This window comes from Halichoerus grypus, chromosome 9 (assembly GCF_964656455.1).
Source record: "Halichoerus grypus chromosome 9, mHalGry1.hap1.1, whole genome shotgun sequence".
NCBI lineage: Eukaryota > Metazoa > Chordata > Mammalia > Carnivora > Phocidae > Halichoerus > Halichoerus grypus.
In genome coordinates this window covers 44,837,479-44,981,657 of record NC_135720.1, presented here as the reverse complement: position 1 = coordinate 44,981,657, position 144,179 = coordinate 44,837,479, and the positions used below count along the sequence as shown (strand labels likewise).

The 144,179-nt window shown below is 36.0% G+C and overlaps 6 protein-coding genes and 1 non-coding gene across 14 annotated transcripts in view; 5 read left to right on the top strand and 2 right to left on the bottom strand.

Moving 5' to 3' along the window:
• Positions 1-1,544, top strand: part of LOC144379161 (amine sulfotransferase-like) — a 9,776-nt gene extending 8,232 nt beyond the window's left edge. The window contains 3 exon segments of the mRNA XM_078055861.1: positions 319-505; positions 1,425-1,467; positions 1,469-1,544. Coding sequence (XP_077911987.1) covers positions 319-505; positions 1,425-1,467; positions 1,469-1,544 — 306 coding nt within the window.
• Positions 1,545-7,453: 5,909 nt separating this feature from the next.
• On the top strand, positions 7,454-7,885 carry LOC118529441 (transmembrane protein 230-like). The gene is made up of 2 exons (XM_036082264.2): positions 7,454-7,547; positions 7,602-7,885. Exons 1-2 carry the CDS (start codon positions 7,454-7,456, stop codon positions 7,883-7,885), a joined length of 378 nt encoding a protein of 125 aa, XP_035938157.1.
• Positions 7,886-32,990: 25,105 nt separating this feature from the next.
• RSPH4A (radial spoke head component 4A) lies at positions 32,991-46,922 on the top strand. The gene is made up of 6 exons (XM_036082261.2): positions 32,991-33,853; positions 35,243-35,477; positions 39,913-40,653; positions 41,763-41,913; positions 42,996-43,113; positions 45,420-46,922. Exons 1-6 carry the CDS (start codon positions 33,174-33,176, stop codon positions 45,661-45,663), a joined length of 2,169 nt encoding a protein of 722 aa, XP_035938154.2. The 5' UTR covers positions 32,991-33,173; the 3' UTR covers positions 45,664-46,922.
• A 1,184-nt stretch (positions 46,923-48,106) lies between these two features.
• ZUP1 (zinc finger containing ubiquitin peptidase 1) lies at positions 48,107-75,438 on the bottom strand. 5 transcript variants are annotated; one of them, XM_036082263.2, is made up of 10 exons: positions 75,185-75,438; positions 73,310-73,882; positions 65,479-65,589; positions 63,461-63,582; positions 61,594-61,762; positions 58,476-58,664; positions 57,873-58,038; positions 53,534-53,685; positions 52,245-52,465; positions 48,107-48,342 (listed from the first exon to the last, which is right to left on the bottom strand). In XM_036082263.2, exons 2-10 carry the CDS (start codon positions 73,866-73,868, stop codon positions 48,295-48,297), a joined length of 1,737 nt encoding a protein of 578 aa, XP_035938156.1. In that variant the 5' UTR covers positions 73,869-73,882; positions 75,185-75,438; the 3' UTR covers positions 48,107-48,294. The 5 variants fall into 5 exon arrangements, with proteins under 5 accessions (XP_035938156.1, XP_077910948.1, XP_077910950.1 ...); XM_078054822.1 differs by having other exon boundaries at positions 75,298-75,434; XM_078054824.1 differs by lacking the exon at positions 75,185-75,438 and adding an exon at positions 65,680-65,781 and having other exon boundaries at positions 73,310-73,417.
• LOC118529465 (U4 spliceosomal RNA) lies at positions 61,873-62,010 on the top strand. Its single transcript, XR_004914143.1, has one exon. It is a non-coding gene; the product is annotated as a U4 spliceosomal RNA (small nuclear RNA).
• Positions 75,439-77,511: 2,073 nt separating the features above from the next.
• Positions 77,512-128,023, top strand: KPNA5 (karyopherin subunit alpha 5). 2 transcript variants are annotated; one of them, XM_036082265.2, is made up of 14 exons: positions 77,512-77,745; positions 82,990-83,123; positions 84,752-84,853; positions 84,972-85,071; positions 86,095-86,189; positions 89,151-89,282; positions 91,207-91,295; positions 103,592-103,691; positions 113,270-113,433; positions 115,381-115,459; positions 117,070-117,195; positions 118,220-118,347; positions 121,029-121,207; positions 124,533-128,023. In XM_036082265.2, exons 1-14 carry the CDS (start codon positions 77,742-77,744, stop codon positions 124,718-124,720), a joined length of 1,620 nt encoding a protein of 539 aa, XP_035938158.2. In that variant the 5' UTR covers positions 77,512-77,741; the 3' UTR covers positions 124,721-128,023. The 2 variants fall into 2 exon arrangements, with proteins under 2 accessions (XP_035938158.2, XP_077910946.1); XM_078054820.1 differs by lacking the exons at positions 103,592-103,691; positions 113,270-113,433.
• Positions 128,024-139,356: 11,333 nt separating this feature from the next.
• FAM162B (family with sequence similarity 162 member B) overlaps positions 139,357-144,179 on the bottom strand; it is an 8,272-nt gene continuing 3,449 nt past the window's right edge. For 2 of the 3 annotated variants that reach the window (XM_036082266.2, XM_036082268.2), the window contains exons 3-4: positions 143,323-143,431; positions 139,357-139,645 (exon numbers count right to left, since the gene is read on the bottom strand). In XM_036082266.2, the coding sequence (XP_035938159.1) occupies positions 139,547-139,645; positions 143,323-143,431 (208 nt within the window). In that variant the 3' untranslated portion in view covers positions 139,357-139,546. The remainder of the gene's footprint in view (positions 139,646-143,322; positions 143,432-144,179) is intronic. The other variant, XM_036082267.2, reaches the window with a different exon arrangement.

The following is a 144,179-nucleotide window of genomic DNA, read 5'->3' as shown; positions in this document are numbered from 1 at the left end:
ACAAATAGCATATTATTATTCTCTTGAACTTCTCTAGCACCTAGCACAGCTCTGAAACATGTAAGAGAGTCTACAAGTGTTTCTTGCACGAATGAGTGATGAGCCATCCTTATAAAATTAAGCAGTAGGAAGCTATAACACAGCTGACAGCCAGAGCCATCATTTTCATAGAAGGAACAAGGAACTAACACATTCTTGTGAAACTTTAGACTTAGAATAAGCCCCCACACCTTCAGTTTTCCCCAATGTGGTAAGGTTGTTAGGCGGTAACTCATGCATTTCTCATACGCCGACTAGTTTCTCCTACGATTCCTTCAGGATCTCAGAAGTGCTGTGCTTCAAATTAGCAGTTTTTTTGAGAAAGAACTGAGTGAAGAGGACATGGATGCTGTTGTGGAACAGGCTACATTTCAGAACATGGCATCTGATCCACAAATCAACTCTGATTATATTCTAAAAGATGTAATCAAGACACAAGTAAATGAAAGAATTTTCCTGCGCAAAGGTGATGCTCAGTGGTTTATAGAAGAAAAAGCGTTGAAACTTCTCTTGAGTCCTTGGCTCCTAAGCTAAATAAGGAGTGCTTCCAACATGTCTCTCCTAGTACTATCATTGGGGCCCTAAGAAGAATCGACAATCCCAACCAAAATGGCTCTGAGAAGTGTCCCAGGAAACAAAACAGTTCTCTAGTGCAGAGCCTGACACTGGAACCTGATTTATAAATGTAAGTTTCCTTCATTCACTCTCACTTCCCATTGCTCAGCTAGATCAGATATAAAGCAATTCTCATGTCCTTAATAGTTTCCTGACTGGCTTAAATGCCAATAATAATGTTTACAAAAGAAAATCTGAAAGCTGAAGATACCAAATTATTAATCTTCATTTAAAAATTGGCTTCAGGTCATTTCAAACGTTCATGAAGTAAAACTGCATCGGTGCCTTCTCTGGGAACCCTCTGGGACTTTGACTTCATTACTTGAAAATCTTTGGGTCTCTTTTTTTTCCATTTTAAAAATGAAGAAATATTCACCTTGTAAGGTTGTATGAAGAATTATATTACCCGATGGATGTCCCTTGCCAAAGATGGCACCTGGCATTTAGTAAAATATATTTAAAAATTCTAATCTCTTTATATATTTTAGTCTTGCTTTTCCTTCTACTTTAGAAGGTAATAACTTAATGGTAGTGGTTGGTGGAAGTCTAACAGTTAAGGAAGTGGACTATAACTGTAAAACTGTAATTATAGTCCTAAGTTTGTTTCTGAGCTCATCCTTGTATAAGGAAAAGTGAAGTGTCAAACCCCACAGAGAACTAACAGATATTTAACTTGGCTTGGAGGAAGGATTAAAGTGGGCTGGAGGAGACTTTTACCCTGTTAGTGCTATTTCTTCACCTACCTGCTGTTCATGTGCTTATCCTCCTAGGTACCCCTGCAGACTGGAAACGTCACTTGACCATGGAGCAAAATGAGATTTGACAGAATATTCCAAAGCAAAATGAAAGATTTTCCCTCGAAGTTCATCTGGGATCTAAATGAGGACTAGAATCAGTGCAAAAGAATCATATAAAACTCTACTAACAGGAAGCTTACTTTAATACACAAATAAGTTTGTGCTTTTTATGCAAATGTTAATTATGAAATTTTATTGATAAAAAAGATGAGTAAATTGTGCTTAGATTAGTTACCATGATTTTGCTGAGCACTTTGAAATTTCACAAATTAAATTATTTGAAAGAGAGTCTGCGTGGGTAGCCTGCATAAAAAAGAAAAAAACAGAATGTGTGCAACACGAATTGTAAATGTCTTGAGAGAGTTTCCTTAGTGTGTATTGTTTTTAAAGATTTGTTTATTTATAATAGAGAGAGCATGAGCAGGGAGGAGGGGCAGAAGGAGAGGGAGAAGCAGACTCCCCGCTGGGCAGGGAGCCCAATGCAGGACTCGATCCCAGAACCCTGAGATCATGACCTGAGCCAAAGGCAGACACTTAACCAACTCAACCACCCAGGCACCCTGTATTTTTTCCTTTATCTACAATTAAATTTAGGATCAATGAAACATTAAAAATGTTTTATTCTTGTAATTAAACTTTAATTATTTGGTTTAAAATCAGTGTGATTGTCAAAATTAATAGGCAACTCACATGTAAACACATGGATCTTTTTAATACTTTACCAGATCACACATTTGCACTAAAGATTCAAGGATCAGAGATGGATTAGTCATCAAATGGTTCAATCATTTAAATGTTTGGATACAAAATTAGTTGTATTCATAACGTATCACTCACTAATTCCATATGTATTTAATAGTTAAATATTTAAGATAAAATCATTTTGAATAACTAGAAAAATATAGATGAATCTCTTTACAATTCCCAAATGGAGAAAAATTTTGAAGCATAAAAGCAGTGGAAGAAATTTAAAAGAAGAAAATTTAGTAAATTTATATTCATAAACATTTCAAGTCACCACCATTCATAACAGTCACAAAGGGAAACAACCCTATGTCTATGTACAGTAAAATACATAAGTAAATTGTGGCAATTCCTATAAGGAAACACCATACCTCGGTAAGGATGCATGAATTACAACTACATGGAAAACATAAATGACTCTCAGAAATATAATAGTATTGGGGGAAAAAAGCCAGACACTTACTGCATGGGATTTTAAAATCTGGGATTTTAAAGAGTGGCTATGTTTGGGGGATGGTATAGTAACAGAACAAGTAAATGAGAGAATTCCTTAGGTGTTGAGAATATTGTGTTTCTTGGTCTTAGTGCTGGTTCCAGAGTTGTGGTCACTTGGTGAATATTCACTGGGCTGTGAATGTATACTTTATCAATGTTTTTGTATTTTTGTCATATTTTAATATAATTTGTGAAACAATTCCTAAATATGAGAAATTTTTGTTAGACAAGACCAAAAAAAGCTTGCAATTTATTGGGAAAACACAAAACATTAATTCAAGATTAGCAAAAGTGTAAAAATTGGGGAATGTTCCATGTTGAGTAGGGAGGAATAAACATTCTCCTGTATTTTTGTGGAAACACAAATCAGTTCAAATCTTCTTCATAGCAATTTTGAAACAGAATCAAGAGTATTAAAACTAGTCACATCCTGTGATCCCATTATTTCATTTCTAGGAAACTTCCGAACTCTGATTCAATTAACTCACTTTTCTATACTTTGAATTTTCCTTTCACTACATTTCTTTTTCCAACTAACATATTTTTCCATGTCCGTGCAATTGGCTTTTTTTTGTTTTCAGATAAAACATCTATTTACATCTTTGTGGAGAACATATATCTGAGGTTTTCTGTCATTTTTGAAACTCTTTCTCCTGGCGTCTTGGTCAGGCACTTTGTTGCAAGTAAGAATAAGCTACTTCTAACCAGCTTGGACAAAGTAAGGTAATTCATTAAAATGACTCATGGAACACGGAAAAAAGAGTTGTCTTGAACTTCCTGAAGAATTAGAACCTAGAGGTATGAAGCAGTCAAAGATTCATATATCTTTTCACTTTTTAAAAATTCTCTCTCTGTCTTCGAGTTTCATGGTCTCTCATCTCTGTGTTCTTCATTGAAAGGACACATGTTTCTTTCCTCCGTCTCTGAAGACTGGCTTTGCTTCGGCATGATAGCAGTCATACACTATGTTCAAATGACCTCAGTTCAAACAACAAACAGAGATAGGCTAGTGTTGTTGAATTCAAATTAAAATTTCAGGAAGAGAAACTGAGTGGTGTAGGTCACTTAGCTTCCTTTAGGAGTCAACCTGCGGTCAAGGCAAAATAGTCGAGTACAAACAGCACCTGGAATTCTGTAGCATCCTTCAGGGGATAAGAGAGACAGTAGAAAAAAAAAAAAAGTGACACTTTTTATGGCTTGATTATGTCCTCCAAAAAGATATGTTGAAGTCCTAATCTCCATTACATCAAAATGTGACATTATTTGGAAATAGGATTATTATAGATGTAATTAGTTATCTTCAGATATGGAGTAGGGTGGGTCCTAATCCAATAAAATTGGTGTCCTTATAAAAAGAGAGACACAGGGTGAAGATGACCAGGTGACGACAGAGGCTGGGTTTGCATCAACAAGCAAAAGAATGTTGGAGATGGCTGGAAAACAACAGAACCCAGAAGAGGCAAGGAAGTGTTCTCTTCTACAGGCTTCAGAGGGAAATCTTGATTTTGTACTTAAAGCCTCCAGAACTGTGAGGCAATAAATTTCGGTTGTTTTAAGCCACCTGCATATTGGTATCTTTTTTACTTTTTTAAAAGATTTTATTTATTTATTTGACAGAGAGAGAGACATCGAGAGAGAGAACACAAGCAGGGGGAGCGGGAGAGGGAGAAGCAGGCTTCCAGAGGAGGAGGGAGCCAATGCGGGGCTCGAACCCAGGACCCTGGGATCATGACCTGAGCTGAAGGCAGATGCTTAACCGACTGAGCCACCCAGGCGTCTCCTGCATATTGGTATCTTTTTATAGCAACTCTAGGAATCTAATACAATACTCTATAGCTCATTAATAATTGCTACTCTAAACCACGGCCATGAGGCAGATTCTGGAACCACACCAAAGAAGTCAGTAGGATAGCATAGTGCTGATTAGCTCTGATGCGAGAGATAAAAATCCAAATACGTGTCACCAAGCACTGTTTAATAACTGGAGATAGAAATCCATTCTCTCCACTCTTGTTCAGCATAGTACTGGAAAAGCGTAGCTAGCACAATAAAGCAAGGAAAGGAAATAAAAGCACAGGAGAGGAAGAAACAAAACCATCCCAGTTGGCAAATGGCATGATGGTTTATGTAGAAAATTATAAGAAATTAACCAAAAAAAACCCAAAAACAAACCTATCAGAACTGATAAGTGAGTTTTGCAAAGTTGCAAAATGCAAGTTCCTGACTCACAGAAATCAATCGTATTCAATATGCTAATGATGAAAAATTGTAAACAAATTAAAAACATAATGCCATATACAATTACTACAAAATAAGAAAATATTGGGGCACCTGGGTGGCTCAGTCATTAAGTGTCTGCCTTCGGCTTAGGTCGTGATCCCGGAGTCCCGGGATCGAGGCCCGCATTGGGCTCCCTGCTCAGCCGGAAGCCTGCTTCTCCCTCTCCCACCCCCCTGCTTGTGTGCCCTCTCTCGCTGTGTCTCTGTCAAATAAATAAATAAAATCTTAAAAATATATATATATATATATTTAGGTGCACACCTAACAAAATGTGTACAGGGTCTGCATGCAGATGAATAAAAAATTATAATGACAAAAACCAAGGAAAACCAAATTAAATAGAGCAATATACCATATTTATTGACTGTAAGATTCATCAAAGTAAAGATATCATTTCTTCCCAAATTAATCTATAGGTTTAATGAAATTCCTACCAAAATCCAAATACGATTTTCTGTAGCCATTCAAAAGTTAAGTCTCAATTTTAGGACTTAATATACAGCAGCAATTAATCAAGACAGCATGGTATTGGCAAAAGAGAGAAACTTAGACCAGTGGAATGGAATAGAGATTCCATATACGGAGCTACACAAGTATACCAGCTCAATTTTGACAAAGGTGAAAAAGCAATTCCACAGAAGAAGGATAGATTTTCCAACAGATGGTATGGTAATAATTGGGCATTTGTGGACAAAAACAATGACACCTAAATCTAACACCTAAATGCACTGTAGATCTGAATATAAAACAGGACGCCTGGATGGCTTAGTTAGTTAAGCATCTGACTTCAGCTCAGGTCATGATCTCAGGGTCCTGGGATGGAGCTCTCCCCACCCCCACTCTGTGCTCAGCAGGGAGTCTGCTTGTCCCTCTCACTTTTCCTCTGCCCCTCCCCCGGCTCATGTTCTCTCTCTCTCAAATAAATAAAATCTTTAAAATAAATAAATAACATAAAATAACATAAACTTATAATATTTTTAGAAGAAATCATAGGAGAAAATATTCTTGACCTAGGCATATGCAAAGAGTTCTTAGACATGACACCAAAGGCATGATCCATAAAAGAAAGATATGATAAATTAAACTTGGCAAAATTGAAGCACACACATACACTTTTGCACTGCAAAAGACCTTGTTAAGAGATAAAAGAAAAGCCATAAACTGGGAGATGGTATTTGCAAATCACATATCTGATAAAGGACTTCTGACCAGAGAATAATTAATTATCTAAACTCAGCAATAAGAAAACAAACAGTCCAATTAGAAAATGGGCAAAACATGTGAAAGCCACTTTATCAAAGAGGATAAAGGAATGGCAAATAAGCACTTAAAAAGATGTGTACCCCCATTAGCTATCAGAGAAATGGAAATTAAAGCTACTGTGAGATACCACTATATACTTACTAGGATAAATTTTGAAATATTGACAATACCATGTGCTGGCAGAGATGTGGAGCAAATGGATCTCTCCCACATTGCTGGTGAATATACAAAATGGTCCAGCCACTTTGGAAGACACTCTGGCAACTTATCATCTTACACATAAACTTAGCATATCACTCAGCAATCCCACTGCTGGGTATTTACCCTAGAGGATAAATACTTAAATTCACACACAAACTTGTATAATAATTTTCATAGCATCTGTCTGTAATAACCCCAAACTGGATGTATCCCAAATGTCCTTCAATAAGTGAAGAGATAAAAAAAAAAACAAAAACCTATAGCATATCCACACAATGAAATTCGGCCCAGGAATAAAAAGGCATGAACAAAGCACAATAACTTGGATGGATTTCAAGGGCATGATACTAAGTGAAGAAAGCCAAACAAAAGGTAACACACTGTAGGATTCTATTTTTATGCTTTTCTTTCTTTTTTTTTTTAAGATTTTATTTATTTATTTGACAGAGAGAGACACACCAAGAGAGGGAACACAAGGAGGGGGAGTGGGAGAAGAAGAAGCAGGCTTCCTTCAGAGCAGGATTTCAGCCAAGTTTGATTGTAACACTCACATATCTCCTGTCCCCTAATTGGCCATTGGAGGCTGATCAAATTAGCTAAGTGTGCTGCATGCTAGACCAATGGAAGAGAAGAGAGGCAAACAAAGGAGATGATGATGAACATTTTGGGAAAATGGAAATTCTGAGATTGACTGAACGAAATCTACTGAATGTAAGCTAATCTACTCAATCTAAATAGTTGTTATGACAAAGGAATCGGAGTTTACTAGAACTGCCCTAAGAAAATGAAGGAGCCAATATACCATCAGACTATCAAAGTAATTGCAACTTTGCACGATAAAAGAGGAATTCCATCAAAAATATGGCAGTCTTGCAGAAACAATTCTTTAGGGGGAGTTAGATGAATGGGAGATGCTGAGGCAAGCCTCCGCGTGCCTCGGGGCAGCCGTTGGGTGGGCGCGGGGGCCCTGAGGCCTCTGCCCGCTGCAGTGGGCGAGCTCCCCATCCACTCTGCCGGTTATGGTGCCCACTCGCACCAATGTGGCTGCCGGGATCCCCAGTAGCAAAGTGAAATACTCAAAGCTCTTCAGCACTGACACTGGACACATTCACCGTCAGAAGGAAACTTCACCTGCTGAAGCTAGCTTTAAATTGCAAAGATGTGTAGTGAGATCTCACTTATTAAAGTTTAAGAAAAGCTCTACTAAGATTCCTTATAAGGCCATTGCCTGTGCCACTGCGCAGTTTTTGATTGGCACCTTTCTGGTTATTGTGGGCTGCCTCCTGCTGGCGGGCTACATCAGCAAAGTGGGGGCCAACCGGGCCGTTCCGGTTCTGATTATTGGCATCCTGGTGTTCCTGCCCGGGTTTTACCACCTGCTCATCGCCTACAGAGCCCACCGAGGCTGCCAGGGCTCCTCCTACAGTGACCTTCCGGACTGTGATGAGTGATGACTAGCCCCCAACCGCAGCCACGAGAAGAGGAGTCAGGGATGGGGCTGAGCGGAGCCATAAGGCATTCGGCAGAGGCTGTGGAAATCTATGCTTCAGGACTAAGGAAGTCGCACCTTTGTAGATACTTAGCAAAACTATGGCCAGGTTTTATAAATTCATCCCCAAAATGTTCATTGAGCTTATAATTAGCCAAATAGGAAGCTAGGAAGTGCTCCGTTTTTATTTTCCTGGCCCTGGCTAAAAACCCTGACAGATTTTTCCACATGGATATGTGTAGTGGAAGAATAGCATTATTAATTGTGCGGGGAAGTGAAAAGTTATTCTGTAGAACAAAATGTTGCCCCCACCACCCTATTTAGAGCTGAACATCTCTTTTAAGTAGTCCTCATTGATAATTTTATTTTGTGGCAAATGGAAAAATGCAAGATGTCTACTTTCATATTAGTAAGTAATTTATCTGGAAAATTTCTGAGTATTTTATCGGCCATGCTTATCTCCAACTTTGTAGCCTATGGATATCTTGGTAAAATCAAATATCTACGTAGGAGAAATAAAGAGAACAATACAGTTGTGTTGTGTGGAGCTTTAGAGTCAGATAAAAGTGGTTTTACATCCCAGATGCCAACTTTTTAGCTGTATAATCCTGGACAAACTATCCTAATACTCTGAGACAGAGTTTGGGACATAATTCTTACTGTTTGGGGTTTCAGTATGGGCCAAATATAGTATTTATATTAACAACATTGCACATAGGTGTTCGCCAAAGTGTTAATTCCTCACTGTAAGGTAGGGTTTTATAGAAGACTGCACATAAAATTGACTAAAGCCACAAGTGAAGTGCTTCCATTCAAGCTAACCTAGGAGAGTTGGCAACCCAAGAAAATGGGGCTGCTCATCAATAAAGTCATCTCTTAGTTTAAATCGGGACACTGGATTGCTTTTTATTCATATGAGCCTTTTCCTCTTGAGTCTTATGTAAGAAGAGGGCAGATCCAGGATTTGTGGCACCTAAGGCTTATGGAATTTGGAGGGGTCTCTTAAGAAAATACAAAATTATAAATTCAAAATTAAGTGCAGTGCACAGCAAAGGGCCTATATTAAGTATCATTAGCTTCATGGTACATCTGGCTTCCTAGAGAAAGTAAATAAAGGATCTAGAGAAGAGGACTGAATGTGGGGATATGTCTGCAGTTATATGTCTGTAGTTCCGGATTAAAGATAATTGATGAAACAGTAGTATTTTTAGTATTTTTTAGAATAAAGGATATCATCCTATAAAAAGAAATACTTTCTGAAGTGTTGTAGATAAAGAATACAGGCATACTTTGGAGATACTGTGAATTTGTTCCTTCCCACACTACCTCAATGAAACAAGTATTGCAATAAAGGGAGTCAAATGAATTTTTTGGTTTCCCAGTGTATATAAAAGCTATGTAGTCTACTCGGTATGCAATAGCACTATGTCTAAGTTAAAAAATTGGGGTGCCTGAGTGGCTAAGTCGGTTTAGCATCCTACTCTCGATTTCAGCTCAGGTCATGATCTCAGGGTCTTGAGATCGAGCCCCGTGTCGGGCTCTGTGCTGGGCGTGGAGTCTGCCTGAGATTCTCTCTCTCCCTCTGCCCCTCCTCCCACCCCACCCCATCTCTCTCCCTCTCTAAAAAAAACTAAAAAAAAAAAAAAAAATTTTGTTGCTAAAAAATGTTAATCATTTGGGCTTTCAGTGAGTCGTCATCACTGACATAATAATAACGAAAACATTTGAAATATTGTGAGAACTATCAAAATGTGACACAGAGACATGAAGTGAGCAACTTTTGGTGAAGAAATGGTGCCGATAGACTTGTCGGATGCAGAGTGGCCACAAACTTTCAATGTGTAAAAAATGCAATTATCTGCAAAGTGCAATAAGGTGAAATATAAGAAAATGAAAGATGCCAGAACAGACTCAGATTTATGAAAGATAAAAGAGTGCATTTCCTGGACAAAGAATATTGGCAATTCATAAAGGAGAAAAAAGATACTCTCAAATGTGCTAACCCTTAGGATGCACAAAACATACCCAAGTTAAAAAAAGAGTTTGGTGGTCTTCCATTGGTACTATATTATGTACCTAGACCAGACACGTAACAGATGGTAAAATATGGTACGTTTCTAAATATTAGCTTGAGATTGTGCTAAATGAACACAGAAAATATGAGTTATAATTTGTTTGGGCTTTGATAGCATCTTCATAATCCTCCCTCTTATTAGAAACCACAGAATATACAAAAAAAGTCCATTGAAAAGTAACTGGTAAAACGTCCAGCACAACTTCAATATGTATAATTAATATTACAAAAGGGACTCAGTCATGGAAAGGAAATACCTTTTGAATATAGAGAACGGTTAATCTATAAAATGGTAGTGAAGGAATGTCAAGTTAGGAATCAAAGATCCAAATACGGTCAATAGTGTAAACTTCGATCCAGAGATGACCGGATCACAGAGAGAAGAGCTAGGCAAATGAAGACAAAGGAGTATCAGAACATGGTCATATTATAGAAGGTGGTGTTAGAAATTGGAGGGTTGTTTTAATTCCAAACATGGCATGCACAGTGTGTGCAGTAACTTTAAAATTGTAGTTCACACAGACCTGTACCTCTGAAACAAATAATACATTATATGTCAAAAAAAAAAAAAAAAGATAGTAGAAAGGGGAAAATGAAGGGGGGGAGTCGGAGGGGGAGATGAACCATGAGAGACTATGGACTCTGAGAAACAAACTGAGGGTTCTAGAGGGGAGGGGGTGGGGGGATGGGTTAGGCTGGTGATGGGTATTAAGGAGGGCACGTTCTGCATGGAGCACTGGGTGTTATGCACAAACAATGAATCATGGAACACTACATCAAAAACTAATGATGTAATGTATGGTGATTAACATAACAATAAAAAATTAAAAAAATAATAACAGAAAACTGAAAAAAAATTGTAGTTCACCAGGTCACATATCTGACAACTCTTGCTGAATTATAAATTATATATATTTGGCTCTTCTTCTGTTAATTCAAAGTTGAGGTCAATTTCCTGTAAGAGCATCCCTTTGAAACGATTAGATTCCCAGCGGTGACTGACAGCCGGTCGTCCAGGCTAACGGTCTGGGCAGGCCAGGTCATCAGGCACAAGGAATGCAGGCGGACAGGAGACGGCAGCATCACCCATCTACAGACAGAAAACTATTCCAAAGGACACCCTTAGAGTAGGACACTGTCCTCAATTTTGAAACAAAGCATATCACTTTATTATTAGCTTTTCAGAGAAAGTCTTGTTCTCTGCCCTTCCAAGAGAGTGGATCTCAGTGTCATAATTTGCTCTGGGGTTTTCTTTCATGTTTTGAAAGTAGCCTGTTTCACTATGGATTCCACATCCTCGTTAGTCAGCTGTTTTTTAAGATATTTGCTGATTTTTAACACAGTGTTTCTGAGGTCCTATAATGGGTTCAGTTGATCACAATGAATCCCATGATGAAGCGAGAACATACATATCAGAGTAAACTAGATGTGTGACGAAGGATCGTCAGTGTAACTAGATGTGTGACTAAGAGTCTGCAGGGCAGAGATAGCTCAAAGTGTTTCTCTTTGTAGTTTAAACAAGTTGAAGAAAATGTTAGGGAATCAAGTAGAAATATGAGAAAAAACTCTACTATAAATTGCACTCATTTCTGCCTACCTATGTGTTCATGAGGACTACCTTGACTATCCTATTTAATAATGCAACATGCCAAAAAAAAAAATAATACAACCTGAGCACCCCTCCCTTAACTTCTGATCACCACTTTCCAACATTACTTTTTCATTTTCCAGAGCATTTCTCTCCTTCCAATATGCTAAACAATTTGCTTATTTATTATATTTATTGTTTAGTGTCTGTTTTTCCCCCCTAGTATGTTAGCAGTAGGAAAATAGGGATTTTTGTCTGTTTTCTTCAGTTCTTAGAAAGGCAAGCAGAATGTAGTAAGCACTGGATAAGTTTGTGGGATGAGAGAATAAATGAAGAAATTACTATTGTCTAACTTAAATATAAGGACATATGAAGTCCTAAGAATAAATTAAACCCATGCATTTTTGAAATTTCTAGCCAAGTTTTACTCATTGATAACCTAAAAAATGTTTATTTAAAAAGGCCTTAGGCAAATATACTTTAAAAAGTATGTACCTAGTCTCAAATGGTTATATATGTGATAACATTTATATAGCATTCTTGAAATAAAATTGAAGAGACGAAGAGCAGATTACCATTGCCAGGAATTGCAGTGGTGCTTACATGTGATAAAATTGTATAAAACTACACACACACACACACACACACACACACAAGTGCTTATAAAACTGTTGAAATCTGAATTAGCTCTTGTGGCCGTACCAATGTCAGTTTTCTGGTACTGATCATGCACTATAGTTATGTAAGATGTTACCATGGGAAAGGTAAAAGATGGATGGGATCTCCAGGATTTTTTTTTTTTTTTGCAAATTTGTATGTTGAATTTATAATTATTTCAAAATAAAATGTTCAAAAATGGTAAAGATTTTAGAATGCTAATGTCAGTGTGCCTTAAAATGTGTTTGGATATATATTTTTTATGTCTGTTATGAACTAGTTTGACAAAATTTTTGCTAGAGGCAAAACTCACTCAAACACACAACAAACTTTCTTCATTTCCTCATAGGTAAAGAGAATATTAAAGTCATCCTTAAGAGGGACGCCTGGGTGGCTCAGTCGGTTGAGCATCTGCCTTCGGCTCAGGTCATGATCTCAGGGTCCTGGGATCAAGTCCCACATCGGGCTCCCTGCTCAGCGAGGAGCCTGCTTCTCCCTCTGCCTGCCACTCCCCCTGCTTGTGCTTCCTCTGTCTCTCCCTACTAAATAAATAAAATCTTTAAAAAAAAATAAATAAATAAAGTCATCCTTAAGAGTATACGAGCCTCTAATATCAAACCAGGAACTGCCAAACACTGGTGAAAACAAACAAAATAAATAAATCAGAAATTCCAAAATCTAGTAAGACCTAAAGGACAGTAAAATTTCATGTGCAATATCCAGATTCTTTTATCTTTCTGGACTATGTTACACCAACCAATATATTTTTTTTCCATCTGGTTGATAAAACCAAATACAAACAACTCTCGACTGTCAGAAATACAAGGTCAGGGTACTGAGCCAAGTGTCGCAAAGGCCTACCACAGTCATAATGTAGTTCTGGTAACCCCGGTCACAGGTCACAGCACTCAACCGCGGTGTGCCTTGTCTCCTCTTACAGAAAGAGGTCGTAAGAATATCTACTTTCTAGTGCACATTGGGGATAAAAAGATCACAATATGAAAATACCTTGTACAGGTCCCACCAAGACAGAATTCAATTTATATTTATTTCCTGGGCTTGTTCTTGAAATAATTAGAAGTAGCTTGTTACACTACCTCATCTATTCCTAAAACCAGTGAGACTTTTGTAAAGTCACTAAATTCTTTCTAAATTATTTTTTATTTCCATTTTGCAACCCTTTATCCTGTTTATCCATTCCTTTAAGGGGCCCCTTTATGGTATGGAGTCCTGAATACTGAAACATATGTCATATTTTGTGTTTTCTGCTCTGAGCATGGAACTTTCCTCCTAAAAAACATATTGCTTACAACATCAAAGCCACAAGGGTTTCCAGCTGCATCAATGAATGGCTAACTAAACCCCGGATGGAAATAAATCACCCGCTCCCAAACCTTTTGATCTGAGGCCAGGAGATGTATCTGGCAAGCAGAACCTCTGAGAAAAAGCAATCTGTGGATAAGGTCACTTCTCCTACTAAGGTTTGAGAGAGTTCAAGAAAGAACCCAAAGTAGCCACTCAAGATGCTGGACCAGCTCAGTTGGAGAGGGCTAATTTGCTCTGTTTTATATTTATGTTGATTTACTAAATTGAGTTCATTGCCTCTTGTTTTATTTTTCATTATCCCAGTAAACCCATGTATATTATCACTATATTTAATAAACACAAAAAAAAACCCATCAAAGCCACAAAACAGAATGGTTGCTATTTTTTATTTAATAAATTAAATTTACCTTACCAGTGAAAAATCTTTCCAAGAGTTCTTCTTTTATATCTGATGTCACAAGTTTTAACATTAACTTTTTTTAAACAGATTTATTTATTTATTTTAGAAAGACAGAGAGAGAGAGAGTGAGAGACAGTGAATGGGGGGGAGAGAGGCAGAGGGACAGAATCTTCAAGCAGACTCTCTGCTGAGTGTGGAGCGCGAATTGGGGCTCTATCCCACGACTCTGAGATCATGACCTGAGCCAAAACCAAGAGTTGGAGGCTTAACCAACTGAGCCACCCAGGTGCCTCAACATTAACTTTTGAAAAGTAATAAAAAGATGTCATCACACCTTTAGGGTTTCTACATATATACACAACCTGAAAGTTAAAAGAGGTGACTTTAGATGTTTTAAATAGATATGTAATTATCTTAATTTTTATTAAGTACTTTTCATGAAAACTATTGAGAGGTTTTAACTATTAAAATAAGACATCGAACATTTTTCTAAAGGTGTTTTCATAACACAAAGTTGAAAATACGCAAATGTAGTTCCAGGTGTTGTATTTGTTAGACATGCTTCATCCTTGGAAATTCCAGAGGACTTGAGGATGTGGCACTTCTTCATGTTTGTCTATAATCCACTTCTGAACCAGCTATTTAATGGAAATTCCAGATCTCCATAGCTAGAGCATGCTCTTTTTGAGCATTCTACACACCTTGGGAAGGAGAAGGAAGTGGGGGAAGAACCATAGAAATCTGATCCACAGAGATCTGTCACATTCCTGCTGTGACAAGCCAACACTACCAGAAGGTTACAGACTTCTTTGACCCAGTGCACAAGCGTAAGGAGAGCCCAGCACTTCCCAAGATCCAAGGGAGTGTGTGAAATGCCAAAGATGAGCATTTACAAGGAGGTTATGCTTGATGGTAGAGGACACATACAGACAAAATATTAAAGTGATGGTGCTCGCCTAGGATGGGAAAGAACGAAACATCCAGCATATTTGCATTCCATAATGATTGATATGTATTTCTCTTCCCTTTCATTGTCCACTGTCCTGTGTGAGAATAAGCAAGCAGTCAAATGGAAAACTAGAAGATGGAATAAATGAGAAGAAAAACAAAGGACAAGCCACAAGATGGACAATTTGCCATTGAATTACTGTCAAACTCTTTACTTCTCAAGGCAAATTGTAATTTGCTGCAATCTACAGTAGCCCCCCACTGTCTTATCCACAGTTTCATCTTCCATAACTTCAGTTACTCATGGTACTGTGATCGGGAAGCAGATGATCCTCCTGACAATTATCAGAAGGTCAGTAGTAGCCTAAGAGGCTATGTCACAATGTTGATGCCATTCACTTTGCTTCAGCTCATCATGTAGGCAGTTTTTTATCTCACATCATCACAAGATGAAGGATGAAAATAGTACAGTAAGATATTTTGAGAAAAAGACCACATTCACATAACTTTTATTACAGTATATGATTATAATTGGTCTATTTTTTTATTAGTTGTTAAGTCTTACTGGGCCTAATTTGTAAATTAAGCTTTATCATAGGTATGTATGTATAGGAAAGAACATAGTATATATAGAGTTTGGTACCATATGTGGTTTCAGGCTTCCACTGGGTGTCTTGGAACATATCCCCCATGGAGAAGGGGGGATGAATGTATTATGCACATAGCTATCAGGATTCATCTTTTTTCCCTTCAGAACTAGTGTAGCTCAATCAGATAAGAAACAGTTGTTTCTTTGCACCAAATATAAGAAAATTACAACCTACTTTCCCCATTTTACCTCTCAAACTTTGCGAACCAAATAATTAAAGCAGGCAAGTCATAAAAAAACAAACAAACAAAAAAACAAGCACAACAAACAAACAAAACGAAAAACAACCTGGGCACCTGGGTGGCCCAGTTGGTTAAGCGTTACACTCTTGGTTTCAGCTCAGGTCATGATCTCAGGGTCATGGGATGGACACCCGAGTCAGGCTCCAAGCTCAGCGAGGAGTCTGCTTCTCTCCCTCTGCCTCTGCCCCTCCACGTGTCTCTCCCTTCAAGTCCTACATAGATGAAGTTTCTTTTTATTGCAGATAACAGAAATGACCTCTGATGACTAACTTTTAGAAAAGGAATGTGTTGCACGAATCCTGGGAAATCTCAAGGACTGGAAGAGTCAAAACGGATTTCAGTGCTCTAGAATGAATTCTGCAAACTTTAACTTCATTCCTTCTGTTAAAACTTTAAACTTTGAGGCTTTGCTAGGATCAGTCTCTCTACTGTGATCAGGAGGGCAGACGGGAAAAACATATATGGCTACTAAGTGAAATCATTTTAATACAGGCAACCATCTCAAATCCTATCTAATACAAAGTTTGGTATAAATATGGTGTTCCTCACTCATTAAACTACTGAAAAAAAATGTGTGACTCTAAAGAATGACATTCAAGAAAAGGGTGTATTTCTGTGAAATGAGGTTTTTGACAGAGGGAAGCTAAAGTGGAAATGATGGTGATATGTCTTTGGTAGTTGTTTTCAGGCTCAATGACTTGTATTTTGGCTCCAAAAATACTACAGCTAGAATTATACGCTCTATGTGAGCCATGTAGGTCGAGATCTATGATGAAATCCACAAGCCAGAGATATTGAGAAAGAAACAGGAGCATATAGAGCTGGATTCAGGGGTGGAAAGTAGAAGAAAATGTTTCCATCCTAGAGTAGATACAGCTCACACTGTAAGATCTTTCAAGTCGATAATCAATGATTGGAAATTCTCGGGCTCCCTTCAAGCTAAGAAAGAATGGTTTGTGCATGAAAATGAGGTGACATATTCCATTAAAACTGATCAGGACACAGATACATTCTTACATCCCTTCTTCTCTTGGGACATTTTTGGGGAAATAATTATTTCCCCAAATTATTTCTAATAATATTTTCTAGTGATTATTAATATATATATATTGACATATGCTTTAAAAATAATTATATAACTTACTAGATTTTGGATAAGAAACAATAAAGGTATCACTATGTTGGATTTCAAAGTCTTTCAGCACATCTAGAAAGTTTGGTTCAACAAACAGGTGTGAAAAGTCTTTAAAGAATAGCACTAGTTATCAGCTTCGTTTGTTTTGGTCTGTTCTGCCATTATTCAGTGATCTGCTACCAAGGTATAGTAGTATTTTAGAAAAGTGAGACGTTTAATTCTCTACCTATTCACTGATAACATAGAAGCTTATGGGGAGTGAGTGCAAGATTGTTTGGGGTCCTGGCACCGCTGTCAGCCCAGAAGATGCTTTCGGTCTGATGTTCTTACACAGCTACATTGAACTTCCAAGTTTATCTATCATCTATCTATCTATCTACCATCTTTCGAGAGGAAGGGATAAATACAGGACTATTAATTCATATATCTTCCACAAAAGGGGTTAAAGAACTCAGGGGAGAGCTTTATTAATTCCAGATGGTTGATACAACTGGTTAAGAGATCGTGTTTCCCTCTTAAGACTCTTGTTCCTAAAAAAAGGAACACTCTTTATGGGATCTACTTCTTTTCTAACTCAATGTTTTTGGAATTGCAGGAGACCTATTCTCTATCTTCCTGCACAAACCCTCCGCCACCCTCCTAACCTGTTTTGGAAAGAACTATTTGGTAAGGTAGCTTCTTCTCCTTATAAAGTGTCGGGAAGAATAGGGTCCATTTTTTCATACCTATGCTGAGTTCATTCTAAAATGATATTCAAGGAGCTATTAGAAAGCTACTATTTACTACTTACTGGCTGTATTTGTTTCCTATTGCTGCTATAATGAATTACCACAAATCTAATTGTTTAGAATAACACAAATCTATTTTCTTATGTTTCTTGAGGTCAGAAGTCTGAAATGGGTCTTAAGTCCCATTTTTTTCTTTTCTTGTCTTTTCTTTTTTAAAGATTTTATTTATTTGAGAGAGAGAGAGAGCACAAGCAGGGGATGCTGCAGAGGGAGAGGGAGAAGCAGGGAGCCTGACTCAGGGTCGATCCCAGGACCCTGGGATCAGGACCTGAACTGAAGGCAGATGCTTAACTGACTGAGCCACCCAGGTGCCCCCCTTTTTTTTAATTTAAAATTTTTTTATTAAAAATTTAAAAATCTTTTGTCCCCCTTCACCCATTTCTCCCACCCCACCCCCCTCCTTCCTATGGCAACTACCAATTTGTCCCTTTTTTTTTTTACCGATCTGTTTTTTGTATATATGAGCTTGAGTTTTGTTTTTTTGTTTTGTTTTTTTTAAATATAGGTTCTACATATAAGAGAGATTATAGTTTTCTCTTTCTCTGCATGACTTATTTCACGTAGCATAATGCCCTCAAGGTCCATCCATGTTGTCACAAATGGCAAGATTTCATTCCTTTTTATGGCTAAATAATATGCTACAGTTTCTTTATTCATTAATCAATAAACACTTAGGTTGCGTCCATATATTGGCTATTGTAAACGACGCTCCAATAAACATGTGGGTACAGATATCTTTTCAAGTTAATGTTTTCATTTTCTTTGGATAAATACCCAGAAGTGTAATTACTGGATCATCTGGTAGTTCTATTTTCAAGGAACTGCAATGCTGTTTTCCACCGTGTCTGCACCAATTTACATTCCCACCAACAGTGCACCAGGGTCCCCTTCTCTCCACATCCTCACCAACACTTGTTATTTCTTGTCTTTCTGATAGCCATACTAACAACGTGAGGTAATATTTCATTGTGGTTTTGATTTATATTTCCCTTATGATTAATGATGTTAGCCAGGTACATGTTGGTCATCTGGATGTTGTCTTCGGAAAAATGTCTATTCAGATCTGCCCATTTTTTAATTGGATTATTTGTTTTTTTGCTATTGAGTTGTCTAAGTTCTTTATATACTTTTGGTATTAACCCCTTATCAAATATATGATTGGCAAATATTTTCTCCCATTCAGTAGTTTCCAATTCTATTTTATTTTTTAAGATTTTATTTATTTATTTGACAGAGAGTGACACAGCAAGAGAGGGAACAGAAGCAGGGGGAGTGGGAGAGGGAGAAGCAGACTCCCACTGAGCAAGGAGCCCGATGCGGGGCTCCATCCCAGGACCCTGGGATCATGACCTGAGCCGAAGGCAGACGCCTAACGACTGAGCCACCCAAGTGCCCCAGTAGTTTCCAATTTTAAATGGTTCATTCAAAGCTTATGTGCTTTATCTAAGTGCTAAGTCATAAAGAGGGTATCATATGGCACACACATAAATACAAAATTTTGAATGGCCAAAATACTGAAACATAGTATTTGCTTGTATTTTCATGATATTTTCTTTGACATATCAAGGTAATTTATATATAACTTCTAAATATAGTTTTTAATATATTTTAAAGTTGTTGGTTTTCCTGCTTCTCTATATGAAAATTTAACTGAAAATGAAGCACTTATAATTTAACAGAAAATTCTTTACACAGAATCAAAATATTTTAGGTAGATATTATTTAACCAGCTATCTTACTGAGATTATAAGTATTAGCATTATCCTTTCATAACTATACAACTGAAATAACTCACCAATTATAATGCTGGCCCAGATTTTTCATCTTAAAAATGTAATAATTATGGCAGATTATAAATTAATTACCATTTAACAATACAAATTAAAAATTTATTTTTTTTTATTTTTTTATTTTTTTAAAGATTTTATTTATTTATTTGAGAGAGAGCGAATGAGAGCTAGAGAAAGCACAAGGGGGGGGAGGGTCAGAGGGAGAGGCAGACTCCCTGCAGAGCAGGGAGCCCGATGCGGGACTCGATCCCGGGACTCCAGGATCATGACCTGAGCCGAAGGCAGTCGCTTAACCAACTGAGCCACCCAGGCGCCCCTCAAATTAAAAATTTAAATATGCACAGCTCCTGACTGAAAAATTTCACATCTAGAAATTTACCGCATATATGTAAAAACACACACACAAACATGTAATATCTACCTCAAGAACTAAACAGATACAACTGCAGTAGAGTTTAGTGTTACATTGTTTTAAAAATAAGAAATTGAAAAGTAAGTCTTCCTCAATAGCCATTAAAGTAGATTGTGGAATTATTTAATATAAAATACATATGTATATATATACACACACGTGTTCAAAATTTAGAAAGATGTTGAATGATTATTATGTGTAAAAAAAAAGTAAGTTATAGAACAGTACCTAATATCCCATTTGTTTTCTTTGAAAAATATATTCATAAAAACATATATTCGCCCTCCCCCCAAAACACAAAAAACAAACCAAAAAACCACATATTCACTCCTAGCTCATAAAAAAGATAAATTAGGGGTGCCTGGATGGCTCAGTTGGTTAAGCAACTGCCTTCGGCTCAAGTCATGATCCCGAAGTCCCGGGATCGAGTCCCACGTCGGGCTCCCTGCTCAGCGGGGAGTCGCTTCTCCCTCTGACCCTACCCCCTCCTGGGCTCTCTCTCTCATTCTCTCTCTCTCTCTCAAATAAATAAATGAAATCTTTAAAAAAAAAAGATAAGTTAGATGGGGGAAATGTTTTTCCCAGGCTAAATAAGTTTATGCATTTTTACCAATTGGCTTAGAAATACGCACTTTTGGGGCACCTCGGTGGCTCAGTTGGTTAGTGTCCAACTCTTGAATTTAGCTCAGGTCATAATCTCAGGGTCCTGGGATCAAGCCCCACATGGGGCTCTACACTGGGTGTGGAGTCTGCTTAGGATTCTCTCTCTCTCTCTGCCCCTCCCCACTGCTTGCACACTCTCTCTCTAAAAAAAGTAATTAATTAGAAAAATATATATGCACTATTGTAATATTCCTATATGATTAATGGATTTCAAATTGTATGTGTTTTAATTTTTTTTCACATTATACCTGTACCAGTTAAATGTTTATTATGACTGTATTATTTTTATGCTCAGAACTACTTTTAAGTATCCTGAATAATCAAATTGTGTCTTATAAAAAAACACTACTTTTAGTAGATCTATAAAAGAGAGAAAAGTGAGAATGCTGAAATAATAACAATTTGTGTCATTAAAGTAATCAGGTGTAAGTATTTTAGAGAGAGTCTCCACATACAAAATTCAAAATAAGATTAAGATCTTAATGTATTAATAATATGTATCAATAATAACAATAGTACTACTAATAAATACCACTTATTTGACCACATGGTGTTCTGAAATTCTTACCACAGCCTTTTACAGATGTTAGCCCGCAGGTATGTGGATACTCACAAGGTGATTCTAAAGTTTATATGGAGAAGTAAATAGCCAACACTATTGAAAGAGTAGAATAAATTTGGAGGACTGACATTACCCGACTTTAAGACTTACTACGAAGCTTCAGTATCAAGACAGTGCAGTAGTATTGGTAAAAGAAGAAAATAATCCATCAACAGAATAGAATAGAAAGCCTAGAAAGAGACCCACATAAATATAGGCAACTGACATATTTCTGATATGGTGCTGGAACAACTGCACATCCACATGCAAAAAAAAAAAAAAAATGAATCTAGACATAGACTTCACATCCTTCACAAAAATTAACTCAAAAATGGGTCATAGACTTAAATGTAAAACTTAAAATAATAAAACTCCTAGAAGGTAACGTAGGAGAAAATTTAGATGACCTTGGGTTTTGTCCTGACTTTTAAAGTACAATACCAAAGTTACAATCTATGAAGGAAATAATTAATAAGCTGGACTTGATTAAAATTAAAGATCTGTGACCTGACACTGTCAGGAAAATGAAAAAGACAAGGCAGAGACTTGGAGAAAATATTTGCAAAAGACATATCTAATAAAGGACTGTTATGCAAAATATGCAAGTAAGTCTTAGAACTCAACAATAACACGGGGTGGGGGGATGGGTCAGCCTGGTGATGGGTATTAAAGAGGGCACGTTCTGCATGGAGCACTGGGGGTTTTACGCAAACAATGACTCATGGAACACTACATTGAAAACTAATGATGTAATGTATGGTGATTAACATAACATAAAAAAAAAAGGAATTCAACAATAACAAAACAACCCAATTTTAAAAATAAGCCATGGAAAGATGTTCCACAACATTGACAACACGCACTGCTGGTGAGGATGTGGAGCAACAGGAACTTTTATTCATTGCTGGTGCGAATGCAAAATGGCACCCTGGAAGACACTTGGTGGTTTCTTAGAAAAGTAAACATACTCTTACCTTAGGATCCAGCAATTACACTCCTTGGTATATACCCAAAGGTGTTGGCAACTTCTCTCCACAGAAAAACCTGCACATGGATGTTATAGCAACTTTATTCATAACTGCCAGAATTTGGAAATCTCGAATACAAGATATCTTTCAATAGGTAAGTGGATAAATAAACTGTGGTACACCCAGACAATGAAGTATTATTTAGTGCTAAAAAGAAATGAACTATCAAGTCATGAATATACATGCAGGAAACCTAGTGTATAGTACTCAGTGAAAGAAACCAATCTGAAACAGCTACATCCTATATGATCACAACCATGACATTTTGGAAAAGAAAAAACCATGGAGACAGTAAAAAGATTGGTGATTTCCAGGAGTTAGGAAAGATGGAGGGTTAAATAAGAGGGACATAGTAGGTATTTAGGTCAGTGAAACTACTCTGTATGACACTCGAATGGCGGATCTCTGTCATTAGTCACATGCCAGATGCCGATATTATGATACTATGAAATTTGGCTATGTATATATTTTCATGAAATGAACAAAAATGATGAGGATCAATTATATTATTAATGATAGAAGAAGAGAGGCAGAAATCTTTAAAATGCATATCTAAATGAATGCCAGTTCATATATTCTAACAGCACCGCTCCATCCCAAGCCCTCTGCCATCCAGATTCCCTGTCCTCTAGGCTTATTACCTCTTTAATGTTCCCATAGCCATGACAGGCATACCTCACCTTATTGTGTTTCACTTTTTTGTGTTTCTCAGGTACTGTATTTTTTACAAATTAAAGGTCTGTAGAACCAGAATTGGAAGCGGAGCCTGAAGATGTGATTGAATTGCTGCAATCTCAGGATCAAACTTGAACGGATGAGGAGTTGCTTCTCATGGGTGAGCAAAGGACATGGTTTCTTGCGATGGAAATCATTCCTGGTGAAGACACTGTGAAGATCAGCTTTGATACGGAACATGTTGCATCTGTGTCCACTAAAAGTCAATCAGTTTGTTCCCCACTGTCAATTTTTACCTGGGGTACCTGTGGGAAAATCTAAAGTGGGCAGTTTAAGTCCACGGGAGAACCTGGGTCTTCAGGGGTAGGGGAAGACGATGGGGTGGAATAAAAGAGGGGTCATCTAGAATGTCCGCAGTGTCGGATGGGCTGTGAAACGGAACAAGACACATTCTAATATTTGCGGTCGGGATTTTGGGGACAATGCCATGAAGGCTTGCATATATGGGATCTCTGACCATTTGAGGAGTTCCAGCAAAAAGGTCAAGCTGGAAAATAGTATTATAAGAATGGGTTCTGTGGGGGACCATACCTCTTGACCTGGGAGTTTGTACTGAGGCCAGGAAACATGACATAAAAAGATGGGACATTTTTTTCTTAGGCTTTTGGGGTCAAATTTGTTCCCGTTTTTAAAAATACAACCCAAGGGCAAGTCAGAAGGAATAGCGGGGGTTTGTCCCATAGTGGGAAAGACGGGCTGCCAATTCTCAAAGGGGCATTCCACCAAGAGGCGAGGTAGCTGTTAGCCAGCGTCAGGAAAGGGTCCCAACTGAGTCTGTAAAGGGTGGATTTACCCAGGATGGGTGGCTCTTGCCAACTGTGCCACACACTGGGAACAGAGACCTCAGAGGAGACAGAGTGGAAAAGGTTAGAGGAAAGGGGTCCTTCGTCCTCATGGGCATGGATAGTCTGACCTGTTGGCCCTCAGACCTTCCAAACACACTGGGGAGCTGCCCTGGCCAGAGATCTTCAGTTGCCTGAGGAGTACTAGGGTTGGCTGCCGAAGGGCCAGAAGAGAAAGAAGAAGGAGAGCAGGATCCCTCCAAATGGCAAGAGGGGAAATTTCTCACCCTTTTGGGCAAGGGCGGTCCAGCAGATTCCCCCAGGGGCTTCAAGTCTCCACTGAGGAGCAATCTTGGCTGGGGGTCATCAGTTCCCAAAGTATTAGAGTCCATCCACTAATGGAAAGTCCTGAGAAGTCCCTGAGGCTTTTCTACGGAAAGAGTTAAGGTTCCTATATCTATATTAACTTTCTGTATTTGCATGCAAAGTCTTTAATTGTCACCATGATTAAGTGGATAACTGAGTATTGTTTCACAATGACCTAGGATCCTATTTGACCAAGTATTTTAAAGCCTTTTGCATATTTTTTAACAAGATTCCCCAAATCTACTTATCACTTGTAATTCCAATTATTATCTTAAAATGTCGTGTGTCTCAAAAATAACCAAACTTTCTTGTCAATTCAGAAAATCCAGGGAGAATTCCAGGCCAGCAGAAGGTCCCCGTGTGGGCCACCAAATGTGGGGTGTCTTGATTGGGTGGGGGCCGGTGGCACAGGTGTGAAAGAAGTCACCCCGGGCAGAACACAGGGGATAGAAGTTTATTGAATACACTGTAAGGGAGCAGCGAACAGGACAGCAGAGGAGGGACTGTGACGAGGTTGGGGGCGGGGAGCCTATAGTTATAGGGTGTAGTGAGGAAGTATGGGAATGTAGGCAATTTTCCCTTTTTTGGTAATCTCGGGAATGGTGCTTGGTTGTAAGTAGCCTATTGTTGGTTAGGGCCTATGACTTAATGAGCCTGTTCGCATCAGCTCCAGTGGTCGCTGTGGGCCCTTTGGCTCTGCTCCAGTTTCCATTGCTCAAGCCTATTGCCTAAAAGCGGCCTCTACAAATAGCTTATGTCATCTCTCTTACAAAATTTGTTGACAATAATTTGGTATGATGAAACTTTTACTTAAAAATAGCTTCCAAAATCTTTGTTTTAACTTGAAACTTGATAGAATTTTGCTAAATTAATTTAGCAAATTTTTTTTGTATTAAATGTATTAAATGTATTAAATGTCTAGATCATTTTTAAATAAGATAAAATAATGAAACATTAATATCTGAACATAGGCTTATCTACATTTGGCTCTATTACAAAGAAACTAAAGATAATATTTGGATCTGTTTGTGAACACATTTTATGCTTTATTGAAAGATTATACTATAAAAATCACATATTTCTAGAAGTCATAAAAAGTATTTATCAGTTTGCCAATTCACAGAATGCTAATGTAAAAGCTCACAAACTGTTTACTTCTTAGTTAAGGTTTCTAAAAGTTAAGAACTTTAATAAATTTAATTAAAACTACTAAAAATAAGGGAAATATTTCAGTATGCAAAAAATAAAAATAAAATAAAACAAAAGTAGGATGAATGGAAAAATGAATGGAAATTCATTTTTGTTGAGGAAAAATAAAGTAATTTTGTCCTATAGTGAGCTGGTTATTTGAAGATGGGATACTTAGGACAAAATTAAAATGGAAAAAGAAACTTGAGAAGATCTGTGGAAAAGAAATCATTAAAAAGGAATTTTAACGTGTGGTCAAGCTGGCTAAGATTAAAATGAATTTATTTTAAAATAAAAGTACGCTGTTGCAAAATTAGAATTTGGGATGCTTTTAAAAAGACCAAGCTTCTTGGGCCCTTAGTCTGCTGTTGATAAAAGATTGTAAAAGGTTTTTTCTAAAAAATGGCTTTGGCAGTTTTTTGATTAATTAAAACTGAGGATTTTCTACTGAAAGAGTTAAGCTTCCTATATCTATATTAACTTTCTGTATTTGCATGCAAAGTCTTTAATTGTCACCATGGTTAAGTGGATAACTGAGTATTGTTTCACAGACTTATGATCCTATTTGACCAAGTATTTTAAAGCCTTTTGAATATTTTTAACAAGATTCCCCAAATCTACTTATCACTTATAATTCCAGTTATTATCTTAAAATGTAGTGTGTCTCAAAAATAACCAAACTTTCTTGTCAATTCCATTGCAGTGAATTCTCTTTAGATCTTTAACAATGGACAATAAAATCTATAAAGATTGTGGCACATGTGGGTAAAGTATATTCTGCTTCTACAAAAAATGGCCCCTCATTACCACATTCTTGCCATCCTGATGTCCCTGTAACATAACAACAGTCTGCTCTTGAATCACAGAAATTAAGATGGGTAAACAATGGCTATAAATTAAATGAACAGTCAGGGCTATGGGAAACCTAGGATGGCCACTTGGTCCTTCCCAGCTCCCTGGCAAAACCATTTTTGGCTTTTGCATTTCTTCACTCACCTTAGTGCATTTAAGAAAAACTAACTTGGTCCTCAGAGGCCTCAGACCTCCTCTCTCTGGACTTTTTGAACATCTGCAGCTGGACTTCATTCAGCTGCCACTTACAATGGGTTATCAAAATGTTGATGTGTTTCCCATTTAGGGTATACCTTCCACAATATCCAGGGACCCACTTCATTGGGCAAATTACATAAGACTTAATGAAAACCTTACAAATTTCTTAAAATTATCACTGTTGATAATCAGGCAAGGTCAACAAAACAAATGAAAAAACTGTACTCAAGCAGAACAAATATTAATTACATAGGACTGATGCAATTAACGAGCTGATGAATATGGATTATAATTTTCATAACTTTTTTCAAAAGTGTTACTGGTTTTTAATCTTTTGTTTTTCCAGATTTAGGGAAATCTTTTCTTTTTTTTTTTTTAAAGATTTTATTTATTCATTTGAGACACAGAGATACAGAAAGAGGGAGCATGAGTAAGGGGAGAGGCAGAGCTCCAGAGAGGGAGAGGCAGAAGCAGATTCCCCGCTGAGCCAGGAGCCCAATGCGGGACTCGATCCCAGGACCCCGGGATCATGACGCTTAACCATCTGAGCCACCCAGGCACCCTGGGAAATCTTTTCTCTTAAGCTTTCAACAATTTGGTAAGATCAACCTTTGTAAACAAAGATGAAACATTTATCTTTTCCTCTCTACCTGACCCCTCTAGAATTCAAACAATAGTGTTAGTTGTTTACATAAATTCAATGAGAAGTTGTTCCCCTTATCACAGGACACAATTTTTAAAAAACTGGCTACCTTGCCAAGGCTTTAACTAAAACGTTAGTGTTTGCGAGGTAGGTGCATAGACTCAGGTATGACCAGACAGCTTTAAAGAACTATTTGCAAAAATTGGCCTAGTAACCTTGCTTACAAAGTTCCAACAAAGCAATCTTTTAAAAAATTTATATAGCCAATCACTCTCTTTGCTGCTTTTATATAAATAAACAGGCCAAGCTTAAACAGATTAGTTTTGTCATGATCTTTGATTTAAAAAGATTGGGGTGGGGCATCTGGGTGGCTCAGTCGTTAAGCGTCTGTCTTCTGCTCAGGTCATGAGCCAGGGGTCCTGGGATCAAGCCCCACATCAGGCTCCCTGCTCCGCGGGAAGCCTGCTTCTCCCTCTCCCACTCTCCCTGCTTGTGTTCCCTCTCCCGTTGTGTCTCTCTCTCTGTCAAATAAATAAATAAAATCTTCAAAAAAAAAAAAAAAAAGAATTCCCTTAAAAAAAATAAAAAAACAAACAAAAATAAAAAAATTGGTGTAATTTTAGATAGATAAGTTAGGTTTGTACCTTCATCTATATTAGATTCTAGCCCTATTAATTGTCTTTCAGGTTCTGTTATACACCTGTAAGCTGGACTGGATCCTAAATTCTTTTAGTTTCTTCAAATATCTGGCTTTGACTTTCCAAACTAACATTTGTAATTTTCTCCCACCCTTGTGATTTGAAATCAATAAGAACAATAACTGCCTTAGAATCTCCTTGGAAGAGACTATATCAGGTCCTCCTCACTCACTGCGCAAATGGGAGGCAAACTTCAGGGACTCGAGGCTTGGATATACATCTCACAGCTAAAGAAGTCTCCGCCTGGCATCCGGCTCTGTACAAACGCTGGAGACCTCTGAACCAAACTGACTAGGACAATGAAGATGGCACCTAATGTGCACAGCTCACTCAAGACTCTGGACCGGGCCTGTATACTCATGAACATTATTTTGACTCTGCTCTTAATCCATTTCACATTAGATCTGCTTTACAATACTGGTGAACTCCTTAGCTTTTGATAACTCAACATTTCAGACATGCTCAGATTATTGATATTTTTAAAATACTGCCACTCCTTATTTCCTTTCTTAAGTTAATTTCCCTGCTAAAACAGGTCCACCTTATCGATTGAACTACAGTGTATAATGACTCCATAATGTGTGCTTCCTCAGGGTATATTTTTACTTGTATTTGGCAAAAGGACTTACAGGGAACACACTATTTAGGTCCCTGCCAAAGTAAAGGTTGTTGTGCAATTGGATTATTGGTTACACCTATTTCATTTGTATAATCAATCAGATACTTAGCATTGGGCATCCCTTTAAATTTACTTCAGAGACTACAGTGACACACTGGCTTCACGCGTAGTCAAGGGTGATCAGTGACTGCTGGTGTCAACCCCGCGAAGCTGCCAGGTTTGGCAGATTACTTTTCCTTGGGTAGATACTGCCCATAAATGAATACACGAGCAGAAATCTCTCTGAAATCCAGAGGGACATTGTTAAATCTGTTGCTAAAGCAATAGCCATCCAAGAAAAATCTTTGGACTCCCTTGCACAAGTTATATTCGTTAATGGAATTGTTCTTGGTTCCCTCCGAGCTGAACAACGTGGGGTTTGCTCTGGGATAAATACTTCCGGTTGTACTTGGGCAAACAGCTCTGGTGAAGTAGAAATAGAACTATATAAAACCCAGGCACAATCCATGTGGTTAAATCAGTGTCCACTGATTTCTTTTTAGCTGACTGTCCTCAGGAATTGCATCCTGGTTTAGATCAATCCTCCAATTTGGACTCAACATTTTGTTTATATTGTTATTGGAATTTTTATCATTGTAAAACTTTGTGTGTCCTTTATATAGCTCAATGTTATAAGGATGCCACCCAGGTAATGGTCACTTAGCATTTTGAAATGATTTCTAAAGCGTATGAGATATTCCATGAGGAAGCTCCAGAAACTGCAGAAGATATTTGGCCTTAGGATCTGACGGTAAATAAAGCCTTTCTCTGCTCTGGTACTAACGTTGCTCAAATGTGGCCTAAGGCTCCTAAGACAATCACTTTCCCTCCTACGTGGACACGACACACTGAGAATGAGCCTTCATGGTGACACGGGATCACTGATGCTTGATGGTCGATCAGCAATGCCTTCCAATGGTTGAGATCTATGAAGCTTTCAGAGAAAGATCTAGATCAAAAAGGGGAAAGGTGAAAAACTGACATGACAATCCATTTTAAAAGGGGGTTGGGATGGCCATTGTAGAGAAACCACCTTACCTGTTTTTGTTTGAACTGGGCCAAAACCTTTGGAGTGGGCAAAACAGCAATTGCTTTTAAGCATTGTTTGACAAGTCAGCAGAACAGACATCTGATCATAAGGCTCATAGTTGCGGACTTTCTGAAGATAAAACCAGCGGTCAATCAATGTATAACCCAAAGTAGCTTACCTTGTTAACACCCACAGAGAACTTCTTCCTTTCTTTGTAACTGAACACAAATCCGTCTGCCATCATTTCACTTATGCATAAGCTATATTTATCCAATAATTATTGTATAAGTATTTTGATCAAACTCTTACCTGTTAGATCAATTAAAAGTAATAAGATTAAAGATTTGATTTTTACCTTCATTTATTCCTTCTCTAACACTTTTCCTTTCCTTGTGTAGATTTGACTTTCTGATCTCTATCATTTTCCTTCTTTCTGAGGAACTTCTTTTAACATTTCTTGCAAGGCAGGTCTGCAGGGAGCAAGTCTTCATCTCAGAAAGTCTTTATATCTCCTTCACTTGTGAAGGATAATTTCATTGGATACAGAATTCCAGATTGGTGGGGTATTCTTTCTTTCAACACTGCATATTTTACTTCACTCTCTTGCTTGAATGGTTTCTAAAGAGAAGTCTGATGTAATTTTTAACCTTGTTTCTGTAAAGACAGGTAAAGTGTTTTTTTCCTCTGGCTTCTTTCAAGATTTTGTCTTGCTTTTCTGAATTTGAATATTATATGCCTAGATACAGATTTTTCAGTATTTATCCTGCATGTTCTCTCTTAGTTTCCTGGATCTGTGGTTTGGTGTCTGTTAGTAATTTTGGAAAATTCTTGGCCATTATTATTACAAATATTTTTTCTGTTCCTTTCTTTTTTACCTTCTGCTATTTCCCTTAAGTGTATTTTACATCTATTGTAATTATCTTACAGCTCTTGGATATTCAGTTCCTTTTTATTTTTAGTTTTTAATTCTTTTTTCTCTTTGCTTTTCAGTTTGAAAAGTTTCTATGAACCTCTCTTCAAACTCACTGATTCTTTCCTCAGCCATGTCCACTAAACTGATGAGACCATTAGATACATTCTTCATTTCTTTTATAGTGATTTTGGTTTCTAGTATTTCCTTTTGATTTTAACAGTTTCCATCTCTCTGCTTAGAGTACTCAGGTGTTTTTCCATGTTGTCCACTTTTTCCATTAAAGCCTTTGGCCTATTTATCATAGTTATTTTAAATTCAGGCTTGATATTTCCAAAATCTCTGCCATATCTGAATCTGGTTCCGATGCTAGTTTTTCCCTTCAGACTATTTATTGTCTTTTAGCATGCATTGTAATTTTTTGTGGAAAGCTGGAAGGATGTATCAGGTAAAAGGAACTGATATACATAGACCCTTAGTGTGAGGTATTATATTTATCTAGCTAAGAGTTAGGCTGTGTTTACTGTTTGCTGCAGCTGTGGTTTCAGAGGATAAAATTTTCTCTAGTGTCCTTGTTTCTGTGTCCTCTGTTGCCTTTGGGTTTCTCCAGAGACTCCTTATTAAATGGATCTCAGGTTTGCAGTTCTTCCGGTGTAACCCCCTGTTGTTATACAGAAGGCCCACTGCCCTGGTGGTAAGGTGTGGAGAAAGGAGAAGCATTCCATAATCCTATAATTAGGTCTCAGTCCTTTGTAAATCCATCCATGTTGCCAGGGTGTGGCCTTCACAAATGTTTCTCAGCTTCCTTCCCCCTCTCCAACCTCCAGTGATATAGAAAGGCTAGAGTGGGCTAGATTTGGATATCTCCCCTCAGGTCAGTTAGGCTTCAGTAAAAAGCCCAACAAAACCCTTGCAAAAATTAGTTAGGCTCTGGTAAAATAGCTTTCCTGGAGGGCAATCCTTGTTAAGGAGAACAGAGAGCTCTGGGCACTTTTGAGAATGGTTACTTTCCCCTATCCCTCTGCCCAGAGCAGGAGACGCTTTTTCTCTGGTCTTCAGGAACCCAGGGAAGCCTCTGGAGGTGAAACTCACTAGGAGTTCATTACCATGGCAGATTGTGATTAATGCTAAGAATGAAAAGTACAGGGTACTATGATAGCACATAATAAGGGAAACTGAAATTGTCCATGGGATCAAGGAAGGTTTTCCTAAGGAAAAGAACTAAGTGGAGGAACAGGGAAAACTTTTCAAGCAAAGGAAATAGCCTCTGCAATTGCTCTGAGGTCAGAAGGAATATGGAACATCTGAGTGAATGAAAGAAAAATCAGGGTAGTCACACAAGGGAGAGTGGCTCCAGATGAAAATGGAAAGGTAAGTAGGCCAGGAGCTTTGATAGTTATTCTAAGAATGAGAAGCAACTCTAGGATTACTAGAGTCAGAGTCTAGATAGATGTTTGGGCTGGAAATAAAGCAGGAAAAATAATGGACGTTTTCTTAGGTGTTTCTTTCAGTTGCTCTTCTCCCCTAATTTATCACTCTAGTTTTTCTTTCATTTTTTGAGTCTATTCCAAGGGTTCTAATCTGGGGAGTCTGACTTCAAGGAGTACCTGAACCAGCAGAAATTATATGCAACATTTTGTGTGCAGACACATGTATTCTGTGAAGGATAAAAGGTCCACACTTTTATGGAAGGGTTCCGTAATTCTCCCACCAAATTGGGAGTGGGCGAGAGCTAAGGATTATGTTCTTCCATGAAGTTAAAATTAATGACCAACATCTTGCATAATTGGAAGTTATATCAATGTAAAGTGTCAAAAACCAAGTATTCATTTATTAAAAAAAAGAAATACAGGACAAATGAACATTAAAGTCTAATGAATATACTGTTTATAGTCCAGACCAGATATGGTCCCATCCTTTATAACTTCTTCACGTTGGAGACTGAATAATATGAATTAGGTGATAGTCACAACCTTAAATATTGCAGAATTATGAATTCACATTTATATTATCAAAAATGATTATATTATACCAATATAGTTTTAGGGTTAATTTGAACTTCAATCATTAGAAAACAGGTAACCCATGAGTTGTGTTATTTATATAGGATAACCTTCTACATTGCCTTCACCTTCAAGGTAATATGCTGCCTACTCATCTGGCAGATTCCATGAGCCCGGGAAGAATAAAAATCAGGACTTCCTTGTTTATCCTCTAAAAGTCTCTCGAGTTTGGATGGCGCAGATGAGAAATCTCTGCCTTCTAAGTGTGAGTCTTGGACTCTCTGGTCTGCACACTGCCATCTCATTCGCACGTACAGCCCCGGATTCCCAAGGTCTGTCTGTCTGTGTCTCTGTCGCACCACACACACACACACACGCACACGCACACGCTCACTCACTCACTCACTCGCTCTGTAAATGCATTATCTCTCCACTAAATGCATGACTCACCCCTTTCCGCGCACCTTGAATCAAAACTATCAGACCCTGAATGTTTTCCCGCGCTGGATCGCGACTCTCCCGGCTCCTCCTCCTTTGTTTCTGTTCTCGCGGCGCCGGACCAGTTCTCAGGTTTCCAACCACGACTGGTCAACTGGAGGCCCGATTGGCTGCGGTAGGAAGAGGAGCAGAGACCTCACCAAATCACAAATCTAGCATTTTCGTTTTACTTGGTCTCCTCCCTAGAATCCTGGCCACAGGTGTGCGTGGTTTCCCTTCGAGGAACCCTTGCCTGGGGTTGCTATGGAGATAGGACGCTGCAACTTGCCGAGCCGCCTGGACCCAGAAACCGCTTAGCCGACCTCAGCAAAGCGACTGCCTTGCGTTGCCTCTTTCCATATCTGCACTTCCCCTTCATCCAGAACTTTGTTTTTTCTTGACTCCTTCCATGGAAGACTTGGAATCCCTGAAGCAAGAAAAAGAAAACCAAGAACCGGGAGAAGCAGGGCGGCCATGGGAAGAAATAGCAGCTTCTTCCCAAGATCCCGAGTCTGCGTTATCTGAGCCCCTGGAGTCGGAGCAGTGGCCGGAAACTGGACCCCAACCCAGAAGCAGCCTTCCTCAGAGCCCACTGTCTAGATCCAGCACTCCTCTGGATGACCTTACGGGACCAGGTGCATCATCTCCACCTTCCCCTCCTCAGGAGGACTCTTCCACTCCCTCAACCCTGGCTCTGGCCGGACAGGAGCTTGCGACCCCGTGGCAGTCAGACAAAACCACTGTGAATGTGAATCCCAAAGCTGGGACACCTCGCTCCCACCATTTGGAACAATCATCTGATAAAGGAGAATCGACTGCTCCTCAAACATGCCAATCAGAGGGAAACATCTTTCAACAGTCTCAGCAAACCAAACGTCTCCTGTATGGACCAGAAGATATGAGCGATAACAACTCTGAACAAAAAGAGCTGAGATTTAACGTTTTTCAGGAGGAGGACTCAAACAGTAACTATGATCTGGATCACGCTGAGCCTGGGGTCTCTGAAGTGGCCCCCAGCCTGCTTGAGATTGCCATTCAGAGTGCTAAGGCCTACCTGCTGAAGACCAGTAGCAAGTCTGGCTTAAATTTGTAAGTCTTAAAGGGAAAAAGGAGGGAGGAGAATTTGGCAAAGAAAAGGGGGTGTGAGTATCTTTGTGTGAGAGTGTGTTTCTGTGGGTGAATGGAAATATATTTGAGGGGCGCCTGGGTGGCTCAGTCGTTAAGTGTCTGCCTTAGGCTCAGGTCATGATGCCAGAGTCTTGGGATCGAGCCCCGCATTGGGATCCCCGCTCAGCGGGAAGCCTGCTTCTCCCTCTCTCTCCTCTCCCCCCCCTCCCCCCGGGGTGTTTCCTCTCTGGCTGTCTCTGTCAAACAAATAAATAAAACTTAAAAAAAAAAAAAAGAAATATATTTGAAAAGTCTGCATTAGTAGGAGAGAGTTAGTGGCTTAATAACTCTTTGCATCACAGAACTCAAAATAGGTCTTTGGTGGGGATTCTTTTAACTTCTTTAAAGACCCTTGGCACACAGAAATAAAACCTAGGAATTATGGAATGGTTTAAAAGAGATCATGAAGATAGTGAAGTCCTGATTTGAGCACTGGATGTTCTGCATCCTGAAAAACCCCTCAGTCTGGGGCAAACTAGGAGAATTGGTCACAGTAATTTTAAGGTCTGAAGAATTTTTTAAATTAATATTTAATGTGAGAAATCTTCCAGAAACCCTGAGATTGACAATTCAAAAGATTTTTTCTAAAGCCCTGTTTTAAACTACAATTAACTAAGTTTCAAGGATGTGATTTATACTCAGTAGTGGATTCTACTTGAATTTGTCATATAAACTTATTGTCATAATTCTCTGGGTTAAATAACAAGCATGAATTTACAAACTGTGTTAAAATTCCAGAATAACTCATTATAAATACTTGAGAGTTCACTAACAATTTAAAACTGAACACAAAACATCAAAATGGAAAAATTTCCTTTACTGAATTATTTTGGAACTGACATTACTTAAATATCTAAATTTTATTTTATTGCCAAATGCTAAGTCTCTGAGATCATAAATTAATATCTTCTATAATATTCACTATTATCTTCTAAGTACTTTAGAGCCTGCATTTAAAAACTGCTCAGTAACAGATGACTTTAACTCTCTTATATGCAGATCTTATTTTGATAGTCATGAAAAATATTTTTTTGTTGTAACTAAAACAGTCTTTTACTAAAATACAAGCTCTGATATTGGTTTTACTCTATTGAATAAAAAGCCTACAAAAAGAATTTCATCCTCTTTTTTGGCCATTCTATTAAAACAAATTATTAAATCTTCCAAATTAAAAAAGCTATAAATATGAATTAAAATCTAATAAACATATTTTATAATTTGACACAAAGGCATTTTCAGGTTGAAACATGCAATGCTTGTTCGAACGTTGTTTGACATGGATATTATCTGGAATTTTCTCTTTTCGGGTAGATATGATCATCTTTCTGATATGCTGACCAAGGTCTTAGATGAGCGTCCTGAAAATGCTGTGGACATCATTGAAAGTATCAGCCAAGATGTGAAGATGGCACATTTTAGGAAAAAATTAGATACACTCCAAAATGAGAATGAGATGCTTCCAATATATGAAATAGCAGAGAAGCAAAAGGCTCTTTTTCTCCACGGAAATTTGGAAGGAGCTGACCAAGAACTGGAAGATGAAATAGTAAGTCAAGTCTATAAATTTGAATAGTTTGATCTTAAGGTTTTATTTGAGATGAGTGGGTGTGGCTTGAAATTCTTATCTGCTGTCTTTTATAGTTTCCTAAATAGTACTTGCAATCTCATTTCACACCATTCATATCCATGTTTAGGGTTTCTTATTTTTTTTACATTGTGTTTTAATATTTCATAGGTGTGGTTGTTTGTTATATGTTTGTGGGGTTGAGCGCCTTGATATCAGAGAAAATGATTCACCTTTTATATTCTCCAAAGTACCTGATATAGATGTGGGTCTAAAGCTGTTTCTTATTAAATATTTATTGAATCAATGAATTGTCAGATAGTTAAAAGTTGGGCTTTAAAACAAGTTGCTTATTTGCCCCTTTAATTTACTAGAATAATTAGAAGTACCTTTAATGTTATTTGCATTATTTTCCAAGGCAACTTCCTCATATTATGTCTTGATATTATGCATTTTACATCAATGGGACATAATATAAGAGGAGAGGGATAAAATATTTATTTTAATCACTATAGACAAAGTGTTGAAAATATTTACAGAGAAAGCTGGTGTCAGAGATAAAAAACTATCATTCAAGAATAAAATTAGTTGTACCACAGAAATTTTTGCTCCAAATATTTTTAAAATAGCATCAAGTATTCTGTTTCCTGAATACCTGCATGCTTGTAATTTATACTACTGAGTGATTTATACTATACGTCTACTGAGCTTCCATGCTGTGTTACCACTAGACTACTTAAAATCTGTCTGTATACTTGCAAATTTGATGTTTGGTCTAAGATATTTTCAGAAAAAGGTGGAGAGTTCAGTCAAGAAAAACATAGGAGAGTGGGGATCTAGACAGCAGCTTCATCTTCTAGGGCTCTGCAAGCTTTGTGGGGAGACCGACCTGACACAGTGGGATACGGAGTGCTCAGAAGGCGCAGGTGATAGTTGTCAAGGAGTTGACATTGGCTGAACCCTTTCTGAAAATATCTTACTCTAAACATGCGGTTAAATAGCCACACACAGTGATGACGAGTCTGGGGGCAATCAGTGTGTGGGGATCAGGCAGATAGGCAGACACCCTCAGGGAGGAGTTTATCAAAGAGAAGTCACACTCCAGTATAGGAATGGAGTTTTGGGCCCTCTCTAGGCATGGTCTGACATGGTAGGGATCTGCATCCTAAAAACTAGGAGTGAGAACACAAATAAGATGTTTTGGTCCTGGAACTTGAACCCCCTAGCCAGATTTCATAAATTCTTCCTAATGAGGAGTACGATTTAGAGCCAGGAAGAGCTGAGCCATCAGATGAAGATTCAAAGTTCTACCTCAGACAGTAGAAAGATGCAGCAACAGGAAGACACATAGCTCTTGGAAGCGTTGAAATATGAGCTTTGTGACCAACTCTGTCTCAGACTTAAGACTTAGAGTGTTCATGTTTCTATTCCTGTCTTTGACCGCATGAGAATTCCTGTTCCTAGTTTTTAGCTTTCATTTATTCATTCACCCATTGATTCACACTGTGACTACCTACCGCATGCCAGCTACACATGAAAAAAATATACACATGAAATGAAATACACATAAAAAAGACTTTTCTGACTTTAAGTTGCTCACGTCTAGTGAAAGAAGCAAAAAAGCCTATAAAACTATTTGATTAGCACAATAATAGAGATAGCATCGTTTGGTGGGAAAAACAGGAGCTTGGAACTAGAATCCTAGCTCAATCACTTACTTGCTGTGTGACTGTGAGTAAGTGATTTAACCTTTTCAAGCCTCAGGGATAATCACATGGCAACAACTCAAGAGGTAGAGTACTATATATGAAGGGTTTGGCACATACTGGGAATTTAATGGATAGTAGCAATTGTTATATTGTTTTGACAAGCTATGAAACCGAATGGAGCAATAAATAACTCCACTATTGGGAATTGGGCAAGACTTTGTACTGGAGGTGATATTTCACTTGGGTCATGAAGGACAAGTAGAAGTTCACAAGATAAAGACTATAAGGAATAAATTCTGAGCAAAAAGAACAATACAAAGTCAGGAGACATTATGCAGTGTTTGGGGAAGTGAACATGGATTTGAGGGAATGATAGAAACAAAGCAAACAAGGTGTTTAAGCCAGCCTGCTCTTGTGCATTGATAAGAAATTTCTTTTTTCTATATGATGGGAAGTCAATAGAAGCTTTTCATAGAAAATAGCAATGGTCTGACTTTTGGTTTAGAAAGGTAACTCTGGTAATAACATGGAGGAGAATGAAAGAAGAAAGATTGGAACAGGGGCAAGGAAAGCATTCGAAGCCTTCTGTGCCAGGACAAGGAGTCAGGATGGAGACTAGTATGGTAGAAATGAGCTAATGAGGAAGGAATAATGCGAACAACACTTTAGATGGTAGAATCAATAGGACTCTAACTAGTTAAATATGAAAGTCTAGAGAGTCAGAAGAAACAGGATGATGAAATTAATTTGGGAAACTGAGTGAATGGTGATGTTATTGGCAAAGACTGGTAAAAAGAGAAGGTTTTGCAAGAAATATGAATGCAATCTTAATTTGAAGTATATGTAGACTATTCAGCTGAAATTTCTCATAGGTGCCTAGAAACAGGTGTAGAACATGGGAGAAAAGTCAAAGTAAGAGAGCTGGATTTTAAACAACCACATAACACTTGTAGTGTGTGGAAGCACTCTTCTAAGCATAAAGTACTGAATGATGCCTGAAATTTGAGGACATGAATATTTAGGGCTCAATTAAGGAAAAGGAGCCAATTAGAGACTAAGAAGAAATAGTTACAGAGGGCAGAGTAGGATGAAGAGTGAGATCCACTGTGGAAAACAGTAGGGAGTTTCCTCAAAAAATTAAAAATAGAAATGCCATATGATCCAATAATTCCACTACCAGGTATTTACCAAAAGAAAACAAAAACACTAATTTGAAAAGATATATGCATGCTTATGTTAATTGCAACATTATTTAAAATGGTCAAGATATGGAAGCAAGCGAAATGTCCACTGAAAGACAAATGGATAAGGACAAGGGAATATTTCACAGCCATAAAGAAGGATGACACTGTGCTACTTGTGACAGCATGGATAGACCTAGAATGTGTAATGCTAAGTGAAATAAATCAGACAGAGAAAGACAAATACCATATGATTTTACTCATATGTGGAATCTAAAAAACCACAACAAATTTATAAACAAACAAACAAAAAGCAGAATTAGTCCCATAAATTCAGAGAAGAAAGTGATAGTTGCCAGAGGGGAGGGGGGTAGGGGGATGGGCAAAATGGGTGAAGGGGAGTGGGAGACACAGGCTTCCAGTTTTGAAATGAATGTCACAGAAATAAAAGATACAGTGTAGGGAATACAGTTAATGATATTGTAATAGTATTGTATGGTGACAGATGGAAGCTACACTTGTGGTGAGCATGGCATAATGTATAAACTTCACTATGGCTACACCTGAAACAAATGTAACATCGTGTGTCAATACACTCAAATAAAAAAGAAAAAGAGAAAGAAAGTGAGTGGTGCAACACATGCCAAAATGAAAGAGATGAGGATTGTAAAAAGTCATCATGCTTATTTTGACACCAAAATTATAATATAAACAAGAGCAGATCACTTGTTAGAACAGCAAAGTGCTCTCAATTCTCCATCTTCAATGTCTAAAATTTGTCTAAATTTATCTAAAATTTGCAAGTGATCCCTATCTTACTTAAAGCTATTCTCTACTTTCTCACAGATGTTTCTTAGGGTCCACTTGAGACTGCTTTTTCACTTCTATTTTTTATAAAATCATTTTTTATTTTCTTCCTTATGTTAAATCTAAAAGTATTTATTATAAGTAGGGGCAAACACCTGACTAAATTATGTTTTCAAGGGAAGTCATGTCTGAGCACTTGTTTTATTATATCTTCCTTTTATTTATCCTATATATTACCTTATATAGAGGGCTATATTGATTTTTATTTACCCTAAATATTATCATATGTACATAATAAATACTTATTACTAAGAAAAAATATAGTAATATATACAAACATATATAAACTTTTTCTAAATATATGTAGGGAGATAGATTATATTTTATTATTTCAGGATAGTAAAGGGACCACTGAAATATTTTTTATAAAAAGAAGATGTTGAATTTTTATTATTCATAGTACCTATTAAATTATCCCTAAGATACACACATACAAGGCAACTATTATATTGGTAAGTATAAGACACAATGGTAAAAGTTACATTTATAAGTAATGAGAGAAAAATTGGAATAGAGGAATTGTCAGAGTTTGATCTAAACTTGTAAGAAATGTCGAAGACATGGTGGAGAGAGAAGGTAGAGCTAATACCAAGATGTTGAGAAAGGAAAAGGGAAGCAAGCAGTTTTCTAACATTAACCACAGTGTTTTTGTATTCCCAGGCAGAAAACTCTCTCCCAAATGTAATGGAGTCAGCTTTTTATTTTGAACAAGCTGGAGTTGGTTTGGGCACCGATGAGACTTATCGTGTATTTCTTGCCCTCAAGCAGCTTACTGACACCCACCCAATCCAAAGATGCCGCTTCTGGGGCAAGATCTTGGGTCTGGAAATGAATTATATTGTAGCTGAAGTAGAATTCCGTGAGGGAGAAGATGAAGAGGACATAGAAGACGAAGATGTAACTGAAGAGAGGGACGATGGAGACAGCGAAGCTGATGAAAATGACGAAGAGGAATTACCAAGGACATTTTACAAGACCCCACAGCCTATACCAAAAGAAGAAAGTAGAACAGGGGCCAACAAATATGTGTATTTTGTTTGCAACGAACCAGGAGGACCATGGGTGAAGTTACCATCGGTTACGCCTGCACAAATTGTTATTGCAAGAAAGATCAAGAAATTTTTCACTGGGCATTTAGAGACTCCCATTGTAAGCTACCCACCTTTCCCAGGAAATGAGAGCAATTACTTACGAGCACAAATTGCCAGAATTTCAGCAGGGACCCATGTCAGCCCTCTGGGATTCTATCAGTTTGGTGAAGAGGAAGGAGAGGAGGAGGAAGAGGTAGAAGGCAGGCGAGATAGCTTTGAAGAAAACCCCGATTTTGAAGGCATCCAAGTGATTGATCTCGTGGAATCCCTATCCAATTGGGTTCATCATGTCCAACACATTCTCTCTCAGGTAGGGGTTTTGCAATTCTCAATTGTTCAGCCAATCAGCAAATTTTTGTTAAATTCTCTCTACCATGCACAGATATATACAAAACAAAGTTCTTCAGATCCTAGACAAGGAAACCATTGAAAAATCAAATAAAAACACAGAGTACTATGAAACAGCCAGGTAGTGTAGATCTGGGATCTTTGAGCAAATTTTTATTTCCAAATAGAAATAAATATTTCTATGGAGAATTTGACAAGTTATGTGAGGATTTAGATGAATGTGTGTTGTGAAATTCTATTTTATACATTAAATATAGATAGATGCATTCCCATTTTGGGAACAGTTCTTTTATTCTATTTCTGTAATACATGGAGCTTTTATACCAAGAAAAATAAAATATTATAACAGAAATGAAAACAAGTAGTGCTGGACTGGTACCTCCTCTGCCAGGTGCTCTTACTAGCACTTGATATGTATTATCTCATGTAATCCTCGCAACCGTATGGAAGACTAATATTATCCTGATTTTACAGATGAGGACATTGAGGCAGAGAGTTTAGAAAATGTGAAAAAGGAATATAGCTAATAAGCAACAGAGTCCCATGTGAATGGGCAGAATGGATCTGGCGTCCATCCTCTTAATTATCCTGCTATACCGCCTCATGTGCAGGTAGAAAGTCATTACCCTTGGATCTATGGAAGAGGGACTCTTAGACATCTCTGGATAAGAGTTACTTAAATGAGTAATAACCCCAAACCTCCTTACCTAACTTAATATCACATTTAAAAATTTGTTATTGCTACTAATAATAGTACCCTACCACTTTCACGTAAATTATTTATTACAAATTAGTAAAGTGCATCATTTTTTTCACTAAGGTTTTGCTGATTTCAAAATATAAATGCTCTGTAACTTTAAGAAGTTGGCAAATTTATGAAATAAATTGTACCATTTTTTGATTGAAACAAGCTAGATCAAAAACCTAGTACTTGGGATGTTGAATGAATAAGTGATTGATCAAATTCCCATACAGTAGGACCTCCTGCAGATAATTGCTTTAATCCAAATGAATATTCCAATATTTTAAGGTCCTCATTAGATTACTAAATCTTGCAATACTCATTCCCAGGGTCGCTGTAATTGGTTCAACCCCACACAAAAAAGTGAGGAGGAGGAAGAAGAGGAAGATGAAGAAAAAGAAGAAGAAAAAGGAGAAGAGCCTGACTATATGGAACAGGAAGTGGGGCCTCCTCTTTTGACACCAATCTCTGAAGATTTAGGTAATTTTACACAAACTATATAATATACCATGTGTATTATATACATATGTAGATATTATGTATATATAATATAGTATATATAGTATACATATATACTGTAGTATATTTTTATGTATGTACATATAATATACTAATACAGTATACATATATATACTATAGTGTTTTTTTTTTTTTAAGATTTTATTTATTTATTTGAGAGAGAGAGAGAGAGAGAGAAACAGCATGAGAGGGGATAGGGTCAGAGGGAGAAGCCGGCTCCCCGCTGAGCTGGGAGCCCGATGTGGGACTCGATCCCAGGACTCCGGGATCATGACCTGAGCCGAAGGCAGTTGCTTAACCAACTGAGCCACCCAGGCGCCCTATACTATAGTGTTTTTATGCATGTATATATAATATACTGTGTATGCTATATGGTAATAAATGGGAGTTGGAAACCTATAAAAAGTGAACAGGAGCCAAAATTTCATCCCTTTTCCCCTTCATGTGTTTTGGGATAGTGGGGACTGGAGAATACAGCTGGCCTGACCACCAACTCTCTCGGACAGAGGGTGAAGGGGAGATGCGGGGAAGAAATGTAAATTGGTTGCAGCTCTTACGGGAAATGCTGACAGTTGTCTTGCATTCTGCAGACCATAACCTATGGCCATAAACACATGACATAGTCATCTGAGGTACTGTGGGTTTTTTAAGTCTACTCTTGTCCTCCTTAGTCTTGTTTCTTCCTATTCAGTTTTGGAGCAGTTTTGCTTGTAACTCTTGTTCTCTTTCATAATAATAATTTGATCTTTTATTTGGTCATTGAATAATATTCTCTCTACCACATAGTTCTCCTCCTTCTTAATAAAACTTTTCTGTTGCACAGATGGACACACACCTGCACAATACAGGCATATAAATAATCCAATTTTGTTGTTCCACGGTGTTCATAAATTATCCTTCTGCTTTTACGTTAAGCTGCTGATGTTTCATTTTTCTTTATATGTCAAGTATGTGTGTTTTAATATTTGTAAAAAGATCTCTGTTACACAGTAGATCCCTATCTATTTAGGAGTTAAGCTGTTGAATTTCCCTTTGGTTTATAGACATCCAGAATATACCACCTTGGACAACACGGCGGTCCTCAAATCTCATTCCTCAATACGCTATTGCAGTCCTGAGATCCAACCTTTGGCCTGGAGCGTATGCCTTTTCCAATGGCAAGTAAGTATACAAAGCCGTTACCATGATTATTTAATATGCTGGAAATTATAGTTATCGCTGGAATGTTGTTATGTTCCAGTTTTGTTTTTTTTTTCCTTTTCCCCTCCCTCACCTGCTTCCCCAGGTGAAGCACAAACCTGGGTGAGGCAGTTAGAGTAACCCCACAGTAACAGACAAGGCTGCCCTGGGTGGTTGTTCAGGGCAGCCACTCACAAAAAGCTGGGGTGAGATCCCAGACCAGGATGGGAGGGGGAAAAAAGAGTATGGGGCAGTCTACCCAGAGTAAGGGGTCGGGAGGAGGGATACCTAGGAAGGTCCAGGCCGTGAGCCAGATGTCATGTTCAGTACTTGTACTTACATCTTCCCCATGAATTCTTATCACAACTCTGGGGAGAGAGGTCCTCCATTTCACAGCTTACAAAATGGGGCTGAGATAAAGAGAGAGCAAGAGGCTGGAGGCAGATGATGAAGTCCCCAGATTCCATAGCGGGTACAATGTCACTGCCTACAACGAGCTTCTTCCTGTTGCCGAGTTGACCACTCCCAGGGAACCTACACCACCACAATCTGTGAAGCTATTTTCTCACTGGAGTGATTTTCTCAGTGGTGTCTGTTTCTGGAGCCAAGGCTCGTGCCAGGAATGCTCAGGAAGGAGGAAGGGGGTTACTCTTGTTTTAACTCATCTTGGCATGTCAAGTGTGTGTGCTGTAAGATTCAGTCAAGTGACATCTATATTACATAGTAAAGCGTCAAATTTAGAACACTAGAGTAATTCAGACTTCTGTCCTAATATGGTTTTTATTCTGATTATTTCAGTAATAGACTTACTCATTTTCTAGGATTAATGGAGATAGTTCTATGCACTGTTTAGTTTGAATCTCATATAATTTTTGTTGGATATCTTGATGAAAAATAATTTAAAATATGTATTATTTTAGCTATCACTTTCAAGAGAATTAGGATCAAGAGGATACTCAGTGTCCTTTTTTTTTTTTTTAAGATTTTATTTATTTATTTGACACAGAGAGACACAGCGAGAGAGGGAACACAAGCAGGGGAGTGGGAGAGGGAGAAGCAGGCTTCCCACGGAGCAAGGAGCCTGATGCGGGGCTCGATCCCAGGACCCTGGGATCATGACCTGAGCTGAAGGTAGACGCTTAATGACTGAGCCACCCAGGCGCCCCGATACTCAGTGTCCTTTTATCCCTCACCCAGAACATACACTTGCATTTGTATTATGCTTCCATTTCTCATCTGGGAACCCAGTGTCAGAAGCTCAGCTAAGCTGGAGAGAGAGCTGAGTGGCCAAATGTGAGAGATGCCATTAAAGTCACAAGCCAAAAATGAATTAAGCTTTTGATCATTTACTGTGACAATATAAGCAAGAGAAAACTCTGACTGCTCCTGTCCCGTTTTCCTTCATGGAATGGCACACCGATGGAAGGCCGGTGGGTCAGTGTAGATGTAGGGGTCATCTCATTGAGGAGTCCCCAGGTATCAGGCTTCTGCAATTTTATGGCCTCAAGGGCCCAGGGAGCTGGTGGAGGGTGGGGGGAAGGGCTAGAAGTGAAAAAGTATCGAGTACTGAGTCAGAGTAGAGAGAAGTGTCTTTAAGGTGCCCCCCTTCCACAACCCCGTAAGGAGGCCTTGGCAGAGGCACCTGAAGACCTTTGCTGAAGGCCTCCGATAAGACCTAGAGTGAAGGCAGCTGTGCTAGGAACTCAACTATGCAAAGAGCATGGCAGGCCGGATGGGTCAGAGTCCTTGACTAGAACTTTCCTTTAGAGACTGCAATGCACTGGCTGGGCATCGAGTTTGGCATGGAAACAGCAGTTTTCCCGCAAGGCCTGCCAGATAAAGCCTAACAACTGCATATTGGGTGGGCCTGAAACACCACACACACGTTTGTAACCAATCACAAGCATCCTCCGCCATACCAACAATTTGCTAGGTTGGCAAGTTTTTAAGTCTTCCTAACTCTAAAGAGGATTAGTAACTTTTTAACTTAGTTGTTTTGTTTTTCCTGAAAATAGCAGTTAAATGATTAAAGATGGTGGTCTAGGTGTAGGGTACATTTTGACAGAGTCTGGCCAGCCTCTTAACCAGCTTAAGCACTTTGGATCACAGTAGTGTCCTGTGGTAGAAGAATCATTGAGGGCTAGTTCATCCCCAGCACTTCAAATGGAGTGTTTTAAAATTATTGGACTATGACACTGAGAGTGACCAGCTTTTACAGAAGAGAAGGATCAACTTTTCTTACTGAAAAATGATATAATGATCATCTACTTCCTTTTCAAACTTTATAGAAAGTTCGAAAATTTCTACATAGGCTGGGGTCATAAATATAGTCCAGACAACTATACACCCCCAGCTCTACCACCAGTTTACCAAGAATACCCCAGTGGAGCCGAAATTACAGAAATGGACGATCCTAGTGTGGAAGAAGAGCAGGCTTTTAAAGCCATACAGGAGAAAGCAGCTGCTCTTCCAGTTGAAGAAATGGAAGAAACTGAGGAAGATGAAGATGAGGAAGATTATGACCAAGAATAGTATCAGCCCAGTCTTGTGTGAGACTGGTACACATACACTGTGTGTGGACCCGATTTTACATATATAATATGTAGTATAGAATTACATAAAATTGGCAACTATTCATGTGCAAAATGTCGTTCCTTGAAAATGTCAGGTTTGGAATTTCGTATGTGCAATAGCTAATATGTACTTCTAGAAAGACGCTCGATGGATTTCCCAGAGGCTAAATGACATGTTCTTATATCGCTGTTCTAATGACCATAGCTAATAGAATAATGTGTATTCTTTAAGAAAAAAAAAAAGGAAGTCTTAGGTTTAATTTCTAATATGGCAAACATGGAAAGATGTAATCCACAAAATCTTCTTGGGGAATTTAATATTTGTCAGTGGGTGCTGGGACCAAAATTATTGATAATCCCTGAATCAGAGCATGTTTTTTTAACCAGTCTGTGATACTATATGCAAATATTGTGTATGTATGTTTGTATGGGGGGTGGGTTGTTTTTTGTTTTGTTTTGTTGAGGACAGGATTTATAATTCTATCACCTGCTCAAAGGCTGGGAACACTCAAAATTTTAACTTGTAACTTGTTACTTGTTACTTCTTAAAAAATGTTCTGTCTGACTCCTTTATCCTATAGAAATTGGTTTGATCTGATTGGGGAAAAATGATCTGCACAGAGATGGCTAGCTGGGATATCCAAAGACTTCAGACTACAGTTTTTCTACTACTGTTTCTCTAAAACTAATTATTATTTCCATTCACTAAAAAAGTATTTTTAAGTCCTCTATGTGCCAGGCACTCTGAGACTACTGTTAAAAAGTAGACATTGCTCCTGAAATCTTAGAGCTTCCATTCAAGGAGGGGAATATGAAAAGAGAAATAGAAAATTAGAACAGATTGCAACTTAGCAGGTATTGTGATAAAAATGTCACAGGGTACCATAGAACAGTGTTTCTCAAAGTCTGTGAAGTACCAATTTAAAAATAAAAATTATAATCCAATGCCATTATTTTTGTAAAATAAAATATCACAGCAATTCTAATTTCTGTAATTATCTTGTCAAGGACTGGCAGTTCTCAGATCACTGATCTATCTACACTTTGAAAAACACTGCTATCAAAAACTTAGAAGGTGCATTTAATCCAGACATGAGCCTTGCAGAAAGCACTTCCAAGAGGTGGAGAACTATGGCATGAAGGGTCCTAGGCAGCATCAACTGTTTTTTTGGCAAAGGATTTTAGGCTGGAAGGAGTAGAACTTTGAGAGTGGTGAGAGATGCGCCTGGAGAGGTAAGCAAGGCCCAGGTTGTGTGGAATGTCTGGACTTTATCCAGAAGCAATGAAGAAGACTCAACCAGGAAGTCACAAAATCACATCTGTATTTCAAAACATTTGGTTTACACGTGGAAGACTGACTGACAGAGGATCAAGACAGGGAGACCAGTTAGGAGATTATTACATTATCTAGATAAAAGGTAATGGTGGCTTGAAACAAGGTAAAGTAGAAACCTGGTTACCTGTCTGAGGGACAGAGTATTAGGAAAGATGGTTTCCAGAATTTTCTAATTGGCAATATTATTCATTCTTGGAGTGCAGCTTTTACTATTTGATGGAGTAGCTAATATTCATAAAACCGTATTCAAGTATGTTCTTCCTTTTTCGTGTTGCTTTTTTGTTGTTGTTGTATAATATCCATTTCCTTATCTACTCTGATTTCCTTTTGAGAAACTGCCTCTGTCCCATGGCAAAGTCTCATGCCAATCAGATGTGGCCTTTCTAGAATCTGAATTTTGAGCAGAGACATCCGACCTCGGCTCCTAACCTGATAGTTCCGCTATGAATCAGATCACATTCTAGCCTCTAGAATTGCCTTTGTTCCAGCACAGTTTCCTAGTTACTGGTGTATTCTCTGAGCTTCTGATAATCTTTCAGTGAATTCCCTTCTGCTCAAATTGGCTGAAGTAGGATTCCTGCCTGCAATCTTACTTGACACATCCAACATGAATCTGAAAGTTTCTTTCCTACAGGACATGTTAAACCCAAAGTTCTAATTCACAGTTGTATGGGTAAGAGTATAAATATTTAACAAAAGCAAATCCCTCTTTTTAGAGCTATACCTGTTAAATATTAAGGTAATTTCTAAGTGAGGAGGAGGGAATTTCATTATATATGTTTTATAACAAAAGAAAGCAGAATGCCCAAATGTAAGAGCTTGGAAGTGAGACAGCCTGGGTTCACACCCTGGATTACAATCATTTTCTTGGGCAAATTACAAACTTTGCAGAGCTTCAGCTTCCTTACAGGACTAACAGAATTTGTCTCACAGAATTGAAGATTACAGTAATTAATACATGGAAAATACTAAGAATACCTAACACAAGGACCCAATAAATATTACATATGATTATCATACAAAACCAGTTTCTAACACATAGATATGAGAGGAAATACAGAACTCATAATGCAAACAAAATTGTTTATTGAAATAGTTACTAAAGAATGAGGTACACGAGGTGTGATTTAGATGTTTTAGAAATTAAATTGTAAGTTGAGTAAGGAATTCAGATTCGTAAGCTGTATTAGGGACCTTAATATCTGAATTTGGAAAATAAAGTAAAATTCCATGATCACTGAAATGCTTAATTCTTCAAGGAATCTTCTCGGCTGTGAAAACTTGAGAAGCTTGTCTCCTGGCCTTGAAAAGGAATTTTAAAGAACTGTTAATTTTAAGCAATACGTCCATTATTAGAATATATATTTATTATCTAATATAAAAAATAAAATCTAGAAATTTTTTCAAGATAATGAAAATTCCTTAAGAAAAATTACAACTTCAAACTTAGGAAATTAGAAATAAACTTTTTTTCTTTTTAAGTAGGCTCCAGACCCAGAATGGAGCCTGACGTGGGGCTTGAACTACAGACTCTGAGATCAAGACCTGAGCTGAGATTGAGTCAGGTGCTTAACTGACTGAGCCACCCAGGCATCCCAGGAATAAACATTTTTAAAGCCAAACCAAAAAAAGAAAGAAAAAAATTAAACAAAATACCAGATAAACACAAAACAAAGTAAAAAGAAAATTCACTGTTTTAAGGAATAATGAGTCAAAAGTAAAAATGATGGATCACAGTCATAGACATGTATAAATACAGAGAAGGAGAGATAGAGAGAGCAGTGAGCAGAGAACCTTTAAGAAAATTATCTCCTTCATTATGGTCTTAAAAATGTCACTTTAAAAGACTTTTTTTTTTTTTTTAAGATTTTTATTCATTTATTTGAGAGAGAGCGAGCACAAGCAGGGGGAACAGGGAGAGGGAGAAGCAGATTCCCCTCTGAGCAGGGAGCCTAAGGGGGCTGGATCCTAGGATCCTGAGATCATGATCTGAACTGAAGGCAGATGATTAACCGTCTGAGGCACCCAAGTGCCCCTAAAAGACCTTTGAAACATTTGTTCTATTTTTACAACTTGAGTTACAAATCAAGGTATATTATACCAAGCTAATTTAAAACAAAGTTAAATCAAGATTACATAATGGAAAACAAAGAATGCAGTGACAGAATTTAACTACAACATGTCAATGTATGAAAAGAATTGAGGAAAATGGCTATTAAATAGGTTTGTATGCGTTACTTAACTGAATTGCATTAGGAGATATTTTCCAACATAAATCCTTTCACCTAAACAAGTGTTCAAACATATACAACAGTTTGGAATTATTAGATACTCAAAATGTATTTATGGCAGAAATGTATTATGGTAATTATAGGACAGCTGTCAGGATAAAAACAATTTTTTGAAACCCGAATCCTCTCCTTGAATAAGAGCTGCATGATTAAAATATTATAATTAACTCCAAATATGAAGAACAAAACATAAAATGCAGTTACAAATGTCTACATTTTGGGATACTTTAAAATACCAAATTTGTTCTGAAATTCCTACAATTAAAATTATAGCTATCACTTAGGAGGAAAAAGACATTTTAAAATGAGCTATAAAAAAACAATCACCCTGAAATAAAAAGTAAAGTCATTAATGTGCCCTTAGTAAAAGACGCAGGTTTCTATCTGGTGATATGCAGATCAATCAGTACATCAGTATTTGCTGAATTCCTATAATGTATACAAGCACTGTTAAAAATGGCAGAATAACTATAAGACACAGTGATTTTTTTTAAAAAAAGGAAAAAACAAAAACCTAAGCCTGAAAGCAATATGCGAAAACAATGTTAACTGATGATTTCTTTTCATTTTTCAAAATATATTGTCCTATCTTTTCAATAAAAGTGAATTGTTCACATACAAGCTTAATTAGCAAACATGAAATGATGAGACTTTGTATCCTCCCAGAAGAAGCAATATAGAGAAGGGCTCTGGATGTAAATAGACTGAATTGGAATCCTGCCTCTTGTTACTTAGCAGCTGTGTGACTTTAGAAATAGGATACAACTTTTTTTTTTTTTTAAAGATTTTATTTATTTGACAGAGAGAGAGATAGCGAGAGCAGGAACACAAGCAGGGGGAGTGGGAGAGGGAGAAGCAGGCCTCCCGCCGAGCAGGGAGCCCGATGTGGGACTCGATCCCAGGACCCTGGGATCATGACCTGAGCCGAAGGCAGACGCCACCCAGGCGCCCAGGATACAACTTATTTGAGCTTAGGCATCCTCCTCTGTAAAATGGGAATAACAGCGACTACTCCATGGGGCAGTTGTGTAGATTACATTAGTTAATATTTGTGTAAAATGGTTAGGATGGTGCCTAGCACAAAGCAAGCATTATAAAGTATTACTTTATCAATATTACAGTTATAATCATATTATTATTTCTTCTCTATCTGGCGGCATTGTACACAGTCAGCCAAGTTCTGATTTTTTTGGTTAAAGACACAGCTACTCTCCATGACTCAAAAAAAAAAAAAAAAAGAAGAAGAACAGTAGCAAATGCACATTTTTAGTATTCTAACACCAATGTCTCAGTTTCTAAAACCAGAAAGTTAACTAAAATGTTCAGCTAGGCTCCATGATAATATTTAACCTCACCTATGCTCTGTTGATGAACAAGCATCTTGGTATTTATAACTATTAACACTAACCTCTAACAAACAAAAAACAGACTCTTAACTATAGAGAACAGATGGCTACAAGACGGGAGGTGGATGCGGGGATGGGTGAACTAGGTAAAGGGGATTAAGAGCACACTTAACTGAGTAATGTATAGAATTGCTGAATCGCTATATTGTACACCTGAAACCAATATAATATTGTATGTTAACAACACTGGAAGTACAATAAAAATATAGGGACACTTGGGTGGCTCAGTTGGTTAAACATCTGCCTTCGGCTCAGGTCATGCATGATCCCAGTGTCCTGGGATCAAGTCCCATATGGAGCTCCTTGCTCAGCAGGGAGCCTGCTTCTCCCTCTGCCTGCTACTCCTCCTGGTGTGCTCTCTCTCTGTCTCTGACAAATAAATAAATAAAATCTTTAAGAATAAAATAAAATAAAATAAAATAAAATAAAAATATAGGGGCACCTGGGTGGCTTAGTCAGTTAAGTATCTGCCTTCCTCTTGGGTCATGATCCCAGGGTCCTGGGGCTCCCTGCCCAACGGGGAGCTTACTTCTCCCTCTCCCACCCCCTGCTTGTGTGTGCATGCGTGCTCTCTCAAATAAAATCTTTTGAAAAATAAAATAAAATAAAAATATGTCTTTTTAAAAGTCATAAATAAATAAATAAATAAATAAATAAATAAAATTAATCTCTAACTTTATGCAGCCAAATTAATGATAGGGTGAAAAAATGAATGCAATTTTGGCATTTATGTCATGGCAAAGAAACCTTTGAGATATAATTAAACTGAAGAACCTCTGAAACAATCTTTGCCTTTATAGTCCAAGTTCTGAGGCTGAAAAGATGAACTCTAGTTCTCTCATTTCAAGTAATTTTAGTGCTTTCCCCTGTAATCCTGTTACTCTTCATAAATGCTCCTCTCTAGTCCTCTCTTTTCTCCTCAGAGAGAAACAAATCATGTGGAGTAGTCTAATAGGGACATTTTTTTTCTTTTAAGATTCTGGGAACTGTGCATTTTCTAGACTTGATATGCCATTACATAGCTTCAGTTTATACCAAGTGGAGGATTTTCAATCCCTAGAAATTCTTATGAACATACCAGTCACCACTTAACTGTAAGGGATAAAGAGGCAACTGTACTGAACTTAAATTCTAGAACTGTGTATATCCAGTAACCCCAAATGCATAAGATGAAGTCTCAATAATTACAAGAATCACACTTAATAAACCATAATTATTAAGACCAATATGCGTTAGGTCTCCGGGGATTAAGTGAGGTTTTCTTTACCATATATGTTATTAACAATTATATAAGAGTAAATATTTTTATGAAGCTCTGAGTAAAGTATTTGGAAGTCATTAGGTAGCATTTGAAATTCAAAGATGTCCACTCCAGAAATTAAATGATACAAAACCAAAATAATGCAGAATGAGATACAAAGGGATTAACATTGATTATAACTAAAAACTTTAAACTTGTAAGTTCAACTGGTTCAAGCTTCACATAACCAAATATGTAGATACTTACAACTTTCTCCTCTGAAGAAAGAACACCCTCTACTGCCACTATCTGGTATTGCTTATGTTTTAAATTTCCCACGAATTTCCGAAGTTGCTTGAGATTGCTAGCCTCCATGTCTTGCTTTAACAGTTTCTGCATTTCTCGAGAAGGACATCCGGGATCAAATATTAGTAAACATAATGTTCGGTTTTTTCTCTCTTCAATTCCAACAACTGTTCGACTATGACCTATCAAAAAATAAAAAAAAAACTATATATATGTGTGTGTCTCCTGTCTATTGCTATACATATAGACATGTTATTAAATACACACACACTATATATATATTCTCTGTATGCAGTGTGTGCACATGTGTGTTTAGAACAGAAATAAAGTCAGTCCCTCTGACAGGTACTCTCACTCTGAAGACACAAATAGTTTTAGTTCTATTTCCTAACCTTCAGTTTTCATTTGTTCAATTTTTCTTTTCTTAAAGGCTTCAATGCAAAAAATTTTATGTCTATTGTGCCATATTATTTTAGTTCTTCTTTCTTAATCCCTTGATTCTTCTTATCCAAATTATTTCAAATGCATTATTTCAAATGCATGAAAGCATTTGAAAATTATCTACCACAGAACAAAATCTCTCATGAATCCAAAAGATTAACAAAAGTAAATTTATATATACTAGAATTTCAATGGGGAGGGTTTAACCTTTACAGCTTGTATTCCTAAATGATGAAATTCCCAACATTTACTGCTCCTATTCCTGTTGATTCAAATCATCCATTCAACAAAGTTTATCAAGTATCCATGTGTCAGGCACTATTCCAGGCAGTTAGTTATACAGAAGCAAACAGAACAAACATTCCTGTCTTCATGGAGTTTTCACTCTAAAAGGAAGGAATACCCTATAAACAAGGTAAGTAATTAAGCATATTATTATGTTAGATGCAAAAAAATAAAGCAGGGAAGAGAGACAGAAAATGCCAGTGGTGAGGGGTTGATAACAAGATGGAATTTTAAATAAGGTGATAGGGGAAGGCCTCACTGAAGTGACATAGATGAAGACCTAAAAAATAAAGAAGTAAGGGATGAACAAGAAAGTGAACCAGGTGGCCCTGAAATATACAAGGGATAGCACCCTTCAATACCCAGGAAGGTACCATAATGACAATGTAGCTCTGAAAATCAGACTAACGTCACAATACTCCCCTCTTCCCTATTATCTGAATCTTAATCTGTCCTGAAGCAAAAGTCAATTAGTTATCCTCTAAAGGTATAAGCTATACTTATCATCTATGAGTTATACCAACCTTGATGCTGAAGATAGATTGGAGGTTTAGATGTACACACTACTTTTGGACTCCCTTCTCTCTCTGAAGAATAATAGTTCAATATCCATTCAAATAAACGAGGATGTGTACCCAAAGGACCAGTTGACTTATGAAAATCAACAATGCGGCATCTATTAAAAAATTGACAAAATGGTTTGGAAAATAGTTTTTAAAACATGTTCACCAATGGAGTTATCAAATACAAAAAAATTTTAATTTAGAACTAATTTTATCTCATCAATACTTTCCTAAGAAGAAAATGAATACAAGTTTCATTATGTATCTGGAAAAATGTCATTTTATGAAGAAATAATTATTTAAATAAGATTTAATAAGATTGATGACTGATACAAAAGTTACATTTTCTTTTTTTTTAAAGATTTTATTTATTTATTTATTTGAGAGAGAGAGAGAGAGAAACAGTGGGGAGACGTTCAGAGGGAGAAGCAGGTTCCCTGCTGAGCCGGAAGCCCGATGTGGGATTCGATCCCAGGACTCCAGGATCATGACCTGAGCCGAAGGCAGTCGCTTAACCAACTGAGCCACCCAGGCGCCCTAAAAGTTACATTTTCTGACATACAAAATCTCTATGAAGAGTAAATAAGGACCATACTTTTTTTTTTTTTTAAGATTTTATTTATTTGACAGAGAGAGACACAGCGAGAGAGGGAACACAAGCGGGGGAGTGGGAGAGGGAGAAGCAGGCTTCCCGCTGAGCAGAGACCCCGATGCGGGGCTCGATCCCAGTACCCAGGGATCAGGACCTGAGCCGAAGGCAGTCGCTTAACGACTGAGCCACCCAGGTGCCCCCATACTTGGTTTTTTAAAAGTCATCTACATGTAATCTGAGACACAACTTTCATTCTAAAGTCTCTAAACCTGATGATCAATTAGAAGCTGACTTCTAATTTTAATTCTGCAATAGCCATTCACATCTATCAAAAATATCCTGACTATTTTTCCTCTTGGCTCTCACAAATTCCAGTAACAGACAAGAAAAGAATACCTGCAAAGATCTCAGAAAAACCCTGTATGTACTCCTCTCATACATACATTTATCTATTTGCTATTTGGCACTAGATCACAGTGGTATTCCTTCCTCAAGAGGAAGTCAGCCTTGAATTAATGAAATTATTTTAACCAGAAGCACTACTGACACTTCTCAGCAACTATTTTTAATAGGTCGGGTAGAAGCAAGGGGTGCCTGGGTGGCTCAGTGGGATAAGGGTCTAACTCTTGATTTCTCCTCAGGTCATGATCTCAGGGTTGTGGGATCCAGCCCCATGTCAGGCTCCCCACCAAGCAAAGAGTCTGCTTGATATTCTCTCTCTCCCTCTGCCCCTCCCCCCACTTTTGTGCATGTGCTCTTTCTCTCTCTCTCATAAATAAAATCTTTTAAAAAATAATAAAAGTTCGGTTATAAGCAAAAGCAACTAAAAGCTTTTCTGTCACTTTAAAGTATAGGACAGATATCCTGTCCTTCCTTGTCTCTCTTGACAAAGTCTCCAAATATACCAAAATTATAATGGTTGCTATCCTTAGCCTCAGGAAGTTTAGTGTTGAGGCTGACATTCAACTGATTACTACTGAGTTTTAAATGCTGAAATGAACTTCTGGATAAATTGTTTAAAAAGTAGCTATAGTACTTTTGGGTTTGAAATTGACTGCATATTTAGATTTAGAATCTGAATAGTACCCTACAGAATATAATTCATAGACAGCGAAAGGAAGACATTTAAACAAGTAGTAAAAAAATTCAGAGCATAGTATTAAAGAGGCTTTACTAAAAAATTAAACTATTTCAGGCACCAAGAAAACAGCTGGATATATCAGGTATTTTAGACAGATATTTTCCTTCCCTTAAACATGACTTGAAAACTTAGTATATGATATGATATATGTAATCTGAAAGTGTGAACAGACTGGCAAGAAGAAAAAATAAAGTTAGAGGACATTAAAATAGTCCTTTTGATTTAGAGATCATGACCTGAGCTGAAATCCAGAGTTGGACGCTTCATCAACTGAGCCACCCAGGCACCCCCAAAGTTTTTCTATTTAAAAGTTAAGAAATAGTTTCACCTCTGAATCTAATTAATTAATATGGTAAAAATGATGTGAAACAAACATAAAGGAAAACACAGAGCTATGAAGTTTAAAGGCAAACTTTCCATTAAAGATGATCATAAGCATCTATCTCTGCTCCCTCTTGAAAGCCCAACAACATAATACTGAAGGAGAAAATGATTCAAACAGCCAAAGACAAAGAGAATGGAGACAGACCAAACTGCCCTGCACTTTTGGAAAATGAAAGCAGAAAAGGAAACATAAAAGTGAATGAAAAAAACCAGACAACTGTCTTAAAATCCCAGAGAGGCTGGAAGCTTAGAGGCACTAGGTATTGGGGAGAGTAGTAATGGGGGTATAATGTGAAATGAATTGAAAATTTGCATAAAGAAGGCAAATCACTGCTTAACTACCCCCTCCATCAATGCAGGAGCTCTAGTCAGGAGAGTGGAGAATTCTTCTCTGAATGGCCCCTAGAAAAGATCTCTTCCTATATTAAAATTTTCAGAGTTCCCCAAACAAACAGAAAGCTTCCCCTAAAACTCTATAAATGAAGTCTGCTCATATGCAAGCTCCATGTAATCCTATAGGACCTCTGATCTTTTAGTGCCTCATCCTCACTTTAGGAATGGACAACTAGGGATTTACAAAAGTTCGAAGAAAGCCTTCAAAATGCAAAAGACTAAAATAAATAGAGTGAAAACAAATTAACATGGAAAAAACCCACAAAATGCAAGGAATAGAAAGAAAGAAAATGTTGGGAAAAAATCTGCAACCATAACAGACTATGATGCTATGAAATTGCCCCTTAAAATTAAAAACATGATTGCTAAGATACAAATTTCAATAGAATAGTTGGAAGATAAAGCTGAGAAAATCTACATAGCGAAACAAAAAGCAAAGATAAAAAATGAAACATGACCAATAAACTTAAAAAGTCAAAGGAGTTCAGTGGCCAACTACCAGAAGTTCCAGAAAGAAGAATAAAGAAAATGGAGGAATCATAATTATCAGTTAACTCTGAGCTCTTATTACATGCCAGTCACAGTTCTAAGCACTTGATCATCTCACTTAATATCACTGCAACTCTATGAAGCAGTTACTATTTACATGTTCTTTTTATCAACGGTGGGACTAGGCTGCAGACAAATTAAGTCATACAGCCAGCCAATAAGCAGGAAAACTAGAATCAATTGTAGGCAGTCTGACTCCAAAGTCCAAGCTCTTAACCACTATACTGAGATCTTACAATTCACAATTCTAGATTCAAAAGGAAAAACAAATGCCTAATACAATGAATCAAACCCCACATTCATGGTGAAATTTCATAATAGCAGGACTAAGAGATGATGCAAAAAACTTCCAGAGAAAATAAATAGGTTACACATAAAAGGAATGAAAATCAGATAACATCTTACCTTCTCAATAGTAACACTGATTGCTAGAAGTCAACAGAGTAAGAACTTAATTTGATCTGAAAATGATTTTGAATTTAGAATAACACAGCCACCCAAACTATCATTTAAGTAATAAGGACTAGGCACCTTTTCTTAGGAAGCTAATGAAAGATGTGTTTAAGCAGAAGAGCAATCCAAAAAAGATAAAGACATGGAATCCAGAAAAAAGTCCCGGCTCTACTTCAAGAAAACAATGAAGAAATGCTACATGATTACAGCTTTGAAGGGAATCTAGGAGACTAGAGCAAAGACAATGGAGGGCTTCATGGAAGAAGTGTCCAGGAATAGGAGTGCCTCAGATTACATAAGTGGAGGTTGTGAAAAAGTTTGAGACCATGATGCAGTCAAATAGTAAAAAGGAAAAGAAAAGACAATTCTTAACTCAAGGCAAATTTTTAAAAGCTTTTCAGGAAAGGAAATAAAATCAGAAATGAATAATATTAATACAATTATTAATTATTAACCAAATAAAAGGATTGAGGGTGAACACAGGTAAGAAATGTGAGGGAAATGCAACAATGTCTAAAACTGATAAACCAAAAAAAGAAAAGAAAAAAAAAAAAAGCCCTGAAAGCATATTATTCAGAAACAATGGAAGTAACAGCTGCGTCTGAGAAATCAGACTTGAGAAGAGAGAAGAACATAAGATAGGGACTGAATTGCTCGTTTTTAGTATAAGCCTTTTAGTGCCACTTAAATTTTATTTTTTAACTGTCCTTTGATAAAAGAAAAAAACAACAACAAAGAAAACCTCCCAGGTATGACAATAACCTTAACTTGGGTTTTCAGGTACATACTTTACCCTTAGGGAGGTCAGAAGTGTATATACTTCACATGCTCCGATCCAGGCCTTTGTTCCCTGTAACCTGTTATTAAGCTGAGAGGCACCCTGAGGATCAAAACCCTCCTTCCACGCATCTTCAATCATAGACTGAATTTTTGGAATGCAAGGAATTGACATACCTAAAATTATACAAGCAAACATGTTACATGATAGTTACTAAAGTACTATATATTAATTCATTCCATATTGTATGTACAGTTGATCCTTGAACAATACAGGGAGGTTAGGGGCACTGATAGCCTGCACGGTTGAAAATCTGCATATAACTTTTTGCTCCCCAAAAACTTCACTACTAATAACCTACTGTTGACTGGGAGCCTTACCAATAAACATAAAACGAACAGTTGATTAACACATATTTTATATGTTATACATATTATATACTGTATTCTTATAATAAAGCTAGAACAAAGAAAATCATAAGGAAAAAATCATAAGGAAAATACATTTACAATATTAGACTGTAAAAAACCCACGTATATGCAGTGCAAACTCATGTTTTTCAAGGGCCAACTACGTATCAGTGGACACGTTCAGAGAATTGTATTTCACATACCTTTCAAGCAATCGTCATAAGCATCATTTTGCAGTAATGATGAAAGCAGCATCTGGAAATTTCGGTAACCACAACCCCAACCTTTGTCACCAAAAGATGAATGAAAGTGATCCACCCCTGTGGAAAGCCACACGCGCCTCACATCTGTGGCCGCATTCTGATAGTATCTGTAAAGTGCTTCAATAATTCCTAAAATAAAAAAGAGACTTAAAAGATTTACAAGGATAACCTATCATCTTTGATGGCTGTCTCATATATTTCTAATATTAGTCTCTCCCTCAAGTGCCCCATCTAAATCCTGTCAATTCCATCTTCTTTATCTTTTTACTGTTATAACCTTTGTTCACGTCTTATTACTACTATGCAAGTTTTCCTAACACTAGCATACTACTTATTATACTAAGACAATGGTGCCTCACTGTCTAGGTAATATGGTCTTAGCAACCACAACATATATAACTGCCAAAGAAAAATTTCCTCAAAATAAAATTTTTTATCCTTGGCCCCTAAATTTCTTTAGATATTTTCCAATATCTTTTGTTAAATTATAATCTATTGTTAAACAGAAATAATAGCTTTAACTAATAGCTGCTTCAATTAACATTTGCATAACTAATAAAAATAAAAATCTTTGCCACACAATCACTGAATTTCAAAGCAGTTTACAAAAAGGACATAGTACATTACAGAGCAGTATTCTTTAATCTTCTACAGATATATTAGTATTAAATTATACATACTCTACTACATTCTATAGTAATTTTTAAACATACGCATAAATAGAAATTAAAGAGTGACATAAATTAAAAACAAATAGAAATTTTAGTATTTTCTTCCTGTATAACCTAATGAATCATATTCCACATCTGCTGGAATGTCCTATCCCACAGAAACCTTTTTACACGGAAACCCTTGAAGAAATATAAAGATGGTCTTCAGAAACAGACTCATGGATATGAAAATATATGGCATAGGAAATTACAGATAAGTGGGGAAAGTACAGAGTTGCTTTCCTTTCTTATTGCTTGAGATACATCAGTAATAAGAACTTAAAAGTACTGTTATAAATAAGGGGAAAAAATTAAATCCACACCTTCTCTTTCTCTCGCTCCTTCTCTCTCATACACACTTATGTACAAATAAATCCCAAGTGAATTAAAAGTAGAAATATAAAAAGCAAAGTATAAATGTTTAAAGAAAATATAAAGGAATATGTTTATGACCTCAGAGTTGGGGGATTTCCTTAAACAAGACACTTAGGATATAAATAAAGACAAAGGCAGAAATTTGATTAAATTCAAATTTAAAACTCTAATTAAAGATACCATATACCAAATTTAAAGGTAAATTATAAATATTGAAGAAGACATTTGTATTTCATATAATCAACAAATTAGTGTCCTGAATATTGAAGGAACTCCCACAAATCAATAAGAAAAAGACAACCCAAAAGAGGACAGACAAAGGAAGGGAATAGGTTTTTTACTGAAGAAACTAACTCAGGAGTAATTAGGAAAATGCAAATTAAAATTTCAAAAACGAGTAGCAAAAATTAAAAAGTGTCACCATACAAAGTGTGAGTGAGAATACAATGATGCAAATGTAGATTATGATCATTTTGGAAAACAATTCTGCAATAACCTTAACAAAGTTAGAGATGTATATGCCCTTTAACCTAGTATTTCCAGTTCTGGATGCATTACAGAGAAACTCTTAAAAAAGACCTCTTGACAAAAGGGAACAAACTGAGGGGAGGTGGGTGGGGGATGGGGTAAATGGATAATGGGCATTAAGGATTAAAAAACAACAACAAAACCAACCAAACAACAAAAAAAACCTATTCATAATTTGTATGAACAACCTAAATGTTTGTCAACCACGAAAACAGGTAAATAAGTTGTGTATAACTCATACAAAGAAATACTATACCAGAGTCAAAATGAATGAAGTACAGCTATAAGAATCAACATATCTGAGCAGACCAAATAGAAACAGATGTATATCAATTTATACATAGTTTAAATACATTAAAATATTACATATATTTATGGACACCTACATATATGGTAAAAGCATTACAGTATATGAGACTAATAAATACCAAATTCAGGATATCGGTTCTCCTTGTGGATGAGGAGGGATTAGAATCAGAAAGGGATGCACAAGGGATTTAAAATACATATGAGGTTTACAGCTTCAAAACAGTAAGATTAGGAATCTCTGTGGCAAGAACAAAGCTGTTTCATATAAATTTTTTTACTACACTAATAGGTATATTAAAAAGATACCTTAAAAAACATCATGGAAAAGGCATTCTTTGGAGCAAGGCAGATATGATTGTGAATAGTAGCTGGGCCAATAAATAGCTATGTGGTTACGTTGGGAAAGTAATTTAATCTATCTAAATCACAATTAACTAATCCAGAAAAATGTAAAAGTATACAAGTGAATGTCTGTTTTGAGTTAAATGATGCAATATATATATATAAAGATCTTAGTGTCTAAATCTATACTAAAACAATATAGTAGGCACTATCTAAGTGTGACTATTAAGCACTTGAGATGTTACTTGCCCAGATAAAAATACTCTGTAAAGTATAAAATACACATTGGATTTTGAAGAATGTACAAAGATTGCAAAATATTTAATAGTTTTTAATATTGATTATATGTTGAAATAATAATATTATGGACACATAGGGTTTAAAATATTAAAATTAATTTCACTTCATCCTTCTTTCTTACTTTTTCTAATGTGACTATTGGAATTAAAAAAATATATACGTATATATATATATTTGGCTCGCTTATACTTCTATCACACAGCATTGATCTAGAACATAGTAATCACTCAATAAAAACTTCTAAAAGGCTCATTTTCAAATGTCAAGTAAATGAACACAATATAAAAGTAAATTATTTTTAAGTGAATTATTTAATGAAAAAATAAAAGTGCAGAGGTTTAAACAAAAACATTTAAAAAAATTATTTGAATAGTCTCACCTAAAAGTATACAAACTATGGATAATTAAAATTAAGCAAAATTCAAAAAATCCTGATTATTACTTCACTGTTACATGAAATACTAAAATAATGATTTTGATGTTTAAGTACTCACCAGAAGTTTTTGTTTTTCCATCATCAATACCAATAGCTAGCGATTCCATCATATCAGCTTTTCTTCTATGAAATTCAGATGGAGGCATTCTTCCCCTATTGACTTCTATCTCCATATTTCGTAGTTGCTGTTGTTTGTATCCTCCAGAATTATCTAAACCATATTGTCTCTATCAAATATAAAAATGACTTACTTTTTATGTCCCTTTACCTCGATGAGGATGGAAACTTACTACAATTTTATTTATTTGGAAATGTACTTTGAAACATTCTGGTTTATAGCTTTGCGCAGTGGCAGGATCATAGCCAATGAGGTTTATCCGAGGTGCGATTATTGCTAATTGAAACATTCTGGTTTATAGACTTTCATACAAGATTAAGATTTTTTATTAGATATTTTTATTTAAAGATTTTTCTTAAGATTTTTATTAAAGATAAATAACACATACACACACAAATCCCTAAGTTAGTAACAGCCTTTCTCTGTTAACAACTACCAGGGCAAGAGATTTGCTTTCTTTGTATTAGGGAAGGTAGAGAATCCTGTCTTCCTACTAAAGGTATGGAAAAAGGCAGATGAGTTCTGAACATACCACTGATTTATTTAAGAAAACTTGTCAGTACTTATTATTTGGTTCCAGGCTAGCCTATGAAGGCCTACTTAATCCATAATTCATTCAGGCAGTAATTCTACATAGTAAATTAACTATGTTTTTTTGCACACTGGATAGAGAATCTCCAATGTATAACCTAAATGTTTGTCTATGCCTCTATGGAAAAAGTTTTTGAGATCTAAACAACTTGCAAAGTTACTTAACAAACTCCCTTAAATACTGGAAACTTTTTGTACTGATAATGTTCAAAATTATATAAGACAAAGAAAACTGAGGAAAAGCCAACTCTTTTTCCTCCTCTGAATCTTGGTGGGAAAATGTTTTGCAAATAAATGAATCACCAAGGAGAAAAATAGCCTACATTAGATATTCTACAATGAGAATTACATAGTCATGTGTAACATATCTGAAAAGAAAAACTCAGAAGTAGGTCTGAGAAATTATGGTATGTACAATGCACATTAGTATATTAAAGGTTTTGAGAAATCTTGCAGTATACAAACCTGTTTAACTGAATACTTTCAAACCTATTCAATCATAAGCCCTTTTTATTCAAACGATACCCCATTAGCACATAGAAAAAGTTTTTAGAAACTCTGAGCATTATTAGCACAGGTAGTAGTTCACAGAAAATTATGACTGAAAAAAGTAGAAAAATCTATTAAAAATTTAAATGCATTAAAAATATACTAGATGCTGCCAGTTTACTTCAGCAGATACCACCAACCCAAGATAAAGTCTCAAATACCACCAAAATTGGATTTTCTATTAAAAATGGCTCTTTTTAAATGCCTGAATTGCAATCACTAAAAAAATTTAACATTCAGACAGGAGATATTAATTCTAAGTTTCTCTTTTAAGTATCTATCTATACAAACACTTAAATTCTGAGTACTTGCTTCCTAATCTGCCCTGTCAATTTAACATAGGTTTGAATCCAGGCTTTACCATTTAATACAGTCTGAACCTGAACAAATTACTAGCTACGTAAGCACTTTGTCTTTACTTCCTCATCTGTCATTTAGGGAGCTGTTGTGATGATCTTAAGATACTATATATGAAGTGCTTATCCCAGTACATGACCAGAATGAGTACTTATAAGTGGTAGCTGTTATGAATTATAAAATGTGTATGTAAAAAGAGTATTTTGTATACCAACAATGACAAAAATAATAGGCTGCAGTCTTGACAGCATGTTTGAAAAATAAGAACTCTACCAAAGCAAAATATTACAATTGTTATTAATTTTTGTACCTGCAGCTTCTGAAATTCTCCCATTTCTTGTCGTGCTTCTTCAGATCTCCTCTTTCTGTCTTCTTCTTGTTGGAGCTGGTGAGCCAATTCTAGATCTCTAGAACATTGGACTCTATCTATGCCTATTAGATATTTTTAATGTTTAGAATAAAATAACTACTGAATTCAAATCTCACCTATTATATGTTAACTCATATCTTTTAAATGGAATAAATGCTATTATTTTGATATTTACTCATGACTATGATGTCACGGATACACTGTTTCTAGCAGAACTTGAATGGCTTCTACAGGGTAGAACCTCCACTTAAATCACTAATATTCACTGAATAGGTAGGCTGTGACAAGCATTTTTCATTAATTATCTCATTTGATCCTCATAACAACCTTAGGAAGTAGGTATTATTTCCTAAGGAAACCAGAACTTAGAGAAATCAAGTAATACTCTTCATTGGTGTTCCTTATTAACACAAATAAGGAAGATTGGCTTTTAAAATAAACTGGGGGGAGAAAAGGAAATAATGAAGAGCATAAAAATATGTCTGCCAAGTATAGCTTAATTACAGTCTGGTCTCAAACAAATGGTACAACTTTGCAACATGTTGCCCTGTTTCCTCTCTACCCAATATCCCACAGATATATTAGTCAGTGGCTTCTGGCCAGGATCTGGTCTTCCTGACTTCCAATTTGATATTTGAATTATGTATTTGAATATTCTTTCTTTCCTTTCAAATCTCTCAGTCTCTACTACATCTTCCTATTTGGTCCCCACTTCCACTGCCAGAGATAAACAATTTACAACTGATTTTTAGCATACTTCTGACACTATCTACAGTGATTTAGTCAGGACATATCTTTCATTATCTATCATAGGCTTATAGAATAATTTATGTACCCATACAAAGCCTATTATAAACAAAAGAATTATCAGACTTTCAGCTTCAGAGGGTTATTTTTCCACAGCAGTCAGCAGAGAATCACTGGAGAAGAGGACTGTTACATCTTTGCTCCAGTGATTCTCATTTTGGGATTAGGCTGAGTGAGCAAGAAATATTACTCATGAAGATCACTGATTGGTATTAGGATCATTAATACTGGGTACTGAAGACCCCTGAATTAACAGGAGATATCAATGTACCTTAAGAAAATGAAATCCAGTAGAACACAATTGGTTTCTCTTAGGGTCTACTTTATATTGTTTCAATGGGACTCTGAAACTCACAGAATCCTACTTCTAAGGCACCACAATGATCAATGTCACTATTCAAAAAGATAACGAACAGAGAAAAAATTATATAGTCACTTACAAAACTAGTAAGTGGTAATATAAGAAACTGGGCAAACTGGAAATGAACTTGAAAAACATTTAAATCATACAGTTCATATATTTTTAAAAAACTATAAGTGCCATATGGCAGCTTCCTAGTTCAACAACAACTTTTGCTGACCTGATGCTAAATTCAGTTATTTCTAGCTGTTGAAAGAATGGCCTCAACCTCAGCAAACAGATTTCTTTTTTTTTTTTTTTTTAAAGATTTTATTTATTTATTTGAGACAGAGAGAATGAGAGAGAGAGCACATGAGAAGGGGGAGGGTCAGAGGGAGAAGCAGACTCCCTGCCGAGCAGGGAGCCCGATGCGGGACTCGATCCAGGGACTCCAGGATCATGACCTGAGCCGAAGGCAGTCGCTTAACCAACTGAGCCACCCAGGCGCCCAGCAAACAGATTTCTTAAAGTGTACATATTTCATTGTCTTCTAAATACTAGTGTTCTGGGGCAAAACTCTGAGGGCAAAATCACTAATTTAGTTACTGCTCAAAACAGTTCATCCTATACAACTTTTCTGTGAAACAGCTTCCAAAAAGAAGTTGAAGTTACATTAGAATTCTTTAAAGGGACAAATTTATTTTTAACCAGTATGCTTTTTTCCCTCTGTATCACTACTCTAAAAATTAGATATATCCTAGGAAGCAGAAATTAAATCATGAGATTCTTATTTTTAAACATATCAACATACCTTGTCCAAAGTTGCTTTCTTCCAAATGTAAGTCAACATGTTCCTGGAGAATATGGTAATTTGTACAGATGAGCCCACACATAGGACAGTCATACAGTGGTTGATCATGGTCTGTTTTAGAGATATAATTCAGTTGATTTTATTTTTAAAACTTTTAGATTTTTTTCACCCTAAGTCAAAGATTGTCCACTGCCCACTAACCTTATGAAATAAGTAAAAGCTCTTCGTAGTTGGATTTAAAGCTATTTTATACTTCTGGGGTCAAAATGGAAGATTGAGCATAAGCACACATCTCTCTTACCACTATAATAAAAGAAAAAATTAATAATAAATATTCGGATCTGTAGTCAAAGCAAGAAAAGAAAAGTATAAAGGAAAATCAAAACGGTAAGTAGGGGCCAGTCTACGCATGAATTTTAGGGGCTAAGTTATCAGCACCCTCCTTCCAAACTAAATGGTGAGGTACAAAATTCAGCATAAAGCCTTCAGCATAAAGCTTAGAATTGGGATCATACTGCCTAGCTGGAGCAGGAGATCAAAGAGCTGCATCCATCAAGCAGCATGGCAAGTAGATAGGTGTAGCTTGCCCAGGCCAGAAGCAGTACATCTGCAAAAACCAAGACCTGACTGATACTGGGCACAGAAGAGGGACCCTGAGCACTGAGCCGAGCAATCCATACATGTAAGGCCTGGTCTGGAAGTGGAATAACTATATTTAGAAAGTAGCTGAGACTGCTAGACAGCTGTTTATTTCCACAAAATGAATGTGACCGGTCTCATTTTAGGTGGATCAGCTGACCTTAAAACTGAACTAAGTCAATCTGATATGTTTGGAGAGATGCTGCAGTCAAAAGATTTAAAATTAGTTGATATATCCTATGGTGGTGAAAATGGAAACCAGGCCATTGAGTTATCTACTGAGGTAAAATTCATTCAAACAGAGATATTAATTCAACATTTTGGTGAAAGCAGCCAGAAGACAGATAAGTACTGTTTTGGAGATGAAGATACACTAAAGGCTTTGCAAGTGGGAGCTGCAGAGATTCTAACAGTTTATGAAAATCTGGATATTATGAGAAATGTTCTTCATTGCCAAGGCACAGAAGAGGAGAAAATTCTCTATCTAACTGAAGAATAAGAGAAGGATAAATCTCATTTCACTGACAGGACAGGAACATGAACTGATTGAGAATATGTCCCTCCTGGAATGGTTTGCTCACAACTATTAAAAATTTGGAGCTACACTGGAAATTGTCACAGATAGGTCATAAGAAAGATCCTAGTTTGTGAAATGATTTGGTGGAACTGAAGTATCTTGCAATACTGAGCTGATTTCCATGGAATGGAATACCAAGGAGGAGACGATGAATTTTTTTACCTTGATGACTAGTAGGTAGTTGACATGGGTCCCAGAAAATGTGCCTCATCCTGCAGCAGCCAACTCAAGGAACATATCTCTGGTGGAATCCAAACAGATCTCTGCCTTACAACTGGACCATTTTCAGAACTTAATCCAGGAGCACTGGCTACTGAAAACAACCAAACAAAACCAGACCCAACCCTATACTTGGCTTTGTCATGGTGTCAACACTGCAGCCTACAACTAAGTTCCTAAATGCTACCTTGGACTAATTTTAAAAGGAAACCCAGTTTTTACTTTTACTTGATGACCAAATTGGGTGCTCTTGTATTTTATGAAAAAAATTTTTTTAACCTTCATACATTTAAGCAAACATAATTTAAGTGCTATAAATCTTCAAAAGTTAATAGAAGTGACATCCTAAAAAAAGAAAGAAATGCTAGAGATCAAACATGTGGGCTTATTAGCAGGCTGGACATGGCTGAGCAAAGAATCTCTGAGTGTGAGATGAGAAGAGATATTCCCCAAAATGAAGCGTAAAGAGAAAAAGACCCTCCCCCCAAAACCTCCCCCCATAAACATAAAAAAACAAACCCACAATCTCCAAAATCTGTGGGAGAACTGCAAAAGGTAGAACATACACAAAATGGGAATACCAGGAGAAGAAAGAAAGGAACAAAAGTATTATTTAAAGCAATAAGGTCTGAGAGTATACCCCAAGTTAATGTCAGACATCAAACTATAGATCTTGGAAGCTCAGAAAACACCAAGCACAGTAAATACGAAAAATTACATCTAGGCACATCATATTCAGACTTCAGAAAAATCAAAGATAAAAAATCTTGAAAGAAGCCAGAGGGAAAAAACACCTTGCCTATAGAGGAACAAAGATAAGAATTACATACAACCTCTCAGAAGTCATTCAGGTAATAAGAGAGAGGAGTGAAATATTTAAATTTTCCAGAAGAAAAAAAAAACCCCACCAACCTAAAATTCTGTACCACTCAAAATTATCCCTCAAAAGTGAAGGAAAAATAAAGAATTTCTCAGACAAAAATTGAGGGAAATTGTGCAAGGAATGTTAAAAGAAGTTCTTCAGAGAGAAGGAAAATTATATTGGTCAGAAACATGGATATCCTTAAAGGAAGAGCATCAGGGAAGAAACAGGAGATGATAAAATAAAAACTTTTATTTTTCGCATTAATTGATACAAAAGGTAAGTTTATTCAAAATAAAAATAGCAACAACGTATTAAATTATGTGTGTGTGTGTGTGTGTGTGTGTGTGTGTATATATGTATATACATGTGTGCTTACATTTACTTGAAATGAATGATAGCAATGACACAAGGGGCGGGGAGGAATTAGGAATATCTTATTATTATAAGGTCCTTGTACTCATATAGTGATACAACGTTATTCAAAAGCAGACTTGGATTAGTTGTTAATGTATACCGCAAACTCTAGGCCAAGCACTAAAAAAGTAAAAACAAGTATAATTGATATGCTAAGAAAGGAGAGTACTGAGCAAGTGACATCTCTTGCCTATTATCAGGAGTAGAAGTCCAAATGCATCTTGATATCAGAATCGCCACGGAAAACAATGCTGTCAAGTACTGGACAGAACACGTGACTCACAGTAAACAGAGAAAGAGCAAGATCTTCTTCAGTATTAGACATTAGTCTGCCATGGCCAGTGGGTCACTTCCAGCAGCCAACACAGGGCAATTGGTCTGTACACACCTCTCCTGCACCACAGAATGAAGGATGTCATCTCCTTCCAGCAGAGGATAGATTTAGCATTAAGGCTGTTCAGGTGCCATAGGACACACATGCTTAAGCAAAACAAAGGAGTATATATTGTTGCCTGAAACAGGGAAAGATATTTCCACACACAGGCTGTGAGAACTCTATCTCTTGAGAAGAAAGTGTTCTAGGCCTAAGGATCATTCTTATGTGGCCAAATAGGGTCAAAAGACTACATGCATGAACTGTTTTTCCCCATGGAGAGAAAATAAAATCATACGAAATGCTCAATTAAACCACAAAATCAGGAAAAAAGTCGAAGACAAAAAAAGAAGCAAAGAACAAGGGCAACAAATAGAAAACAATAACAAATATGGTATATTAATCTAACTATAGGAATAATCACTTTAAACATCACTGGTCTAAACATACACTTTAAAAGACAGATTATCAAGGTGGAGCAAAATATAAGACCTACCTGTGTGTTGTCTACAAGAAATTCATTTTAAATATAAATATACATATAGAGGGGCGTCTGGGTGCCTCAGTTGGTTAAGCATCCAACTTGGTTTGATCTCATGGGTTGTGAGATGGAGCCCTACGTGAGCTCTGTGCTCAGTGGGGAGTCTACCTGAAGATTCTCTCCCTCTGCCTATTCACACCCCCCCTCAAAAATAAATAAATACATCTTAAAAAAATACAAATATAGATTAAAAGTGAAGGGATAGAGAAAGATACATCATGCTAACACTAACCAAAACCAAAACCAAACAAAGATCTGGGAGTCAGCTAATATTAATTTCAGAGAGGGCAGATTTCAGAACAAGGAATGTTATCCAGGATAAAGTGGGGCATTACATAATGACAAAGGGTTCAATACTCCAAAAAGACATAAAAATCCTTAATGTGTATGGGCCTAACAGAGTGTCAAAATACATGAGGCAAAAATTAACAGAACTGCAAGAAGAAATAGGCGCATCTGCTATTATACAGTTAGAGAATTTTTAACACTCCTCTTTTAGAAGTGGACAAATCCAGCAGGCAGAAAGTAAGTAAGGATATAGCTGAACTCAACAGTACCATCAATCAACTGAATATAATTGATGCTTATACACAAGTTCATCCAACAGCAGAATACACATTCTACTTAAGCTCATATAAAATATTCACCAAGACAGACCACATTCTAGGCCATCAAACATAATTTAGGCCATTAAAGCTTAAGAAATTTAAAGAATTAAAGAATTATAATCAAACAGTCTGCTCTCAAACTACAAGGGAAATAAACAAAAATTAAGAGAAAGATCTGAAATATCCCCAAATACTTGGAGATTAGACACACATTTAAATAATGTACCAAAGAAATCTCAAGGTAAATTTTAAAATATTTTGAACTAAATGAAAATTAAAATACAACTTAAATTTTGTGCAATGCAGCAAAAGCACTGCTTAGAAGGAAATTTATAACATTCTACGCAATCACCTAGGTTTCCACTACAGGAAACTAGAAAAAGAAGAACAAGTTAAATCCAAGATAAGCAGAAGAAATTAAAAAAAAAAATAGAGCAGAAATCAATGAAATTGAAAACAGAAAACCAATAGAGAAAAACAATGAAACCAAAGGCCTCTAGCCAAGCTAACGACGAAGAAAAAAGAGAACACAGATTGTTAACACCAGAAATAAAAAAGGGGACATCACATATCCCATGTACGTTCCAAAGATAATAAAGTTATATTATGAACTATGCCACAAATTTGTAAACTAGATGAAATGGACCAATTCCTTGAAAGAGACAACTGGGCAAATTAATACAAAAAAAAGTACTGAGGTAAAAACCTAACAAAATATAAAGACATACATGAGAAAAAATACAAAATTCTGATGAAAGAAATCAAAGAAAAACTATGTTGAGATATTTCTTGTTCATGATAGGAGGACTCCATATTGCCACAATGTCTATACTTCCCAACTTGATCTATAGATTCCAGACAATCACAATAAAAAATCCCAGCAAGTTATTTTGTGGCTATTAAGTAGCTGATTCTAAAATTTATATGAAGAGGCAAAAGATCCAGAATAACCAATACAATATTGAAGAAGAGCAAAGTCAAAGGACTGGCTCTACCAGACTTCAAAACTTAGTATAAAGTTACAGTATCAAGACACTGTGGTACTGAAAAAAGAACAAATAGATCAATGGAAAAGAACAGAGAGCCCAGAAATAGACTAATAGCCCAGTCGACTAATCTTTGACAAAGCAAAGACAGAAATATGGAGGAAAGAAAATCTTATCAACAAATGGTGCTGGAACACGTAGACATCAAAATGCAAAGAAAATGAATCTAGACTCAGACCTTACGTCCTTCACAAAAAGTAACTTGAAAATGGATCAGAGACCTAAACTTAAAATGTGAAACCACAAAACTCCTAGGACATAACATAGGAGAAAACTTAGATGACTTAGGATATGGCGATGACAACACCAAAGGCATGATGAAGTTACAAAATAATTGATAAGGTAGACTTCATTAAAATAAAAAACTTCTGCTCTGCAAAAGACATTGTCAAAGAGAATAAGAAGACAAGTCACAGAATGGGAAAAAATATTTGCAAAAGATACATGTACTAAAGATCCGTTATCCAAAATATACAAAGAACTCTTAAAAATCAACAATAAGAAAACCAAAACCAGATTAAAATGTGGGCTGAAGACCTTCACAGACACTTTACCAAAGAAGATATACAGAATGGTAACGAGGCATACAAAAAGATGTTCATTTATGTTTATGAGAGAACACTTCAAATTAAATTAAGATGAGATACCACAACACAAATATTAGAATGGCCACAATCTGGAACACTGACAATACCAAATGCTGGTGAGGATGTGGAGCAACAGGAAATCTCATTCACTGCCACTGTGAAAGAGTTTGGCAGTTTCTTATTAAAACTAAACACACTATTATTATACAATCCATTAATCACATTCCTTGGTATTTACCCAAGTGAATAGAACATGCTGTCCATATAAAAACCTGCATGTGGATATTTAAAGCAGCTTTATTCCTAATTGCCAAAACTTGGAAACAACCAAGATGTTTTTCAGTAGGTGAATGGATAAATATACTGTAGTACATCCAGACAATGTAGTATTATTCAGCCCTAAAAAAAAGAGCTATCACGCCATGAAAAGACATGGAGAAAAACTTAAATGCATATTACTAAGTAAAAGACATCAATCTGAAAAAGCTATATACTGTATGATTCCAATGACATTCTGAAAAAGGCAAAAGTACAGAGATAGTAGAAAGATCTGTGATTGCCAGGGGTTGGGGTTGGGGAGGGGTGACTAGATGGAGCACAGAGGATTTTTAGGGAAGTGAAACTCTTCTGCATGATAACTAAAATGGTGGGTAGTTGTTATTACACATTTGTCAAAACCTATAGAATATACAACACCAAGAATGAACCTTAATGGAAACTATGGATTTTGGGTGATAATGATGGGTCAGTGTAAGTTCATTGATCATAACAAATGTATCACTTGGTACAGATATTGATAATGGAGGAGGTTGTGAGTATATGAGGACAGTGAGTACATGGAATTCTCTGTACTTTTTCCTTAATTTTGCTGTGAACCTGAAACTGCTCTAAAAAATAATATTTATTAATTTTAAAAAAGTGAATCTAGACTCTCCTTACACCTTTTAAAAAAATAACTCAAATGAATCACAGACTTAAATGTAAAATTCATAACTATAAAACTTCTAGAAGATAACATAGGAAAGGTGACCTTGGGTTTGGTGATGAGTTTTTAGATACAACATCAAAAGCACAATCCATAAATGAAGAAATCAAGTAAGTTGCACTTCATTAAAAGTTAAAACTTCTGCTCTGTGAAAAACACTGTTAAGAGAATGAAAAGACAAGCTCCAGACGGAGAGAAATATCTGCAAAACACGTATCTGATAAAGGACTCATATCCAAAATAAACAAATTACTCTTAAAATTCAACAGTAAAGAAAAAGAGATGATTCTAAATGTACTGTATTCACCAACAACAGAGCCTCCAAACAGATAAAGCCTGAGAAAGCTGAAAGGGAAAATAGACAAATACACAATTATAACCGTGGACTTCAACAACCTCCTTTCAAAAAAGGCTAGACAGGAAATCAGAAAGGATATAGAAGATCTGAATACAAACAAAATGATCTAAATGACAAATTTAGAACACTCAACCATTGACAACAACAGCAGAATACATTTCTCTTTCCCGTGTCCATGGAATATGTACCAAGATAGATCATATACAATATCTTGGTAGATAAAACAAGTTTCAACACATTTAAAAGAACTAAAATCATAGAGTGTGTTCTCTGATCATAAGGGAGTGAAACTCAGAACCACAGAAAATCAGAGTCCAAGACAGTTCAGATGCCACTGGGCTAGTGTTAAGAGAATGCCCTCTGAAAAATGGACTCTTAGTATATTCCTCCTCAGAAAGGTTCTAAAACTACTCTCAGTGTGGTTGAAACATTTATTATCTGAATAAAAAATTCTTTTCCACAATTGTATTTTTATATTGTAATAATAGCAAATGAACAACGTTATAAGCTGAATTAAAAAAAAACACATTTGCAGTAATCTGATTTACAAACCAACTTTTAGGACACCACATATTAAACTGACACTACTGTTACTTATTACATAAAATGAGTATCTTACCTTCTGATGGAGTGTCTAAAAGATCAGCATGCTTTGTTTTCACATGATTTTCCATATCTTGACTACAATCTTCTATTCTTCCGCAGAACGGACATTCGGGAGGACTATACGTTGTTTCATAAATTGATCCTTTTATTTTAGATGGGTCACACTCTTTTTCCTTACTTTTAAGGAATTTTCTAGATTCAGTTAAGTTCTCCGAATAAAAGGCTTTATGTTTTAAAGTACCATCATTAGGCAGGCTTTGAGCTGAAATTTTTGGATGATTAGATGCACAAGCTGAATGGACACTAGAATTAACTTCCATTCTACACTGTAAGGTGTCTTTCCTGTTATCTGAAGTTCTAATCTGTATTGTATTGATCCTCTCAAAGCTTCTTTCTAGTTCATTTTGCTCAAAATGAGCAGTTTCAATATGAAAACACATTTCATCATAATTCACGCCTGACAACTTGCAAAATGGACATATAACTTCATTTTCCATGTGAACAATTAGGAGGTGAGCCTTCATGTCTGGTTCTGAGGTTACTGTTTCACCACAAATATCACAAGAAAGCATAGTACATCAGGTAGCTAGAAAAGAATATAATATTATTTTAAGTTTGAAAGACTGAAGAAAAAAATGCATTCTATAAAATGATTTGAAACAAATTTTTAACAAGTATTTAAAGCTGGAATATTTGGATGAAGATATTTTCGATGTACTTAACGTTTCCTCAAATGCACAAACTTCATTATAAATCTCAACCAAAATTTCTCTACTGTATTTTAAGTTTAGGGTTTCAATAAAATAAAGGCAATAATAGTTCAAGTTAAAATAAATAATTTTTAATATATTTCAAAAAGCATGTCTGGTCTGAGGGAGAGAAGAAAATAATGTTTATAAAATTGCCCAAGTATGGTAAGTCAGTTAAGAGAAAACGAAAAGAAATCTTATCAACTGGTCAATCTAAATACAGAAACTTAAAGTTGTTAACAATGGGGAGGGTAAATAAATACATCTTATTAACAGGTGTTAACGGTTAAAGAGCTTTAGATATATCAAAGTAATTTAAGTAGCATTATTATCATCCTATATGGAGGAAACCCTGGCTCCCATAGGTCACCAAGGCCAGAAAATGGTCATCCAAAATGCCAACTCAGTCAAACTCCAAACGCTGTCCTCTCAACCCAAATAAAATGAGTGACCATGGTAGCAAAGAACACAGATTCCAGAACCAAGAGAACTGGATTGCAATCTCACGTTTCAGAATTTTAGGTAAGACAGCTCATGTCTTTGGGGTTTGGTCTATAAAATGAACTGTACTAAATCAGCAGTCACTTTAGGGTTTTATGGACTAATAAAGTACTGGGTACGGACAAAAGGTGATTTTGTTTAGAATTTTTAAAAAAGCAATCACAGCCACAACCTTCCTATGTCGTTCAGCTAAGGACTATTTAAAAACGAAAAGAAAAATAAGGAAACTATTCCCATTATTTGAATAAATTTAGCTTTGTAAGAAGCTACATTGTCCTTATGTTTCTTATTCCCCTTCAGACAAGTGAAAATAGTTTCCGATTTTAGAAGGAAATTCTCCCAAACCACCAGTGGAAAGAACGTCAGTTTCTTCTTTTCCCGAGGCTGGGACACAGCTAGACAGAGGGATACGCTTGAACTCCCAAACACTCTGATCAGATCAAGTGGGTGAGAGATGCAAGGAGGCTATGACAGGTGACAGGCTGGGCAGGAGGTGAGAGAAGCCGTAAAGGCCGAATGCCACAAGGTCCAGTCTGCCCAAAAGTCCGCGCCAATGTCCAGGACCCGAAACCGGCCCAGACACTGACTGGGTCAAAGTTGAGGCCGGGGGAATAAGGGAAGGGACCGTAAGTTCCTACCGGCCCAAAGATCCGGCCGCGGCCACACTGCCTTACGGTTGGCTTCCCCTTCGGGTCGGCCGCGGACGCCGTCTGGCTCTCCCGCAGAGAAGTACACGTTCAGCGCCGATTACCTTTCCCGGCCTGGAAGACTGGGACAGGCCCTCCCTACACCCAGAGATTCACAGTTAACCAAGACAAGAACCAGCGCCTCCAAAATACTTTCACTTCCATTATCACATTCAAAAAAGCTTTTCCTCTGTCAACCGGAAGGAAAAGACTCCCAGCATGCACTGCTCCACGCCGGTCTGGGTTGTAGTGTTTTCTGGGAGTCGTAGTCTTTTTTGCATCCTCGGTTCAGGGTGATGACTCTAAATTTACCAGGAGGCACACAAGGCTCTGAGAATTTTCAGAATGAATTCCTATGACGGGTACTAGGACATTACACGAGTACACAATACCCTATGGCCTGACTGCCACGGTATATCAAGACAGGGGCCAAATCATGTAGGCTCTTGTAGAAAACTATTGGAATATTTAAACAGGAGAGTGGCATAATCTGATAATGTACAATATGTTAGGGATTTTGTGGTTCAATATGGCAGACTGAACATGTACATCTATATTCCCTGCCTCTCAAAATCTACTAAAATGACAGAATAAAAATAATAAAAATAAATGCTAATGAGATTTTAATAACATTTGAAAGCTAGAAAAAGGATGGATGAGTAGTAACTAACTTGCCTAAGAGAAGTCAACAAAAACAAATCGGTTTATACACCAGAATTCTGGAAATGTTCAAAAATTAAAGACCAGATACTTCTAAAAAACATACTAAAACTGGGCCTGAAAAGAGGAACATTTTGATGAAAAGTCTGAATAAGGAGCAGTTAGCACCCTACCTCCAGATTTCCTCCATTACCAGCTTGCCAAGTGACTGATCTTTCCCTCCAAAACAGAAGGGTATAGGTTTGGTTTCATGAAGAAAACGAACCAGAAAGGCAATTAAGTCAGAAATGCACAGCTAAGAGTTGGGGGGAGGGGGTGTCAAGGTGTTGAACTGTAAGTGGGGAATAGTGAAAGCTAAATACTGAATTATGAGGCCATCCCCCCCCATCACATTCTGATGTCTGATATGTGCCTTCTAGTAAGATTAGAAAATTCTTCTCCAGGGAAAATCATTGGTCTGAGAGAAAAGACCTACAGATAAGGGCTTTTAGAAAGTCCTCCAATGAAACAGCCAAGATCCCATGTTATTACTCCGTAGGGAGGGCAACAATTGGCAAGTAAACAATCAGCTGATACACAAGTTTACGATAGTTTTCTTTAGTGTCTCACTCTTAAATATGAATGGATACTCAAAGATCACCAGGCTTTAGAATACAGCTGTGGCAGGAAAGATGAAAACCAAAATGATCAAAAAGGAAAAACACTCTGAAGAATCAGAGGCAATGAATGAAGGGGAAAAAAAATACTTCAAGGAAACTACAATCGATATCTTCAGAGAGACAAAAAAAGAAAAGATATTTAATTCCTGAATCAAAAATAGGAAATAGCTCTTGGGATTAAAAATACAATAGCAGAATTAAAAAATACAACAGCAGAATCTATCTATCTATCTACCTACCATCTATCTATTATCTATCTATCTATCTATCTATCTATCTATCTATCTATCTATCTATCTCTATCATCTATCCGTCTAAATCCAGAGCTGGAAGATAACCCAAGAAATTTCTCAGAAAAGAAAACTAAAAGAACAAGAGATAGAAAACAGGATCTCCCTCAGGGCAGGAATCATGTGTTTTTTATCTTCTATATTCTAGAAGATAGTCTCTTTTCAATGCTGTTTGTTGAACTCCAGGGTGGATTACAAAGCTATGTGTGTTATAATAATTTAGAATTCTTTATTTGGAAGTATTTATTTCATATATCAGTGACTACCTTTTTGTTAAAAATCCACAGATGTTATAGAATCCAAATTTTAAATAAATGGCAAATTGAAAAGCTTGAAACAAATGAGCAGGACATACAGGAAGAGGTTAAAGCAGCTGAAGAAGGAAAGAGCCTCTGCAAAGCTCCACGAGGTTGGAATTTTTCCGTTGTGTACACTATAGCAGCTCTAATATCTAAAACAGTGCCTAGCACAGATTAGGCCCTCCATCAATACTATTTTGTAGGACCGAATAAACAAACTAAACCAACGAATGAGTGAATGAATGCACAGAGGAGTAGGGCAGTAGGACACAGTGCTGCCACCGCGACCGCGCCCTATTAAAATCCCGGAGTTAGCGCAGCTGCCGGCTCCTCCTTCGGTGTGGAGCTGGGGCGCTCGCTTCTCTCCGCCCCTCCGCCGGTCGGTGCAGCCGCAGCCGCCACCACTGCGGTCGCCGCATGCAAGGGCTTCTGGGAGCCGAGCCTCGGGGTCTCGGGGAAGGGGCGCAGGTAGCCGCCATCTTGAGTTGCGAACCTTGTCGTTACGCTCAACGCTAGGGGCGGAGTGGCGACCCCACTGTTACCTGCAGCGGACGCCGCAACCGGGAGCTGGGAAGTTAAGACACCGTGTATTGCCACATTAATGGGTAAGTGGGAGTGACACAGGCCAGTTTGGGTGAACCCCGGGTTTGGTCCCTTTGGGAGTTACTGGTTCCAGGGGCCACTGTTATTTACCCCTTTCCTTGCGAAGGCTTGAGGACCAGGCCATGCTGCCAGGTCTTTTTCCTCAGGTTCCCCTGAGGGAGACCGCGGTGGCGGGGGCGTGGCAGCCGGACCTATTCCTTGCTGACGCGAAGGTGCGGGGAATACAGATCCTCGCAGGCAGCCAGGCTGGCCCTCGGAAGGAGCCTTAAGCAGCCGAGCTCATCCTCCTGCCGTTCTGCTTCTCCGCGCCTTGGTAGTTCCTGTTCTCGGTGGCCGGTCTTGTCAAACGTTGCCATTCACTCCTGGGACTCAGCGTCTGTGTGAGTCCCGCAGCATATTAGAAGTTCCACAGTGTCCAGAATACGGCAGTGGTGGCCCTGGGGCGGGTGGTAATTGTCGCACCGTCGCGTTCCGCCAGCTGCCTTCCTCCACCTGGTTGCAGGTGCCTGGGAAGGCTCAGTGTGGACGCCGGCAGGGGTGGGTTAGATGCTTCTCTCTAATAGCCTGTCAGCTCCCTTCCAAGATGAAAATTTAATAAGTGTTTCCTCGGTAATGCCTAAGAGATGAAGGATTTGAAAGCTGTGAAACGGGATAGTGATACTTCAAAAGAATACGACATCAGCATTTACTGTTAGGCTTTTAAAACATTTTACAATTTTTTTTTTTAAACCTCTGATTTGATGTCTCTTAATTACACTCAGTGATTCATAAAGCGACTTTCTTCCTTGGTAAACAAGAAACAGCTCTCCCCTTTCTGTCTTTAAGTACTGCTTGTTTGGTTGTAGGGGTTCTAGTCAGCACTTTGGTACCGATGTCTAATTGTACTAATATGCACCCAGGCCGTAGAAATGGAGTCTTTAGAGACACAAGAAGTTCTGTTAATAGATACTAAAAGAAGTTCGAATTCCAGTTACTTTCCCAACCTCAAAACAGTTTTTGAAAGAGCTGAGTGAAAAATAAGCTTTTGACTGAAAAAAGAAAAAAATCCCTCTGTTGCGGATTTGAAGTATCTGAATAGCATTTCTTATATTTAAAATAACTTGTATGAGATAGCAACCTTTGAAATACGGTCTTTTAAAGTTATTTTCCAGAAAAGGGAACAATCCTGTTGGGTCAGGCACCTTTAGAAATGATTTTTCTTGGACTTTATGTCCCTTTTAAAGCAACTGCAGTGAGGATGCAGGTGTTAAATAAGTTAGTACTACCTCAGAAAAAGGAACAAATGATATATGAGTTGTTGGGGGTAGATTTTATTTGGTTAACATATTTATATTAAAGGTTTTAATGTGGTCACCTAGAGTAATGGTTTTAGAAGAAGTGTCCAGTGTGTAGGTTGTGGAGGCACAAGGTAATTGAATCAGGTATGGGGAGAAAATATTAAAACTTGTTTCTTTACCTTTTAAAAGTATTCCTTTCTAAAAATTTTCTACTAATTTTATTTATTTATTTATTTATTTATTTATTTATTTATTTATTTATTTATTTAATGTTCAGTTTGCCAGCATATAATACATCATCAGTTTTTGATGTAGTGTTCAATGATTCGTCAGTTGCGTATAACACCTAGTGCCCATCACAACACATGCCCTTCTTTACTTTTTTAATGGGATAGATTATTAGATTAGTAATACTTGTATATAAATAAACATTGAAGATGAATGCACAAATATATTTTGCATACATGAGGATATGTGATCAGAAGCTGTTAGAGGCCAATGGCCTGGAAAAGTCTAATGTAGGTGATAAATATTAAGAGGCTTATTGCTGTGAACATTTCATTTTGCTGAAATATTTTATACTTATTGAGCATAATTCAACAACTAATGTTGAAGCCCAGTTTGCTCTACAATGAACTCATCTCTGTTATTCTCTTCCCAGAGCCTAACCTCTTATTAATGAGACAGAATTTTTATATATGAAATACTTAGGGAATAATGCTGAACATTGTTATTACTAATAAAGTTAGATTGAACTGTTTCTAATGATAAGTATTTGTAGGTCTACACATATTGTTGAAATCAATTCATTAAATACTTTATAAGGAAGGATTTTGGTTGATTATAAATATACTTTAATTGCTAGAATTTACATGTGTTAGATTCAAAGGCACAAAATACTTTTTAAATCATTCTGAAGTGTTCAGTCTATTCCATTCTACTTTTAGCTCCACCACTAATGAAATTTTTCTCCCTATCTTTACCAGTAATTATCAAATCTTATGCCTCATGTGGTACTTGGCTTATTGTAGGCACTTATATTTGCTGGATGAATCAATGAATGAATAAATTGAGTGGCTTGTTTTTAGTACTACTACAAATGAAATACTCCTTTGTCTTTTGAATTCCTTTCTTTTTCATGATTCTTACTTTCTTCTGATTCTCTTACCTATTTCTTTTTGGTTTCCTTTGCTCTTTCCTTTACCCCACTCAAAGGTAAACAAACATTCTCAAGATTTCTCCCTTGGCCATCTTTCTTTTATAGCTCTGCATGATCTTGGATGATCCTGAGTTTTGACCCAAACTTTTTTTTTTTAAGTTTTATTGATTTTATCTGACAGAGAGAGCACTAGCAGGGGGAGTGGCAGGCAAAGGGAGAGGGAGAAGCAGGCTCCCCGCTGAGCATGATCTTGGGATCATGACCCAAGCCAAAGGCAGACGCTTAACCATCTGAGCCACCCAGACGCCCCTTGACCCATACTTTTAACCGTCCTAGGTCTTAATCTCCTGTATGTGCCCTATTTTATAAGTATAACACGTTTAAAATGAAAGTTACTATACATCTATTAGAATGGCTACAATTACCAACAAAATATGACAATACCAAGTGTAGGCAGAGCATAGAGCAACAGGAAGTCTTATACATTGCTGATGGAATACTTTGCAGTTTGGCAGTTTCTTATAAAATGTGAAGCATACACTTGCCGTGTTATCCATCAGTCCTACTTCTAAATATTTACCCGAGACAAATGAAAACTTATATTTACACAAAAACCTGTACATGAATATTTATAACAGATTTATTCATAACTGCACTAAACTAGAAACAACCTTAATGTCCTTCAACTAATGAATGGATAAACTGTGGAGTATCTATGCAATAGAATACTACTCAACAATAAGAAGGAATAAATTATTTATATATGCCAACAGTATGGATCTCACAAATACACTGTGCTAAATAAAAGAAGCCAATTTAAGACTATATACTGTTATTATTCCATTTATGGTGAAATTCAAGAAAAGTCAGAACTGTGAAGATGGAGAACCAATCAGTGGTTACCAGGTATTAAGGGTGGGAGAGGGGTTAATAGGAGCAGCATGACCAGGTTTTTTAGGGGTCATGGAGCTGTTCTGTATCTTGATTGTGATAGTTTTATGCCTGTGCATTTGTCAGATTCATAGAACTTTATACCAAAAGAGTGATTTTTTTTTACTGTATATAAATTAAAAAATAGGGACACCTGGGTGTCTCAGTCGGTTAAGCATCTGCCTTTGGCTTGGGTCGAGATCCCAGGGTGCTCGGATCAAGTCCCGTATCGGGCTCCTTGCTCAGCAGGGAGCCTGCTTCTCCCTGGGCTTGCCGCTCTCTCTCTCTTTCCATCTCTCGCTCTCTCTCTGACAAATAAATAAAATATTTTTAAAAAATTTAAAAATAAAACAATTCATTGTTTTCACCTCAAAAACAAGCAGGCAATCAAACAAAACCATCACTCTGATACTCCATCTTTATTTCCTGTCTTGGCTTATTTTGTTGCCATACTGAAATAGATCAAGCTAAAAACCATGGAGTCATCCTAATCTCCTTTTTCTTCTTGACCACATATTCCTTACATTTATTTGGTCTCTAATTCTTATTGAATCAATTTCTGCAGTGTTTCGGAAATCAACCAGTCTCAGTGCAGCTGCTAATTTAGTTCAGGTCTTCATCATCAAAGTTTGAAACAATGTTCTTTTCAATTTTTTTAATTGTTACTTAGGACCAAATCCAAATTTCTCAGCCTGATTGCAGGAACCATATGTGTTCTTAGTTACCTTTCTAGCTTTACTTCCTGCCTTTTCTCCCACAAATCTTCTCGTTTAGGCACGCTTAATCTCTTACTGTTTTGTGTTTATGCCAGTCTTCTGCAAGAACCCTTTGCTTTTGCATATATTCCCTCTGCTTGAAATGCTTCTTCCTTCCCGATTTTCCCTTTTCATCCTCTTCCCTGACAAATTCTTGCTCTTTTAAGATAACCATCAGAGCTCCCTAAGGCACAGTTAGTTGCTATTTCTTCTATGCTCTCTCAGGATTTAATGCATATGTTTTAGTGTACTTTACTATTTAGAGTATAATTTACGAGTTCAGTAGTCTGTCTTCGACATCAGAGATGGCAGATAAATGCCAGCCTTTCCTTTTCTTCTGTTTACTTCCTAAGTGTTAATTGATCACAACATTCTCTCTGGTTTCTAAAAGTAAAATTGTCTTATTATTTTAAATGTAAAATGTTATGTAAAATATTATAAATATACTTATAAGAATATGTTTATATAAATGTTAATGTTTTCAAATACATTTATAATAAAACTACTTAAAATAAAGTATACAAGTATTTCAGTATTTAAAAAGAATTATACCCTAGTATTGCAGATTATTTTTGCAGTCATGACTGAAGTCATGACCTATGCAGCCTTAGTTCTGAAGACAGCACCTTAAGTAAATTAAAGAAGCCAGGCCCCCCAAAATATTTGAGGGATGCTTATTGAAGCCTAAGATCATATTCCATTGAAAATAAGATACTTCACTCTGGCTATCTTTTGATCTTGCCAGGAGCTGTAGAAGTTTTTTACCCAACTATTTCATGATTGATTATATCCTGAGTGACAGTGATTTTAAGATGCATCCCACTTCAGAAAGGTTAAAACACCAGGCATTGGGGAGGGTATCTTAAAATCAGTGAAGTTAGGGTAATGACTTTATCTGTGTTCAGACCAAAATCTATTATTTGTTTGATAGTTTAGTCCAAAAATATTTGGTCACTTTGCTCCAATTTTGATATGGGAATGAGGGAAATGTATTCTTTGTACATAATTTTCAGAATTGATTTTGTCAGTCTATTTAAGTAGTAAGCGTGAACTTAATTTTCCTAGTAAACATCTCATGTTGTTTTGAGAATATCAGTATCTGTTTTCTTCTTTCCTAACCTTAAGATGCCATGGCTAGTCCAGGGAAAGATAACTATAGAATGAAAAGTTACAAGAATAAAGCCCTAAATCCCCAAGAGATGCGTAGACGAAGAGAAGAAGAAGGAATACAGCTTCGAAAACAAAAAAGGGAAGAGCAGGTAGGTGTTTTAAAATATTTAAATGTTTAACACAGAAGCATCAATATATAGATTTTAGAAGTTACATTATTATTGCTTATTTTTAGATAATTTAAAATGAAAAAGTGTTTTTAGGAAATTGAATATAAATAAATCTGTTCTTTAATTTACTAGACTCCAGGAGTAATTCATGAATCAGAATCCTGTGCTGTTTCTAATCACTGAAGGGAACAGCTTTTCTGTTTTATTGATAAACCTTTATGTTAATCATATTTTATCCCAGTGTTAAGAAATTTTTACTATTGAGCCTATGTAGATCACTTCCATTTGTCCTTGTAAAATTTGCCCTCCCCCGCCAAAAACATTGTATTCATTTGTTGCTTTGTGTTTTTCATAGTTCTTGCTCCTAATTAGTCCTCTTCCTATGCTACTCATACTATTCCTTCTATAGTCTCATCAGCCATCTAGCTCTCTTAGCCTTCTCTGTTTTGAACTTTATATATGTGACATAAGGAATAGAAAAACAGTTCAAAGAGTGCATCTCAATATTTTTCATTCCAAGATATACTTAAATTTAGAAGTATTTATAATTAAGAGGGTGTAGTCCTCACATGCATGAATTAAAAACTGATGTGTAGAAAGAACTAGCAGTGATGAAAGTAGAGAAAGGCCTGTTTTATTTTTATTTATTTTTTTTTTTAAAGATTTTATTTATTTATTTGACAGAGAGAGACACAGTGAGAGCAGGATCACAAGCAAGGGGAGAGGGAGAGGGAGAAACAGGCTTCTCGCAGAGCAGGGAGCCCGATGTGGGGCTCGATCCCAGGACCCTGGGATCATGACCTGAGCCGAAGGCAGACGCTTAACGACTGAGCCACCCAGGCGCCCCAGAGAAAGGCCTGTTTTAGAAATATGATTCGTCATCTCCCTATCTATAGTACCTAGCACAGTCCCTACTTTATTATAGTAGGGACTCAAAAAAAAAAAAAATCTGTTGAATGAATGATTAGAAAGAACTGTATACTGGTTGAAGAAGAGCAGTATTTCTTTAGCTATCAAAAAGAATATACCAGATTTTTTTCTTCTCTATTTTGATATAGGAAATGTATCCATAAATCCCACTCAGTGACCTCACTGTGCCTCATTCCTCCTCTCTTTCCTTTTTTTAATTTTTATTCATTCCTGAAATAAAAAGGATAGGGCCATATTTCCTCAGAGTTCTCTATTCCTTATTAATCTGATATGTGTTTATTAATATACCACAGTATTTCTCCCATGTAACTAATTTGCTTTTTTATTAAGATTTTCTTAGAAAAATTCTTAGACTTCTCATATACCAGTGTGAACATATGTGCTTTTTCAAATGCTATAAAACGTAAATGTGTACTCCACTTATGGGACCAGCCATTGTTAAAGATCTGAGATTAAGAATGACCCAAAGCAATCTGCAGGTAAGAGCTAACCAAACCAGGAGAGTTAACTTCTCAAAGATAATTTAGGTCTTCATGGTACAGTGATTGAGAAATACTAAATATTTAGAATTTTAAATGATCAGTTTGTTTTGTTCACTTAAATGAAAAATATAAGTCTATGGGAATTCAGTGTTTTATGGAAAGCCCAGTGTATAAAGTGATTTCTCTTTATTACAGTTATTCAAACGCAGAAATGTCTCTTTGCCCAGAAATGATGAATCTATGCTAGAAAGTCCTATCCAGGATCCAGATATCAGTTCCACTGTGCCCATTCCGGAGGTAGATATACAAAAATGTATTTCAAATTATACTTCAACAATATTTCAGAAGTAGTAGGTATAGCAACAATTATTCACGTAAAATATTTAAATGATAAGTTATACTTTCTATGTTTTAGGAAGAAGTTATCACCTCAGATATGGTTCAGATGATTTTTTCTAACAATGCTGATCAGCAGCTAACAGCAACACAGAAATTTAGAAAGCTGCTTTCTAAAGGCAAGAATTATTTTCAATATGCTTGCTTATTTGATATTAAAAGGTTCTATAATAGAGTTTTATTTATTAGATATTTTTTATTTTAAGACACTTTCATTGTCAGTAAGTCAGTAGGTCTTAATTTTTCTTTAAAATATACTTGTAAGTAAGGTCTATTTTTTTATAAAGTTTATTTATTTATTTAAAGTAGGCTCCAATGCCCAGTGTGGGGCTTAACTCACAACCCTGAGATCAGGAGTCACATGCTGTACTGACTGAGCCAGCCAGGGAACCCTAAAAGAAGTCTTTTTTATCCTTTTTGTTATATAAATAGGGAGCACTAACAGAGAAGTTCCTGGAGAACCACAGGAGCATACTTTTTGTTGAAGCCAAGAGAGAAGGAAGAGTTGTTGATAGATACTTAGATTGCCAGTAGCTGAAATAGCTTGGTTTTAATTTTGCATATCTTTGTTTTAAAATTTCCTAGAGATTTTATGATTCTCAAAAGGCCTCTGCATTTCATGAAAATTTATGAAGAATCCTATATAGTTCAGTAGTATTTCTGTGAATAATGAATGATACCCTGACAGAATAGAATGATACCCCGACAGAATAGAATATCATTTGGCTGAGAAGCATTAGGTAATGGCTGATAGGGAAGGAGACATCCCTGGAAAGTGGGGTATACTAATAAAAGATTAGGGGGAAGATTATCTGTCAGTTGGTGTTTTGAGTATTAGGCTGAAATACTCCATGTTGTGAAGATGACATTCTAAATAGCCTTCAACTTATAATATTTAAATATTTGTGTAGAAAATATTTTAAAATTTTTCTTACTGTGATTAATGAAAAAGAATTTGCTTTTCAGTAAACATTGCAATTATGAGAACATTTGTTTACTTCAGTTAAATCCACCTAAGGCTTTTAAACTTGGTCATTGAAACCTAGGAAAGAGTTATTTTGTGCATCCTGTTAATTGACACAGGGACCAGGTTATTGTCTTTTTGTGTCTATGTAATAACTTAATTCTTTTTTAATTTTTAGAACCTAATCCACCAATTGATCAGGTTATACAGAAACCAGGAGTTGTACAGAGATTTGTGAAATTTCTTGAAAGAAATGAAAATTGTACTTTACAGGTGAGTTCTAAAGTTTTCTTTCTTAATCTCTTTCCAGAAATAACATATGATTAAAGTTTCTAGTGAACTTCTACAATACTAAATATATTGTAAACATTCAGGAAATACTTGGCAATTAAAGGAAAAGGTAGTGCCACCTGTCTTGCCTTAGTCATGTTTGCAATGCTAGTTTTTTCTAGGGACTGTTATTTCATTAAAACAATTTTGGGAAAACTATATAAAGTCATTTGTAATGTTAAAAATTTTGTAGTTGTTAACCTTTAATAACTTTTTCATTTTAGAAAACCTCAAATTAAAATGTTAATGGGTAGATTTTTTTTTTGGCTCTTAGTTAATTAGAGTTGTAACTTTTTAATATAAACTCTTTTACCTTTTAAGACATTAGTCTGATTAGTTCTTTTTTTGGAAAAAAAACAAAAACAAAAACAAAAAACCCAAAAAAATGAAATCAATAAAATCTACTAAAAATGTGACCAAAGTTAGATTTGTCCAAATGAGCATTACTTCTCAGTTATATTGTAGTGTCAGTTATGTCTTCCAAATAATTGGCTGCTAACAGTAAATTACTGAAGTTCACAAATATTTATTGTTTTTTAAAGAAAGATTGCTTTCCTGATTTCATTGCTATATATATTCTTAAGTAGGAATATAGTGTGGAATTACATCTATCAGGAATTGCACAAGACCTGCACATAGTTTATCGGTGCTATTGTCAGTAATGGAAGATTGTTACTGGTATTTGAATAATAGTTGTTGAAATTACAACTTAGAATAGTGTTCCACTGATCTGAGTAATTTGGGAAAGCTCACATTTTAGATAATAAGCAAAGGAATGTGTTGCACACATGAATATTACCTATCATGATTTTTATGCTGAAAAATTTTGAGAGTGTTTACAATAAGGATGTCTGAGGAAAAAGCCACTTTATGTTATATATAGTGATACTGTCCATTAGTTTTCAAAGTCTTTAGGTGTTAGCTCTGTAAGGGCTAGAGGTCATGACTTCTAGTCCATTTGCTTCATATTTAAGCCCCAAGTCCAGACTAAAACCCAGGTCTCCTGATATTTAGTTTATTATTTGGCTTTTTAATTCTAAATGAATGAAAGAGGAAATGAGTAAATATGAATAAATAAAATTGAGTGTTAGTTTTAGCCATATATTGTGTGTAAGGCATTGTATTACAAAATTAAAATATTGTTCCTTTGCAGACATTCTTCACTCTTTGTTGGGAAAGACAAACATGTAAACAGATCTGTGATGCCATAGTATGCTTAGTGCTATAACAGAGCTATAAACAAAGTGCTTTAGGAGCACAGTGTAATAACTCATCTGTGTAGGGGAAGTTGAAGACGACTTCACAAATGTAGTATTGTGTGGCTAGTCATGAGGATGAACCTTTTCTGGATGAACCTGAAAAGAGGAAAATTAATTGTTGTGAGAACAGCATGTGCAAAAAGCATAGAGTATTCAAGAAGAACGTTGGGGACTTTGGCATTTATTAATCACTGAAGTTAAAACTTAATGAAATTCAACAGTATGGTCTTGGGATAGCTATAGCTTTGCCATACTACCCACATTCATATAAAATATGTTAGTTCAGATTATTGGTCTGTTGAAGAGATCTCCCAACTGATGGCCTACTGGCCATATTGGCCTACAAACGAGTTTTGTTTGTCCTGCATATGTTTTAAAAATGTGAATTAGATATTGGCCTTTAAAATATTGGAGAATTTCATATGAAAATCCAGATTTTTGCCGCCTTTTGACAAATCAGAAGAGTTGGCATTGCTGCCACACAGTAAAGGTCTAGTGGGGCTGAATAGTTGTGCCTCGCCCCCCCCACTTTAGAAAGTTACTTCCATTTTTTCATTTTTTCCCTTCTTTATAGAAAAATCATAGTCATGCTCTCTAGTTTGCTGCAATTCCCCACTTACTCATATCACTCCTTTTGTTCTTAATTATCTGTTTTGTCAGCTTGTGAATTCACCATTTTTCTTTAATGCTTTCTCCTGGGGATACCTAGGAGAATTTTATGGAGTAAACTTTTAATTGTTCTTTAGTTTGTTTCTTTATAATTGGTTAGTACTATGGTCTTTTTTTTTTTTCCAACATAAATTCCTCCCTTAAAAATTTAGTCTTACACATAATAGTAACTACTTTTCATGCCTTTCAGTAATGCTTTTGGATGTGTTTTTATATTATTAATCATAGTGATATGTACCTTTCATGTGAAGAGTTGTCTGTGTCAAATATTTTTAAAGTTATAGTCACTCCTTAGTTTGCCTGTGGATTTGTAGATCATTTTCAGTTATTCACTAGTTTATCGTTTGGGAGCCATGGGTTGAATTTTCTGTTTCTTCCGTTACAAATCCATCACATTTAAGTATATCCAAATTTAAGTAGATTGACATGAGTGGCTTTTCAGAGGTTCTGCTGCTTACAGGAATACAAGTCCTGCCTGTGGCTCTGCTAATAGTGAACTTTTTGACTTCGAACAAATCATCTAAGTCTCTGGCCTTCTACTTTTCTTAATTTCTTAAATGAGGAGGTTGGAACTAGATGATCCATCCCTAAGGAAACAAAAGTACCTTTTACGATTCTAAGTTCCATAAATGTACTATTGCTCTATTAGTAGTGTCTCATTTATTTTTAAACTGCTTGCTTTAGGACACCTGGCTCACTAAATAGTAAGCATTAGGAGTTCTGGGAAATATAATTTCAGATATGTTCATTTATTGTTCATGATTTTGAAAATTTTCATTATATTCTCAGTTTTTATTTTTCCAAATTGAGTCCTTTTTTAAAACTAAGGGGTTTTATTTATGAAATCTGATTAATCTTATTAATCATAAATCACTCTTTCAGGCTTGTCCAGCTAACTCTTTACTCCCTCCCTTCTTCCCTTTCTTTCTGACAATTCGTTGGTGCTTTCATTTATTCTACTTCTGTTTTTCCTTAGTTTGAAGCTGCATGGGCATTAACTAATATAGCATCTGGAACTTTTCTGCATACCAAGGTAGTGATTGAAACTGGGGCTGTTCCAATTTTTATCAAACTTCTTAATTCAGAGCATGAAGATGTGCAAGAGCAGGTATGTTTCTAATTTGAATGGTTATGTTTACTAGATTTTAATGTTCTCTTCAGAGTTGCATGTGCATTGCATTTGTTAAAATGTAGTAATTTCTCTTCAGTGTCAAATTAGAAGGAAGCCAGAATTAACTGTCTCAGGCATAATCCTGGGTTCTCTGTAAGTGTGATCTCAGGTATCAGAAATTACTATTCCTGCGTATAAAAGAGCATACTGAGACTCAGAAAGTTAGTAATTTACCCAAAGTCACAGTGAATGGCTGAACCAAGTTTTAAACCTGGGCTGGTCTGACTCCTTATTCTTTGCATGTGCATAGATTATTTTGTTGTTTCTTTTTAAAATATCACATTATTTTCAATGCAACTGTTTTTAAATAGACATAAATTCTCATAGGGAAAATGTAATCACATGTACTTTGTACCAATGAAATAAAATAAAATGTTTTGGTATTTTTGTTTTGAACTATTTTTATGGCAAATTGATCTGTTGATCTACCATTCCATTCATCTGTTTAGTTTTATATATATCTTATATATATATATTCATCTGTTTTAGTTTTATATATATATACACACGGAGTTCTTTTTCCCCCACTTAATTGATATTGGGAGCCTTTTCTAATGGCATTATTTATTCTTCCAAGACAATTTTACTGATTACTCATTATCTAGTCAGGTATGAACCATAATTTTTTATATATTTCTCAGTTATATATTAGAGTTATTTCTAGCTTACTAATATTACAAAGAACATCATTATCAATCTGTATGTGTGTCTTGGTTATTTCATTAGGAAAAATGACTTTAACCCTGGTAAAAGAAAAATTTTTCAAGTTCTTATTATGTATTTCAAAGTTGACCTCCAAAGAAGTTATACATACTAATTTCCCCACCAACAGAATGTTAGACTTCACAGGGTGAGAAGTGTCATTACTTAAAAAGACTTTTCTTAAGGTGGGCTCTATGGCTTAGTTGGTTAAGGCGCCTGTCTTGTGAAAGATTTTTCTTAAAAGATAGAAAATAAACTTAGGCCTAGAGTAAAAATATGTTAAAAATATTAACTCATTTTTTTTTTTTTAAGATTTTATTTATTTGACAGAGAGAGAGAGTGAGCAAAGTAGCAGAGAGGCAGGCAGAGGGACAGGGAGAAGCAGGCTCTGCACTGAGCAAGGAGCCTGATGCGGGGCTCGATCCCAGGACCCTGAGATCATGACCTGAGCTGAATGAACTGTCTGAGCCTTAACTGACTGAGCCACCCGGGCGCCCCTATTAACCCATGTTTTAAATGTTAAAATTTTCCCAATTGAAAAAGTAACTTATGTCTACTTTTGCACTTACTTGAAAAATTTGAAGCGAGCATATAATGAAATGATATTTTGCATAACTTGTCATTTAATTGAAATTTAATAAGTGAATAATTTGATATTTTACCTAAATTATTTAAAAAATTATAATGAACCTGGACTAATTCTAAACTTATTTTCAGAGATCAATCAAAGCTAATTCTTGTAGTAGCTTTACTTCGCTTTCCTATATTTTGTTTCTCCTTCCCTTCTTTTACAAATGAGTCCCTTCCCAGTGAGTGGATTACTTGGCATAGGAGCAAACCTCTAGAATAGGTAATTGCAAAATTCACTAAATTGATATATTTTGTCTTTCCATGTAGATTCAGAGTAGACAGACTATCTCTTTGTTGAACAGAATAAACATTTCACTAGTATGTAATGAAAAAATTTTAATGCCCTATCCTTTAGTTGGTTAAAAATATTAGTAAATGGTACTTTTAAACTTTCTTTACTGTCCTACTAGCACTTTTTTTTTTAACATCTTGGAAACTATTTGTTCATTTTGTACTAAAATCTCATTCTTAAGAGAGAGCATCTTATTTAAGATATTGTAACAGAATATTTTTTTCTCATTTTTCTAAGGCTGTTTGGGCACTTGGTAATATTGCTGGTGACAATGCAGAATGCAGAGATTTTGTTTTGAATTGTGAAATACTTCCACCTCTTTTAGAGTAAGTACTTTATCACAATTAAATTAATACTAGTTTTAGAGAAGAAAACTATATATTCTACACTATAATTCTACATACACAATTATGTTCTTCAGTGGTGCTTTTAAATTTGGGGTATGTTTAGCTGTATCTGCAAGAGCAATAGCTTAAAGGTAGGTAAGGCAAACAAAAAAAATTCCAATTTTATCATTTCTGTCTTTTATATTTTCTTAAGTTATACGTAACAGTGTTTATTGTGTACTTGATGCTTACTGTGCTGAAATAATAATTCTACAAGATAAGGATATGTAGTAGTTTTTAATACAATAAAAATTTAAGTTTTGCTGAAGAAGGGAATCTTTAGTACATGAACAGATGATATATTTAGGATATCAGGTTTTTATATTTGATGTTGAAATGTTCAGAGAACAAAGATCATAAGACATTTTTCTTTTGGAATTAGAATTAAATGATTTATCTAGTAGTTTCTTTTTCAAATACATTACACACTTTTTAAAAAAGCAGTTACCCTATAATGTAAGGACCTTTACAGAAAATACGTAAAATTATTTGAAAGGTGGATTTCCTTTATTCATCTTTGTTAACATTCACTAAGAGGATTTTTTTTTTAGACTAGATGCTACTGGCAAGTAGTGAAAAAGAAAAAACTAATTGAGGAGATGGTTAAAAGGAAAATTTTATCATTTCTATGCTATTAGCCATTCTCTTCAAGCTGAAGAATTGAAAGGAAGAATAAATTTTTAGTTACGAGTTTGCAAAAGATATTTTATTCTTTTAGAGAGAGTAACTTTCCATGGACCAAGTGATTTCACAGCATTTCACTCAACTAACATTGAATACTTAACTATGTGCAGGCCACTGAACCACTTGCTATAATGTCATTAACTTTGGGCTTATTCAAAGTTAATGTTCCACAGTATTTGAAAATTTAGCTGAGCTGTAAAAGAAAATACTGATTTAGAGTTCAATATCAGAGTTATTTTGAAATTCATACTATTAAAAGTATCTCTTAAATTTTCAATTTGAGATTTTTCTGGCCTGATTATATGGTTCATAGATTAACTGAGCACTTTGTTTCTTTTTACTTTTGCTCTCTGTCTCATTTTCTTATTTGTTAATATCTCAAGTTGGTAATGGTTTCTGAAATAGTAAGTAAGCATTTATTAGTTCTAATTCCTTTAAATGTTCTAAGGAGTTTTAATCATGACCAAAGAAACCAAACTAAAAAATAAAGCTCTAATGGAGAAAAAGTACTCAGCTATGTTGTGCTAGTTACAAATATAATAAATTTCAGAAAATGAGTAGGCTTAAAAAGTTAGAAAATTTGAAAGTTTCATTAACAAATTGAGAAAAGTAGTAAAAAAGAAATTATGTCAACTTAGCTACCAGATGCTCTCACTTTAGTTGGGCAAAAGGAAGAAAGTTATTGGCTTTTATTAAGATTAAGATTATGGATTATCTGTTGTTCACATTGAAATTCACATTTTAGTTATTGCTTAAGTAAATGTAAAATTTCTATTAATGTATGGTTTTATCAATTCTGTTTGAGTGAGTTTTAATTTGTTTTATTCTACTTCATTTGATTCTCAGTAAACATAACTGCAGTAAACGTAAATCTCTCAGCAAATGTAAATCTTTTACTGTCGATTTCATATACTGACACATTTGTTGTTTTAATTTAATTTGACTTTAATTTATATGATAACCTCATTAACACAGATAAAGAATAGTAAACAACACAGCTTGGCCAACTACAGGCCTCAGGTCAAATCTGGCCTGCTTCCTGTTTTGTAAATTAAGTTTTATTGGAACACAATCACTCCCATTTGCTCACTTAATGTCTACGGTTGCTTTCTTGCTACATCAGCAGAGTTGAATAGTTGCTACAGAGAAAGGCCTACAAAGCCTAAAATATTTACTGAAAAAGTTTCTCAACCCCTGATATAGAAAGTCAATGTAATTATTTTATTTCTAAATGAGTTATGGTTTTAGGAGGCTTCAAAGACTATAGGAAAACCTGTAGAACAGATTTTTTTTGTATATGGTAAAATATACATAACATATAAAATTTATCATTTTAACTATTTTAAAATGTACAGTTCACTGGCATTAAACAGTGTTTTGTACCTATTACCACTATCTAGTTCCAGAACTTTTAACACTCCAAACAGAAACCCCAATACCTATTAAGATGTCATGTCCCATTTCCTCCTAGCCCCAGCTCTTGGAAACCACTAATCTGCTGTCAATGGATTTGTCTATTCTGGATATTTCATATAAATGGAATCATACATTGTGTGACCTTTTGTATCTGGCTTCTTTCACTTAGCATATTGTTTTCAAGGTTCATCCATATTATAACATGTATGAGTACTTCATTATTTTTATGGCTGAATAACATTCTGTTGTATGGATGTACCACATTTTGTTCACCCAGTCATCAGTTGATGGTCATTTATTTTCCACCTCTTGATTAAATAGTATTCCTCTGAACATTCAAGTGCAAGATTTTGTTTGAACAGTACTTTTTAATTCTTTTTAGGTATATACCTATGAAAAGAATTGCTGGGTTGTATGCAACTCTATCTTTAACTTTTTAGGAATCACCAAACTATTTTCCATAGCAGCAGCACCATTTTACATTCCCACCAGCAATGTATGAGAGTTTCAATTTTTCCACATTCTCACCAGCACTTGTTATGTTATTCTGATTTAAGCCACCCTTGTAGGTGTGAGGTGGTATCTCATTTTGCTTTGATTTGCATTGAACATCTTTTCATGGGTTTGTTGACTATATCTATATCTTCTTTGGAGAAATGTCTATTAAGTCCTTTGAATAATTTTTAATTCAGTTACTTGTTTTTTGTTGCTGTGTTGTAAGAATTCTTCATATATTCTGAATACATTCTTATCAGATTAATGATTTACAATTTTTTTTTTTTTTGCATTTTCTGGGCTGTCTTCACTCTTGATAGTGTCCATTGAGTCACAAAAGTTTTTAATTTTGATGAAATCCAATTTATATATTTTTTTCCTTTTGTTGCTTATGCTTTTGGTGTTGTATGTGAGAAACCATTGCCAAATCTAAGGTCATGAATATTTGCCCTTATGTTTTCTTCAAAGAGTCTTATAGTCTTAGCTCTTACATTTGCATCTTTGATGCATTTTGGGTTAATTTTTTAAAATGATGTGAGGGCATTTGCTTATCACAGCATAATTTGTTGAAGAGAGTATTCTTTCCTCATTGAATGGTACAATATTGTTTTGATTACAGTAACTTTGTGGTAAATTTTGAAATCAGAACGTGTGAGTCCTTCAATTTTCTTTTTTTGGTCAAGATTGTTTTAGCTATTGAGGTGCCTGGGTGGCTCAGTCACTTAAGTGTCTGACTCTTGATTTCAGCTCAGGTCATGATCTCATGGGTTGTGAGATTGAGCCCCGCATTGGGCTCCGTGCTCAGTGGGAGTCTGCTTGAGATTCTCTCTCCCTCTGTCTTCCTCATCCACTCCTTCTGCCCCTCCCCCTGTTCGTGCATGCTCTCTCTCTCTCAAGTAAATCTTTTTTTTTTTAAAGATTTTTATTTAGTTGACAGAGAGAGAGAGCCAGCGAGAGAGGGAACACAAGCAAGGGGAGTGGGAGAGGGAGAAGCAGGCTTCCTGCTGAGCAGGGAGCCCAATGCGGGGCTAGATCCCAGGACCCTGGGATCATGACCTGAGCCTAAGGCAGACACTTAACAACTGAGCCACCCAGGCACTCCTCAAATAAATAAATCTTTTTTAAAAAAGATTGTTTTAGCTATTCAGGGCTCCTTGCAATTCCATATGAATTAGTTTTCAGAGTACAGAATTGGTTAAATTTATTCCTAAGTTTTATTCTTTTGATGCTATTTTAGATGAAATTTTTTTTGACTTGTTCATTGATAGTGTATAGCCATACAGTTGGTTTTTGTGTTTTAATCTTGTAGCCTGCACCTTTGTTGAATTCATTTATTAGCACTAGTGGGGTTTTGTTGCGGATTTTCTTTATATAAGATCATGTCATCTGTGAATAGTAACAGTTTCAGTTATTGCTTTCTAATTTGGATGCCTTTATTTCTTTTTCTTGCCTAATTGCTCTGGCTAGAGCTTTTAGGACAGTGTTGCATAACAGGGCAAAAGCAGGTATCTTCATCTTGTTTCTGATCTTGAGTAAAAGCTTCCACTCTCACCATTGAATATGTTGTTAGCTGCAGATTTTTCATAAATGTTCTTTATCATGTTGAGGTAGTTTGCTCCTATTCCTAGTTTGTTGATATTATGAAAGAGTGTTGGGTTCTGTTAAATGCTTTTTCTGCATCAGTTGACAGGATCACATGTTTGGTTTTTTTTCCCCTTCATTCTTTTAATGTGTATTTTATTATTTATTATTTGTACATTGAACTATCTTTGTCTTCCTGGGGTAAATTCCATTAGGTCATAGTATGTAACCCTTTTAATATGTTGCTGTATTAAATTTCCTTAGATTCTGTTGAAGATTTTTGCATGTGTATTTTTTAGAAATACTGGTCTGTACTTGTGATGTCTTTGGCTTTGGTATTAGGGTAATGCTGGCTCATAAAACAGGTTTGGAAATGTTCTCTTCTATCTCTTGGAAGAGTTTGAAAAGGATTCAGTTTTTCTCATGTTTGGCAGAATTTACCAGTGAAGTCATCTTGTGCTGGACTCTTCTTTATTGTGAGGTTTTTGATTACTGATCAATATCTTTAATCATTGTAGGCCTATTCAGATTTTCTGTGTCTTCTTGAATCAGTTTGGTAGTTTATGTGTTTCTAATTGTTCATTTCTTCTGGGCTATTCAATTTGTTGGATTACTATTGCTTGTAGTATTCTTTTATACTTATATTCTTATTTCTGGAAAATCAGTAGTAATTCACTTTCTTTTTTTTTTTTTTAGATTTTATTTATTTATTTGAGAGCAAGCACGAGAGAGAGAACACACGTGTGTACCTGTGCTTATTCTGGGGGTCAGGAGGGGGTAACAGAGGGAGAGGGACAAGCAGACTGAGTGCACAGCCCAGTGTAGGGCTCAATCCCATGACCCTGCGATCATGACCCAAGCCAAAATCAAGAGTCAAACCCTCAACCGAGTCACCCAGGCGCCTGCCCCTCCATGGTTTTTGATGAGAATTTATCAGGTGATCTTAATGAAAGAGTTCCCAGTAAGACAAAGCAAAGGCAAGCCCCTTGCATCCATCCTTCTGGCAGCACCCACACAGATCAAAACAAACACAGTTCCTTGGAAACAAGTTTCCTTAGCTCCTTTTTGGAACCCGGAACTCACAGTGGGAATTCTAGCTTGCTTCTTCAAGACTGCTGCCAGACTTGGGAGGGAGTAGGTCAAGGGTAAATTATACTGCCTGAAATCTCTCCTACCACACTGCAGCCCTTTCCTAGTTAACAGTTTTCTTGGTTACTATAAACTTTTGACTATCTTTGAGAGTTCTGATAAAGTTGATTCTGACAAAGTTTACAAGTTTTTTTGGTTGTTTCTGTGGGGGGACAGGCTGCCAGAGTTACTGTCTCCACCATTTTTGCTGAGGTTACTACAGAATAGGGATTTCTTTTTTAAAACCTAGTTTCTCTATACTTGTAACAGGTTGCAGATCAAAAATACAGTCTGTTCAAAACAAACATCTCTTCTCAGTAGCTGATCTTCATTCAATTTGACCCTGTATTCCTTACTTCCTGAAACATATTATTTTCATGGTTTAAAAAAATGTAATCTAATACTCTCTGTTTTATTTTTTCCATGCTTTTTAAAAAAATTTTATTATGTTATGTTAGTCACCATACAGTACATCATTAGTTTTTGATGTGGTGATCCATGATCCATTGTTTTCGTATAACACCCAGTGCTCCATGCAGTACGTGCCCTCCTCAGTACCCATCACCGGGCTAACCAATCCCCCCTTCCCCCTCCCCTCTAAAACCCTGTTTGTTTCTCAGAGTCCATAGTCTCTCATGGTTCATCTCTCCCTCCGATTCCCCCCTCTTCATTTTTCCCTTCCTTCTAATGTCCTCAATGCCATTTCTTATGTTCCACAAATAAGTGAAACCATATGATAATTGACTTTCTCAGCTTGACTTATTTCACTTAGCATAATCTCCTCCAGTCCCATCCATGTTGATGTAAAAGTTGGGTATTCATCCTTTCTGATGGCTGAGTAATATTCCATTGTATATATGGACCACATCTTCTTTATCCATTCATCTGTTGAAGGGCATCCAGGCTCTTTCCACAGTTTGGCTATTGCAGACATTGCTGCTATGAACATTGGGTTTCATATGGCCCTTCTTTTCACTACATCTGTGTCTTTGGGGTAAATACCCAGGAGTGCAATTGCTGGGTCATAGGGTAACTCTATTTTTAACTTTTTGAGGAACCTCCACACTGTTTTCCAAAGTGGCTGTACCAACTTGCATTCCCACCAACAGTGTAAGAGGGTTCCCCTTTCTCCACAACCTCTCCAACATTTGTTGTTTCTTTCCCTGTCCATTTTTGGCATTCTAACTGGTGTAAGGTGGTATCTCAGTGTGGTTTTGATTTGAATTTCCTGATGGCTAATGATGATGAACATTTTTTCATGTGTCTGTTAGCCATTTGTATGTCTTCTTCAGAGAAGTGTCTTTTCATGTCTTCTGCCCATTTTTTGACTTGATTATTTGTTTTTTGGGTGTTGAGTTTGAGAAGTTCTTTATAGATCTTGGATACCAGCCCTTTATCTGTCCGAATATCTTCTCCCATTCTGTGGGTTGCCTCTTTGTTTTGTTGACTGTTTCCTTTGCTGTGCAGAAGCTTTTTATCTTGATGAAGTCCCAAAAGTTCATTTTTGCTTTTGTTTCACTAGCTTTTGGAGATGTATCTTGAAAGAAGTTGCTGTGGGCGATGTCAAAGAGTTTACTGCCTGTGTTCTCCTCTAGGATTTTGATGGATTCCTGTCTCACATTGAGGTCTTTCATCCACTTTGAGTTTATCTTTGTGTATGGTGTTAGAGAATGGTCGAGTTTCATTCTTCTGCATGTGGCTGTCCAATTTTCCCAGCACCATTTATTGAAGAGACTGTCTTTTTTCCATTGCATGTTTTTTCCTGCTTTGTCGAAGATTATTTGACTATAGAGTTGAGGGTCCATATCTGGGCTCTCTGTTCTGTTCCATTGGTCTGTATGTCTGTTTTTGTGCCAGTACCATGCTGTCTTGGTGATCACAGCTTTGTAGTATAGCTTGAAATTGGGCAACGTGATGCCCCCAGCTTTGTTTTTCTTTTTCAACATTTCCTTGGTGATTCAGGGTCTTTTCTGATTCCATACAAATTTTAGGATTGTTTGTTCCAGCACTTTGAAAAGTGTCATTGGAATTTTGATGGGGATGGCATTGAAGGTATAGATTGCCCTGGGTAGCATAGACATTTTAACAATGTTTATTCTTCTGATCCATGAGCATGGAATATTTTTCCATCTTTTTGTGTCTTCTTCAATTTCTTTCATGAGTGTTCTATAGTTCCTAGAGTATAGATCCTTTACCTCTTTGGTTAGGTTTATTCCAAGGTATCTTATGGTTTTTGGTGCTATTGTAAATGGAATCGTTTCTCTAATTTCTCTTTCTACAGTTGCGTTGTTAGTGTATAAGAAAGCAACTGATTTCTGTGCATTGATTTTGTATCCTGCCACATTACTGAATTGCTGGATGAGTTCTAGTAATTTGGGGGTGGAGTCTTTTGGGTTTTCCACATAAAGTATGTCATCTGTGAAGAGAGAGAGTTTGACTTCTTCTTTGCCAATTTGAATACCTTTTATTTCTTTTTGTTGTCTGATTGCTGTTGCTAGTACTTCTAGTACTATGTTGAACAATAGTGGCGAGAGTGGGCATCCTTGACGTGTTCCTAATCTTAGGGGAAATGCTTTCAGCTTTTCCCCATTGAGGATGATATTTGCTGTGGGCTTTTCATAGATGGATTTTATGAACTTGAGGAATATTCCCTCTATCCCTATACTCTGGAGAGTTTAAATCAGGAAAGGATGTTGTATTTTGTCAGATGCTTTTTCTGCATCAATTGAGAGGACCATATGGTTCTTCTCCCTACTCTTATTAATGTGATCTGTCACATTGATTGATTTGTGAATGTTGAACCACCCTTGTATCCCGGGGATAAATCCCACTTGGTCATGGTGGATGATCCTTTTAATGTATTGTTGGATCCTATTGGCTAGGATTTTGTTGAGGATTTTGGAATCCATATTCATCAGGGTTATCAGTCTGAAATTCTCCTTTTTGATGGGGTCTTTGCCTGGTTTGGGGATTAAGGTAATGCTGGCCTCTTAGAATGAGTTTGGAAGTTTTCCTTCTGTTTCTATGTTTTGAGACAGCTTCAGTAGAATAGGTGTTATTTTTTCTTTGAATGTTTGGTAGAATTCCCCAGGGAATCCATCAGGCCCTGGACTCTTGTTTTTTGGGAGGTTTTTGATCACTGCTTCAATCTCGTTACTGGTTATTGGCCTATTCAGGTTGTCAATTTCTTCCTGTTTCAGTCTTGGCAGCTTATAGGTTTCCAGGAAGGCATCCATTTCATCCAGATTGCTCAGTTTATTGGCATATAGTTGTTGATAATAATTTCTAATAATTGTTTCGATTTCCTTGGTGTTAGTCATGATCTCTCCCCTTTCATTCATAATTTTATTAATTTGGGTCCTTTCTCTTTTCTTTTGGATAAGTCTGGCCAGTGGTTTATCGATCTTATTAATTCTTTCAAAGAACCAACTTCTAGTTTCATTGATCTGATCTACTGTGTTTCTGGTTTCTAATTCATTGATCTCTGCTCTAATTTTAATTATTTCTCTTCTAATGCGTGGCTTAGGCATCGTTTGTTGCTTTTTCTCTGGTTCTTTAAGGTGTGGAGTTACTTGGTGAATTCGGGATTTTTCTGTTTTTTTGAGTGAGGCTTGGATGGCTATGTATTTCCCCTAGGACCACCTTTGCAGTATCCCATAGGTTTTGGACCGATGTGTTTTCGTTCTCATTGATTTCCATGAATTGTTTAAGTTCTTCTTTGATTTCCTGGGTGACCCAAACATTCTTGATCAGAGTGGTCTTTAGCTTCCAAGTGTTTGAATTTCTGCCAAATTTTTTCTTGTGATTGAGTTCCAGTTTTAAAGCATTGTGGTCTGTGAATGTGCAGGAAATAATCTCAATCTTTTGGTATCGGTTGAGACCTGATTTGTGACCCTGTATGTGGTCTATTCTGGAGAAAGTTCCATGTGCGCTTGAGAAGAATGAGTATTCTGTTGTTTTAGGGTGGAATATTCTGTATGTATCTATGAGTTCCATCTGGTCCAGTATATCATTCAAAGCTCTTGTTTCCTTGTTGATTTTTTGCTTAGATGATCTGTCCATTGCTGAGAGTGGAGTATTGAGGTCTCCTACAATTAACGTATTGTTATCAATATGACTATTTTGGTTAACAGTTGGCTTATGTAGATGGCTGCTCCCATGTTGGGGGCATAGATATTTACAATTGTTAGATCTTCTTGTTGGATAGACCCTTTAAGAATGATATAGTGTCCTTCTGTGTCTCTTATTACAGACTTTAGTTTAAAATCTATTTTGTCTGATACAAGAATTGCTATCCCAGCTTTCTTTTGAGGTCCGCTGGCATGGAAGATGGATCTCCATCCCTTCACTTTCAGTCTGGATGTATCTTTAGGTTCAAAATGAGTCTCTGTAGACAGCATATGGATGGGTCCTGTCTTTTTACCCAGTCTGCAACCATGTGCCGTTTTATGGGAGCATTTAGGCCATTCACGTTGAGAGTACTTATTGAAAGATATGAATTAATTGTCATCATGTTGCCTGTGAAGACGTTGTTTTTATAGATTGTCCCTGTAAATTTCTGTTGTAGATCACTCTTGGGGTCTTTCTCCTTTTATAGAACCCCCCTTAATATTTCTTGCAGGGCCGGCTTAGTGGTCACATATTCTCTCAGTTTCTGCCGGTCGTGGAAGCTCTGCATCTCTCTATCCATTCTAAATGAAAGCCTTGCCGGATAAAGTATTCTTGGCTGCATGTTTTTCTCGTTTAGTACCCTGAATATGTCTTGCCAGGCCTTTCTGGCTTGCCAGGTCTCTGTGGATAGGTCTGACGTTATTCTGATGTTCCTCCCTCTGTACTTAAGCAATCTCTTCCCCCTAATTGCCCTTAAGATGGTTTCCTTGGTTCTAAGATTTGCAAGTTTTACTATTACATGCCGGGGTGTTGGCCTGTTTTCCTTGATCTTGGGAGGGGTCCTCTCTGCCTTTAGGACGCGAATGTTTGTTTCATTCCCCAGATTAGGGAAGTTCTCAGCTACGATTTGCTCAAATACATCTAGTCCTCTCTCTCCACTCCCTCCAGGATTCCAATTATTCTGACATTGGGATGCTTCATGGTGTAACTTATTTCTCTGATTCTATTTTCATGGATTCTGAGTTGTTTTTCCCTGGCCTCCTCTTTTCCCTTTTTATCTATTACATTGTCTTCCAGGTCGCTTATTCATTCTTCTGCCTCACTTACCCTAGCTGTTAGATTATCTAGTTGGATTAGATCTCATTGATAGCATTTTTAAGTTCTGCCAATTCAGCTTTCATTTCTGCCCTTAGAGACTCTGTGTTGCCATTAATTGATTTCTCCATTCTAGCTATTGTCTTCACAATTGCTAGCCTGAATTCCGTCTCCGACATCTTGGTTATATCTGCATCCATTTGTAAATCTGCAGCATTAAGTCATAATCTCTGAGTCTTTTCTATTTTGGGGGTTCCTCCTCCTAGTCATTCTGTTGATGGGTGGTTGAGGGAATGTATAGAGTCCAAATTATTGACCAGAACCCAAGCAAGATGCACCTGTTTTCTAGGGACCTTAGGGTTACTGGCCTCTTGTTTTCCCAGCCTGTCGTCTGGGGGAGGGGCCTGCCGCGCTGTTACTCAGGCAACCCTGTTTGGGCAGAGTTGCCCTGCCCCCCTGTGGTGGGGGATGGGCTCAGTGGGAATCAGTTTTTTGGGGCTTTTGTTCTCTGGCGGCTTTCCACGTCTCTTCCGAGAGTCAGAGCAGAAGAGACCGTTTCCAACCCTCTGCCTCAGAGCAGAGAGATCGCAGTCTGTTCTTCAGGGAGCTCTCCAGGCCACACTGTCTCCGTTTCTGTCTGTGCTGCTATAAACTGCAGCGGCCTGGGTTGTGCGCCCCTCCGCAGCGCTCCCAGTCCTGCTTCCAGGTCGGGGCACGTCTCTGCCCTTTGTGCTTCTAAAACCGCCAGCCGCTCCCAGTTCGCACGCAGGACCCCGCTGCTTAGGGTTTCCGCCCCAGGGGCTGCCCTAAAGTCCTTTCCCCGCCGCTACCGATCTGTGAGTCTGTGCCCTGTCCCCAGTGAGCGAGGCTGTCGCTCACCGGCGGTGTAGGATCCCCACAGCCAGGCTCCCTCCCGCTGCCGTTTATCCTCCGATATCTGCCCGCGGAATCACGGCTCCCCGCTTTGTACCTCGAAACCAACCGCCTGTGATATTCTGTCTGTAGAGATCCAGATCTTCTTACATCTCAGGCTGATTTCGTGGGTGGTCAGAATGGTCTGGTAGATATCCAGCTCAATTCCGGGGACCAGTTGAAATAGGGTCCCCTACTGCTCCGCCATCTTTTCTTCTCTCTCCCAGAATCCTAATACTCTTTTTAAAGTATATAGAAATAATTTTAAGTACCAAACCCAGTATTTTGTATCTTTTCTTTTTTTTTACTGGGATAATTTGGTCTTAATTTGTAATGCTTAGGCTACTTTTGGTAAGACTTTATGCATTCCCTTTTCTGCTCCCCTAAAGCCCCAGTGTAAAGATTTCATATTCAAAATTGCATTATCTATTACTTTATATTGTGACTTAAAACAATAATTCTGTCAAGGTTTAAAAAAAATAAAGTATACAGAAGCAGATAAGTCAGTTTTCCATGACACCCTTTATTTTGAACACGTTTTATGTCTTCTAAGGATCCATTCAGATCATAGATTCAGAATTTTAAAAATAAAGCAGTGATATATATATATATATATATATATATATAATTGCTAAATATATATTTATATATATTTATAATGATTTTTTAAAATTACCTTTTCCTAGTTTACCACGTTGACTGTGTTATAAAGTATATTGAGAATTTTTATAGTTTATGATATAAAATAGCTAAAAAGAAGAAATGAATGTAAAGTGACAATTTTCTTTTTTCTATTTTTTTTTTTTTTTTGGCAGGTTATTAACAAATTCAAACAGACTTACAACAACCAGAAATGCCGTATGGGCCCTCTCAAATTTATGTAGAGGCAAAAACCCTCCTCCAAACTTTAGTAAGGTATGAGTAAAATATACAAATTAAGGAATCTATATACATAAACTTTTAATTAAGTCTCCTTATAATAGACTTTCAGAGATTGAAGGAACGTTATGCCGTTTTTTAGCAATTATTTTCTTTATTGACTAGACAATATTTGCACATATACAAAGTCTAGAGATATATAATAGAAAGGAAGTTTCCCTTTCTACTCTTATTTTACCTCATGATTGCCTCTCGGCAACCACTGTCACTTGATGTTTATGTATGTTAGTGTTGACTTTAGAAATCTTCTAGTCTAGTTCTTCTCATTTATATCCTATAAATGAAATTGAAGGCCCCAAAAGCGTTAAGGTAATTCATCCAGGTCCACTATTAGTTGTAAAATTGGAAAAGTAATTAGTCCACAGTGGCTTGTGCTTTCTCAGTGTACTTTTTATCTGTTTAGAATATCTTTTTCCCCATCTGCTCATATTCTGCTAAAAGAATAGATTATTAATAAGTTTCCAATCTAGTTCTATTTTCTTACCAATAAGATGTTAAAAAGACAGAATGTAGGTAAATTTTTGGGCTATCATTATACTTCTTTTGAATTCAGTATCTATGAATGAAAGGGCAACATTGACTGTAGCACTAAGAAGAGCTCAAAATCTGGTGAGGATTTAGTGATAAAGTTTCTGGGGGCAAAAAATAATAAATTCCTAATTGAAAAATATGATGCATGAATTGGTATGCCTTCTCATTTATACTTTTCCCATTCCAGTTTGAAAAATGCATGATCATTTTAGCCACATTTCATCTGAACCACCAACATGACTTTAAAATCTCATTGGTACCATCATCTGTTGATCTTTTACCACACCCCATAGCATGTTATGGGTTCAATCATAATTCATAAAATTTTTCCATAACCATCCATGCCTATTCTATTCCATGTTTATTGACAAGTAAGTAATATGACTAAGAAGCTAGTTTAAAGCATTGTAAAGTATGCTAAAAATAAAAGAGGGAACAAAATTTTTTTTTTTTAAAGACTTGTATTTATTAGAGAGAGAGAAGAGAAAAGGCACACATGCACATGGGGGGGAGGGGTAGGGGGAGAGAATCTCAAGCAGACTCCATGCTGACCATGGGCCCCCCCCACCCCAGTGCGGGGCTTGATCTCATGACCCATGAAATCATGACCTGAGCCAAAATCAAGAGTCAGATGCTTAACTTACTGAGCCACCCAGGTACCCCCCAAATTACTGTTTTAATCAGAAATTTGGTTTAGTAGATATATATCTTAGAAAAGTTTTGAGTAAACTATATACCACTGCTCCCCAAGGAAGCAAGTTATGAAATAATATTGCAGCAATGGCTTTAGTTTAAAAGAATTTTTTATAATTTTCACATTAATATTAGAGGGATAAGGGATGAGTATTTGAACTGAGTATAATACAAGGAAAAGAATATTTATGTGGTATGCAAGTATCCCTTGATGACCTTTTTTTTTTTTAAACATTCTATATAAAAACATCATTTAGCAATGATTATTATAGAATTGAAAGGAAAAAAATGTTCATATTTTGTCTGAGGAGATAATAAGGGTCAATTCAACTGATGATGGTGAATCCTTCACCAGCTATTTGTAGGTTTAAACTTGCATATGTAGAATTGGCTTGCTAATTATATATAGATTCATGGTTTTAGCAATTATAGTAATTTCTTTATTTTACCTCTTAAAAAATGGTATGGGATAACTGTGTTTTGATTGAGTTTTTACTCAGTGAACTTTGGTTTATGCATTGCTTTTCATTTTAAATTTCTTTAAAATACATTCCTTTTAAGAATTTGGAGGTTTTTACCCTTTGCTTTTAAAATAGTGTGCATCTCTATGTGTATATGTTGAGATAATAATTATGCGATAATAGTTGTAAATATATAATTAGTTTAAAATGCCATATTTCATTTTTCTTTTTTTTCTACTTAGTATTGGAATTTTTCTTAGGCATTGTTAAATTTTGAGATCTTTTTGTGTAATTATATTACATGGTTTTTAAGAGTTCTTTAGCCATAGACAAGCAGTAAAGATTTTTTAAAATTTTTATAATAACAATCATCTACTTTATTATAAAGGACTCATTTTTAAAAACTGTCTCATAGAGATGCTTTTCCTGAAGAATTTGCTTATTTGAAAAAAATTGAAATTTATAAAATTTATAATTTGTAAAACTGGTAGTCTAAACCACATTTTTCTAAGCTTCCTTTTAAAAAATTATTGTCTTTATGAGACATCTAATGGAACATTAAGGACTTTCAGAAGTTATATGAATCTTGAGAAGCCATGTGGTTATCTTAATTTCAGGCCAATTCACATTTATAATGGTAGATACTACTTTAACAGCTGGCAAAAAAAAAGGATTTCTCAATTAGGAGACTGTTTCTTATTTTCTCTTCCGTCCTACCTCTACTTCCTTCTCCATCCTCACTCTTAGTTTATGACCCTGCTTCTTCACTGAGAAAATTGAAGCACTCTGAAGAGAACTTCCATAGATTACTACCATCATTACATTTGCCATCTTGTCATCATTTGTACTGCTATACATTCCTGTCATTGTTGGTTACTTTAGCCATGCTTTTTTATAAAGTCAATTTCTTTGTTTGGACACTACATAGCTTTCTGTTTTCCCTATTTAGGGTCATCGCTCCAGGTGCATCACTCCTTTCCTCTCCAACATTGGTAATTGTTTTACTCTCTCCTACATCATTCTCAATACTATAGAAATATACTGTTATTTCTCTCATGTTAAATCTTTTCTTAGTCCCTGAAAGCCCTATTAGCTCCCATGTTTATTGCCACCCCATTTCTTTGCTTCCTTTTATAGCAAAATTCCTCATTTGTCTATTCTCATTGTCTACTCTCTCTCCTTTCATTCTTGTTGAATCCTCTCCAGTCAGAATTTTCCCTCAGTCACTGCACTGAATCTGCTTTCACTAAGGGCACATGTGTCTTCACATTGTGAAATCCAGGGGTCAATGTTTAGACCTCATCTTAAATGACTTGCTACATCACAGTGGTGATTTCTCAGTCTTCATCTTACCTGATCTATTGCCTTCATATGACATATTTGATCACTTCTTCCTCCTATGTAATTTTTTTCCACTTGGTTTTCAGGCCACTACTCTCAAGTTTTCCTTCTACCTCAATGATTGCTCCTTCTCAGTTTCATATATTAGTTCCTCTTCTCTTTTTCCTACTAAAGTTGAGAGTACAAAGTGAATGGTTTTGGCTTTTTCTTATCTTTATCTGCATTCAATTTCTTGTTGATATTGCCCATTCTGTGACTTTAAATGTCATCCACATGCCAGCAACTTCCAGATTTCAGTGCTTGGCTCAGATCTTTTTAACTCCAAACTCAGCATCTTTATTTGGATACCTAATAGACATCTTAAACCTAACATATTTAAAATGTAATTCCTGTTCTCTTCCCCTAGAATCTTCTGTGCCAACAGTTTTTCATATCAGTTAATAGAATTTCATCTTCCATTATTAAATGAGGTACTTTAACATTTTTTGCGTGCTTTCTCTTTTATCTCATTCTCTACATTCACTCCATCAGTAAATCCTATTGGCTGTACTTCTGAAGTATATTCAGGTAGGGGTTCCTTTAGCCAAATTTGGTACTATTTGAGGATCAAGATGAATTAAGGAAAGGAAATACTTTTTTTTTTTTATGATTTTATTTATTTGTTTGACACAGAGAGAGACAGCACAAGCAGGAGAAGCGGCAGGCAGAGGGAGAGGGAGAAACAGACTCACTGCTGAGCAGGGAGCCCGATGTGGGACTCGATCCCAGGACCCTGGGATCATGACCTGAGCAGAAGGCAGATGCTTAACTGACTGAGCCACCCAGGCACCCCAGATTCTTTTTATTCAATGTGTTAAAAGTATTTCCTTTCCTTAGGGGCACCTGGGTGGCTTAGTTGTTAAGCGTCTGCCTTCGGCTCAGGTCATGATACCAGGGTCCTGGGATCGAGTCCCACATCGGGCTCCCTGGTCAGCAGTGAGTCTGTTTCTCCCTCTACCTCCTGCTTCCCCTGCTTGTGTGTGCACGTACTCTCTTCTCTCTTTCTGACAAATAAGTAAGTAAAAATCTTTAAAAAAAAAAGAATCTGTGAGTCTATCCTAATACTAAAAATGGGGAAAGAAAGCTCTTTTTAACAGAAGAATCCCAATTAATACTTGTAGAAGGACTTCATATTAGAAAAGTCATTTACCATGCTAATAATTGATTTAGGCAGGAATCATCAATGAGTTCTATGACATTTAGGTGAAAGATCGTTGGGAACAGAATATTGACATGGTTAGAAAGTATTGCCCTACAGAGTATTTATTAATTACAAAGAGGATAGGAGGGAGTTTTATTTACTGCTGAGAATTCTGGTGGAGTTTAGTCACCTTAACCAAATGATTAAGTTTAACATTACTAATAAAGGGAAAACTGACATTATGTGCCTTCAGATGTGTCATGACTAAAAATAACACATCATCACTTATGTAACGCTCTTGCTGGAAATGTTTAGTCTGAATCTAATAATGAGGAAACAGTAAGACAAATCAGAATTGAGGAATGGTTTGTGAAATAAATGTCCAGACTCTAAGAATATCAGTGGTGTGAAAGCACACAGATAGGCTGAGGAGCTATTCAAGATTAAAAGACGGCACACACCTATTAGAACGGTTAAAATCTAAAAAGCTAATAATACGAAGTGCTGACAAGATGGATAGCAACTGAAATTCTTAAACATCGCTGATAGGAATGTAAAATGGCACAGACACTTTAGTAAGAAGACAGTTTCTTACTGTGCTATTTAGCAATATGGTACTTACCCAAGGAAGAGGACATAGTATGTGTACAAAAAGACCTGTACATAAATGTTTATGAGAGCTTTATTCATAATCACCAAAAATTGGAAACAGCCCAAACGTATAATAGCTGGTGTATGGATAAACAAATTATGTTTCATTCGTATGATGGAATATAACTCAACAATAAAGAAGAAGAAGCTAGTGGTACATGCAACAACATGAGTGAATTTCACAAGAATTAAGCTAAACAAAAGAAGCCACACACAAATGCTATATCTTGTATATTTCGTTAATATAATATTTTGGAAAAAACAAAACTATAGAAACAAAATCAGATCCGTGATTGCCTAAAAGGGACAGGAGGGTAGTTTTAAAGATGATAGAAATATTCTGTATCTTCATTGGGTGGTAGCTATACAACTGAATGTATTTGTCAAAACTCTCATTAGAACTGTACACCTGAAAAGAATTATTTTTACTGTAGTTTATACTTCAATAAACCTGATTTTTTTAAGATACTAGTGAGATATAACAAGTAAATGCAGTGTTTAATTATTGATTAGATCATGGATTGAAATTAAGTTCTAGCTTAAAATATTTAAATTTGCTTTAGATCTTAGATAATATTATTGTACCAATGAAAAATTTTTGGATGTGACAATAACAATGTCTTAGAAGAATGTAAAGAAATGCCATTTTTCTTAGGAGATACATGCTGAAGGATGTAGGGGTGAAGTATCATGATAACGTCTGCAGTTGGTTCTCAAATAGGCCAGCAAATATATTTTTAAAATATATTTTATATGTATATATATGTGTGTGTGTGTATATATATGCATATTTCCCATTTCATCTCACAATGTTTTCAAAAGACATGTATTCAAGAATTGAGATTTAATAAAATTAGTAATTTTTACTGCTTCTACAAGGTAATTCTTAAATAGGCACCCTCCCCCTTCCCCCCGCCGGCCTCTTTGCAAGTATGTGAACATAAAGAATACAAAGATCTGTGGTACATTTTGGTACCACTGCCTTGATTTATGCTGAGTTTTACCCACCATTGCTTTTATAGCTTTAGTGCAAATGTCAACAAAATGAAAAAGACCAATTATGTGTTAGTATAATTATGAAAATTTTGGCATTAAAGATTGCTTCCCCCAAGGTTTCAAGAATCCCTCAGGGATCCATGGACCACACTTTGAGAACCACTGGCCTACAATTTAATGCTTAATATCTACATAATTCCCTCATTTTCTTTAAGTGCTTGCTTATAAGTTACCTTTTCCATGAGCTGTACTCTGACTACCCTACATAATAATGTAATCTCTTACTACCCCAGCCACTGACCTCCACATTTTACTCTTATTTTTTCTTAGCATCTTTTAACATAATATATGTTTTTAAAAATTTATTACCTATTTAATTTTTTAAAAAAAATCTTTCTTCCACTAAAATATAAACTCCTTAGAGTTAGGAATCTTTGTCTCTTTTTGTTTACTTATGTATTCCAAACTTACAGTGTAATTCACATTAATAGGGCTTAAGACTTTTGTTGGGTAAATTTTCTGTGATTTTCTATGAGAGATTTTATCATTCACATTTTTTTGAAATTTTTATCTTCACAATCATATTTTCAAGAATTTTTTTTGTTCTCTGATTGCTCATCTTTAGATAGACTTTTTCTATATAGGTGTTACAGCTTTTTTTATGGACCCAGCAAATTATCTACCTGAGGATTTATAATTTTTTTGAAGTTTTCTTTTTTCTGGTGTCTCTGTTTCTTTGTATGTTTTTGTTTTGTTTGTGGTTTGTTTGTTTTAGTCTCTTTTTTACTGGGAGATCTCCTCATATAACTTGTGATCCTGGGCACTCTGGACATACTTAGGAGGCAGACACTAAAAGCTAAATGGAAAATGGGTATAGAGGTGGGTGTATAGACTTGTCCTTTCATGGGCTTCATTATAGAGTAATTGGGCAGCAGAACGATGTCTTCTTTGAGGAATTCAGAATTTCTGTATGTTTTCTGAGACCATTCTGTTTCTCCAGAGACAGATTTTCCAGTCTCCTGCTGCAAAGTGAATAGATTGGGTTGAGGTGTAGAGTAGATAATACTACTGGAGATGTGGGAGCTGGGCATTGGAAGAGGACTACAGGTTTTCATCAGTCAGTATGTAAACTTTTATTTAATCTCTGTGATTTCTGTTCTCATGCTTTATTTCAAACTTGTCTTTGATACCTCAAGTTCAGTTTCTGTAGTTCACTTTTTGTTTTTCAGTTTCTCCTTAAAATAAACCTCTAGTCTTTGCTGGCATTGAGAATATTAGACACCTACCTGTAGTCTAACCTCTTTCTCATTTAGCTTTTTAAGCTTTCTTTCTGTTTTAGCATCATTCCTCTCCTGTGCCTTCTGTGATAGCTGGCACCTCTGATTCTTGAGGCCCTTTGGGGTGATGATTGGAGGATAAATTAGCTTTCTTCTTCTTCTTCGTTTTTTTAAATTAGCTTTCTTCTTATTGGTAGTTCCCTCTGCAGGCATAGAGGTGTCACCTTTCTCTCCTCACTTATAATCCTGTCCACGATATCTTATGGGCATGATTACAGATGTCTGCTGCACTCCTCAGAGATCGGATTTGTATTTCTCTTTCTTCTTTCCCTTGTTTCTGAGAAGACAGTGGCTCAGAAGTGTTTTTATTTTGCTCCCTTAAAACTAGAAATCTGTGGGGCGCCTGGGTGGCTCAGTTGGTTAAGCGACTGCCTTCGGCTCAGGTCATGATCCTGGAGACCCGGGATCGAGTCCCGCATCGGGCTCCCTGCTCAGCAGGGAGTCTGCTTCTCCCTCTGACCCTCCCCCCTCTCATGTGCTCTCTCTCTCTCATTCTCTCTCTCAAATAAATAAATAAAATCTTTAAAAAAAAAAAAAAAACTCGAAATCTGTAATGCTGTAATAGTTTCATTTTTTAAATCAGTAAAAAGATACGGATCAGTATGCTGATTTTTTTAACTCAAAAATTTATATTTGCTTTAAATGATTCTCACATTTCTCTGTTTGAGGAAGAGGAGGTCATTGGCAAAGGTGAAGGCATGTTTGTTTGGAAAGGATCCAGTTGTGCAGATTTGTTTTACTAACTTACAAACACATCTATTTTGTAAGCAAACTGTTTTTTTTGTTCCTGGGCCCTGGGGTCATCTGTACAGAAGGGCCCAGCAGAGAAAATAGATAAGTATTTTCAGAAGGTTATAGTTTATGTACTGGCAATCTTTAAAATAGAGGTAAAGAGAAAATTCATCTTAAGTACTAGAACCTTAAAAAAGCTGTCATTACTCTTTATTTGTGGCACATCTAAATTTAGTATACAGCTCTTATCTGAGGGATACTTTAGGTTGCTGATTAAAAAAAAAAAACAACTTGGGGCGTTTGGGTGGCTCAGTTGGTTAAGCGTCTGCCTTTGGCTCAGGCCATGATCTCAGGGTCCTGGGATCAAGCCCCACAGCAGGCTCCCCGCTGCTTCTCCCTCTGCCTCTGCCTGCCGCTCCCCCTGATTGTGCCCTTTCTCTTTCTTTCTCTGTCAAATAAGTAAATAAAAATCTTAAAAAAAACAACTCTTAAAAAAAAACTTTAAGGAATATAGAATCAATACTGATCATGGCAATAAAAAGAGCGAACATCTCTGTGCTTACTGTATGTCAGGTGCTGTTCTAAGATGCTACATGCATTCTTACTAATTTAACAGTACTGTTTCATCCCTCTTTTATAAATGAAGAAATTGGATTTCAGAGATGTTAGGTAATTTTCCCATGGTCATACAGCTAGTGAATCTAGGACTGTCTGATTTGAGAAAGGAAGGATCATAGAATTTGTCTAATTCGGCCTTTGTTTCACAGATTTGGAAACTGAGTCTCAGAGAGGTGAAGTGATATGCTCATTTCACAACTAAGTAGTTGTAATATTAATGCTAGAGGGACTAAAACCTGTTGTCATGTATGTGGTTTTTCTTTTTTTGTAATTGAAGATTCAGGGTTTCAGTACATTAAGAAGTATAGTTTATTAGTGACTTTCATTTAAAAATCCTTCCGATTTCTTTTTGTATTTTCTACACCTTTAGTCCTCAACTGATTATTATTTGTTTCCAATAATGTACATGTAATAAGTAGGGTGAGGTTTATTTCAGTTGGTTCATATTTCATGATCATATTAAACACCTAACTAAAACATCTTTACTTCTCTTAGCTTTGGTATGCCTTTTTTGGGTGTGTTATGTGTGTGATTTAAACATAGGGGATCTCAAATATGTATTTCATTACTCTTAAAACTTTTAAATTACCACATATCTTACTTAATGTAAGATTAATTGGAGGGGCACCTGGGTGGCTCAGTCAGTTAAGCGTCCGATTCTTAGTTTCAGACCAGATCATGATCTCAGGTCCTGAGATCGAGCTCTGTGTTGAGCTCCCTGCTCAGCGGGGAGTCTGCTTCCTCTCTTCTCTCTCTCTCTCTTCCTCTTTCCCTCCCCCAGCTTGTGCCCTCTCTCTCTCTCTCAGATAAATAAATAAATCTTTAAAAAAAAGATTAATTGGAAACAATCAGTTACATGTTCATATATATGATCATAATTTTTTAAAACAATAGAATGTTTTAATTTCTCTGGTATTTTTATAGCATTAGTTTTGTTTTAAAATGGGTTTCTATATTTTCCTAAAGAAACTCAGTCTTAGAGAAAATTGTTAAATATTGGCTCTTTTCTTCCAGGTTTCACCTTGCTTAAATGTCTTGTCACGATTGTTGTTTAGCAGTGACCCAGATGTATTAGCAGATGTGTGCTGGGCCCTTTCTTATCTTTCTGATGGACCCAATGATAAAATTCAAGCAGTCATTGATTCTGGAGTCTGTCGAAGATTGGTGGAACTTTTGATGTAACTACAATTTATGATTAATAATTGTATGATTGTGTATTAAATTTAGCAGTTAGAGTAATGGCTTTATAAATATCTCGAGAGTGACTATCTTCAGAAGAATTGAAAAGCCATCAACCCCACTTTTCAGAATAGCTGTAATGCTGAAAAGTTGACCTTTTTAAATTTGTATCTCATCCTTTAGTTGGAACTAATAATTTTGTGAATGTATTTCATTAGTTTTAATCTTTTTATGAATGGCAGGGACTTAATTCAACAGGTATATACGGAATGCCTGTTACCTGCTAGAGTATTGTACAACATATTGTTAATGAAGTACAGAACTCGGTACCTGCTCTCACAGAACCAGTAATCTAGTTAGTTGTTCATTACAGTAACTAATTTGTGTACAAGTCCATGTAGTGAAAACATTTAGTATTTCACTTGTTTTAGTATTTCACTTGCTAGGCTATTATTGCTACCTTCTTTAAAAAGAACAGATTTTTTTTATAAAAGAAGTTTAAAAACTTGTAAGAGAATTTGTTTTAAAAAGATAGTTTATCTTTTTCTTTAAAAAGATTTATTATACTACTTCCTTTTGTCAAAAAGCCATTAGGTAGGCTCAAACAAAGCAGATGGCACAAAGAAGAAAGGTCTGATAAGGGGTTGTGGCTCTAATCCAAAGACAACATCTGAGGAGGGTAGGCAGGCAGGTCCAATGAGGGGATCAGGGCTCAAGCTTGAGGATGGCACCCACTAGAGCAGAATAGCAAGCAGGCTGGAACAACACATGATGGATAACAGCCTAGCTGGATCAGAAGCCAGTTTCTTATTCTAAGAGAATGGAGATACAAATATGGAAAGGAGGAAAGCCAGAATAATCTTATGGTATTAGATTAGAACTGGAGATATCAATGTGAACTCATGGCTTTCAACATAAAGAGATGTAGAAATAAATAGATATGTGTGTGCGTGCGCGCACATGCGCTCTTAAAGGCCCTGTGAGCAGTGACACTTCTGTACTAAAAAGCTGAACACACCAAATCTTGGTTTTTAAAAACTACTCTTCATTAACAGAAACCAAAATTCTTGGATAAATGGCTGATTCTAGGGCTGGCATTGAGAAAAAATAAGATGACCCCATAAAGTAATAAGTGCTCAAAGAATGGAGAAATATCAAAAGGACTCAGAAACCCACTTAAGGGGACTCCAACTGTTCAAACTTCCAAACTTCGGATGATTTGAGCATTAAAATAAATTATGGTGATATATTAGAGTATTGAATAAAATAGGAATCCATGAGTCCACACTAAAATAAGTAGGTACATCAATAGATAGACTGAAAAAGCATATAATGATGGTATTACAAAATTATTGGCAACAATATTAATAATAATTCAGACAATACACATCAAGAAGTGGTGAAAGTAGTGGTTGGTGAAAGTGGGATAAGGAATGGGATTTAACATAGTCTAAAAGAATATCCTCTCAAAAATATTAATTATAAAGGGAAAAACAGTAATGTTGAAGTAGAGAAATCTGACAGACACCATTTTAAGTGACGAGTTCAGTGCTACTATTGTGGACAAAACAGGTATCAGATGCTATCCTATGTAATGAAAAGACGGCTGCATTTGTGATATCCTAGCTAAAAGTATATAAATTGTATCTTAATCATGAGGAAACATTGGACAAAACCTAATAATTCGTTTATGATCATTACAAATGTCAAGATCAGGAAATAAAGGAAAAAATAGGAACTGTTTTGAATTGAAAGAGACTAGAGACATGACAGTTGGGTCTAATATATAGATTCTTTATTACAGAAGTATTACTGGCATAATTAGTGAAACTTGAGTGGGATCTCCGGGTAAAGAGTATACAGGACTATTTTGTATTATTCTTGCAAATTTTTTGTAAATTTTAACTCTTGCATAGTATGTAAGTTCATATTTTTATTATTTTTAGGCACAATGATTATAAAGTTGTATCACCTGCATTAAGAGCAGTTGGTAATATTGTGACTGGTGATGATATTCAAACACAGGTGAGTTCAGACTTTAATATGATAAATTGTTAAGATAATGGATTTTAAGAAATTTATCTAGTTTCATAGTAGATACTTCATACTTGGTTACATATTAATCAAGACTTTAGCATTACCATAACTATATAGGCATCTATAATGTGACAGCATATTCTTGATGATAAGTGCTCAACCTCGAATACCTGTATGTGAAAGCACTATCCTAGATCTATATCGATATAAAGAAGTACAAGGTAGGAGGTTGGCTCTTGAGGGATTTATAATAAAATTGAAGATAAAATATATATTAAAGCAAAGCAAATTACCCAAGTTAGTGTATGTTTGCTGAGAGTTGGTTGGTCAGTAAACACTATAGAAGTTTAAAAAAGAAATCACTATGCCTAGAAATCTTTGTAGATTCCATAAAGAAGTTGGAATTAAAGCTATTATCTTAAAGTTGGGGAAGAACTTAAGTAAACTAGAAGAGATTTATGTGAACATAGGTACAAAGGCAGACATGTGCGGGTTGTATTTAAGAGACATTAAGCTTGACCGGAGAAGGAACTGTTAGTGAAAGGGTGATTAATTATAAATAGTTTAAACATGGGGTTGGTTGGAAGCGGGAGGTCCTTTTATAGTAGATTGAAGACCTAGATTATGGGAATGGAAGGAAAGATAGAAAGGAAACATTTTCCTGGTTAGTAACTATGTGTGTGTCTGTCTGTCTGTCTCTCTGTCTTTTGGAGGATGGTGAGATACCAGAAAAGGTGTAATGTCAAGATTGACTTTAGATCTGGAGCAATCTTTCTTGAAGATAGAAACTTAAACTCTAACACATTAGATTCTCCTTTGCTTGCCACCATAACTTAAACTTTATTCTAATTTACATATTATCTTACAGGTTTAATCTTATTTAATCCTATTTAGATATATTAGTTATTAAATAGTTGATCCTTAGTAATTTGATAGTTACTAATTTAAAATATCTCTTTAAATGAGAATGCCCTTCTAAACATAACACTCTTCAATAGAATTTTGGTACACTGTTTCATACATTCTTCACTAAGTAAATTTAATGTAAATCATTGTGGGTATTCTGAAAATAGGAACATAATTAATTATGCCATGGAATGAAGAATGTAAAGGGACAAAGCAGAACATACTTCTTTACAAAAGAAAAGTGGAACAGTAAAAAATTTTAATGAAGAAAGTTGACTTACTCTATACATTGAGGTTTCTTACCAGTTACGGAATTAGGTACTTTCAAACTGTTTCATCATCTTTTTTTCATCATCTCATTTGGCAAAACTAGAGTTTGGATCCTGACCAGTCACTAAATCTCTCTTGAATTGTATCAGTTGAATTCTTGAGTGTATTCGTAAACATGAAGGACACACCTCTGGTGTCCTGCTTATTCTCATTTTAGTGGTTTGACAGAGTGCTTTACTGCACCAAGTTTTGGCGAAGTGGAAAGAGTAGAAGGTAGCAAGTACCTAAGTTTTACTTTGAGAGGAATTTCTTTTTTCTTAATTTAGTTTTTCAAGAGTGATTTTTGTATTTTTATAAATCAGTCTATCTTTCTGTAGTTTTTTGCTATAAAACTTTGTTTCCATTTCTGATTTTTGTTTCAGGTAATTCTGAATTGCTCTGCATTACCATGTCTCTTACACTTATTGAGTAGCCCAAAGGAATCAATCAGAAAAGAAGCCTGCTGGACTGTTTCTAACATCACTGCTGGAAATAGAGCTCAGATTCAGGTAAATACCTTTCAGATCTAAGAAAACAGGAAGATCTCTTAAGTCAGTTTGGACAAAAGTCAGCATTTTATCAGTGATTTTTTTTTTTTTAAATGAGTTACTTAAATTCTTGAGAAGGATTTTACAGAACATGGCCTTTTGTCCTCTAAAATAACATTCATTTATAGTGGTCTAGGGAGGAATTGTGTGTGGGTGTGTGTATAAAATTGCCCACGGTGCTGGACACATATGGCTAGTCTTAAAAAGGGATTGATTTTTATTAGTTTTAAATAAGTTAGGTAATAATCTTCCTCTCAAAACTTTTAAGTAATGATTTATTAGGGTCTTATCAGGCTTCTTGAGTCAAAAATTACTTATCCATTTTGATCAAGTATCTACCTTGTGCTTTATCATCTTTATTTTTTTATTTTTATTTTTTAAGGATTTTATTTATTTGAGAGAGAGACAGAGAGAGTGAGAGAGAACATGAGCAGGGTGAGGGGCAGAGGGAGAAGCAGATGGGGAGCCCTATTTGGGGCTCAATCCTGGGACTCTGGGATCATGACCTGAGCCGAAGGCAGACGCTTAACCAACTGAGCCACCCAGGTGCCCCTGCTTTATCATCTTTAAAATTAATATTCTGTTAATATATTTTCCAGTCTTGAAAGTATATGAAAGTTTGTTGAAAGATTAGAAAGAGGGGCGCTTGGGTGGCTCAGTCTTTAAGCTTCTGCCTTCGGCTCAGGTCATGATCGAGGGTCCTGGGGTTGAGCCCTCCATCAAGCTTCCTGCTCAGCGGGAAGCCTGCTTCTCCCTCTCCCACTCCCCCTGCTTGTGTTCCCTCTTTCCCTGTCTCTCTCTCTCTGTCAAATAAATAAATAAAATCTTTAAAAAAAAAAAAGAAAGAAAGATTAGAAAGATTTCCAACGATTTTTATTTCCAAAAAGCGTGATGTGACATTTTAAAGCCAATGGGTCTTAAAATTTCTCTACTTAATAACATTTTTAAAACAGTATTGGCACTGTTTATCATTTTTCCTCCTCAGGCTGTTATAGATGCAAATATTTTTCCTGTTTTGATTGAGATTCTTCAGAAAGCAGAGTTTCGCACCAGGAAAGAAGCAGCTTGGGCTATAACTAATGCAACATCAGGAGGTACTCCGGAACAAATAAGGTGTGATACAGAGTTTTTTAATTTATTTTTTTAAATGTAAATGGGACAAAATGAAGTACTACATACTTTTTATTTGTTGATGAAACCGAAGCATTATTTGTAAGTCATTTTAATGTGAAATGAAAGCATTTGTTACATCAGTTGTATTATTCATTCACAGTAGTTTTTGTTTTGTTTTGTTTTTTCAGTAAAGGATAATTAACATCACTTGCCTTGGCAGACTATTTATGAAAAATCAGAGATTAAAAATCTGAAAAAGAACAGTTTATATTAATTTGCAAAATATACTCTGAGGGACATTAAATATTTTTTATACCATTAGAGTCATGTGCATGTGTCTTTATTATATAGAAATGACTAATGATTTGAACATCCACTTATTTAAAATAATTATTAAAAATAAAATTAAATACTGAAATAGACATTTGTTTGTATAGTGATGTTCTCCTAGTCAGTTGTTAGCCTTACCTGTGGATGGTATCTTTTCTTTCTCTATACTAGTTTTCTTTTTTTCTTTTTTATGGTAGCTTTTTTGATAGGCCTTTTGTTGTTTACTTGTTTCTTTTACTAACAACATAAATACTAGGTACATGGGCTTTGAAGTCAGGCTGCTTTAAAATCCTGTTCCCTCAGTAAAGGTTGTGTGACCTTGACAAAACCATTTTACCTATCTAATCCACAGTTTTTTCATTTTTTAAATGAATTTGATTAACAGATAATACCTTATGGTAGTCTCTTGATAATTAAATGGGATTCATACATTTAAAGTGCTTAACATGGTGCCTAAACATTAAGTTCTCTACTAAGATTAGCTGCTATTATCGTTATTTGTAATCATCACAACTTTTATGATCAGAATTGATTCCTAAATTTCTTATTATCTTGTGCTTTTATTCTCTTTTCCCCCATAGCAAGGCTCTACTTCGCACTTGTATAAAAGCCTGACTTCCTACAGAATTTTCTTATTCTATGGATGTGTCTGTGAAACTCAGGACTTTTTAGGTTTCTTGAAGTGACTGTTTAGGAAGTATTTTCTAATGAGTATTTAATTTATGTCTTAATTTATAAAACAAGAAATAAGGCTACTAGCTATTTTAAAAATCACTGAGAGGATTTTGAAATAACTTGTTGTGAGATCTTTGTCTTATTGCCTTCATTTGTGCTATTATCTTGGTGTCTTAGATTTATATTTCTATATGTTGATAACATCTTTTCTGCTTTTTATTTTTCATTCTTCCTCTTTCCATTACATTTCCATCTCATTATGTTATGAATATAAAGAGTAATAAAACAAGATCTTCCCCCTGTTCTAGCTTGCATTTTTTTATAAACTAATATAATTTTTATCTGCTTTGGGAACCAAAGTTTCTTTGTTCACCTACAAATAGTTGTATTTTTTCAAATTATTCATTATTATGTCTAGTCCATATATTATTACTTAAATTTATTGATATGAATCAAGTGTCCAAACTGAGATCATTATTTTTTCTAACCATTTTCACCATTTCATTAATTCTACATATATGGGAGGAGATCTTGATCTCAGATTGATTTCAGCATGCATGCCACTAATATTTATTGAATGTCTGATATTGCCAGTTGTTGTGCTAAGTCATTTCAGTTATTGAGTGCCAGGAGAGTATCCAATGCTGTCATATACTTTATGTCCTTTGACTTCATACAGCTATGAGATATTCATTCAACAAATATATTGATTAGTTATAGTATAGTATTTGGCAAGTGAGTGCTCTAGTGAAGGTATGTACTTTTTTTTTTTTTTAAAAAAGGAAAGTGGAAACTTAACTTTTATTGAATGCTTAACTGTATTTTTATAGCAACTCTCTGAGCTTGGTACTGTTATTATCCCCATTTTAAGATGGAGAAACTGAAGCACAGAGCAGTCACTCCAGGTCACACAACTAATAAGGAGTGGAGTTGGGACTTGAAGCCATGCAGTCTGGCTTCAGTACATCTTTTTTTCCTTTAGCCTTAATGGACTTTTTTCCAAGGAAATAAATCAGTCACTTTATATTATAGAGAATGGAAAAGAGCTAATAAAAACTAGAAAAGGACAAAGTATTAAAAAACGAGTGGAATAACTTTTGTGAACATTGTTTATTAAAATTATTCGCAACATAGCGTGTTTTGCTCCTAGAAGCATTTTTTTTTTTTTTTTTTTTTTTGTGTTATGTTAGTTCTAGAAGCCTTCTATATGCTTCTGAAGCACAGGTGGTATTTTAGAGCATCAGCTATGATTGTTTTTGTGGGAAATTTGATTTGAATGTCCCTTCTCCCTCTTCATTTCTACCTACTCCCATATGACCCCAGTGTGTGTACATAGGCTCACCTTTAAATAGTAGCACCTTGAAGCCACTGTTATTCTTAGTACTACTCATATGCCATGCAGAAACAGCCCAAGTACCAATTTGCTTGTATGTATATTTTTGTAATATTTGTTATCTCATTTATTGCTAATTATGTTAAATGAAAATAGGAGAGTAGAAAGAAGTTTTCAGGTTCCTATGTCAGTGAAAATTTAAATGTTTTAATGTTTGAGTTTGTATAAAAATACTTTTCTTAATTGTTTGTAGAACATTTCACTGAAGAATATTTGCTATAAATAATACTTAAGTCTTTTTAAATTTTTTTTTTTCTCTACTTTTTTTTTAATCACTCTGAAGGTATTTGGTAGCCTTAGGTTGCATTAAACCACTTTGTGACCTATTGACTGTTATGGACTCTAAAATAGTCCAAGTGGCTTTAAATGGACTTGAAAATATTTTACGTCTTGGAGAACAAGAATCTAAGCAGAATGGAATAGGCATTAATCCATACTGTGCTCTCATTGAAGAAGCATATGGTAAGCAGTCAGTTCAAAATGTATCATTATAGTCAAGTCTTTTTGTTTTTAATTGATATATAACATTACAGGTTGGTCTCAGGTGTACAACATAATGATTCAGTGTTTGTATATACTGTAAAACTATCATGATCACCATAATAAGTCTAGTTAACAACCATTACCATACATAGTTACAAAATGTTTTTCTTGTGATGAGAACTTTTAAGATTTACTCTCTTAGCAACTTATAAATACATAATACAATATTATTAACTATAGTCCTCATGCTGTACATTATATCCCCATGACTTTATAACTAGAAGTTTGTACTTTTTGACTTCCTTCACTCATTTTGCCAACTTGCCCCACTGGCAACCACCAGTCTGTTCTCTGTATCTATGAGCTTGTTATTTTTTTGTTTTGTTTTTGGATTTTACAGATATGTGAGATTATATGGTATTTGTCTTTCTCTGTGTGGCTTATTTTATTTAGCATAATGCCCTCAGGGTCCATCCATGTTGTCACAAATGGCAAGATATCATTCTTTTTTATGGCTGAATAATATTTTATTATATACATATATACCGTTTTTTTTTTTAAAAAATCCATTCATCCATCAGTAAACACTTACGTTGCTTATATATCTTGGCCACTGTAAATAGTGCTGCAATGAACATGGGGGTACAGATGTCTTTTCCAGTTAGTGTTTTCATTTTCTTTGGATAAATACCCAGAAATGGAATTGCTAAATCATGTGGTAGTTCTATTTTTTGGGGGTAGTTTAATTTTTTGAAGAACCTCCATAGTGGCTGCACCAATTTACATTCCTACCATCAGTGCACCAGGGTCCCATTTGTTCCACATCTACACTTGTTATTTCTAGTCTTTTTGATAATAGTCATTCTAACAGATGGTGAGGTAATTATTTCATTGCAGTTTTGATTTAAATTTCCCTAATGATTACTGACATTGAACACCTTTTTAGGTACTTGTTGGATATCTGTCTTCTTTGGAAAAATGTCTTTTCAGATCCTCTGCCCATTTTTTAACCAAATTGCTTGTTTTTGGTGTTCAGTTGGTGCTGAGTTCTTTATATATTTTGGGCATTAACTCCTTAAGGTATATGACTTGCAAATATTGTCTCCTGTTCTGTAGGTTATCTTTTCATTTTGTTGATGGGTTCCTTTGCTGTGCAGAAGCTTTTTAGTTTGATGTAATCCCCACTTGTTTATTTTGACTTTCGTTGCCTTTGCTTTTGGTGTCAAATCCAAAATATTGCCAAGACCAGTGTCAAATAGTTTATCACTAATGTTTTCTTCTACTTTTATGGTTTCAGATCTTACATTCAAGTAACGTATTCAGAGTTTGTTTTGTGTACGGTATACATTAGTGGCCCAGTTTCACTCTTTTGTGTGTGACTGTCCAGTTTTCCCAGCACCATTTTTTTTAAGAGACTGCCCTTTCCCCATTGTATGTTACATTCTTTGCTCCTTTGTAGTAAATTAATTGATTTTATATGTGGATTTCTTTCTGGGCTCTCTATTCTATTCCACTGATCTGTTTTTATGCCAATAAGTTTTGATTATTACAGCTTTGTAGTATAGTTTGAAATCAGAGTATGATGCCTCCAGCTTTGTTCTTTTTCTTAAGATTGCTTTGAGCTATTTGGGGTTCTTTGTACTTCAATATAGGGGCACCTGAGTGGTTCAGTTAAGTGTCTGCCTTCATGCCCTCAGCTCAGGTCATGATCCCGGGGTCCTGGAATCGAGCCCCACGTCGGGCTCTTTGCTCATTGGGGAGTCTGCTTCTCCCTCTCACTCTCCCTCTGTGTGCTCTCTCTCTAACAAATAAAATCTTTAAATATATATATATATTCACATAAATTTTAGGATTGTTTGTTCTATTTCTGTGAAAAATGCCATTGGTATTTTGATACAGAGTATATTGAACCTGTAGATTGTAGATTGCTTTGGGTAGTATGGACATTTTAACAATATTAATTCTTCCAACCCATGAGCACAGAATATCTTTCCATTTATTTATATTGTCTTCAGTTTCTTTCATTATAGTTTTCAATGTACAGGTCTTTCACCTCCTTGGTTAAATGTATTCCTAGGTATTTTATTCTTTTTGATGCACTTGTAAGTGGGATTATTTTTTAATTTCTCTTTCTGATAGTTTGTTATGGTTGTATAGAAATGCAATAGATTTTTGTACTGATTTTGTATACTGCTACTTTACTGAATTCATTGATTAGTTTTAAGTTTTTTGGTGGAGTCTTTAGGATATTCTATATATAACACCATGTCATCTGCAAATGGTGACAGTTTTACTTCTTCCTTTTTTAATTAGATGGCTTTTACTTCTTTTTATTGCCTAGTTGCTCTGGCTGGTACTTCCAGTACTATTCTGCAATGATATAACTGAAGAGGTTTACCTGTAATTAAATGAAAAATACATTCAGCATCACCCAGACTTAGTGTAGATTTTTCTTCTTGTAAGCAATAAAATAGAGTGCTCTAGATTTTGCTTATTTTGTAAAAATAGGCTTTTTCAGTTTCACTTATAGTTTGTACTTTTGGTATATATACAGTAGCTACATGGATTTGTAAATAGTACTCATTCCATATTGATCTCCTCTGGCTCTTTCTCTGAGAGAATGTGTGTGTGTGTTAGTTTGCTCACCTTTTAGTTTCTTCATTTGTGTTTGTTTTGGTGCTTATCCTTTTTGTGCTTTTTATAAATAGCATAATTACTCTAGAAAGGACCTTTGGAGTTACATACTCTAAAACTGTCATTTTAAAATTGAGAAACTAATGTATAGAGAAACCAAACTTATTTGGGCAAAATGACACAGCTAGCAAGGTGGAGTCTGTGATCTTTTTTTTTTTTTTTTTTAAGGTTTTATTTATTTATTTGACAGAGAGAGAGAGCAAGAGCAGGAACACAAGCAGGGGGAGTGGGAGAGGGAGAGGGAGAAGCAAGCCTCCCGCTGAGCAGGGAGCCCGATGAGGGGCTCGATGCGGGGCTCGATCCCAGGACCCTGGGATCATGACCTGAGCCGAAGGCAGACGTTTAACGACTGAGCCACCCAGGCGCCCCTGTGATTTTTTTATTCCCAGGCCTGTGCTATTTCCTCATACCACACTGCCTTATGCTGTCATTCTTGAAGTTTAAGACGTAAGTGGTGTTGGCTATCAGTATATGCAAAAATTAGATAAGAATAACAACCCCATTGCTGATGAACTGACAGATGCTATTGATTCATTATTTTGGTTCAAATATCTGATGAAACTTGAGTAACAATTTTCTTCATATATATATATACATATGTATAAAACAGGTCTGGATAAAATTGAATTTCTGCAAAGCCATGAAAATCAGGAAATTTACCAAAAGGCTTTTGATCTGATTGAACATTACTTTGGTGTAGAGGAAGATGACCCCAGCATTGTACCTCAGGTGGATGAAAGTCAGCAACAGTTCGTGTTTCAGCAGCAGGAAGCACCAATGGAAGGGTTTCAACTTTAACTTGGTGGAGGAAAAATTAATGGCTACAAAGGATAGTTTCAGAGATATCTTCTTTGTTACAATGTCAGTAGGAATGTTTGATGTGTTTTTACTTAGAACAGAAAAGAAAAAGTTGATGCACTTTTAAAAAGCAAAACAAAAAAGTTTCCATTCAGATGCAATCTTTCATTATAGTTTTGTTTTTATTTTGGTGTACCTCTATTTGTGTTTTTATTGTTTTGTCTATTTTTTGTAACTATTTGTGAGCAATTAAATACATATGAAATTATTTAGTAACTTAAGCTTGAAAAGGAGAACTTTGGGTAAAGTATTACATATGGTTCTGAATTTTTTCTAGCATCTGGAAACTGCACATTAGCAGTACAGCTGATAATTGCATTTTGGCAGTAAGTCTGACACGCCCAATCTACTAAATCTACCTCTATCTTGAAGCAAAAACAAAAAAGTTTCAGAAGCATGAAATAGTGTAAAAGCTAAATTAGAATGTGAAAATATCTATTACCTTAAATTATAAATCACTGTGCTGTAGGTTATACTTTGCAAAAAAAAAAAAAAAATTACAAGAGAAAACCTGTAAAATTTATTTATAAAACATGTAAGTATTGTACTGATAATCAATTAAAATGTGGCAATTGTGAAGAGAAAAGCTGTTCTTCATGTTGAACACATTAAAATGATTACACATTTAAATATTTGTGTTTTTAACATGTAAATGCTATTATATTAGTATATTTTGTATTTTGACCAAATATGCTACCATTTTTGAAATAGTGTTTTATTATTTTTTCACTCTTCATTTTAAAAAGCATCATGATAGAGATGCCATCATGAATCTAAAGTAGTGCTGCATAGCAAAAATAATACTGTAATTCTTTCTCTGATTTTTTCAGAGCAGTAATTGAAAAGTTTCACTTTTTGTGTAATAATAAACTTAGGTACTTTGACAAAATTATCCTGAAGAAATCACCTTGTTAATGTGTTAAATTTTATTAAATGCTCTTAATGTTTGGACACTAAAGGATGACACTAATGAAAATTGCTAAGGATTCTTTAATATAGTTGAAATCTATATTAGGAATTTTTTTTTCATTTTTCATAATACTTGGAGGGCCATACTGCTGCTTGTAAATCAGTGTATTAAATTACATTTGTATCAGATTGGTCAATATAATGTATGTGTTTTACGTATTAACAGCAAAAACCTCTTCAAAACATGAAGCTTTTAAAAAAAAGTTTCAGTAGAAAAAGTATATATATATTTATTTATAGATACATATGTAAATGTTGTCTGTGTGTTATTCTCACAGTGCTGTACTTGGTAGAGCTTTCTAAGCAGATATGGTACTGTTGAACTCAGTCTTTTCATTTATAGTTACATGCAGGCTATTTACACTTCCAATTATATACCTAAAATACTTATTTACAACTGTTTTAAGATGGGAACTAAAGCATTTTTGATATGATTCATAGTCTATTCTGTAAAGAAAGATTTCATTTATGATAGCATTTATAATGTTTCTGCTGGAAATCAGAGGCATGTTACAAGAAGAAATTGTATATAGGAGTACTTTTAAATAGTATGACACTTTGTAAATTATGTATCATGAAATTACGCTTTTGGCAAGACACTTAAAACCTACAGCTATAAAATACAGGTTTAAATGGTGTCCATAATGCTGACTGTATCTGCCAAACCTCTTTTATATTGTTAAGTAGAGGATTGTATCTGTGCCCATTTTATTGTAGTGGAAGTTAAAAAGTTTAGTATAAAAAGTTTTTCTTTTGCATTATGTATAGTCAAAAGAACAGGGTAGTTATATCAAAGATTACCAAATTGATGGTGAATTTATGAGATAAACATTTTTTTGTGGTACAGATGGTTCTAAGTATCAGGTGACAGGGTATTCCACTCTTTCTAATCGAACTTGATAATGCAGCATAATTCATAAACTAACCAGCTGTGCCTGCTTTTATTTTGAGGACCCTGTAGTCACATTAATAAATATCTAAGCCAAGTCTTTCAAACAAAATGGTTCTTATAGAAGGAAAAATAATATATATGTGTGTACATACCCACACACATATAAAATGATTTTTGAGGGGATAATTTTTAAATTTTGCCAGTAAAACAAACCTTATATCTCTAAATACAGAGTATGACTATATTTTAAGCATCTAAATTTAAAATTATATTTAATTTCTTAGATTTGTTATTTGGGTAATTAATTTGATTAGATTTGAATGCAAGAGGAAGTTTCTGTCTAATAGTTGGGACCAGCTATGGACATGATGATGATGACTTCATTGAACCAAGACTAGCAAATACTTTGTTACTAAAATTTTTTTTATATATGACTACTCTTTTCAAATAAAATATTTAAAATGCTCCAAAATATATTTTCATTAATCTTCACTTACCCTTATGGAAAAAAATTTCTTTTTTTTTATCTTGCTTTCCTAAGAGAAACTGTGCCAAAAAAAAAAAAAATTAAAACATCTTGTAAAGGGGAAACGCATGCAACATTAATGCAAAAAACAAAACACTTGAAAGAGCCTTTTACATTTATTTAATTAAATTCATTGTTTTATTTTGTCTGAATTTGAATTTGTACTAGTTAATCTATGCAATTATGCTTGTTTTATATTTGTAAGTACTTGACTCACTAGCCTGGTTTTCTTCAACAAGTTTTATTTTGAAAGGTGTTCCTAGAACTTAATTTTTAGTGTCATTTTGTTCACTTAACTGGTAGCACCAGAACAAGAAAGCAAAAAAAAAAAACCCAAAAAACAAAAAAAAAAACCAAACCCACACACACACATAAAATATCTGCTGGCACAGAAATAACATCATTTGGTAATTGTAAAACTTATTTGCAAGGTAAAGTTGATTTATTGAATAAAGGACTAAAAGAAGCATTACCTTTGCCTCATATTTTTTCTTAAGAAGGAGCATTATGGAAAAGGTAACTCTAATACAAAGTCTTAGTGAATTTTTGTTGCTGTTCTGAATTCAACAATCTACTGGCTGCTTTGTGAAACTGTGAAATCAAAGTAATTGTTGTTAACCTTTACTCATTTTAGTTCATAGCATTACTGTTTTATGAAATGTGACATTAGGAGCCAATATGGTAGGGCTCTACAAGGATAATGTGTCTTTAAATTCTGAATTGGGGAGTGGGATGAGGGGAGGATATTCTTGCCTAACTAAATAAACCAACATTTGAGCAGTATGCAATATTATGAAATGTTACAGCACTATATTAAAAATAATAAAATACTATTTTACAGTTGCATTTATATAAATGTGTCTGTTTCATTTGTTCTCAGGATGGTGTATTCCTAATGGAACAAAAACGATGCCCTCATTGATTATAATTCCATCCACTTTCTAAAACCAGTCAGATTGTTGTTTGTAGCATATCCGATAAAACAGTATGTTGCTTTTATTTTAGAACATATATTCTGCTATATATCAAATTTGTCTTTGTACTTCAAGCTTTGGAAGTTACCAGACATTCACATGTTTTGAGATTATTTTTTCCTTTTCTGTTATTTTAATGCAATATAATGCATTTATTTAAGGGGTAGAGTTTTACCCTGATAAATAGAAATCAGAGGGAATGTCCGATTTAATTTATTAATGAACTCTGGGATACATGGTCCACACCGTAGCCAAGCCTAAGCCTCCCTAGCCTAATATTTTTGTTTTCTTCTGTTGCTACTATGTTGTTTTTTGCTTTGCCTGGCTTTTCCTTCAGTATTTGAAACTATGTTAATCAGTAGTGAAAGTAATTGGATCGGTTATTTTTAGGGTACCTTACTCTCAATAAGGCAGTCTGCAATTCTAGTGACAAATGAATTCCTGAAAATGTATGAAGATACAATGTACAGGTCAATCAAAAGACTTAAATATGCAGTGGCATTCCCTTCCCAGAAATTCCTAAGTACATCCTTTAATGATGTGTTTGCTCAATTTTATATATGTTCTTTTTTTTAAAACTTTTAAACATTTTTTATTTAAATTCAATTAATTAACATATATTATTGGTTTCAGAGGTACAGGCCTATGATTCATCAGTCTTATATAATACCCAGTGCTCATTACATCACTGCCCTCCTTAATGTCCATCACCCAATTCCCCCATCCCTCCACTTCCCTCCCCTCCAGCAACCCTGTTTGTTTCCTATGATTAAGAGTTCTTTAATTTCCTTTCCTTTCATATCAAAGAGTTGACTAAGTTCAGTGAGCACATGATTCTCCCTTTTAGCACATCAAACAATTTTTGTATTTGTTTCAGTAGCTTAAGTTTTAGGAAACATACATCATATCATTATTAATAGCACTTTAACATTTCAGTTTTCCATTCTGTTATGAAATAGAACTTTGAAATAATTGCACTGGCTGTAAAGCACCACCAGAACTAAAATGTTGATTGGGGGCAACCCCACGAAATAAACAACTTGGAATGCTCAGTAGTTAATGCACAACCATTTTAATTTGGAGACAGTAGGCAGTTGAGGGAATTTAATGTATAATGCCCAAAGGTGCCTGTTATTTAAAAATTGAATGTTTTATTTTATTTTATTTTATTTTATTTATTTTTTTTTTTAAAGATTTTTATTTATTTATTTGAGAGAGAGAGACTGAGAGAGAGCACATGAGAGGGGGTGGGTCGGGAGGGTCAGAGGGAGAAGCAGACTCCCCGCCGAGCAGGGAGCCCGATGCGGGACTCGATCCAGGGACTCCAGGATCATGACCTGAGCCGAAGGCAGTCGCTTAACCAACTGAGCCACCCAGGCGCCCTAAAAATTGAATGTTTTAAACTTACAGGCTACTTTTGAGGGATCTCTCCTGTTCTTTTTCAGTTATGGTTAACATGTTTTTAAAATCTAAAATAGCATGACAAAATTTAGTACACTTTATTTAGGGTTTTGACGTGACTCACCATTTTCTGAGCATTCCATCTTTTAAATTGTTTTATTATAAAATATACACAAAGAGAATAATGTGAAAGAAGACAGTTTGAATAACAAAATGAATGCTTACATATTCACCACCCAACTTAAATTATGAGTCCTTTGTAACCATTACTCTGGATTATATTAATAATTCCTATGCTTTTCCTCATTGTTTTATCTCATGTTTATGTATCCCTAAAATAGTTTCCCTTCCCTGTTTTTGAAATGTATAAAATGGGATATTTTACATATTCCATTATTTATTTAGCTCAATGTTAACATCTTTTGAGATGCATTCACATTGATGTATACGTCTGTGGTTCATTTTCTTTGCTGTATACTATTCCATTTTGTGACTACATCATGATTATCTGATAAGGTAAGTCTTCTATTTTGTTCTTCTTCAGGATTGTCATAGCTCTTTGCATTTTCACATAAAGAATTCACTTCTCAAATTCGGTTAAGAGCCCCATAGGGTTTTTGGATGAAAATCTAGAGGATAATTTTGGAGGAATTAACATCTTAATGATACTAACTCTATCCATGAACAAGTTATAGCTTACCATTTACTTAGAGCTTCCTTACTGTATTTCAAAAAAAATATTTTGTAGTTTTCTTTACAAAGATCATTCACATTTTTAAAGTTTACTCCAAGGTAAAACTCCCTTATGTTTTTCATTGTCGTAAAACAATTATCTTTTGTTACCTAAAATTTTCCAGCTTGCTGCTGGGGTGTAGAAATGTAATTGAATTTTATATATTAATCACGTCTAACAACCTTGCTAAATTAATTCCAATTTATAGATGATTTGGGGTGTCTGTAGACAATAGTAACTGAATAATGGCATTCATTTCAAATCTTTGTTTCTTTTTCTTATTTTATTATGTAGTATCTCTAGTACAATATTGATTAGAAGTAATAGTAGCAGGCATTTTAAACTTGTTCTTATTTTTTTTAACATCTTTAATGTTGCACCACAAAATATGATGTAGTCAGTGTAGTTTCTCTTGCTTTTTGCAGATTCTTTATTATAAAATTTGCCTACCCAAAATCAATATTCAGGGCATTTTCAAGGTTATTTGTGGACATTGTGTAGAGTGGTGAAAAAATTGAGTCACCCAGGGCACATGTTCCCAGCTGAGGTTGAACAAAACAATGCTCTGCTTTCTTATTTCAGCTTTCATACTATAAACAACTATCCTTTCCTGATCTATTTAGTGCTATGTTTCTTGCACCTTTTTTTTTTTTTCTGTTTAAAATGGCCTCCAAATATGCTGAAGTGCTGTCTAGTGTTCCTAAGTACAAGAAAACAGGGATGTGTCTTAACAAAAAACACATTATGTTAGCTAGGTTTTGTTTAGGCATGAGTTACGCTTCTGTAGGCTGTGAGTTCAGCGTTAATGAATCATATATATAGTCTTTAAGCAGAAACACACATAGAACAGATTATGTATTTAGTTGACAAAAATGCTACCAGAGGCTCTCAGGAATCTAACCCTGTATTTCCCCAAGGAGTAATGATTTAGTACTTGCTAATTCAGTGTTTGCAGCAACTTTATACGATAACTCCCGTGAGTAATGAGAATTGACTGGTTTTTTTGTAGATAGTTTTTGTCAGCTTTAAAAAGTATTCTTATTCCTAGTGTAAGGTTTTTATTTTGTTCTGTTTTTAACTCGAATGGAGTTGAAATTCATCCGGTGTTTTTTCTGCATCATGAATAAGCATATGGTTTTCCATTGTTAATATGTTGAAAAATAGACTTTCCAGTATTGACCTATTTTAAGATAAACCCAATATGTCATTTACCATTTTATTGCTTTTAAGCTCTAAATGCACCCCTCCTCAACCTACTTTGTGATATTGGTACTGGACCCTGTGAACATTTCTCCTTTGCCAAGTGGCACGATGTTAAGCTGTGTCAGTACAAGGTACTGGAGAGACATGAAGGAGGAAGAAGTGTCCTGACCTCTTGCAAGTGTGCTTTTCTTAGTTTTTGCTCCTGTGATGCTCAGCCACTGTGCAGAAGTCTTCCGGGGTTCACCTCCAGTGTGGTTGCAGTGGTACTTCTGCAGGCAGCTTCCTGGTAAGTTTCATTGGCACCTCCAATCAGCTTCCAGCAAGGTCAGTTGGCACTCTTATGGGCAGCTCACTGGAGAGTTACACCAGTGACCTATCTGGTTTTTTCTTTTCTTTTCTTTTCTTTTTTTAGATTTTATTTATATATTTGACAGAGTAAGAGAGCATAAGCAGGAGGAACAGTAGAGGGAGAGGGAGAAGCAGACTCCCCGCCAAGCAGGGAGTCTGATGCGGGGCTTGATCCCAGGACCCAGGGATCATGACCTGATCCGAAGGCAGATGCTTAACCATCTGAGCCACCCAGGTGCCCCGCCCCTCCATCCGGTTTTCTAGCAAGTTGCACAAACAGCCAGTAGGTAGTTGCCCAGCTTGTTTCACTGGTGCTCCAGCAGGCTTGCAATGAGCCTTGCAGGCACCCCAGTGGGCAACTTCTCAGTAAAATTAAGCAGCACCTTGCAAGCAAACATTCTAGGGAGTTCCTCCAGCACCCCTGAGAGCAACTTCCTGGTGAGTTTTGTTGGCACCTCAGTGGACAGTTTTCTGTTTGCCAGCCTCAGCCTGAGACACCTAAAGAACCTAGCTGCCATCCAGGAATGCTACATACCAACGAGGTCTGAATCTTAGCCTTGGAGGAGAGGGCCCTATTCCAAGTTCATTCCTTCCTTGGACATAGTGGTTGTTCCCTACAACTGCTTCTGTTATTTACCTGACTTCTCTTTACCTCTAGTAGCCAATCCCTCATTACTAATCTTTTTACATTAAATTTTCCCTGTTCAGGTATCAAGGACATGCTGCTTTCTTTAAAAAAAAATTTTTTTTAATTGAGATATTTACTTACATACCATACAATTTATCCACTTAAAGTACACAATTCAATGGTTTCAGTGGTTTCTATATTCATACAGATGTGTAACTATCACAATCAATTGTAGAACGTCTTATTTTGAGACTCACTTCTTTCATTTAGCATAATGTTTTCAATGTTTGTCCATGTTGTAGCATATATCAATAGTTCATTCCTTTTTATTACTGAGTAATATTCCATTGTATGGATATAACACATTTTATTTATCCATTCATTGGTTGATGGACATTTGGGTTGTTTCCACACGTTGGTTATCATGAGTTGTTCCCTTTATCAAATAACCCTCTTTATGTTTGATAATATTCTTTGTTCTAAAATCTACTTTGATATTACCATAGCTACTCCTACTTACTTTGTGTTCCATGGTATATCTTTTCCATCTAAAAAGTAAAAACTTTTATTTTTTTTTTTAAGATTTTATTTATTTGAGAGAGAAAGAATGAGACAGAGAGAGCATGAGAGGGAGGAGGGTCAGAGGGAGAAGCAGACTCGCTGCCGAGCGGAGAGCCCGATGCGGGACTTGATCCAGGGACTCCAGGATCATGACCTGAGCCGAAGGCAGTCGCTTAACCAACTGAGCCACCCAGGTGCCCAAAAGTAAAAACTTTTTTTTTTTTTTTTTAGATTATTTATTTATTTATTTGACAGAGAGGGATAGTAAGAGCAGGAACACAAGCAGGGGGAGTGGGAGAGGGAGAAGCAGGCTTCCCGCGCAGCAGGGAGCCCATGCGGGGCTCGATCCCAGGACTCTGGGATCATGACCTGAGCCGAAGGCAGACGCTTAACGACTGAGCCACCCAGGTGCCCCAAAAGTAAAAACTTTTAATTAATTTCCTCCTTTATAAAGATTTCTTGTAGGCAACAAAGAGGTCTTGCTTTTTTATACTGATAATATCTGCATTTTAACTGGAGTGTTTATAAATCATTAACAATTATCATGATTATTGATTTAGTTTAGACCTACCATCAGGCTTTTTGTCCCCCCCCCCTTTTTTTTTTTTGGTCTGCTTTTTCTTTTTCTACCTAGTTTTGGATTAAGTATTTTTTAGGGTTCCATTTCATCTCCTTTTTGACTTATTAGCTGTAAATCTATATTTGTTTTTCATTTTCTATTGGTTGCTTTAGGCTTTAAAATAGGCATCTTTAATTTTGGCTACTCTTAAGTAATATGGAAGCATATCACATATCACACTACACTTTTGAGCGCTTGAAATGTGGCTAGTACCATTGAGAAATTGAACTTTTAATATTATTTTAATCAAGTTAAAAATAAAAACTGATAACTTCACTTGGTTATTAGAAAACCTAAGTATATTTGGAACAACTTGGGTAAGGGAATCTTTTTTTTTTTTTCTATACATTTTATGAAGTCTAAATATAGACCAAGTATTTCCGATCAAAATTTAGCCTTTGAACTGAGATGTAAAATCTACATTGGATCTCAAAAATTTAAAAAGGAAAAAATGCAAAAGATGTTGTTAATAATGTTTATATTATGATTACTTGCTAAAATACTGTTTTGGCCATTTTGGATTAAGTTCCATTAAAGTTAATTTTACTGATTATTTTTTACTTTTTAACATGGCTATTAGAAAATTATAAATTTCATATGTGGCATTATTTTTCTATTTGATAATACTGGTATAAGCAACTTAAATATACTTCCATTTTCTCCTTCTCTGCCTCTGTCCTATTGTTTTCATACATTTTACTTCTCTATATGTTATAAATCCCATAATACGTTCATGGTTTAGTCATAAATTTTTACTTTAGTCTATTATTTTAAAAGAGGTTTAAAAATTATAAAGTTTTTATATTTGCCCCCATAGTTACCATTTCTAGTGCTCTTCAATTCTTTGTGTAGATATAGATTTCCATCTGGTATCATTTTCCTTCTACATGAAGGACTTTTAATATTTTTGTATTCTGTTTGCTGGTGGTGAATTCCATCACCCTTTGTATGCCTGAGTAAGTCTTAACTTCACCTTCATTTTTGAAAGATTTTTTTTTTTAAGAGAGGGAGAGAGAAAATCTTTTTTTTTTTTTTTTTAAGATTTTATTTATTTGACAGAGAGAGAGCACAAGTAGGCAGAGTGAGAAACAGGCTCTCCGCTGAACAGGGAGCCTGATGCAGGACTCAATTCCAGGACCCTGGGATCATGACCTGAGCTGAAGGCAGACGCTTAATTGACTGAGCCACCCAGGCGCCCCGGAAGAGAGAAAATCTTAACCAGGTTCCACAGCCCATGACCTGAGCTGAAATCAAAAGTCAGATATGTGTAACCAACTGAGTCACCCAGGCAATTCTATTGGGTATAGAATTCTAGATGTATTTTGTTCTTTTAAGATGCTGCTCCACTGTCTTCTGACTTGCCTTTCTCTGACAACATTTTTCTATCATTCTTATCTTTGTTCCTTTGTAAGTAATGTTAACTTTTTCTTTGGCTGCTTTTAAATTTTTTTCTTCATCACTGATTTTAAGCAATTTGGTTATGATGTGTCCTGGTTTGCCTTTTTTCATGTTTCTTGTTCTTGCAGGTAGCTGAGCTTCTTGGGTATATGAGTTTATAGTTTTCATCAATTTTGGAAACATTTCAACCATTACGTCTTCAAATAGTTTTTCAATTCCAATTTCACTTATACTAGGCTTCTCAAAATAGTCATACAGCTTACTGATGCTTTTTTCATTTCTTTTTCTCTATGTGTTTGGGTAGTTTTCATTGCTTTGTCTTTATTTTTTTTAATTTAAATTCATTTTAGTTAACATAGTGTATTGTTTCAGGGGTAGAATTTAGTGATTCATCAGTTGCGTGTAACACCCAGTGCTCATTACATCAAGTGCCCTCCTGAGTGGCTAAAATTAACAACTCAGGAAACAACAGATGTTGGTGAGGATATGGGGAAAGGGGAACCCTCTCACACTGTTGGTGGGAATGCAAACTGGTACAGCCACTCTGGAAAACAGTATGGCGTTTCCTCAAAAAGTTAAAAATAGAACTACCCTACAACCCAGCAATTGCACTACTGGGTATTTATCCAAAGGATACAAAAATAGTGATTCAAAGGGGCACATGCACCCCAATGTTTATAGCAGCAATGTCCACAATAGCCAAAGTATGAAAAGAGCCCAGATGTCCCTCGACAGATGAAAGGATAAAGACACAATGGAATATTAGTCAGCCATTACAAAGTATGAAATCTTGCCATTTGCAACAATGTGGACAGAACTAGAAGGTATTATGCTAAGCAAAATAAATCAGTCAGAGAAAGACAAATACCATCATTTATGGAATTTAAGAAACAAAACATGAGCATAGAGGAAGGGAAGGAAAAATAAAATAAAAACAGAGAGGGAGGCAAACCATAAGAGACTCTTAACTATAAGAAACAAACTGAGGGTTGCTGGAGGGGAGCTGGCTGGGGGGATGGGGTAATTAGGTCTTTAAACTCACTAATTTTGTCTTCTGTTGTGTCTAATTTGTTCTTAATTCCATTAGTGTATTTTTCATGTCGGACTTTGTATATTTTATCTTTAGCAGTTCTCCTTGGGTCTGATTCATATCTCCCATGTTTCTTATACTCAAGCTTTCCTGTACTCTATTGAACACAGCAAGTATGATTATAGCTGTTATGTTGTCCTTATCTGCTGATTCTATCATCTGGTCTGTTTCTTTTTATTCTTTTTCTTCATTATGGTTTGTATTTTCCATTTTGCATATATTCTTTTCATATCTGGTAATTTTTTATTGGATACCAGGCATTGTGAATGTGACTTTGTTGGCTATTAGATATTGGGTTTCCTACATCTATTCTTAAGCTTTGTTATGGGACACAATGAAGTTACTTGAAGACAATTTGATACTTTACGGTCTTGCTTTTAAACTTTTTTTTTGCTTTTAAACTTTGTAAGGCAGGCACAGAACAGCCTTTATTTTACTACTGAGGTAATACCATTCTAAGTACTCTGCTTCTCTGTCAAATATGAGAGTTTCTAATTTGGCTGGTGGAACTCAAACTATTCTTGGCCATGTGTGAGCTCCAAAAATGGTTTCACCTTGTTCTTTCACGTCGTTCTTTACATGACCATGTGTAGTGGTCACTTGTGGTCATCAACACTCAGCTGCAGATCTCTAGAGCTCTCTGTACAGCTCTCTCACTTTGGTTCCCTAACCTGTGAAATCTAATTGTCTTATCTTTCCTGGCCTCCTGACTCTTTTCCTCAACTCTGAGAGACTTCTAGGTTCCACCCAGGTTTCCCGTCTATGCCATGTAGTCTTGAAACTCTTTAGGCAGTAAAGTGGAGCAATTACCAGGCCCAACTAACTTATTTTCTCTATTTCACAGATCACTGCCCTTCATTGCTAGATGCTCAATGTCTGGAAATTGTTGTTTCATGTTTTTGTCCAATTTTTTAGTTGTTTCAGACAAGAGAGTATATCTTATCCCTATTACTCCATTTTGGCCAGAGCAGAAGATGGCATACCAATTCATAACGTTCTTTTTAGTATCTCTGTTGTACCTTGGCTTTCATCCCTTTTATCATTTCTAAACTGTTTTTTATACTTTTTATCTTTTATCTTGAAGACTCTGCCAAATTCAGTTAAATCAACCCTCTATATTCTATGTTTTTATTTACTTTGTTAGTTCCTGCTCTTAATTTTGTAATTTCCAATCCTTTATTCCCTTTGGATTTATTCTATATTTCTTTTTCAAATTTCTAGGGATGTTTAATACATTTGTTATAAACCTTTCTTTTCTAAGAAAAGCATATTGAGGCTAACAATTTACTTTGAATTACCACTTCAGGTACATTCCACAAGTTTTGATATATAGCTTTTTCTTAATATTCAGTTCTAAGCATTTTTAAATTTCTATCATGATTTACTCTTTGACCTATGAGTCATTTAGAAAATCACACTTTAAAAACCTTATGACAATAAATAAACAAGTGAATAAAAACATCATCCTATTAATTTCTAAGTTGTGATATGATTGCATGAAGTTCAAAAGTTGATGAAATGTGCTTTATGGTTTTGTATGTGATGTTTTAGTGAAAGTTCCATGCATGCTAAAAAAGAATGTGTATTATTAATTGATTCACATCTTTTATATATTTACTAGTCAGTGGAATTTGTCAGTTTCTAAGAGAGATGTGTTAATTTCCCAAGATAATGGTGGGCTTGTCCATTTTTTCCTTGTAGTTCTGTTTTTTATGTATTTAGATGCTACATTACTTTGTGCATACAAATTTAGAATTATTATAACATTTTTCAAGTTCAGGTGAGAATTTGTATATTTATGTGTTAAAAAACCAGAATAATAGTTATTACAAATTTTATTTTCAGCTTATAATATGACTGAATTTAAATAAAACATAACCAGTTGAAACCTAACTGAAAATGTTTTCTTTTTCAGTTGTTATGGTGGGAACAATGGACTTTAATGCTGAAAGCTGAAGACATAGCAGCCTTATTATGCCAAGATGAAAATGTGATAAGATTGAAGGTTCAATCACAGCTTTTCATGGTGAAATCTTCTGTACAGTGCACTAGAGAATGGCCATCATCCAAAAAAGCAGTCAGTTTATAGAATGAAAGAGCACAAAACCTTTGGTCTAGGGATTTACTGTTAAAATAGGTGACAGGGAACAGATTGGTTAATAAAATGATGTGACTAAAACAAAAGAGGACTAACAACAGAAGTCCTGCTCCCGATCTCTGTTATAGGTAATTTTTCTGTAAACATCTTTGCCATAAACATTTTCCCTTCAAATCTTTTTACAGCCTAACTAATTGGCCATAAGGCAATTCTGCCTTAAAAGATAAAATAACTGGCTGATAGTTTGGTTTAATTCTCCACTGATGAATCAACCAGCTTTAGCAAAGTTAATGTATTGAAGCTAGGTGTCCATTTGGTTTCATTTCTCCATTGACAAAATTCCCATTTTTTATTCTATAAATCTTAGCTCTCATAACGGTCTATACAGTATTCTATTGTTCTAGTAGTGTCCTTTATTCTGACTACCAGTATATCTGGATTCATTTTGACCATGTTATTTTGTCCTGTTTCTCTTTTTTCTATTCTCTTTTTCTTTCCCTTCCCCCTTTTTTGCCTTTTGACTATAGTCAGTCATCTATTTTTTTTTTAAATCTCTACTTGTTTGAGAGTTCATATTTTCCTGTTACCCTAGAAACCTTAACATATATATTTAACTTAACAAAATCTAAAGTTGATAGTTTTACATTCCTCTCAATCAATGTAAGAGTCCTACCCAAATATAGTGGTACTTTGGTTGAAAATTAGTTTAGATTTTAAAGAACGCTTAGTGAATGACATACACAGAGTGCTCATTATAGCATTATCTGTCTTGGCCAAAAACTGGAACAAATACCCAGATAAACTGACTCATATTCATACAATGGAATACTATAACAAAATAAAAATGAATAAACTCATGCTACACAAAATTTGTGGATGGATCTCACAACATAATGTTGAGTATAAGAATCCATCCTCACAAGTGCATATTGTGTAATTCTATTTACATAAAGTTCAAAAACAAGCAAAACTAACCTATGGTGACAAAACACAGCAATGATTACCTTTGGAGGGTAATGAATGACAGAAGGCAGAAAGGAGGTTTCTGAGATGTTACTGGTGTTCCGCATCTTGACCTGGGAGGTGGTTATGCAGGTGTGTTCACTATGTAAATATGTATCAAGCTATATACACTTCTGTGCACTTTTCTGAATACAGTTCCACTTCAGTAAGATTTTACTAAAAAGTAAAAATAAAAAGACTTTGTGCTTCTCTTTACCAAATAAAACCATCGCAATTATTTTGTTAAATATTCTATTTTACCTATCTTTTATTGTTTTTGATAATAGTAATGATCCTCTGATTAACACTGTGTCACTTAGAATTTCATTTGGCCTTAGCCTGTGCAGCCAATGCAGCTTCTTCACGCCACTTAGCTTTCTTTGCCAGGTTCCAACTTGTTAAGGATTCATGTCGTTCTGCAGCCTGAAAAATAAAAAAATAAAAAACAAAAAACAAAGCAAAGCATCATTTCCGCTGGAAAGGATTTGTGTTTCAGATAGACATACATAGCAGATACTCTGTGAAAAGGAGAAAAGTAACTTAAAACATCTGTCACAAATAGTATCCAAGAAAAATAATCCTTTGGTATAGAATAAAAATTACGTAAGTTGCGAGACTTCTAGTCAATAGGACAACTGACATCAGAAATCTGCCCTGGCTCTCTTGGCACACAAAGACATATTTTTTGGATAAAAAAATAACAAAAATATTTTCAAATAGTTATGTTCAAAATCAAGAAAGGGAAATCCTCAGGTATCCGAAATGGAAAGAACTCAAAAGGCAAGAATTGGTGGGTAATAAGAAGGACTGAGGCCAGGATGGGAAGTAATGGTTTCAGGCAGGGGGCATTAGGGGAAAATATTGGGTTTTTTTTGTTTTAATTCTTTTTTTTTTTAAGATTTTGTTTATTTATTTGACAGAGAGAGACACAGCGAGAGAGGGAACACAAGCAGGGAGAGTGGGAGAGGGAGAAGCAGGCTTCCCGCGGAGCAGGGAGCCTGATGCAGGGCTCGATCTCAGGACCCTGAGATCATGACCTGAGCCGAAGGCAGACGCTTAACCGACTGAGCCACCCAGGCGCCCCAAAAATACTGGTTTTAACAGCTGTGAGCTGGGAGTTTAATCTCTACCCCCAAAAGGTGAGTCCAGAGTTTGGATCTGGGGTTGGAAGTATCAGATACTCCACTGAAATGACTAGAATTCCTCTTACTAGCCCAAGGAACTGGCAAGGAAACTAGGCATTTATCTGGGGGCGGGGGGGGGGGGCAATCACCTCTGAAAAGATAAGATGATCAGCATCATAACTGGGATGTAAAAACTCTAGCTAGAGGGATGCCTGGGTGGCTCAGTCAGTTAAGCGTCTGCCTTCGGCCCAGGTCATGATCCTGGAGTCACAGGACTGAGCCCCACATTGGTTTCCCCACTCAGTGGGGAGTGTGCTTCTCCCTCTGCCCCTCACTCTTCTTGTGCTCTCTCTCTCACTGTCTGTCTCTCAAATAAATAAATAAAATCTTAAAAAAAACAAAACAAAACAAAAAACCTCTAGCTAGAAAATAGGTCTGAGGGAATGATCTAAGTGCAGTACAGAGATACAGATACCAAAAATAGAAAAAAAGTTAAGAGACATGGAGAATCAAATTAGAAGTTCCAACACACATGCATAGTAGGTGGAAAGAATAGACAGAATGGGTGAAGGGGCCCTATTTGAAGTTATGACTGCTTAGACTTTTCAGAAGTGAGGGAAACTGTATATAGGTCCTTAGACTGAAGAGTGTACAAAGTCCTTAGCAGAATAAAAAAAATTAATAGATACTGTTGAATGCCTAATCCGCCCCTCACACTTAATATATCCACAGTACGGAACTTAGTGTATTTTGCCTGTCGTGCCTACCAGTTCTCTCCCCAGCTTTACACATCTCCACAAATGGTGGTACCATCCACCTAGTTGCTGAAGTAAAAAACCCAGGCTTTTTGGTTTCTTTCTTCCATTTTCTTTCCTCTTCCCACATCAAATTTATTTCAAAGTTCTACCCTTTCTACCTCCCCAAATATATCTCAAATTGCTCAACTTTTCTCCACCTCCATCTATCACAGTCTCAGTTAAAGCATATGCATTGATTATTTAAAACAAAAGAATTGGAGAGAAGCAAGAGGGAGACCGTGAGACCCATTAGAAGATAGTGCAATCCATTAGGCAACAGATGTTAGTTATCTCAGACCAGGGTGGTATCAGGAGAGATGGTGAGGAGTGGTCCAATTGTAGGTATATTTTAAAGTGGAGTCAAGAGGATTGCTGATGTATAATGGCTTACTCATGAGCAGCTGGGAAGATGATAAAATAGTGAGCACTTGGGCAAGGCCATTTTAGAGGGGGTGGTCAGGGAAGGTCTCTGACCGGAGTGAGAATAAGCCAGCTATGGCAAGGCGAGGGGAAAGAAGGAAGCCTAGGTAGCTGAAGGGCTGAAGTTTGGAATTCGCCCTCTGGGAGAGATGCTGTGGAGAGATGTCTGTGATGCCTAGGTAATGGCTGCTGCCACTTGAAACTACAGGCTGTGATGAGAAGTGAAGAGCTGCGTCCTTTCTCCCTGGCTACTACGGGTTTTGTTAACGCAGAGGGTATCTCTTATCTGGTGTTGGGCAGATCCTAGGAGCTTCCATCTAGCTTTCCTGCATTACCCTGTGTGAGCAGCTGTCAACTTACTGGAGGAAAGAAACTGCCCAGAAATTTTGAGATGCTTAAGTATTTATTACTTAAATTTATGTTAATTGAACATTACAAAATTTATGTTAAATTTCTTTAACATAAATACTTGTTTTTATCGAAAGGATTCCAATAAAATATTTTCAAGCAAAAAAAAAAAAAAATAGAACTAGTGTGGATGGAGCATAATGAACAAAGAGAAGATATTATAAAACAAGGAGGGTCCAGACAATGTCAGGCTCTAGTCTGTCATTTAGGAGCTAGAGAATCATCACCTTGGTGGACAGTCATTTTATCTACAGTAGGTTATAAACAAGAGATGACCAAATTTCTTTATTTCTATGTTTGAATATTTAAGAAATATTTAAGAAATTTCCCCTTTGATGAGAATCATTTCAAAGCACAAGTTCTCTGCCATGCTAATAGAAATGAATGGATATGCACATGACATCAGTAAGCTTACAGCCTCAGTCCCTATGTGAATGAATGGGCTCAAATACTCTCAAAAACCTGAAAAGTAAGAGGGAGAATGGTAATCGGCTACACACGCCCAGAGAGTGAAGATGTACGGATCCAAGCAAACTCTTCTGTGTGATGCGGCTGCCAAAACTTAGTTCCAACTCTGGCTGCGCTTCCAGGACGCAGTTCACAAACAAGGAAGTTACAGTGGTGCTCTGATGGGTTCTGTTGCAAATGCCACAGTGAAGAGGGACACTGATAAACTGCAGTGTGTTTAGAGGAGAGCTCAAAATAGAGGGAAGTTGTAAGGGATAGGGAAATTAAGACTGGAGCAGAGAAGACTCATGGGGATGTGTTAGATGTCTCCCAATATTTGTGGGGCTGCTCTTCATGGTAAAAACTGATCACCAGATGAAAGGATTTGGGGAAGCAAAAAACACAATTAGAGTAATCAGCTCTTAATTTGTCTCTAGAAAACACGTACTGGAGATGACAAGCAAAGGGCTCACATACAGGATACAGACAAACAAGTCGGCCTTGATCACTTCCAACGTTTGCCATTTCTGACGATTTCATGATTCTATACGACAGCTCTGATTGAGTTCATGACTTAGGGAACGATCTAGTCTGGGTAACTTTCACACAACGAACTTCTTGTGCAGATTTTAACCAGGCTATGAACTGTCCTGTTTTTGTTTTCATCTTATAAATGGAAACAAACTTTTGTTCCTCCTGTCTGCCCATGTAGTTTGCATTTGTGGACTCAAATTTTCATGAAAGAAATTGTTTCCAGGAGGATAGATATTTATGGGTGGCTCAAGGTGTTTAAGTTGAAATTGTGCTTACACTGAAAACACAGCAATAATCCCCAAATTGAGAACAAAGCTCATAATATTTCTTAAAATTCACCATTCCAGCTTTATTTTAAAGAGATACTCACCCTTTTGGCAGAGGCTATCACTGCAAAACAGGCGATAATGGTGAGTCCAATCATTATGTAACAAGCTTTCACCCGAGCCTTGTTTCTTGCAGCATCTATCATTTCTGGCCTAAACCAAGATGTGTATTCTGTTAATTAATTGAAGCAATCTGCTTTTTTCTCACTGGCATGATAGACAACCATTTGTTATGTAAATATTCCCCAAATTTCCCTGAATGCCAACTGCCGATGTGGAAGACATCCAAAGGCTAGCCCATTATGTTCCCAATTTCAAATTACAGGTATATTTAGGTCTTAATTAATGTTAGTCACCATGAAACTACAGTGTAGTATATTTAGTTTCTAACTGCTCAAAATATAACTACTAAAAATTATGGCCTGACTCTCATTTTTTTGTCACAGATCAGGGTAAAGGTAAGAATTTAAGTCTATATATGTCTATGACTCGTGTTCATTTGGCCCCTCTGTTATTAAGTGGGCTTCATTTTTAGTTTAGTTTTTTTTTTTTTAAGATTTTATTTATTTATTTATTTTGAGAGAGCGAGAGAGTGTGGTGGTGGGAGGGAGGGGCAGAGGGAGAGCGAGAGAGAATCTCAAGCGGACTGTGCGCTGAGCCTGGAGCCTGAGGAGAGCTCGATCTCATGACCCTGAGATCATGACCTGAGCTGAAACCAAGAGTTGGGCCCTTAACTGACTGAGCTACCCAGGCACCCCTCCTTTTTAGTTTTAAACACGTTATTTTTTTAAAATTCGTTTTCCTCATTTTGTTTTCTCACTGGGCTCCCGATCCCTTCTTGCCCCCTCCCATCCTATCCCCATTCTGTGGGGACCACTATTAGAGAAAACGTGTTTCCTTT

Bases quoted from the DNA above. Each gene is read 5' to 3' on its own strand.
- LOC118529441 (XM_036082264.2), top strand. From the start codon at position 7,454: ATGGTGCCCACTCGCACCAATGTGGCTGCCGGGATCCCCAGTAGCAAA. The intron at 7,548-7,601 runs GTCAGAAGGAAA...AAAGATGTGTAG, and splicing joins TGACACTGGACACATTCACC to TGAGATCTCACTTATTAAAG.
- RSPH4A (XM_036082261.2), top strand. From the start codon at position 33,174: ATGGAAGACTTGGAATCCCTGAAGCAAGAAAAAGAAAACCAAGAACCG. The intron at 35,478-39,912 runs GTAAGTCAAGTC...TTGTATTCCCAG, and splicing joins AAGAACTGGAAGATGAAATA to GCAGAAAACTCTCTCCCAAA. The intron at 40,654-41,762 runs GTAGGGGTTTTG...ACTCATTCCCAG, and splicing joins TCCAACACATTCTCTCTCAG to GGTCGCTGTAATTGGTTCAA.
- ZUP1 (XM_036082263.2), bottom strand. From the start codon at position 73,868: ATGCTTTCTTGTGATATTTGTGGTGAAACAGTAACCTCAGAACCAGAC. The intron at 58,665-61,593 runs GTGAGTACTTAA...TTTTTATTTTAG, and splicing joins TGGAAAAACAAAAACTTCTG to GAATTATTGAAGCACTTTAC. The intron at 58,039-58,475 runs GTATGTGAAATA...GTATAATTTTAG, and splicing joins TTATGACGATTGCTTGAAAG to GTATGTCAATTCCTTGCATT.
- KPNA5 (XM_036082265.2), top strand. The intron at 103,692-113,269 runs GTATGAGTAAAA...CTTTTCTTCCAG, and splicing joins CTCCTCCAAACTTTAGTAAG to GTTTCACCTTGCTTAAATGT. The intron at 118,348-121,028 runs GTGTGATACAGA...ATCACTCTGAAG, and splicing joins GGTACTCCGGAACAAATAAG to GTATTTGGTAGCCTTAGGTT.